Source organism: Xiphias gladius, chromosome 18 (assembly GCF_016859285.1).
Source record: "Xiphias gladius isolate SHS-SW01 ecotype Sanya breed wild chromosome 18, ASM1685928v1, whole genome shotgun sequence".
Classification (NCBI taxonomy): domain Eukaryota; kingdom Metazoa; phylum Chordata; class Actinopteri; order Istiophoriformes; family Xiphiidae; genus Xiphias; species Xiphias gladius.
The window spans coordinates 8,021,703-8,164,272 of record NC_053417.1 but is presented as its reverse complement, the minus strand read 5'-3'; the positions used below and the strand labels follow the sequence as shown (position 1 = coordinate 8,164,272).

The window sequence follows — 142,570 nt, the reverse complement described above, 5'->3', positions numbered from 1 at the left end:
TTAGATGCTACTGTACAAACAGGAGAAATATGCAAAACCAAAGACTACTACAGCCATCAAAAAGTTCTGTGTGGAACTCCTTCAAAAAAGAAAAAACATATATGAGGTGCAGCACAAACTCTGCATGGTAAAGCTAGCATATAAATCTACCACAACTATGCACAGAATTGTGAAAAGTGTTAATGGGTCTATCTCTCTCTCTCTGTGCGCAAGGGGCGGCGGGGGGGAGCAGGAATCTTTGAAGAATGGTCGAATAGTTCCCAGTGAATATCAAATTATTTTTGCTTGATATGCCTATCCCTGCTAGTTACTTCTCTACTCTTTGCTATTGTGCTTACAGCTGTTGACCAGGTCCTTTCAGTTATTCTTCTCTAATTAATCTTTGCATGCAGAGTAAAGCCATGATTAATCTGGCCAATATATACGATAATTTTCCTTCCCTACTTACCTGAGGGATACGCAGGTGCTAATAAAGAACACATAACTTGCTAGAATGATCTTGGGCCTAGTGAGTGAAATTGAAGCTGGCAACAGTCTTGGTATATTTGTCATTCTGGGAGCTGACACTGAACATGAACTTGTTCCCAACTCGTTTTGCATCACTATATCTTGTCACAATTGGTCCACCACTAGTTATTTTCAAAATATCTGGAAAATTCTCAGGTTAATCTGAAACGTGTGAATATGCAACTAATCATGTGACCTGTTAAGCAATTGCAATTATGTACTGGGGTGGTAAATCACTGTGTGAAAGTTCTGACCTAACCTGAGAGGTCTTAGACCAATGTGGCAGCTGAAACCCAAAGCAACTGTATTTTTGCCTGTGAAAACAGGGCAGTTTTGATTTTGAATGTAGTATACTGCCGGCATTACTGTGGATGCTACCCTGCTGTTGCACAAACCCCCGGACAAACAAGTACAACTTCAACACCAATGATTTGTATTACAGACCACTTGTGATCAGCCACATGTATGCACCTACTCATCCCATGTCAAGGTTGTAAGAAGCAAAGCACAAACAATAAATTCTTTCACCTTGACTCATTAACAGAGGGCACATTGGAGGAGGATTTAAGGGTTTTGGGAGGTGTTATTACGTATTACACTTAGTTTGCCAGTACACATGCTTGTTCAAATATCTTGCAAGTTTTGGTTTAGGTATGATTTCTCTCTCTAATATACCCCATTCAGAGAAATGGTCAAACACCCATATCTGAATGAGTAAATTCAAACCTCCTTCAAAACAGTACTGCTGACCAGGGTTTAAGAAAGGTGTGATTTAGATCATCTTTTGCTTTAATGAGATCCTCAACACAGGTCATCACTGCCATCTAGTAGCTAATTGGTTATAATGTGAGGTATGATGTTAACCGTCATTTCAGATATAACAAATGGGCATTCATTTAATGATATTGACGTTGGTCAACAGACTCCCCAAAGAGAGAGAAACAGAAAATGAGCACATATGGGCAAGTGAGGGAGAATGTATGTGCATAATATGGACAAGAGGACAGAAGTGAAACAGAAAATTAACATTTATATGGTAATTCTGTAAGTCTATGGAGCTACTCTACAGACTGGTGTCTTAGCCAGCACTAACAACCAACGATTAACCTGTGACAGCTGTCTCACATGAAGGGGTCCAGCATGAGTTGAATGCCCATTCTGTAGACCCACGTATTATGCATGTCTTCTGCATGAAGAGGTATTGTCTCCTCTCCTGACATGAAATCAAGCGCTTTCTGTTATGCTTTTTAATTGTAATCATCAGCAGTGCATTGGAAATATCAAACAATGTGTGATATGGATTAGATGTGTTCTAATTTCAACACTTTGGAATCATCACAAAACAAGATGTATGTGTTTTATACAAGGTAACGGTACCACACTAAACATTTATGTTCCTGAATCTATTTTGCTAAGCATGCTTTCCTGTTTGTCTATGATTTGTTTTTGTTTTTTTTTCTCCCCAAACTATCCCCAGGGTCAGCATTACAAAAGGAAGCTCTAACAAATGTTTTCACATTGTGTAGATTTGTGTGTAGTTTGACTGTAGGTGCTGTTATACATCCATAGTTTGTCAACACTGGCCAAACGGTCTTGGCCGCTGTTTTGAATAGTCAAAGTAAGTGGCACCAGGGCCGCTTAATGACCCACACACAAGCCTGTCACCACTCAGGCACTGTGTAACCCTGCCGAAAGCCCATCACAAACCCTAGCAATACTTTGCATGTGCATGTCAGGGTTTGCTCTGCTTTGAATAGGGACCGCCTCTCTGTCTATTTACATTTTAGCCCTTACATTTGACTGCCACATGGAAAATGTGACCAAACCTGAATCCCGAGATGATGGGGAAAGACTGCCAGTTTTAGTGAGATTTCTTCCTCTTTAAAGCAAAAAAGGCCATAGTCACTTGAGCAAAAGAGTGGGCTAGCTGTCATGTGACTCTTCACACACACTTATTCCTCTCTTGGAAGCTTGGAGAGAACGCATGGGGGGAGGGTATGATTATTAATGCAATCAAAGGAGTGTATTTTATGTTTTAAATAAGGTCATGCTTTTGGCTTTGGGCTAGCCTGACTTTCTTTCCTTTTTTTTTTTTTTTTTTTTCTTCTTTCCTTTTTTAATCTAACTCATTCTTTTCCCTGTATGAAAAGCGGGTTGTGCAGATGTCCAAAGCACAAAACATACCTTTGTTAATGTATGTGACGCTTTTGCCAGCCAACGCTACTGCTAGCCCGTCGAATCTGTTTGGTTTGAGCCTTGTGCTCAGAGTTGCTTTTTCTGTTTTTTACATGTTGTAATTGTCAGAGGCTTGTATTGCAGACCAGCTTATAGTGAATCATATTGTCAGATATTTGTTGTTTTCATTTAGCTAGTTTTATTTGCCTTTTTCTAGTTACTTGCTTTACAATAGTCAATGTCTGCTATCCCTACCAACAATGCACCCTGTCTAGTAAGAGCACTCCGCATCATGGAATGTTTTACTAATCAATCAATTAAACTCTCTAGGTCCCATTGATGTTATGTCCCCTATCATCGGACACTACAGCAGCAGGCAGCCACATTGAGAGAGCACACATATAGAATTTTGCCCACTTAAAGGGACAGTTCACTCAAATTCCACATCTAGTTTAATGTTTGTAGGTTGGCCTGAGCCTATTTCAAGTAATCTTGGAACAGCTAAAGTACATATAAAGTAGTTTATTTAGCAGTTATGATTTAACCTTCTAAAATTAGTTTTAAGAGTAAATAAACAAGAATAAGAATTAGTGCTGAAAAACCTGTCTCCATAGATGAAAAATGAATAACAAATTTAACAATAAATTAGTTAAGTACGGATATCTTGAGCTGATAAGCAGAATCGGAAATGAGCTGATCCAAGATTTTTCAGCATTATCTTTTTATAAAGGCCAAAAAAGGACTTCACAATAGTGGAATGTCTGTGGACACTCAATATTGTGAGCAATTGAACTTGTGTACAGCAGTAAGCAGCTTAAACAAGCAATGCGACAGGAGCGTAATTGAATTTAAAAAACAAAAAAAAAACAAAAAAAAAAAAACATGGTAAGTTTTCCTGTAAATAGAGGTTCGACACCTTAGTTTCAGGTCAGGTATTTAAAAACTGAAATAAACAGATGTGCATTAAAACATGCATGTTTGCATGGTATACAGTTAGGTCCATTAGTATTTGGACAATGACACAATTTTTTGTAATTTTGCCTCTACACTACTACAGTGGATTTGAAAAAAAGCCATTAGGAGGTGAATGAAGTGTAGACTTTCAGCTTTAATTCAAGGGGTTTGACAAAAATATCACATTAACTGATTAGGAATTACAGTCATTTTATACATAGCCCTTCATTTTCAGAGGCTCAAAAGTAATTGGACAAACCAACATAACTATAAATATCAGGATTATTTTTAATACCTGGATGAAAATCCTTTGCACTCAATGACTGCCTGAAGCATCTGGAACCCATGGACATCACCAAATGCTGAGTTTCTTCCCTTGAGATGCTTTGCCAGGCGTTTACTGCAGCCGCCTTCGGTAGCTGCTTATTTGTGTCATTCTGCCCTCAGTTTTGTCTGCAGGAAGTGAAAAACATGCTCAGTTGGGTTTAGGTCAGGAGACTGACTTGGGCATTGAAGAATATTCCATTTCTTTGCCTTGAGGAGCTCTTGTTTTGCTTTCGCAGTGTGTTTTGGGTCATTATCCATCTGTAGTGTGCGGCACCATCCTATTAGTTTTGCAGCGTTTGGCTGAATCTGAGCAGATAGTATAGCAGAATTCAGAATTCATCCCTTAACTTCTGTCACACTCACATCATCAATAAACACAAGAGACCCACTTCCATTGGCAGCCATACATGCCCATGCCATAACGCTGCCTCCACCATGTTTGACAGATGATATGGTATGCTTTGAATCATTAGCCGCTCCTTTCCTTTTCCATAATGTTCTCTTCTTATCATTCTGGTACAATTCTGGTATGATGGCGTCCTTCATTTGCATCAACACCTCTTTGGACTGCATATTGAGAGTTCCGATGAACATCTACCAAATGTATATTCTTAACTTGGAATCAACTCCAGACGTTTTATATGCTTAATTTCTCATGAAATAACGGAAGAACAGGCCGTACCTGGCCATGAAACTGATCAGCCTCTAAAAATGAGGGACTATGTATAAATTATAATTACTTAATGGTTAATGTGATATTTTGGTTGAACTCCTTGAATCAAAGCTGAATATGCTTTAGTCTGCACTTCAATCACGTCTTGATGGCTTTGTTTCAAATTCATTGTTGTGCTGTACAGAGGCAAAATTATGAAAATTGTCATTGTCCAAATACTTATGGACCTAACTGTACATACAGCAAAGCACATCTTTGCCACATTTTCTTATTAGAAAGAGATGAGTAAGGCAATAGGAAGTAAAAGGCAGTGCCACTATCAATTTAAAAAAATGGCTTTTAGCACCTCAGCCTTTTAGAAGCTATGTGTTACAGAAGCTAAGATCAGGCCTTGTACATTTTTGTAGAAGCTTTGACCAAAATTCTTTTGGGGGAAAAAATTGCGTGATAACTGTATATTTATGAAAAGCCAAATATAAAGGCTGTACAGGGTCACAGGGGCTGGAGCCTAACCCAGCTCACATGGGACACGAGGTAGAGTACGGACAAGAAAGGCTTTCATTCTGTCTCCTGGGTAACACCTGTATAGAGACGGGCAAGTTAGTCACCAATATGCCTAACGTTGAGACCATTAAAAATTATATTTGTACAATTATGTAAAGGCAAAATAAGAGGGTTTAAAATTTGTTAATTAGCATACCTTAAGTAACAGAAGCAGGGTAACTGCACATTGTGTCATTGATAGTATGCCGTTTTTCTTAAGCTTTTAGGTAGTGTGACTGTTGTCCAGGAAATGCAACGGTTTCACCATACACTTATTGCCCCTGGCTCCAAGTCCGCTGATGTGGAAAGGTTTGTGTGTCACGCATACAGCTCCAGTGTGTCCTGTAAATTGCTTCTTTTTTTTTTTTTTCTAAAACCAGCCCGTCACCCCTCCTGATCTATGAGCCCTTAATGGCCTTACATGATATCACATAAATTGAAAGCATATAAAGCAAATGTGTGTCAGGTATTTTGTTAATGCACGTGTCATTCTTCTGAGTACATGTCTGTCTGGTATGGACATTTCAGTGCCCAAATGTTGATTCGAAAAATAGCTGAGTAATGGAACCATCTTTCTGGTAGATTCCACTCAGTTTACACCAGAATGGAAGGTACCACAAAATTATTAAGAGAAAAGGTAAAGGTAGCCTATTCAAGTTAGAAAATTGCTGCACTGTACTGTTTCATTTTTCTGTGAGATGAATTGTGCACATAAAGTGAGCAGAACACCATGATCAGAACTGTGTCAGCTTATGCATAGTCATTTGTACCCCCAGGACTTTGCTCCACTTTCAGTGGAGCAAAATGGCTTATGGAGCCCAAGGCTGTTCATTTTCAGTTCAGCCATTCTTCTTGAGACCCATTAAGATTTGAAATCCACCTACTCCTCAGACATGGATTAAAAAATAATCCACAGTTTGTCAACCTTTGCTCACTGCCTACTGTATGTCAATAGGAGAAGTGGCACAGTGTTCATCACACAGTTGCCTGGGCAGCCACTGAGAAACATCTCAAAATGCCTTTTATAGTGACGTAGTTGTGCAGACATAAAGAACTACAACCATTCTCCTCTTTGCTAGAGGTAAACCAGAGCTCGATGGTTGTTCTCGGTGCAGCCATTTAAGTATTTCTGTCCCTTAACTATATTTTTTGAACTGCTTCTACTCATGTGTTTCAGAGAGGGGGGTTGTTTGTATTCAATCTCAAACATTCCACCATATTAGTGCTGTTACATACCCTTATGGCTTTGTGTGTTTGAGACTATTATAGTAAAACCTGACTGTCTGGATTGTTGGACAAAACAAAAAAGCAAAAACAATGATCACAGTTTTCTCTGTTTTCTGATGTTTTACTGACTAAATGATTAATATAGGAAATAATCTTATTAGTCAATAATGAAAACAATCGTTAGTTGCAGCCCTATACAGTTTACGCATAGATTAAGGTATTAATGTATGGCTAAATCATTAAAAGAATAGTTAAAATTGTTGGGCAGTAATTTTTTATTTTCTTTTTACAGTGTTCTTGTTTGTGTATGGCTACGGTCTTTCTAAACCAAATTGTCAAATGACCCTTAATTTCAATGTCCACAAGGCACTTTTAGATATACTTTAATTCCATCCTATATGATACATCTGAGCAATCAACTTTGATAAAATTGAATGAGGGAGTAAAATGTTTAACCGATAAGAATTGTGTACAACACTACACAAAATAGCACCCCAGTATAAAAAAAAAAAAAAGGAATTTTACTAAAGTTTTGCCCAACCAAGTAAACAGTGGCTGGGTCACTAGCTCTCCATGAACAGTGATACATTTGAGCAATTTAGCATATAAATAAAAAATTTATTTACAAACATTTTTATACTTGGCCAATTACATGGTCAAAAAGCGTATTCTTTTTGTATTGGTATTGAAACTGACATTTGGCAACATCAGCATAAAAACATTTCACAATACATTCTTTCATACTGATGCTAGCTAGACAGGGAGAGAAAGGATTCACCTCCTCTACAGTGCTGCGGTTGCTTTGTTTGTTAGGAAAACACAGCCATAGAGAGAAGGTGTACTGTATGTGTTGGAGAGAATGACAAAGTGAGAGAGATTGGACGGGGCTTTTAAGAAATGTCCAGGAGCCATCCCCTTCTGTCTTCTCTTACTGCATCATCAGCCCCCTTGTTCCTGCCTTCTTTGTGACCTGGTTGTGTTTCAGCTACATTTACCATGCATCACTTCCTAGCAGCACTTAGCCCCCCCTACCACCAACCAGACCACAAAAAGGGAAAAAAACCACTTGCACTTACAGTATCATTTTGTCCTATGTTTTGCACTTCTAAAAATGCCAAAATAAGATATCTTTAAATATGGATAATTAAAACTAACACAAAATAATATTTTAATCTAGAATGTTCTGACCATGTTTATTACCTCAGATTGCAGTCAGAGTCCTTTCACATTGAATAACTGCCTGTGCTAAATATAATCTGATTTAAAATTTACTTTTCTACAGCATCCACCTTAACAGGGCACATTTAGCTAAAGTAGGGCTAAGTTAAATTAGTAAAGCAAGGAGATGTTACATTAAGGTTTGTACATGATTCGGACATCATCTCTCCATCCCCTCTGCATGTTTTTTTTTTTTTTTAACCAAGAACCAAAATTTAGAGGAGTGGTCTACCTAGGAAAAGTGGAGAATGGAAAGGATATAATTAGGACAACACAATACATCAAAAATGCAGATTTGGATCAGGGCAACTTACTGTTGTAAACTACGAGCTGTTAAATTTGACTTTACTTTAACTGGTCATATTGTTGCCAATTTGGCAGTTAGAGCTATAGTCAGTGGTTAGACTGCAGGTTCTAAGGCACAAGAAGAGATCTGCCTAACTCAAAGTGAGAGAGTACAAGGGTGGGAGAATGCTTGTAAATATTGCAAAGAGTTTTCTTTCATTGGATAGATGGACAGAGAGAACAAGAAGAAATGAGGTGGCTTCTCTCCAGACAGAGTGCGTTTCTAAAAGCCATTCCAGATGCATCAAGATCTGTAAGTGCAGTCCCATTGCAGGCCAGGAATAGGGGTTTTACAGCCATCTGCCACATAACCATTCTGGCATTGACCCTAGGTGCAATGTGTGTGAACATTTAAATAGAAAATGACATTTGAAAACAACACATAAAACAGTTTCTCCCACACAGGTTTTCATGGTTTGTTAAAGTCAGAATTAGATCCAGTGACCTCATTACACCTTTGAGGTTTAATTAACATTTACTGAAGGTTTACTTGGAGTTGGCTCCAAACTAATGACACAGTGTCAAAGAAGTCGTTAGTGTGACTGCGTTTTGTTAAAACGGATGACCAAAAAGTCGAGTGTAAACGTTTCAAACAGCAGTTTGCATATCACAGCTCAACAACCACCAGGGCATACTATCTAAAAACGGTAGCCTAACTTGTTAGCGTTAGGATGCTCCTTCGACTTTTGTGTTAAACACTTGAGGCTTTGAGTGTATATTCCTCAATAGTTGTTGTGCTGGGATCACAAGTTGATATAGTTCAATTTTAGGAAATCCTATCAATATGCGCAGGTGCACACTGGTTGGCTCTGATTCTGTTATCATTTCAGTATAAAATATTTAGGTTAAAATTATTTAATGTGCTGCAACTACTAGCTTTTCATGTTTATTTATAATTCATTTAGGCTAATAGGGCTAGCAAGTAGAGTGCACTGTGGACGATTTAGTTAATCTAGAGATGACGTGCAGATTTTTTTTTCTCTTTTCCGTAACCACTTGTCTGGTTGAAGACTAGGTACGATGTCAGCCGACCAAGATTTTCTTTGGTTAACTTGGACCAAAGTGTGCCAAGAAACATTCCACAAACCATTACACCACCACCACCAGCCTGGACTGTTGACACAAGGCAGGTTGGGTCCATGGATTCATGGTGCTGACACCAAATTCTGACCCTACCATCTGCGTGCCTCAGCAGAATTCCAGATTCATCAGACCAGGCTGTGTTTTTCCAGTCTTCAACTGTCCAGTTTTGCTGAGCCTGTGCCTACTGCAGCGTCAGATATCTGTTCTTGCCTGAGGGGGTGGAGCCCAAAGTGGTCTTCAGCTGTGGTAGCCCATCCGCCTCAAGGTTCGACATGCTGTTCATTCTGAGATACTTTTCTGCTCACCACAGTTGTGAAGAGTTGTTATGTGAGTTACCGTAGCCTTTCTATCTGCTCCGAGCAGTCTGGCTATTCTCCTCTGACCTCTGACGTCGACAAGGCATTTCTTTCCAAAGAACTGACGCTCACTAGATATTTTTTTTTTTTTTTTTTTTTTTCTTTCACCCCAGACTGTTGGGCGTTAAAATCCCAGGAGATATGTTTCAGAAATACTCAAACCAGCCTGTCTGGCATCAACAATAATGCCAAGATCAGTGTCACTGAAATCACTGCTCTTATAAATATAAGGGTAATTGCGATTACTGTTGCTTACCTATTGGTTCCCCCCCTTTCCTCCAGTAATGTACTCCAAGTACCTCATTAGAGTCACTTGTATCATGGAATCCCCAGTATATTCAGCTTCTTGCACTCGGGTCAGTCTTGATTACTTGTTTACCATGTAATGTAAGTCAGACTGACCTAATTTTGTGTGAAGTGCCAGCTTTGTCTGTCTCTTCATTTTCTTATCCCTACATTTGTCTGGTAATATAAGCCTGCCTGTCAGGATGTCCTGTGTAACTTGTTACTGTTATTCAGCTGATTGCAAAGCCCGGTTTAAAGCCTGGATGGACACTGGCAAGTGCAGTGGTAGTAGCAGAAACCACAGAGCAAGTGTATTTGTAAAGTGTGTGCGCTGTCGCCACATCCGCTGAATGTTTTGACAAAGGGAAGAGAGAAAGACAAGCACAGCTAGGGAAACACCCTTAAAAAGGAAACGCCTGCTTAGAGAGGCAATGCGCCCGTATTAAGGTGGAGACAGCATGCTGACACAGATGATCAGTAGCCGAGACACTGCAACGGCCAGCTACATACGGACTTGCAACAAAGACCAGACCCATCCATATCCTGCTGTAAATCTCATACTGTATGTTTCCATGAAGAGGTAATCGGCCACAACCTAAATGGCATTCTGTAGCATTAGAATATAAAGTCCTAAAAAGAAGTGAGTTAGGGGAGATGGGATACAACCCTCATAAAGGCAAGGGGTGTGGCAGCTGGTATCCAAGCAGGACGGTGTTAATTACTAAGCTCACCATCTCTACCCCACCTTTTGAACACTAACTTGTGCTTAATACATGACTGTCTATGTCTCACAGCACATGAAACAATATTTCTCAAACTCCCAATGTACACTATGTCCCCTGTCCGTATTGTTTCTTTTTTATTAGTAGCGGTGTTCCAATCACCTTTTTTGTCTCTGACACTTCCAATAACATTTACATGCACCGTCAACCTACAAACAAAACTTAAGATATGCATCCTAAGAGACAATTTTTATGGCTCTGCTCGCATTACTAGTTGACGCACACTGTTGTCATTTCAAACTCCTTTTTATACTTTGTTTGTTCTATACTTTTGTTTTTTTTATTCTCTTGTTCTGAATAATGTTGGTTCCATTGTTTTAATGGAGTAGGATGCAGCATTTTCTTATGACCTGGTGTACTCAGAGGAAACAAATAAAAGACTGCAAATTATTCTAGGCTTGTATAGCCAGTACCAATCCATTAAAGATGCAGGCATTTTGAATGGATTAGTACTGGCTATATACAATCTTTTGCCAGCTATGATTTGCTGTTGGTTTCTATTCTGCTCTGTCAATTTGCTTTGGTATGTTATTTTTATTATGAAAGTTATTTCACAGGTGTGTACTGTTGGTAGATTTGCTCTTTCTTAGATTTGTCTATTTTCTTTAAGTGTTGGACGTGTGCTCCAATGATGTTACATTTGTCTCATAATAAAAATCAGACTATGAGTCCATTGAGGACCAATTTTGAACTTTGCAAACAGCATTAACAGAGAGAGAGATGCATTTTCAGATTTAGCCTGTTAATCTGGATATGTTCTATAAGGGAGATGGATGGCAGTCAGGACGAGTATTTTAGTATATTGGTTCAACAAAAGCTCTGAGTGTGAGACAAACCTAAAAAGTATAGGATGCCAACTTTGGGATGGAAAAAGAACAGTATGCTCCAAGGGGAAATTGCTAGTTATAATCCCATCACTGACAGTTGTGTTATCATTTGATTTTTGTTTGTTGGGCTTGTCAGTCACGTCACGTAGAGAATCATTAAAATGTTGCCACAGTAGTGGGACATTTGTTGTTTTGTGCCTTGTGCATACAGAATAAAAATTACAAGTAGTTAAAATGAAATGTGATGAAAATGTAATGACAACACAACCTCAGGGTTGGTCGAACCATTAGATTTTCAACAAAATGAACGTTAAATGTTTCACAAAGGCAGTAATTTATGGTAGGCGCCTTGTACTGGATCACATTATGTTGTGTACCCTTTCTGAATTGACCTCTTAATAATATGTACACTACTTCGTACTGTATATGCATAGTTGTACAGAATGTGTTTGACTGAAAACCAGATGAAAAAAGCTATATGACTTCACCCTGGGCCAAGAAACCCAGGGTGAAGTAACCAAAGGCCTCTTCTGCTCAGTGTTTAATGCTGGGAAGCTTACCGAGCCCTGCTCCCTTTCACCAAGGGGTTAATTAGCAGCTCCCCTCCCAATTGTCCTCTGCTTGTTCACTCTCATTAGTTTAATCTGGCTCTGTCCTCCAGCTTGCCTCTCTTGCCTCTATCCTCTTGTGCACCAGAACATCTCACTACCTACCCCACTCCTTATGTCATCAGGGTGGAGTCTCTCCTCTACCCCAAACATCTACTGCCAAACCCCACTAGACCATTCTGTGATTTATATCCCTCAACACCAGATGACCTACAGCTTTTGTTTAACCTTTATTTAATTTTGTTTTTCATGAAGCTATCCTCAAATCTTCAGCTATTTAAAAAAAAAAAAAAAAAAAAAACATCCAATGTTATTGTCTATCTTATCAGAGGGTCCCTTTTGATTATTAGTGCCCGTAAGGTAAACAGTGCAGTAACAGTTTTATTGTCCCTTTCCTTAACATTGCATGTCTGTGGTTTCAGAACTATGAAAGTTTTTTTTCAAAGCTAAAGACAATTTAAAAAAAAAAAAAAATCTTTTTGTACATTTCTAAATTGATATAAATTTAATACTAATTACTGTTTAAAGTTTTAAGTTTTAAAAAAAATCTTAAAATTTCCTTTCTGCCATCCAAAAATTCACTGTTATTATCAATCCTTTTTTTTTTTTTAATTAATTTTTGTCCACTTGCATTATTTTATCACGTGCCCTGCATAAGAAACCTACGCAGAAATGTTTTCTGATTTAAGATGCTAATCTAGCCCACTTATAGGTCTGTATGGTGTGAAAATGAATGGTGCATATATGATCATTGCCGTATGGGAAGGAGAAATACCAATGAAGTGGTTTGTGTGTGTGTGTGGAGTCGAATTACACTTCCTCTCTCCTTCTTGCTGTGTTGTGCTCTGAGATGTCGGAGCTGATAGGAGTGGCTGGAAAATGTGAAGTCTGCTTCCCTCCTCTTTCTCCTTCTCCTCCCCCACCACCTCTCTAAAAATAGCTGGCAGAAAGAGAAGGCAGTGAAGTCGAGGCTGTATCTGTTGGGCTGCCAGTGGTTTCAGCACTTCCACCATCAGCGCAAGGGAAAAATTCTTCTGAATCACACCTCTAATACTAATCACCAGTAAAGAGCACTGCCATATTTTGTTTTGTCTGTAGAAATTATTTAAAATTTCACCAATTTGAAATTGACCTGATCTGAGAATTGTTTTCATTTTAGAGGCCAGGTTATTTTTTGAGCACAGAGGCCAAATGAGTAAAGGACAAAGATTTGTAATTCATTCATACAAACAGCCAGAAACGGAGACAATTTTTGGAAAGTTTATTAGTGACCAAAAAGTGGAATGTTCCTGACAGGCCGCATCAATCACCTGACCTCAGTGCAAGTGAGCATGTGTTTCAACTGTTTAAGCCAAAGTGACGACACAAAGCTTTAAAACGAGAGAGAAGTGAAGATAGCTGCAGCAAAGGCATGGAAAGATGCCAAGCTTTTGCTCATGTAAATGGATTGTAGACTTCTTGCAGTTTTTGATCTTGCAGTATTTGCTTTGCAACCAAATATGACTCTATTTAACTTAATATATTAGATTCTGTTTTGTCCACTAAAATTGGGGGGCTGTTTTTAAAAGGACTCAATATGGATTTATAGACCCTTAAATTACAGCTGAAAGATAGCCTATTAACTATAAAGCCATTGTTTATACTTCTGACACGTGCTTGATTGCAGCACTTGCCAAACATGCCACTTGTTTAAATACTAACAGACTGCACTTTAAATTACTAAATTGGGTGGTTTTATTTACATTTAAACTAGGGGTCAGCCAGCCCTGGAAAACATTATGTTCGGAAAACTAGTAGTTCCTAATAGTATTTCTTAAAAACTGAACTGAAATTTAATATTTGATAAGATATTTAAATAAGTAGCTTCCCAAAGGTTTTTCCTCTAAGATGAATAAATCAAATAAAAATTTAGTAAAACCAGTAATCCCTCAGTACTTCCAGTTCAGCAGCACCAGGTTGTGCTGCAGGAAGCGCAGTTATTTTGCATGCTCTCTTGTGAGAAAGAGAGCATGCAATTTGTTTCACAAATTGCTGTGACTTTACTAAAAACACGCTGACTTGGTACGCGGGAGCGTAGTGACAAGATATTTTTTGGCTGCTGAAGCAAGTAACTCAAAGTGCACTTAATTCTGTCTCCACTGTTTCATTGCACCCTGATAACACACACATGTTTATGTAAAAGCCTGAAAGATAACAGATTTTTGGGGCCTTAAAGGCCGTAGGGTGTTGGAGAATAAAAAGAATTCCGATACCGATATAACTGCTGATATTCTGTATATGTGTGTGTGCGTGTGTGTGTGTGTGTGTGTGTGTGTATAACACTTTGTACATATATTAGTTATATTGAAAAGGGAAAATTATGGGGTTGTTGTTTTCTAACCTTCCAGAAATGTATTTAAAAAACTATCTAGCAATGTATCATGAAGACACAGCATGACTCAACACCTGTGTTTGCTCAGCCGTGATGCGTACTCTGGTACACGTGCTGCAGACAGTGCTGAGATTATTGTGAACAATTGAGTCGGAGCACGCTCTGTTGGACAAACTATATGACACCATTTCTAAACTAGAGACCATCTTGCGATAGGATCACACCATCTGCGATGCCCATGTTGACTTCCTGACCCATGAGTACTTAGTACTTATTACTACATTATTACTACTACTCAGGACCCACACCCATTTTTGAACTCAGCCTTCATTTTCATTCAAACTACACATCTGTAAAGTTCTGAGACTGTATCTTGCACAGATGTGATGCTATTGCTTTGACAAAATCTGTTAATACAGACAAGCATATAAACACCTGCCAGAGTACTCAAAACAGCCTATGTGGTAGTCTCCACTACAGTAGGTGTCTCCAGGACTCCGTTTTGCCATGATGACACACAAACTTAGGCTCACAAGGTGAAAAGAATACCATGTAATTACCCCTAGCATCTTTTTCTGCATTATGTTCTGTTTAAAGAAAAAATAAGTTTTATATTGGACAACATATATGCCAATACTGATATATCTGTGAAAGGCCAGTATCAACCAATAAAATCAGACGATCGATATATCGGTTGGGCTCTAGTTTATATAGCTTGTGAACTAGCTTGTTTACTTAGCAAATGGCAAAAAAAGGCAATGGAATTTTATTCATTTATTCATTCATCCATTATTACCCCTCATCAGCTATAACATGTAAAAACGTCAACTCATATGGGCAAGAAATCTGTTAACTACTAATTGTTACCATAGCCCAAACGCTACCTATCTCTATTTGCATTTGTATTTGTATTACCGGTCTGATAATTCTGCAGGCGGGACATTGAGCCAGACTACAAGCAGTAACTTTTCAGAGTCAAATGGCTGTATCAGAGCCAAAGCAGAACATTTTTAATTTGTTTATTTAATCTTCAATCAGATGAGACAAAATGACTTGTCCAATATGTGGACAAATAATGAATATTGGATTTGATTATTAGCCTGGCCGATAATCAACCAACCGCTAGTGTAAACATGTAGGCTATGTTTAATTAATGAAATTTAACAAAGCTCAGTAGCCATAATGGAATTGCTCACCTTGATCAATTCGTATCTTCCTTGCTCCTGTAAGAGTAAACCATTGACAAAACCTGTAAAAAAAATGTATTGAAATATTGATGCCTCAATCGCATGTATGTCTTTTTGTCATTTGTGCAGGAGCTATAGCTAAGTGGAGTTTATATCCAGCCTCCTTTATTATCCTGTAGTCCACTGGTATAGGTTATGTGATATAGCATTTATTAGTGAGTAATGACCTCCTGAACCAAGTACATTTATATGATCAGATATTCCCAGACAAACTGAAAAGGATTGCCTGACCACTTCATTAAACAAGCTAGTAGCCTGCAAAGGATATAATGGTTGTGTCCTCATGGTCATTTAAAGCCGGGACAACCAGTGCTTGCTTGCAGACAGAATGGATGCTGCTCACATGTTGTAGCAGCCACAAAGCTCGTGTGAGCAGTCAGCAACGTTTAGCACTATAGACTCCACCCCCATATTTCCTGAGCCGTGGTAAAGTTTTGGATAGGGAGCAAGTATGTTTTGGGAGCAGGATTACTGGCCCTTTGCATTCTTCCGTTACAGAAATGGGCTAACTTTTACAAAGAACACTTAACTACTGACAGAATGAGACAAAGTTTCTTAGGTATTCTACAAATATTCAACAGCAATGCCTGAATATCAAGTGCTATATCTGACAAAACTGCATGTTACTCACTGCCATGCTTCACCATCTCAAAATTGCATCCCACCATGCAATTTTGCCTTTCAGTGCCATTTTAATAAATAATTCAAATAAGGTAAAAACACATAATGAGAAAAATATATATACAGAAAATGAAAACAAACATAGATTGTATTGCAATGCTTCAGGGGAAAGGTTACTTTAGCTGCAAGGTCTGTAATAATTTTGGACATGAAAGAGAATTTTCAGCAGTAGAAGTGTTGTCGTTGAGTTATTCATAAAGTGCAGTGTTTGAATCACCCTAACCTAGACCATATCAGCCAGTGGAACGTATCCTTGGCCTAACACAACTTTTTCAAATGTTCACATTTTACAGTTCGGTATGTGTTTGGTAAAATCTGCTGATCTTTTTATAGCTCTCACTGTCCAATGTGGGGTTTCATTACCTGTTACACAGAGGGCTATTCCAGTGAAGACAAGAATTAGCCAGTGATATTACCATGAGATGTTTTTATCACAAAGATTAGGGGGTTAAGGCGCCTTGCGTAGATGCAGACCCATTTATCAGCACTGGCCAATCAGGCGACAGGTAGCATCGAAGATGTCAGGCGCTTGAAGGATAAGGTATTCATTCAGAAGGTCTTGACACTCCCCAGGACAAAGAACCTATATCGAAACCCAGGGAAACAGGGAGGTAAGGTTTGTTTGCAGTACAAATGGTACTGTAGTTAGCTTGTATTTGACAGATAGCAAGCAATCTTACTTAGTGTGTCCTGTTATGAAATTTACTTTTTAAAAAATAGTGAGGCTTATTGGTCCTTGGCAGGGTGAGGGGAGAGCATCAAAGGAAGACAGTTTTTCAATTTACTTCACGGCATGTGGTCACTGAAATTATAAATTATCATGGAGTTAACTGTTTCAATGGAAAGTTTTATCTGCTGACTTGCTGTGACTTATATGGACACTTAAAGCAGTATTGTACACCCTTCCATCTGTCTTTTGTCAGTGTCAAGGATGCCTACAAGCCTGTAAGCAAGACTTCATAACTGTTAGAATAGTATTTTTTTTTTTTCTTCTAGAAGAATTTGTCTTCTTTCTATGGAGAGTGAAAGTGTCAGGGCTAAGAGCGTCAACCAGAGGATTGGGGTCAGCGGGATAGCCACTGCTTTTAGGATCATCAGCAGGTTTTGTCTTAACCGGATTTGGCTGGAGGAGCTGAATCAACTGTGTCCCAGGATTACAGGGATGACATTGGAGGAGAGTTTAGAGTCCAGAGGCCAGAGCACTGACAGCTTCGGCAGACCATGCCCATCAACTGAGCTCTTTGAGGTTCCAGTAGTGCAACAAAACCCAAGCTAGTCTTTTGGTCTGCCTCTCTACTTTCTTGATATCTGGACTCTTAATCCTTAGTTTTGACAGTCAGTAGGTGGGTACGTTTTGGTCCCTATGGTCGAGTGTATTTTTTTTAAGCTTTAATTATTATTATTTATTTTTGTCTTGGCTGTGAGGGAATGGTTATCAGCTGCTTAGTGTGGCCCAATGTTTACCCAAGGATTCGCTGTGTTTTGGGAGAGAGAAGAAAGTCAACATCATCCTGAAAATTGTTATCTTAAGCCTAAAGTAGCTTGTAGTGCTTGTTGCTAGGTAACAGTTTCAAGCTGGCGAGGACAAGTCTTGAGCTGTCTAGAGAGTGTTGGGCTATTGTGATTCACTGCTACTTTGTCCGGGCCCTACATATTGGATTTAAGAAACTGATCTTTAGCTGCATTTTGTTGAGTTAACTATGTCCAAAGTCATTATGGAAGACAAAGCACATAATTTCTTTACACTTTGGCCAATATTTTACATGGTACTGTGGTGCAATATAATTCAGAGTAAAACGTCAACAGTATGACTTAGTTAATTTTACCTTTTGTCTATTACTACAAACATAAAATGAGCTATATTTGGAATAGGTATATATTAGGTATAGTATACTCTACATGGTATAGTATGTTGAGCCTTTCATTTCTTGTCTCCTCCAGATCAGCAAGAGTCTAGGCGGCGGAGCGAAGCACACCATTAGCAGAGGAAAATGAGTGAACTGGATCAGCTACGCCAGGAGGCTGAGCAGCTCAAGAACCAGATCAGAGTAAGTCCTTCACAGTCCTCAGGTCTGCCAGTTTTTTGTTGTATTTTTGTCCCATTAGTTTACAAACCAGATTAACATTTTATCAGTTAAGTTTTGTGCACCAGAGACTGATATTTCACGCTGGTGTTGATGAAAACAGACTTTTCACTGAGAAGCTTCCCATTCTGACAGTTGTCCTTTAATGTTGACATTATAAAGACATAGCACAAATGAAGTCATTTTGTTAGTTAGCCTGTTCGGTAAAAATAGTACTCAGATTTGTAATTCAAAACACAGGTCTGTCTTAGTTAAGTGTTCAGAGATCAAAAACCCTTAACAGGTTTTATATCCAGTGACATAATGTTAACAATCATATTCACCGAATACCTTGCCTACAATGCTGTAAATCAGCCACCAAAAACAGCCATGGGATTCCATTATGAGCCACTGTACTACATGTCACAGTTGACTGTTGCAGCATTAAGTTAAAGCCATCTGCTAAAGCCTGCATAGGGTTCCTATTAACATCATTATCGTGATATGGAACCAAGTGAGAATCCTCCTTAATTGTGAGGGTTATCCTTTGGGATGCAAAGTTTATATGCTGTAATTTTTCCACTTGTATTGCTCCATAATGACATAATGACATTTTTTTATTATTAAAATGGTTACTAACATTGCCACATTTATATATTTAAATATTTATTATTTAATTTTGACATAGCACTGTGATTTAATAGTGAAAGACTTAAAAAGTGTCACTGAGGTCAAACCTATAATGCTGTTATAATGTTACATTATAATGCAGACCCCAAAGGTGTTTGTGAAAGAGACGTGTTATACATGGAGCTAAGTACTTTTCAAAATTGATCACTAATATAATATGACTTTTATTGCCAGCACCGAAACTATACTAACAATTTGGTTTATTGTGTGGTCCTCAAAAAGTATTCAGGTTTGCCAGGATGTTTTTTTTAATTAATGTTAAACAAATTGTGAAGAGTTAGTGGTCTGAAACAGATTTGACTGGGTTGTTGTGTTTCAGGATGCCAGGAAAGCGTGTGCGGATGCTACCCTGTCTCAGGTAAGAAATATGTTAATACCCTGGTCCTAACTCACGATTGTTTATTATTTAACCATGATAAGATATATTATAAAATTAACTAAAATCAACTTCAGTGTTTGGCTGGGTAGTGTTAAACCCGCATTCTCTTCTTTTCTTTTCGTTTTTTTTCCATTTATTTTATTTTAATCTTTAAATCTTGAACAAGTACCACCTCACCAAGCTAAACTACTTGACGTTTGAGTGCAAACAGCGGAAGAGTTTATAGTGATCTCAAAGTGACTTTTTCTCTGATCTTAACCCTCTCTAGATCACAGCTAACATCGACCCTGTTGGCCGAATTCAGATGCGCACTAGACGGACACTGAGGGGGCATCTGGCTAAAATCTATGCCATGCACTGGGGCACTGACTCGAGGTAATCCCATTCCTCTCTATTCTGTCCATTAACTAAATATTTCATCCCATTACCCAGCCCCCTTGCCCTAAATGCAGGATATTGATATAAAACAGCGGTCGACTGTCTTTGTGCTAGTTACGTCTCCCGAGGGTCCTCGTCAAATCATGACCTTCTACAAGAGCTCACTCTTGCATCTGTCCAAATCAATCTGTCAGATTAAATATACTCAATGTTGTTACAATTCAACAGTACGATATTCGTGAACATGCACAATAGGTAATGCATTTTTTGTCAAAAGCACATTGGGCATTCATCAGTCACTCTATTTGAGTATGTCTACTGTGTTGTGTGTCTGTCTGCCGTGTTTGTGTGCATTGGGGGTGGGGTATGTGGGTAGGGAAAATACTCAAAATGGAGTCAGCCTTTTCAGAGCTGTGAGGATGATAGCCAAGGCAGATGAAGCAACACTCCTCACTTCGCATAAAGCCTTTTCCCCTAGAGTTGTACACGCCTCTCACCTCAGCAACCAACAACTAAATCACTGTGGTGCTGGTGTGCATCAGTCCGTAGAGAGGCCATTGCAAACTGCTATGTCACCTCATCATCCTCCCAGTCATTTACCTAAGAAAAAGTATACCTCTGTGTTTACCCACTATCAGCTCTTCCTATTTGTTTGTTTGTTTGTTTGTTTGATCTGTAAATGTTTCACTTCCCAGAGGAGTTGGGGTATTTATTAGACTACAGCCACCCAGAAAGAAGGTCACACAAAGATGTTTTGACCTATAGACTAGGCTAAGTCTGCTATTTTTTTTAGCCATGACGGAGACGCTACTTGGACTGGGGTGGGTTTCCAACAGTGTAAGAACCCCATCAGTTAGTTCGACTTCCCTTCAGTAGCCAATCATGTCGAATAAAATGTTCAGGGTGTAGTACTGTATGGACCCCACAACTACACCAATAAGTATTTTATAATACTGAAATACCTGTAAGACAAAAAGATTTGCAGTGGTTGTATGATAATTAAACTTAAAAAAAAATTAGTTGTCTAATTTATTTTTGGTAGCCCAACCTTACTTTTACAAGGTCATTATGTCTAATGAAAAAGGAAACAAACACTTTTAGTTTGGTTAGGCACCAACTATGGCAACCATATAGTACATTGTGACTGCTACTGTTAGTGTGACAGTCCCTCTCCAAACAACTTTAATATGAGCTCCCTACTAATATGTTACGAGACAAATTGTGTTCAGTGATTCCGTGCCCAACATTACTCAATAACTGTAGCCAAATCACTGTCCTAATCTGTCAAGGGAAGAGTTACTTTGTTCCTCTGTGGTTTTATGTCAGTGCATGTGAGAAGTCAGATATTTCACTCTCCACGAGCATTGTTTTCAGATAGAAAGTTTTTTACTAACACTTTGTACAGTAGTACTTTGTATAGCCACCAAAGGAAGGAGCTTGAATGTAGAACTAAGAGCTCCTGGCCCACATGAAAAGATTTCATCATAACCACAGTTGACCCAACAGTTGTTTGATTTTTGTTGTTGTTGTTGTTATGGCTCTACTCATATAAGACTGATCTTCTTACAGTTGCCTTAAGTTAATAGGGTCTAGAATTAAGATGATTTTTCAAATCAGTCTTGATTTGTTAAGAATTAAACATTCAGTCATTTCATATCAATATCATTTCATTTCAATTGTTGCAGAACATTTAATTTAACAGACAAAAAGTTAGCTTGTGATCAAACGTTTGCATCAGTGAAAAAAAATGTTATCGACCATTTATTATTATTAGGCCGTTAATTATTGTGACTCATGTAAACTTTGACTCATCATGCACTCCAGCCTCCAAAGTTGTACTCCAATACCTCATCACACAACGGTACACTTTGTTAATGAAGCCGCGGAAGTTGCATTTGGTTTACCATGGAAGCCATTTACAGTAGCTGAGGTTCACAACAAGAATGACAAATATTTGACATAATGGAAAGTGTGGCTATATCTTTTGTTCTCCTACTTTCTTTTGCTGCTGTTTCAGCTTAGCAAAACTACTGCCCAACACACACTCTGCTCCCTGCACTTGACTATGTCACTTGACAGTTACACATAGTTACTCAAACGGACCTGATAAATGAGCAACACAATTTCATTATAAATTCAAAATTGTGTTTTCGTTCAGTTTTAAAAATTATTAGGGAAAAATGGCAAAGAAGACCAATAAATGCAATGAGCATGGTTCGTTTTGTTCTTTCAAAAAACTGGGCGTCTGTTCCCAGTCCTCTTGATGAAGGGGCTCTAGTTTGTAACCACCTCAAAGCATTGCATCATCGTCCCCTAGCTGACATACACACGCTCGCTTGCGTTGCACCAGAAGTCTTAAATTGGAGTCTGATCTAAAGGTAGTCCATTCTGCTCCTTATGACATCATCCTAGGGTTTGATTATTTGAGTTTAATGTGTTCACTTTAAGGCTCTTCTAGACTAGAATTCCCAACACAAGCCATTCTGTCCCTCGCTTATTATCTGCTGGAGTGTGCACATGTGAGCGTGTTCCTGCCAGCCTGGTAGTTAAGATATGCATGGTCCCAGCAGGCCTTGGTGTGTTCACTCCTTTTTTTTTTTCTTCCTATGTGCATTGGGACTGTCACTGTGGTTACTTTTGTTGGATTCACCCAAATAGCACAGCCACAGAGATACCTCACAGCCCTCTCTAAAAGGCAAGAACAGGGTTTGCTGTCTGTGTGTTTGAGGCACATAAAATATTGAAAGTAAAAAAAATGGTCTTGAAAGTAATTTATACTGTATTAGAATTAAACAGAGCCTCAGCTCTCTACATCAGATGATTTTAGGATTAGCTCTGTTAGTTTTGTGTAATACTGTGATATTGATGCGCAGCAGCAGCTTTCAAATAATGCTGTGGCACATTTATCTTGTATACAAGTACTAGATTAAAAACTTTTAAATTCATTACCGAACATGATTTGACTTCGTATACTCCACACAACATATATAGACAGCAGATTGGATCATCTGACCTGGATCACTTATATATCTGTTGTCATATTCCCTCATAGAAAAATAAATTGCTCTTCTTGTTTTTCCCCATTACAATTACACATAATATCCATAATCAATAAAACAAAGTACATGGAGGAACTGCAAACCCCAAACAATATACAGTGCAGTCTTTAAGTGTTTGGACAGCGACACATTTTCTGTTGTGTTGACTCCGAACTCCAGCACATTGGGTTTAAAATGAAACAATAACTATGAGATTAAGGTGCTGACGTTGAGGGCAGGTTAACAATGCAAGAATTGTAGCTTTTTGTATACATACAGTTCCTACAGTGTACACCAGCTATGGATACAGGCCAATCACCTCCGCATTTCAATGTAATTTCCAATATTTCAATGCAGTCATATATTCAGATAAAGTTAATTAAAATATTCAAAAAGCAATTAGCCATTGTGATGGTCACAGATGACAGGAATTGAATACCAGTATATTACAGATGTATTCAGAAACATATCTATCACATAATTAGCTGATAATGCCACATGTTGTGTGTATTAAAGTACATCCAAAATGGCCATTAACCAGACACAACCTGCATGTCGCCATTCTTTCACTGTTTGTCTGCTGGTTCAAACTGACCTGAAGCCTTTCCTGAGGCTTGAAGGGACTGGTCGTTTTAAATTGTTCTATAGTTTGAGCTGTCTTATCTTTCTTTTCATCAGGCTTTTGGTCAGTGCCTCCCAGGATGGCAAACTCATTATTTGGGACAGCTACACCACAAACAAGGTAATAAAAAAAAAAAAAAAAAAAAAAAACACATCCCAATGACCTGAAACAATCTCAGTGGCCATGTAATTATTGTGCTTTCTTATACTTTTAGAAGTAAAAAGGTGCCTGCAGTTTGTTTAGCGTGTGTGCGTGTGTGCGTGTGTGCGTGTGCGTGTGTGTGTGTGTGTGTGTGTTTTCAAGCATATGCATTTTTAGTGTGTATTGAGTTCAGAATAGTATTGCAGGTGTTGTGCTCAGCTACTGAATGTGCAAGCATTCACATTACAAATAAGTCTCTGCTGTTTTGTTGTTTTTGTTCGTTCTTTTAGTTCTCTTTTTGTTGACTCAGTGAACAGTAATAATTCCAACGTATATTGCTGTGGCACATGAACAACAAAAAGCAAATGTTAGCATCAAAATAGAGTAAAATGAGAAATTATGGCATAATAAAATATTACAAAGGGAGTTCGCTCTAGAACCACCAGTGCAAATCAAAGATTCAAAGAACTGAAAATAGGAGGCTTGATTGATGCCAGAATAAAGGTAGTCTAAACATCAAAAGATGTGTATGGTTGACTTTCACCATGACTTGGTTTGGTGAATAGTTCTCAGGTGACCCATTGTCTTTACGTGTTCGTCAAGCTCAGAATTGACAATTACTCCCACGTTTCTGGCAGCTGGTTTCATTTAGATTGACAAAATGCTGAGTTCATTATAAAACAATTCACAACTGTTTGAGGGCACCAAGTAATGCTATTTATAGTGGGCACTGTGCCCTTGAAAGGTTAAGTTAATATTGCAGACAGACTTTGTCACATGCTCTCCCCTCTCTCTCCCATCTGTCACTGCATACTATCCAATATCAAATCTTCCTCCTCTCTTCCAGGTCCACGCCATCCCGCTGCGCTCCTCCTGGGTGATGACATGCGCTTATGCCCCTTCTGGGAACTACGTAGCGTGTGGTGGCCTGGACAACATCTGCTCCATCTACAACCTGAAGACCCGTGAGGGAAATGTGCGTGTCAGCCGTGAGCTGGCCGGGCACACAGGTAGGCGTGTACCCATTTACCCATCAGTCTGTCATTAGTTCATATATGTCCTGATGTCCTCAGTATCTAATATTAAGTGTTTCCCTCAGAAATTGTCTACAGTTCAAAAAGATTCTGTAGACTATAGGACAATAAAAGCGGTCTTTTGAACCCAGTTTCACATAGTTTCGTTTAATTAATGCCTCAGTGCTGACCCCTGTCCTTTATTTGTGTGAAAGACACTAAATTGACACACAACTTAGCTTCTTTAAAGTTGTGTCACTCTAGCACACAGGTGGTGTATAATGACACCAATCCATTTTGGCATCAAAAGGAATAATCTAATTTGAGTTGTGACTAACTGCAAAATGTCAGGTAACGTAGTCTGGTTTCGGGCATCACATACAAGAGAGGATGGCCCTCAGTCAGCAGCAACAAAAACACAGTCTTGGACCAATCCTCCATTCAGGAATAATGAATTGTCCAGATTGGTCACTCATAAGCATTCAACAGTCACTGCTGATATTTATTATTCATACTATGAAGAAATATTACATAGGACTTATGGCAAATTCTAAATGAAATTTTTGATCCAAAGAATTAATGTTAAAGGAGCACATTTCAAGTTTTTGTAATTGCTACATAGCCAGCGTAAGCATTAACGGCTCATTATTTACCAGTCTAGAAGAAACAGAGGTACGCCTTTAAATCTCCTCTACGATATACACACGCTTGATTGAATGAAAGTGAGAAGTAACTGGAAAATGTGAAACATCAGTTGACAACATTCAGCATGATCATGTTCACCCAGCCCATGTGCACTGCTTTATACAAAAGGATACCTAAAGGATGTACAAAATGACATGACAGAACACTCAAAATCTGCATTTTTAAAGGTATTTTGCGTTTCACACTTAAGTTTTTATTTATGTTTTCCTTTGGGAGGAGAAGATATCATACAAATCACATATTGAGAAAATGTAGCTTCTATCAGGTAGTAAGGATGGGACGTTTTACCTGGACTGATGAGAGCATTTTACATATATTTTCTTAAGTCCTCCTACAGATAGCAAGTCAAATGCAAGCCCTTCTTTTATTTTTTGATATACAGTATGTTCTTTTCTTTCTATTTGAATCCCATATACTTGTGTAACCTTAATTATTTTCACATCTAAAATATGCCAGTCACATGGTGTGTCTGTCTCTATAAAAACAGGAGATGGTCGAGCCATATCCCAGCTCAGACTAATGAAAGTGTTGAGCTCTTAGGCAAGGAGCATTCATCTGATCAGTGTCACATGATGCAGGAAGTGTGTCAGCATTTTAGTTCTAGTTCCCTCACTATAGGGAGGGGTACATACACTCTGCCAGCTAATAAAGGATGAACCATTGAAGCAAGTCATGACCCATTAGATGCCCTAAAGCTTTTCTCTGTTTCTGGTAGTGAGTTAGTCAATTCATCTCCCCCACATCCAGAAAAAAAAGTTGTCTGAGAGTGTGTGGTGATGATTTGGAATAAGAGTTCTTTCTCTTTGCAGACAGTAAGGAAATGAAGCCTGTAGTTCTTAATTAAATAGGAAAGACAGTTAATCATAAATGAGTTATTCAATCAGTGTGTTTGTTTACTGACAGGTTACCTGTCCTGCTGTCGCTTCCTGGATGACAACCAGATTGTTACCAGTTCTGGAGACACCACCTGGTGAGTTGTGATACTGCACCCAATGTAGTTTGATCCAACACCACCACAAACTTGGACCTCAAAAATTACTCTAATAGTTTTTCATGAAAATTTATTTGCAGGGTTGTCGTATATTATTTAGTCTGTCCCCTGTAACTTTTTATGGTTGTCAACAATATTTATGGAATCATAACTGAAATATCAGTTTCTCAGATTAAAAGATTTAAATTCCCAGCCAACACTGTCTACTAGGGAGTTACCTTTTAAATCCAAGTCAACATTTAACCCCAAATATTGGGTTTTCCTGGATTAGTTTGACTTCATACAGCCACCAGCATCACGTCATGGGTCAACCAGTTTCCTTCTTGAATTACTCTAGATGTTGTTTTGTACTGTATATTGCAGCTGTAATTTGATGTTGTTTGTTCTGCTTTCTTGCAGTGCTCTGTGGGACATTGAGACTGGTCAGCAGACAACTACATTTGCTGGTCACACCGGTGATGTCATGAGTCTCTCTCTGGCACCGGACACCAGGCTGTTTGTGTCTGGAGCCTGCGATGCCTCGGCCAAGCTCTGGGACATCAGAGAAGGAATGTGCCGACAGACCTTCACTGGCCACGAGTCAGACATCAACGCCATCTGCGTAAGACCCCACATGCACACGTGCTCTCTTACATGTTATATACGAATTGTTTCAAGGTGTCAAGTTTTCTAGACATTCAAAACGCAACCAAATCAAATCTGACAAAGCAGCTCTTAAGTCCTTAAGGGCTAGTCCATGTATTATCACAAGTTTTATAAGCAAATTGCAAATTTAGGTGCAGATTGTTCAGATCCGGTGATGGTGACCATTACAATGACAATGCATTTGAAAGGTTTGTCTTTCAAAGCTGTATTAATCGTGTTTCTTGCAGAGCTGAGTCCTTTCAATGCATTTTAATGGAACTATTATAACTTTCTGCTGCAAAATTAATACAAAGGAGTTCATAGTCTTGCGTACTAGATAATTGTTACTGAAATAGTAATCCATATAGTCATACATATACAAAGTCTCTAAAAAAAAAAAAAAAAAAAAGAAATTATTTGGTGCCACATATGTACACTTTCAAGTGACCAATAGCTCAGTAAAAGGCGTGACTACTTACTTTTACACTGTTTCTGGACAATGAAATTAATCACAATGACTAAATAAAGGCATATTTATAATTTCCTGCAATCATTCTAAAGGATAAAGGATGCATGTACAAAAGTATCAACACTGAGAAATCTCCCTTGACCTTTGTTGCAGTTCTTCCCCAATGGCAACGCCTTTGCCACGGGCTCAGACGACGCCACCTGTCGGCTGTTTGACCTGCGTGCTGATCAGGAGTTGATGGTTTACTCACATGACAACATCATTTGCGGTATCACCTCCGTGGCATTCTCCAAGAGTGGCCGCCTACTGCTGGCTGGCTATGACGATTTCAACTGCAACGTCTGGGACACTTTGAAGGCCGACCGTGCAGGTAAGACACCATACAGGGCAAAAGGAATATGCGGCCCTGACAGACTTCTCTATGCTAATACAGGGAACTAATGGCACAATAAACACATACTACATCAAAATATGTCTGATAGACACTGGACACGAGACATATTTTAGGTAAATTAGCAACGCCTCAAGCAAAAATTCACCCTGAAACACTGATCAAGTAAAAACCAACAACTGATCAAGTATTTTCCACTTCCAAGTTTTATAGGATAGTTGGCCACAAATGTCATGAAGTCAGTATTTTCCGGCCTGCTTCATTACAGTTGTGGCACTTTCAGCTCTCCAATTAACCAGCAGTAAACGTCAGGGTTCAGTGTCAGCTCGGTCAGAAATGTGCAGTAGAGGTGTAGGGAGAAACTGAGCATATCTGTCCCAGCCATTGTCCAGAACTTGATCAAGGTTTTAGTCGCTTTCCACCAGTCTCTTTTCTGTAAAGTTTAGCACTGCTCTGAGAAGATATATGCTTTACTGCAGGGCGAGGTAGATTTAAGAGCAAACAAATAAAATGTACAAATTAGTTGGCCTTGAGGCCCTTATGAATGTCATCAAAAGACCACGTCAGAATTATGGTGAGATTAATGCATCAACTTGGACAAGTTCTTGTGAGGGAACAAGCCTCAGTCACGTCAGAGGTGGACGACATGACATAACAATACCTCGATTTTAATTGTGGCAGTGATATATAAGAAAGATTAATATTTATTCACTGTAACAGATCGAAAATCAAAAGAACCATTTATCCTTTTGACTAAAGATATAGTACTTAAAGTAATACCATTTAGTCTGCTGTAATCGGTTACATTTTTGACTGATACAAGTGTAGGCAATATGAAAAAAATGAAAAATGGTTATGTGCTTTTTGTTTTTTTTGTTGAGGCAAGTCTTTTACTACTTTCCTGTTGTACAAAGGTATCAAACTGATATCTAAAGCTCCAGAGTGGAGATGTGGGATTCAGTTTATTGTGATAAGCCTAACTGCAATTGTAAAATGTGTTTGTATAAGTTAGTTTGTTGTAGTATGCACATCTTGTGTTCTACAGTGCCTTTCCCTGGACTTTATCATGGTGTGACCATAGAGTTTTGATTTTATATATCCGTGTTCAGACGGTTCAACAGTTGGTTATTGGGTATACTGTTACAAACTGCATTATGAAGGCAACTGAACTTTTCCAAACAAACCTGTGAAAAGTTATCCGAGTAGTACCAATCAGGCAACAGTAACAAGAAAATCATTCAAAGCACTGCTACATAATACAGCCGATCATCAGAGGTCTGTGGACACTCCGTGGCTTCGATGGGAGACACAGTCATACAACAACTATTGCCTGACTGCTTCACAAGTTGCAGCTTTATGCTTGTTTAAAAAACTCACATGACATGTGGACTAGCGTTTGCTTGAAGGCAACTCAAACACTCGGAAAGAAAGTGGAAGAAATTTATGATCAGACAAAAGTGGCTTTTTGGTCATCATACTGAGCACTGTATTTGGTGCAAATCAAACATCACGCATCAGTTGACGTGCACAATTCAAGCACCATGCTGTAGGGGTTCTTTTTTAGCACCAGGACCTGCGAGGCTTGTGAAAGTAGAGGGTAAAGTCCCCAGTCCAAACCAGGATATGTGGCAGGACTTGAAAATTCCTGTTTACTCACAGTCCCCGTAAAACCTGACAGAATTTAAGCAGTTTTGCAAAGAAGAATGGGAGTGAAAATTACCTGGCTGGATGATGCTAATCTGTCACAGACCTGTCCACATAGAGGCAAGTCATTTTTTTTTTGTTGATCAGTGTTTCCATATACTTTTTTATAGCCACTGTACATACCTTTTCTATTTAGAGGGTATATTGAGGAATAATAATTGGCCTTATCAGGATATCGGAGTAGGGTTGGAGGAATTTGTGGTTTTAGAGACTAAATTTAAGATGGTGACCTTCCTTTAAATCAGTCAAAAATGCAAGATTAACAATATTGTCATTTTGCCAATGTTGTATTGAAATTATATACACAGAGAGTGACTTCTTTACTGGTAGTTGGTGTTTTAGCAGTATTTTCATGTAGTAAACCTACTTGACAGTACAACAGACCTAGGGCTTCACATTGTGCCATGTACAACCCTACAAAAAACACTTGCATTTCCCTTTACTAAAGAGCAGCAGGTCTGACATTGTTGCTGTACCAGTGGGGTCTATATATAGTTCAATATACAGGTGATGGCTGTATCATTTTGTATATGTTTATTTGTATAACATTTTTGGTTGTATGTTAGTATTTGGTGAAGTAGTGCTTTGGAATCTTTCCCTGCAGACAGGATCATGCACACTAGACTAGATGAGGACTGCACTCTGCAGAAGTGACAAGCCTTCCTTTTTTTTCAAACAAACTATTGAGCAGGAAGCAATTTTTCTAGAGTCCTGTTTATACACTGGCAGTTAAATGTATGTATGAAGCAAAACATAAAATGATCCATTGTTTTGTTTTTTTTGTTTTGTTTTGTTTTTTGTTTTGTTTTTGCCAGAGTATAAAAAGTGTTAATATACCGTACATCTGGGAGAGCAGCAAACGTCACCTGCTCCAGCAGTGAGGAGCCCCTGTGGTGTCATAAATACTTTACAGCTATTGACTGCATAGTGGGATAGGGATCAGAAGAGGCCCACATCTGAGCAGGCTATTTCAAATACAATACACACACACACTTACTTATTTCATCCATCGGTTGGTGGAATATTGATTATTAGGATACTGGGTCAGTATTAGCCTTAAATAATTGTCTGAAAGCTAAGCCAGTGTAATTTGGAATCTGCGCAGCTCTGAGGTTTTAAACAACAACATCATGTCAGGCAAGCAGGTATTGGGACCCCAAATGCCCTGAAACCAGCCTCACCTCGCCTATTTTTCACCCTTTCCACATGTTTCACCTTTTTAGGAATCAGCTCAGGTTTCCACAGAAATGTCATTAATGTAGAAATTATGAACACACAGTTTGTCACGTACAGTGTTTGCTGATATCCAGTAATTCGGTATTCATAGCCAAGTATAGTCTAGAATATGATATCGACCAGACAGAGCAGGGTTGTTGCTATATCTCAGCCTCTGCTGTCTTTGTAGGTGTCCTGGCTGGTCATGATAACCGGGTGAGCTGCTTGGGTGTAACCGATGACGGCATGGCAGTGGCAACAGGGTCCTGGGACAGCTTCCTCAAGATCTGGAACTAGAGTCTGAAGGTAAATGAACCAAGGGGACGGTTTTCTGGTGAGCAACAATGGATGGTTGGCAGAAGCCGTTTTCTCATATGAACTCTGTACAAAGTCCGCAGAATCAGGTCCCGACATTGTCCAGAGTTGCCCTTTCACACATGCAGCACACAACCAGAGATTTCAGTTTCTGAATCTTGGCTCTCCAGTTAGACATTTTCATTGGCGTCTTCGTGTAAATGACGCTTCCTCGTCACCCTCAGATGTTTCTAATCTTCCAGTTTCGCACCAGTCACATAACAGAAACGTCATCAACTCGCCCACTCGCTCACTGTGAATTTTCCGGACAATGACCGGCTCTATTCACACATCAACTCAGTCGGACAATACACAGACCTTGTACTAGGGAGCTTGTGGGGTAAAGTCCATTTAATGCCGGTTCAACTGATTCGGACATTTCCATTCTCACAGACAGCTCCTCCGAGTAATGTCTAGATAAGTTCAGGGTTGCAGTGCATGTGTGAAAGCACTAATAGTGATGGTTTATTAACAGCATGGAGCCTCATCTAGAGTTTGTATTTACTGCCATCTGGGGGTTTGGAATGAAGGTGCAAAATATGAAACATGAAGTGAAACCAAACATCAAGCAAAACACATCTGCTAAATATAGTGAAATTATCTTACCTGAGTGGCCCTCTGTTAGATTTCATTGGATTTAAAGTGTTTTTCATCCAATAAGATGTCTTTTTTTTTTTTTTTCTTTATCATGGAGTAACATTTTCTTCCTGATCTTGTAGTAACTTGATATTGAGATTAGACTTGAAATTTCCCCTCTTAAACATGACTAAAATAAATATGTGAGCATTTTTTGTCTTTTGTCTTTTGTCTTTTTTTTTTTCAGATGGCATCCGGACTCCAAAGTTGAGTGGAAGACCATTCCAACATCACAATGTTCGATTTTATTGCATATCCAATCTTTTCAAAAACACCATGATACTGACTCCAAACACCCCAAAAAACTATCAAGGGCAAAAATTCTCTCTCTCTTCTTCTCATTTAAAAGAGCACAATTGTCTGTCACTCATTCAGCTACAAAAAAAGAAAAAAAAAAGCTTGAGGAATTTAGTGGTTTCTAAATGGAATGGAGGGAAAAATCGTGCATTCCTCCCATGACCATGGTTTGGTATTGTAGTAAGTGAAAATACAAACACCCCACCACCGCTGCCGCCGCCACCAAGCAAACATGTCCTGCGTCCTCATTATACACAGGTCTGAGTGAAGGTTATTACATGACAGTGATCTAACTCTTAATAGCTTTTTGGCCATGTTTATTTTTGTTTCTTTGTTGTTTTCATTATTATTTTTTGGTTAAAGAGAAGTAGATCGGTGAACTGTCAGTTAATGTTTAAAATGAGGATCAAAGCTTTGTTTTATTTCCTAGTCTTTACACATTTTAGAGAATGTTTTATGTTGAAAACTAAAAGAACCTCCAGATCATGTCATTTTTGTCCAGCTTTATCCCACTGGAGAACAAAGCGAGAGAATTGAGCTTCAACAGGGAGTCCTCAAGCCACTTCTGGCCCTTCTGTATATTTAGTCCCATGATACTTTTTCTGTTTCTTTTTTTCCAGTGTAGTCCACAAATCTTTGTTTGCACAAAAATTAAACTTTGCATATATAGAATAATGTCTAAAGAAAAAAAAGTTAACTAACCAAGCACATGCTGTTTATGATAATGAATGCTCGTTTTTAAAACGAAAAACAACAAAAAAAAACAAACCATTTTAACCATTCTTACACCTTTTTGTCTGGCGACAGTGTAGAATAATTAAATGAAGATTAACCCATCGGATCATAATCCACCCTGCCCCCCTTTTTTTTATCCTTATTTTTTTCTTTATTTCTTTCTTCTGTTTTTTTTCTCCTTCAGTTGAGTTTTGTTTTCCCTGGTTTCTGTTGCCCGTGGTTGGGACCGGTGATGTGATTTGGTCGGGTAGGGAGTACCTCCACTTTAGCCCGGTTGCAATCCGGAAGTTTCTCTTTTAACAGAGGTGCCCATTCCGTGCTTGGAAATGCAGTTACTACTCTGTGAATGACATGTTGTATAAATCAATGTTTGAAAATAATGATATTGAAACTTTTTAAGTTAAAAACAAAAAAAAAAGATTTTGGTTGTCTGCCATGGGTGGGTTATCTCTTAGAATCGCATGCTGTAGAATTGCTTAAAAAGGTGCATATGGAATTAAGTCCTTTGATGTTTTTCTTTAAGAAAATAACCTGTTGAATATATCAATACAATGGTATTTATATTTTTCTTTTTTTTTCTTTTTTTTCTTTTTTTTTCTTTTTTTTTTCTTTTTGTTTTTGGCTACTCTGTGCATACATGATTTAACTAAAATGTCAAAGCTATGCACTTGAGAAGCAAACCCTGCTACATAAACGGTTACCTGGTCCATACTTGGGAGGGATTCCACAAATTAAGAAGTAACGTAAATGTTTAAATTGTACACACATGCATACGTACATTCATTCACCTAAACATACACAATCTCAAATGGAACAAATAAATTTTCATTCCTACTGTAGCAAACAAAAATTCCACTTACGAGAAAAACATTTTATAACAGGTTTTTTTCTGTCCTTTAATAAAAAATGAAAAAAAAATCTTGCAGCATCTGAATGGCAGAATTTTCTGTTGTTCCCTTCTCCTTGTAAACAGAGACGCTCTTTCTTTAGCAGTAGTGACATTTTTTCCATTCTGTTTTTTCTCTGCGACATTCTGTACAAAAAATGTGCTGTAATTGTGCGTTAGGCCTGGAGTTGGCAAAAAATAAAATGAAATAAAAAATATTAAAAATTAATTAAATTCCCTTTCCTTTTCTCTCTTTCTCCATCAAATAACTGTAGAGCTCTGCACCCCCACTGTTCCCTTTTCACCTTTTGTATTTAATTTTAAAGTCAGTCAGTGTACAACCGAAAGCTGGATGCAAGATAGAAACTATATTAAAATGTACTGTTATTTAAGATGTAATAAAAAGCAGTTTGAGATGACCTACTGTGTTGAGTGTGTTTCACTTAGAGCGGCTCCCACTGAAGCTAGAATGTTGCAGACTGTTTGGTTTCCTTGTAATTATGTTCAAGTCAAATAAACAACTTTCTTATCCACTGTTATATCAGCCTGGCTCCTCTGTACAGTCATTTACACATAGTTCACTTTTCTCTTTGGCCGAAGGTAGCCATGCAGAACATGTCTATCACTATTTAAACTGAGTGTAAAGGGACAGTGTGTAGTCCTTTTTGTGCGTGTAGGTATTGTGACGATTGAAACTGCAACTGCATAATATCACTGTTGTGCACACAATATGTCAGGCTTTGCTATGTGGAGATGACGCTTTTATTCTAGCAGTAATACTGCATGTTAAATGATTACATCAAAAACTAATTTATTTCTCATATAGAACCTAATCATATAGCACAGTATTTAGGAGCCTACATTAGAGTTTGAGGGAAACAATTGTACTGTATATAGAAATGAAATGAAATGCAATCAATGAATTCGGTTCTGCACAACTTCAGTCTAACCGTGACAGGCCCATATGTCAATGACAATGTGCTCAAAAAAAATGAATGTGCTCAAAATTATAATTACACAACATGTCGATTTGAAACACAAGGTTAAATACTGATCTGACAGATTTTATTTACCTTGTCCTGCTGCAGTTTACTGTGCATGTCGGTGACACACAATGAACGCCAACTGGTTTGTATTAATAATAATTCACATAAGGTCTTAAATGCACTAATCTGTAAATTTACAGAGTTCTACTCCAGAGTTTTGACTCATGAATACATGTAATTAGCAAAATGCACAGCAATGAATGGATAGATTTGAATTACAGCAGATTAGAGCCAGACCGTGCTACTGTCACACTCTAGTTCACAGGCTGGGCAGTAACTTTTGAACTAAATTTGGGAGACATCAACCCAAAGCAGGCCCTGCAGAGCAGTCAGACCACATTCAGTCAAGTTGCATCACTGTCCAGACCTATGGGCCAGACAAACTGGAAAATGTTCAAATTGCCGCAGCATGTAGAATTTTCTTTTTTAAAATGGCACGTAAAAATATACGGTAGGGGCTCAAATTTCATTCCTAAATTTTGAAATATAAATAAACAATTGAGCAGTGTGTTGGCATATAAATAAATGAAGAGGGGGGAAAAAGTTACATTCATTACATATTATGTAATTATACAAATTATTGTTATTATGGTACTAATTACAGCACCTCTATATCATATTATTATTATTATAGTCAACAATTACGTATTATAAAAATAAAAATAAATGGTGCACAAGTGGATTTAGTTGTAAATCAGCACAAAGTTTATTACACAGCCTATTACTATGGGGGGTCAACATGAGGACTGTAAACCCATTAATATAGCTGATAATCAATTAAATCATACAACAGCTGTACATTTATGAATTTGATTTAATTAAAATGCTTGTTCACAACGTACACCTGTAAAATGTCATTTCTTTATTATAATGTGATTAATCAGTTGTTTATCCCTCTAATCTAATCCCAAATTTATCTTACACTTGTCTTCTAAGTTTTATTCATTCGGTTTTGTTTTCCAGCTTTATTCAACTTGATTCAACAAAAGATGTATGTCAGGTGCAAATAAGTACGCAACACAATACAGGAGAGCTGGTAATAACAAAAAACAGACATCAGAAAAGAGCCATTAATTTGACCTCAGGGGGTCTCATCAAATATGTTTCTGTAACACTCTGTAAGACCCTGTTGCTTTTTTTATTGTTTGTAATAGCAAGAGCGTTCAGCACTGAGTTCAATTTAATCAAAAAATAGAGGGAAAGAGGGTTGTGAACCTAAAAATTTCTGTTTTATGAATTTATTCCAAATTAAATAAAATTTAAAAAAACATAGCTTACAGATCTGTTACTTACATTGTCACTGTAACAAATTATATATTTTACACTGAAAGAATAAATGGATCGATGTTTCATCAGCATGACCACGAAAAGAATAAAAGTTATCATTGTAAAAAAATTTTGAAATGAACTTCTTTGACTTTGTTAAGATCACAAAATTGATCAAGTGGAGGCCATGTTTTTTTTTAAAATCATTATTTCTTCCAAATGTGAGTTCCAGTAAAGTTGTCCTCTGTCCTTATTTGTTTTGGTCAGTTTGGTCAAGTCGTCCAACATGACGTCGACGAGCAGAGAGTCTGTGATTGGTCGGTCAGTGTCAGGAAGTGATGAGCTGACTGTTGACAGTTCTCTTGCAAAGTAAGATGGAACACCGTAACGTTAGTATCTAATGAACTGATGGAGTGGCACTGAGGCTACGGCAGCGTGCTGCGCTCCAGATTCGTCTCTTCCCCTCTAACGTTGTGGGTAACAGGCAGTGTTGGAAGTAGATGATATTAACGTTTTGTGCTGAACATGACTAACTGCTAGCTTAGCTTGCTAACTAGCTTAACGGTATTAGTTAGCTTACTGTGGATATTCTACCATCTGGATCCGGCGCCATTCATCCGCTCAACAGCCGCCTGTCGGTGTTTTTGAGAAATTTCTATTTGTCCAAAGCTACCTAGCTTAAGGCTGCTAGCCTCGCTTAGTCGTAACATGATTATTAAACCATATAGCTAGGTTATAGCTAGATATTTATCCAGCTCGTTTGCCTACGGTAACCTCACATGATGGAACTCGTGAAAACCATAACATTGACAGTAATGTTCTGACATTAAAAAAAAAACACTCAGCTATTTTGCTGCTTTACACTTCAGCATAACTTCATTGTTTCAGAATTTTCGGCATTACTTCATTTCATAATGATTCAGTACACACTTGTTGAATTGTTTCAACTGCACGTCATTGTATTTCTGCAATTTGGCAAAGGCATTAAACGGTTGTTAAAATTTGAAAATTTGCGTAAACTTGCGGCAAGGTGGGTCTTATACGTGCCGAATAATAGACTGACTCTAATCTATTAATGTGTACTATATGTGAAGTTATGTTCTGTTAGGTATTTGCGTTTTTATAAAGCATCAACTAAATTGACATTTTTTTCAATGGAGTGTGGAACAGCTTTTTCTCCTTGCAGATGAGTTTGGATCAGGGCTGTCTTTTTGTGTAACTAAAGTAACTAATAACCGGAAGCCTGCTCATATTTAACTCGAGCTTCATGAGTGATTGATGTGCCCTATCCGTTCACTAGCAGCCTGGCTTTCTGAGATGGATGGTGGAGAGGAGGTGCGTGTGGAAGCTGCCCCATACTGCTGCTCCACCTGTGATGGTGGGGAGGTTGCCGGCCGCAGCCTGGCTAGACCCAACAGGAAGACCCGCAGCCTGAGCACTTCCTCAGCCGGCAGCTCCTCTGAGTACAGGTAGGTGTGGAAGAGGGGCCTGCCTATGGTGACAAACCTGTTACTATGTTTGGAGTTAAAGGTCAGAAAGAATAGCATAACTAGATAACTACATGTTATTACTTCCATCCTGTTCTACACCATGCTTTAAACCAAAACAGTATAAATGGGAATTTCTATTGATGATTAGGGTCTCTATGGTAGATTTGGAATCAGCCTTTAGTCAAAACCTTATTGATATTTACTTATTGGACTTGGGACCCTTGTGTGAAAAAGTCTTAAAGCAAACATGTCTGGATTTGCATTTCAGCATTATTGTTTAGGATCCAGTCCAGTTTGTCATGTCAGTTTCACATAATGTGTTGCCTGGACTCTTAAAGATAGCACCATTTGTTGAACTGTTGAAGCTGAAAGAACAATTCTAGGTGTACCTGGTGCTGATGGATAAAGATTTGAATTTAACAGGCCGCAGTTCCACAGCACAATAAACTGACTGAGTTACTGCTGTGCGGTTTTTAAGAACAGCTGCCGTTGCTCTAGGTTGCTTGAGAAATGCTGGGAAACAGCCTTGTGACATGATCTGTGTTGCGCCACTTAAGGCATTCGTGAAATGTGCATTTGCGTGCAATCCCCCAACACCCCCACCCCCACCCCCACCCACCCCCCCAGCGATCACAGAAATGACTTCAAGGAAACAGAACCTTTGAGGCCTGAAATGTTTGTTCAGTATGGGTGTTGCAAGGGCTTTGTTTGTAAGTTTTAGCAACTGTGATAAAGTTTCTTACAAGAAGAAGTGAAAAGACCGGAGCCTATCTTAATTTCCCTATAGCACCAATCTGGACTGTCCCATTATTGATAAGGAAATGAGGAAATAAACAAACACTAAGAAGTTACACTTAAACACACACCCACAAATACGGTTTTATGGAGTTTTTCCTCATTTCTTGGACAATCTACACATTTAAATATGAGTGGTTAAATGCATTTCTTCATCGTCTTTCATGTGCTGCAGTGTCAGAGTTTCCCACTTTATACCTCTTGTCTTGTTTTGTTTCTTTGCTGAGTTGGTGAATGTGTCAGTCTTAAAGCTGCATTCAAAAAACATTGTCCAGTAGAGTGCAAAACTAGCTGACAGACATTCAGCACGGACATGTCTTGTGTTATAATGAAAGTTTTAGCAAACAGTCGCCTACAGTCATTATCAACCGATTGGATTTGTTTTCTGGCCTCCTGACTTATACCAAAATAATGAGCTGAAAAAAAGCTGAAAAACGAGGTAGAAGTGGTGATGTTTTCCCGTTGATTTGTCACTATGAACAACACCTGTCACATTACACACATTCATTCCGCTCAGTGTTAATATAAAAATATTCATTAATGCAGATTTAAGGACCGGTAAACAGCAGATGGTGAATGCGCAGAATCCAACATCTAAGAGGATTTGTTGGCCAAGTGATGTGACGCAGCATGAAAGCTTCTGTGGTCGGATCTGATATGTTCGTGTTGATGGTTATTAAAACTGTTGGGGTTTATTTCATTATTTACTGATACAGTGTTCATACTGCAGGTAGGATAGGTGGAAGTGTTTGTTTTTCAAATGTTTTACAATGCATTATTACCATTTGCCAACAATTGTGAAATACAGTAAAGTACACTATATGGTGCCAGACCTGTCGGTCAAAATGAAAGATCACAGAGGGATTGCACGATTAGTTAAGTTTTAATGTTCTGTAATACATGAGATTGATTAGTGGTTTTTCAGAACTGCGTGATCACAAAAATCTCCCACAGTGTATGATTTCATCTGATATCAGCTGATAATTTTTTAAATTGTGGAAATGCCTAGTCTCAGGCTCTGATTCTAAATGTCTTAATCACTGCTTCATCACTTCTCTTTTCTCTTAAAAACAACAAAATGAAAATGAAATTCATTTGGTCAGAAACTTTACATAATGATTCATTTAGTAATATACGAATGTAGGACAACCGTTCTTGAGCTCAGTTTAGCGTCTGAAATAACATGAAACTCACTTCTTCTTCTTCTTTTTTAACTTTTTGAAAATAGCTTGCACACTAGAGCCATAACATTTTTCTCTAACATATTGTAGATTTCTTCATTTGCATACTTGTGCAGTAGCTTCTGTAATTGACACCTGAACGTTTGTCTTTTCTTTCTTTCTTTTAGGAGGACTCAGTCACTTCATGGACCAAGCCCTGTAACCACATTTGGGCCAAAGGCGTGCATGCTCCAAAATCCACACGCAGTAATGTAAGTTGGACAAAGTCAATGGTTTCAACATCATACGTATGTATGTACCTTTTTTTTTTTTTTTTTTTTTTTTTTTAAAGTCATGGCTCAATATATAAATTTCTATAGTAGTGAGAGTTAAGCCTGTGCAGCACCAAAGCCTTTTGCTGCTGCTTTTAGATGTGTTGGTCTTTAGTTAAAGCTTCAATACCAGGTCTTTAATGTCTGAAGACACAGGGCACATACTGGATCTGCGCATTTGTAGGCTCAATTTTGGCCTTCTGAAATCAGATCTCATCATAAATTACTGCTTCACATGTTGTTGCATGGGCTTAGTTGTAACACTGCTATTACTATTTTGATACATCTTGTTAAAATGACAAAGCATTTTACCTAAAACAAAAAAAAGGCAAGGCCAGTACAGCTGACTGCCAACAAACCATCTTTTCACAAAGCTTTCATGAGAAGCTTCCTCCCTATTGAAAGTCAAAGAAATGTAGTGAAGTAGTTCAACATTTTTGTGTGTATCTAAGGGATACTACCTTACAAGCTTCATGTTGGTTGGTTCTTAGTCCCCGCATCATCTATAACGATCATGGAACATACAAACTTGGAGGGTCTTATCTGCTTATACCATGGCCACTTGCCGACAAAACGTCATATGTAATAAAACTATAAATATCAGTCGTTAATTTCCACATGTAACTAATTTTGATCTTGCTTTCCTGTTTTAAAAATCATAAAATATCGTTCCTCAGCCTCTGAATTCCTGTTGTGATTAGGCATTTCTAGGCAACATCTAGATAAATAGGAAGGCGTTCACAAGGCTCGGCCAGGAGTTTTATAATCCTGACAAGTTTGACAAGTCTCTCTCTCTCTCATATGCAGGCTGCCCCCCCCCCCGGCTCACAGACTTGCTGTCTCTCTCTCACTCCCTCACTCTTATCTGTGACTTTGACGCATCTCTTTATTTTCTGTGCTGTTTTGGTCGTATTTTGACCAATTGTTGTTGGTGGTAACACAAATAACCCTAGCTTTAAGCCCAGTCTTCCATTTAAATCTCCTAATATCCTGTTAAGTTTAGTACCGGCGCGTTACTTTAGAACTGCAAACACACACCTACGACATAGGTGTCAGGTTAAACTGTCCGCTTACGCAAAATTAAGTTAATCCAAACCTTTCAACCAATTAGAATCCAGAATTTTCAGTGGCCACGGTACAAAAACAAGTATCAAACATAGTGGCAGCTGTGATAGAACACCTTGTGCTAACTACCTGTGAAACCTCAGACACCAGCTAACCATATTGGCCAAATATTATTATTTTATATAACAATATAATATGTTGTTATTAAATATATATCTTTTAATCAGGCAGCTATCTTAAATATACAGGTCATGAAAATATGAAGAAATACACATTACAACCTTTTTCTTGCTTTAGGCTACACAAATATTAACTTATTCTTCTTGTACACACAAACCTTACTGCTGAGCATGGGGCAGAATGACATCACATCTAACTTGTTCTGATGAGAGTAAGTTAAACCCATCCTCCCCTCGAGACCAAGGATGTGATTTATGGCTGCACTAACATAGCATATAGTCATTGTTGTATTATCATAGATGTAGCATCAAACATTTGGCATCACATCACTGCATCTGCTGTAATAATTTTTTTTTTTTTTTTAATTTCAACAGCATGTCTGTGCACAAACATTGGATTTAATGCAGTGCTTAATGAAATAATGACTGTGAGGCTAGGAGTGCAGCAAGGCAATCATCTTAAACATTGAGACAAGGCAACCCTGGAATTTATGAGGGTGGTGTTCTTGACTGGTCAAGTCACCTGACTTCAGTCGAAATGAGCAGTCAGCAGTTTGACTTGCTGAAAACAGGACTGAAATCTGTAGAAATGTATATTGAGCACTTTCTTTGTAGCAACTGAAATGTGTCTCCTGCACTGGGTATCAAAGAGTGTGAGGTACTCAAAGTTGGCATTAAATGCCCGGTCAGATTCATAATCTCGTTTTTTCTCTCTTTTAATCATATGTTAACTGATGACTATTTTATTCAAGTTCATGTATGGCAGCTTTTGGTTGGACCTCATTTAACATGTTGCCTTCTTATGTTTAATGAAAAAAGGATTTTCTAGAAAAATATGTTCATGTGTTCATTCAAGTATCGTATTGGCACCAGTACTGAAATTTTCCAAAAGATACCCAGACCTAGAAACACGCAAGAGGTGAAGGTTTATGTTAACTTGTCCATTTATTTATTTGTCACCTAAAATTTGGCAACTATGTATAAAAAGGCCTGCACTACTGTTCATCTGATGTCTATGTAAGGACCCTCAAATTAAAGCTGAAAGTTGGCATGTTTAACCCCATAGTCATTGTTCAGTTCAAATCCTGTGTGCTGGAGTACAGAGCCAAACGAGAAAAATGTGTCCCTGTCATATTACTTAGCTTTGTGACTGCTCTGTGTTATTGGGTAGAGAAAAAATCCCGCCTACGTGACTCGTTTGCTAAGTTTAGTCTTTTGCTCTCTGGTGCTTTCCTGAGTGTGCTCTGTCTCTGAACCTCCACAAGCATGATATATTTTTAATATTGTAGCTAGTTAATTAATAAACCACCATACACAATAGACTCAGCTACAGTCCGAAACGACCGTGCATTCATTTTAATACCACCTTTTTCGTGATTTCGACACAATTGTGCATGAATGTTAGATTAACGTGAAGTTGCATAGACACTGTGGACAAAATAATATGAGCTAACAATTGTTGTCATTATCGATTGATTTGACGATTGATTTTTCAACAAATTGTTCGGTGTATAAATGTCAAAAATATTTTTAAAATACCCCTTACTACAATTTCTGAAAGCCATTTTGATGCCATCAAATTGCTAGTATTATTTGACCCACAGTCCAAAACCCAAAGATATTTAAGTGTTAATGTTCATTCTTGACCTTGGAAATAGTAGTCTGACAACGTAATCTTAACTCAAGGTCCATTTACTAGATTTTTCCAGAACTCCATCCTTCAATCAAGACTGAGATGATATTTAAAACGTCACATGAGACAAGTGTGTTGAGCGTTTTTGCTTGAAAAAGGGAATTTTAAGTAACTGATTAAAAGATTGACTTATGGTTTCAGATATAATGTAAAGTAATCCAGTACAAAAGCCCTGCAATATACACTACCTTGATAAATCTCTGTTTTTGTTGAGGCTGTGAAAGAGAGGTGTAGGTTTTTTTGATACATTTGTAGCCTGTAGATACCGTGCCATGCACTTAGCAATCTAGTTTCAATATATAATGCAATCCAACATGGGCCTGACGATACTAGAGAATGTTATCAGCACCATCCAGGCAGACTATCAACAGAGGCTGACCACTTCATAAAGGCACACGGGTATTTAAGTGTCGCAGAGCTGTTGCACTGGATCGTTTCATAGATGAGAGGAATTCATGTTACTGTATTGTGTCCATGTGCTGAAGTTGTTGCATAGATCTACATAATGAATCAGTAAGAATGTTTTCCCGTCCAAGCCTTGTCACTGGCCTTTTGACTCCCAGAGTCGCATAAGTGGCTCCCAGCACTGTTTGTTTTTAGGCGGCAGTAATTGAAGGATTAGTTTCCTCAAAGCTGCTAGGCAGGTTAAAAGTAGCAAAACTAGTCTATCTTTATTCCAAAATAAAGGTTAGGCTGTAGCACTTTCAGGACAAGCTAGCTCCACAGAGAAAATTACTGTGCAGATATATACTGACGTTGCTCGATTGCAGGCAATAGGCATTGTGCATTAGTGCATGAAGCAATAAAATAGGTGATATGGCACCAAATATCAATGTAAAGTAGTTGCTGTTTCGATCTTCCAGACTGGAAACTGAAACTGGACATTCATGGCCGTTCATTTTCTTCTCTAAGTGTGTGGTTTTCTGATACTGCTCAGAGTAGATTTTTTTGTTTTTGTTTTTTGTTTTATTTTATTGCTTTGTATTTGTTGTTTGACTACAGAGAGAATGCCCGCCCATCGAATTGGCCACCAACACCCTAAACACACCCTGAAACACAGCACAACAATTAGCCACGGAGTCACTTTAGATGCAGCCATGTTAGTACACTACCCCACATTTACTCTTTTTAAAATTTGGTCTTTTTCGTAAACAAACATTCTGCCAACTGTTGTCAAGTATATTTGTTATAAAATGATTCCAAGTCGAGCCTTACAACTTACTCAAGATGTTCTGTCTATTCAATCAATTTCTTACTTACATATCTAGGAACCTGTGCATTTGTTAGTAAAACAACTTAAATATCACAATTTTACCTTGTGAAGAAAATTTTTGCCATGGTTTCCGCATTCATGCACATGTTGAATTATCCCCCATGATTCCCCCCCAATCGAAAGCATATGTACATGTTGTCGTTAACAGTCTGTTAACAGTCTGAAGTAGCATAAGAGTAGCTACTGAACAGTGCAGCCTTCCTGTTTAAATAATCACTGTCATGGCAGTGGAAGAGTAAAAACCAAGTCACAGACTGACAGTCAGTGAAAGTGATGCATGTAATGTTTCAGTGTTTGCTGAACCAGCAGCTATTCATCAAGGTGCTAAATCTTCCATTTCAGGCTTTTCCTACACTGTCATGTAAGAATATCACTAGGATACCAGAGAGCAATTTTTCTAGAAGAGATCTGAAATGTGAACTGTGTATGTGAAAGTCGTTGTAAGCTCTATATTCCTTTTATACCGAGGATTACCTTATGCAGCTACTATCTGTCCTTAGTTCTCTAGATAAAGATGAATACCATCAATAAATAAGCAAGCTTGTTCTCAGAAATGTTTGATAAATTCACATAAACAGAACTGGTTATGTGTAATGGGACATTAGGAAGCTCAAATACATTGTGTTGTATTCCCACCATACATAATTACATCATTTACCCACATAGCTGTGTTGATATATTTCACCCTGCACTTCCCCTTCCTGAAGGTCACCAGACCATATATTTCTTATTTTGTCCTAAAATAACATGAAGGACGGGCCACTTTTGTAGCTTGACATAAAAATACAGTCAGTCAGTTTTTTCATTTATAAAAGGTGGACTCTGACATTATTATGTAACTTGAAAATACCGAAATTATAATGGCCCCAAAGAAAGAATAACTGTGGAACAATGCTGAGCTATGATACCTGTCATTACAATGGATATACTAGTTTTAGTAACAGCCATGTTACTGTTGTGTCTCAGTGAATCACACCTGTCCAACAAGGAAAGCCCTTCCCTGAAGTGGGTCGGTTCAGCTCAGCAGAGTGGGCGGGGTCTGAGATGAAGTTAAGATGCATGAGAGCTTTAATTCAGCGGCAGAATACACCAGGAAGGTTTAGTGTTAAGTCCTCACTGGAACAAATATAGCCACAGTGAATCCAGCTTGGAGGGGTTGGTAGCTGATACCGGAGCCTGACCACAGTGCATGGAGAGTCTCTCGGCCTCACTTAGCCTCTCAGACAGCCGGTGGCTGACTCACAGCTTCACCGCAAGAACTGAACAGACTCCTCGTTGCTGCAGCTGCTCTACAATGTGTAGCATTCGAGGAAGCTGTTAAAGGCAGAATGAGTTGTTTTGTCAGAACGGGCCACCTGGACAGAGCCCCGTTCTCCGGCTGAGTCAACCTGAAGCAGCGTCCTTGTTACATGTGTACACTCATGAAGTTCAGCCAGTGCGAACTGCAGGAAACACCTGGGAACCACGATGAGAACAAAGTGTGGAAATGGTGAGAGAAGTGTCTAACATCTTCCCTGTCTCTTTCTCAACAGAGAGAACGTGTTTGATTGGTGAAATATTAATTGGCACCAGCAGAAAGTGCATGAATTACTGCCAACCAGATGTTCAGAGGGCTTGACTGCAGTGAGCTAATAGTAATATTAACTGAAGTCACGTCAGAGCTATGCTTCAAAAGTTTGGACAAACTTGAGAATTATGTTTTCCTTTTTTGGGTTGTTTTTTTTAAAGAAATGAGAAGACGGTTAACAAAAATGTCTATTTGTCCTGAGTTTGCAGGGTTGGAGTGAGGTGGATTTTTATATATATTATAGATCACGGTCTGGTTTGTACCATATCAAGTGGTAGATGTAACACTTCAGACAGAAGACAGTGTTTGCTTGTTATCACATTCTGGCTGTTGCAACAGCGTGGCCCTGTGATTTGGACAGGGCGGGGGTTTTGAATGAAAACGGAAGGTCAGGGTGTGGATGCTTTGAGGTGGTCAAAGGAGAAAATGTTCCCTTATAGATCACAGCTCGTTGCTGTTTCAAATGCTAATGAAGTTTTGCTTTGTGTCCTGTATCTGTGTTTGAAACCTGGTCTTGCACAGTTTCAGTTTTCTATTTGTAGAGGTCAATGTTTGAGTCATTCAGGTTCACTTAACTTAGGAAATGTTTTACTATTGGTACTAGGCGTTACTGTCCAACTGTGGTTCTTTGTAAATAAGTTGAGGGGGGCACAGGGATGGACACAATAACCTCTAGTTATTGTAGTAACTAGAGGTTATTGTGTCTGGTAATTACTGCTAATAATGGTGTTTTTTTGTTTGATTGTATGATATTGTTTGCAGGTTTTATACTTTCTGAGTGAACAAAAAACAGGAACAGGATATGTTATAATGATTTTGCTTTCTTATGTTATTTGTTTGCTGGGACTAAAGAGTTTTGCATGTGTCTGTGAGGTGGTTATTTGAATCACTGGTCACAAACTATGTTCAGAGTCTTGTGTCATTATGTTGCAGGTCCTATCAGAAGAAGTGAAAGAGTGGAAATTTTTTCTGTTGCTGCAACTTCCAAGTATTCACAATGACTTTCACTTTGTTGTTTTTGATTGAGAGTTTATCTGATAATTTTATATTTATCTTGGTCTACCAACAGTATTAGATTGATTGCCACACGTGCGGCCGGTGTCTACACACTCCTGCACTCTGTCACGGCGAGAGGATATGTCAGAGCGCACAAAAAATGACTTGGTAATCGTCTTATGGTGTAGGACGTGAATGCACATTGATTCTCTCGGGAGGCCTGCATGACCAGAGGGAACAAATTCGGAGTGGAGGACAACAAATAAAAGTTCTTTCATGCTAGCAAGTCCCTTGAGATTCAGGTTATCAAGATTTATTCAGACAGCAGAACAATATGTTAGGTACAAGATGGAGCTTGTTGAGCTTTTGCAGTGTTTTGTGTAACACATATAGCTTCAAAAGACTTAAACTTCACATGACAACTGGATATATTGAATATAATCCCCCTACTTTCCAACACTGTGGGCTTGAGCTGTTCACACAACTTAAGGGACAGGTTGAACTATTCACTAATGTTTTCTGATATAATGAAATTGAGTCAAATTATTTGTTCCCTTGTGCAGATGGAAATTAGGAATCATCTGCTCATTCTCACATTTAGTCTCAGTGACCTCCACTGGTTGATACAGCTGCTTTTAACTAGGCTTGAAACTGCCATTCTCCACATGTGATTGCCGTAAATGTCATATTGTGACACTGATGACGCTAATTCACAAGCTATTTAAAGCAGAGAAAATGGCCTTGAGGTGCAGTATAGAGAGTGTGTGGGTATGCGTGTGGGTAGAAAATAAACCCTTGTAGAAGAGGCGGAATCTGTCGGTTGTACAATCAGTAACTTCCTAACACAATGGGTATGACAGGGCTGTAACTAACTCAAGTCATTAGACAAATCCTAGATTTGGACCCCTTGGCAATTTCCAGTTTCAACTTTTGCCCATTTTCCATATGATTTGGATTGGTTTCAGCCTGTGGGGAGTTCAGATTTTCATGCCTTCTGTTAGTGTAGTGATACTGTGTTTTTACTCTGAGATCCTCACAACTCGTGGCTCCTCACTTGCCATCCCAGAATGCATGTTGACTTAAAGCGCTTACTTTTGGACAGCTCTTTGCTCTCTTTTTTTTCTCTTAAAACACAATTCTCACGTTTTTATCTTGCCTTTTCACAGATGCTCCTTTTTTTATTCAACATTTTCCATTGTGCCAAGAATATCCCAGTCTCTGTCAGGGGTTGAGTTAAGGTGAAGGCCCTGCTAGACTTTAAGCCGATGTCTCTAATTGGATGGGTACTAAGCAGTCCTGGTTACGATAATCAATGCAATGCTTAAGTTAGTTAACAGTTCTTACATCAGCTAAGATCTGAGGCTCAATGCTCAGGTCCTAGCTTTTGTAAGATCTTATTGTGATTTGGATGGGTTTTTTTCCCCTGGGGAATCCTTGACAAAGGACTGTTGAGTCTGTTTTGCCCTCCTGAAGTGAAGGCTTTGTTTTGGTGTTCAGGCACATTCAGGACCCCGCCAGCCAGAGACTGACGTGGAACAAGCCACCAAAAAGTGTCCTTGTCATCAAGAAGATCCGAGATGCCAGTCTGCTTCAGCCTTTCAAAGAGCTCTGCATATTTCTCACCGAGGTATGACCACGTACTGACAGCACTCAGTGTTAACCACAGACTGCCATTGGGTAGCCTTGCACAATAAACATAAGTGGCAGTGTTTGAGGGTGGGAAGCTGGTGAGAGATCAAGCTAATGAACCTTATGTAGTAATCATGCCAGACTTTCTGTTTTCAAATGATCAAATCTCCTGAACATCCTGAAAACAATACTGAAACAATATTTTCTTTTTCTTTTCCCATTCATGCTACCAAGACTTTACCTTGGATGCCAGTATCAGGCCACTCTTTGGCTACTATTATATGTAAATATTCTGTCACCTACCCAGTGTTAACTATGAAAATAATGGGTTGAGGAGATTAGGCCAAGTGAGCATTTTATTTCATGGCATCGATATAGTCTGTTTAGATATTGATTTTTTTTTTTTTTCTTTCTTTCTTTCTTTTTTTTTTTTTCTTTTTTTTTGTGGAAAAAATATTGCTGTAGTGGCTATTGCTATACTTGTGTCCTTTTGTGTTGTCTTAGGTGAAACACATGATTGTTTACGTGGAAAAAAAGGTTCTGGAAGATCCAGCCATTTCAGGAGATGAAAATTTTGGGGCCATTACCAAGAAATTCTGCACTTTCAGAGAAGGTATGGAAACAAGGCACTCATCTTTGTTGTGATTAATGGCACTTTATATGAAAAAATAATTTGTCGTTTTATCGAAGATACTTAAATGGTTCATTGTCTTGATGTATTTTAGATCTTGATGACATCTCAAATTGTGTGGACTTCATCATCTGTCTTGGTGGAGATGGAACTTTGCTGTATGCATCTTCACTCTTCCAGGTATTCAGTGGCCGTCACTTCAAACACAACCTCTGTGGGTTTGTGCATTTCCTGGCATGGCATAACAGTCCTCTCCTTCCCTTGTTTATTTGTAGGAGAGCGTTCCACCAGTTATGGCCTTCCACCTGGGCTCCCTGGGCTTCCTCACACCTTTCAAGTTTGACACTTATCGGTCTCAGGTCACCCAAATCATTGAAGGTACTGAATGTTCTCTAACCTGTCTGTCAGCCTCGGTCTTTCTACAGCATAAACAATCCTTCTCTGTTTTCAAAGCGTATGTTGTGCTCCAGTTTTCATTTACAAAAGAAACTTCATATATTTGCATGCTTATTATTTATAGGTAATGCTGCCATCGTCCTGCGAAGTCGCTTGAAAGTCTGGGTGCGTAAAGAGATCTGGGAGAAGAAGGCCAGAATGGACGAAAAGGGTATTATCCTGAGCAATGGGGACATCGAAAGCAGCTGCAAAGCCATGCAGTATCAGGTAGTACCTTCAACCAGTACTTTGATATCTCTTGATCATGAGAAAAACATTTGAGCATTTGCCAACATTAATTTTCACACTCTCCTTGCATATATATATTTAAGGACTTTTGATGTCTCTTTGTTTGACACTGAATATGAAAGATTGTTCTCTTCACCCTGGGAGGTGATTGGCTCTGGTTCTCCCAAGACTTAAGCACGAACTTTGTGAATTGATTGGAGGTAGCTAACAGCCAGGGTAAAAAGTCATTAACAACAACAGTAAAAAATATAAATACACGAGTAATTGCTATGACTACTATGACAGAGAGAAAACAGGGGCCTCTGACCTTTAGGCGGTCAGAGTCTACTCTGTAAATATGTGAACACCAAAACATCTCACTCAGGTGATGTCATTGTAATGACTCAGCTGCCTTCACCCTGTTGCCTGTGGGCTTTGGGCCTGTTGTTCAAGACCCACATGAGCCAACAATGTCATCAGGTTCTGGCTGCAGGTAAACACAAATCTTCAAGATAGAAGGGGCAACAGATGTTTCAGCCATGTTTTCACTTGTGGCCGAGTGTGACCTGAAGCAGCTTTTTAGGCTTTTGGTCTGCTTTTTCTCCCCACGTATGTGTATAATTACAGGACTGTGTATTGGGCTGTGAGCTCTGTCAAAATGCACGTCCACATGAGTAATGTGGCTCAATCGCCGCAGTGTAGACACTGACTGCGGATGGTGTCAGTGACATCATTAGGTTATGGCAGACCTGATTCTGCTAAAGTTAAAGTGTGAATGTATATTCCCTCTGTGCGTTTCAGGTACTGAACGAGGTGGTGGTGGACAGAGGACCCTCCTCCTATCTCTCCAATGTCGACCTCTTCCTGGATGGACATCTCATTACCACAGTGCAGGGAGACGGTGAGTGGGCAGATAATCTGGCGTTCTGTTTGGTGGTCTGGGAAAAAATGTAAATACTTAGACGTGCTGTACCACTACTTTTTAACAAGTCCAGAGTCAGAGAGTGCACACATGACACATGAATCAGATCAGTGTTGTATGCTATTAAGCATGCACTTTAGCTTCCAGGAGTGAGTGGTATTTAGTATGAAGTCTGTCTGACAGCCCCATATATGTGGATGGGGCAAAGTTTTGCGTCTGGCTGGCCTTCAACTCCCAGCAAGCAGTATGCTTTGTACAGAAGTTTCTAGACATCAGTGTTGTGTTAGAGAGGGCATTCATTAAATAGACAGTGTGTGTCCAAAAGAATTCTAGTTGGATATTTCAGCAAAAATATTTAAAGAACATAAAAGATTCTCATGTATAAAAATAGTCATTAGTAGTCAAACCTTTGAATGTTTGTCAGACTTAAATATGCTGTTATGTTAGTTGTATGTATCTTGACAATATGTCTATTGACCTACTTGCAAGTAAACTTTATACACATATTATTAACTGGCCCTGCACACCCTGTCACCATAGTCCAGGTTCTAATAAAAATGATAAAGGCTTAAGATCCTCGTCAGGGAATTAATGTTTAACAAAACAACGTGTAATCCACCAGCAACAATAATGCCTGATCTGTTTTCTTAAAATGTGATGTGGTACTATAATTCAAGTCCTTTAGGAGTATTGTTACAGAAAAATAAAAAACTGTGCATCCTTTAAACTCAGTCATACACTGCAGAGTGGTGACTTTTTTGCCAATTAATGCTCAAACACTTAGCCCATTAATTGCAACAATAAAAGTTCACTTCATATTATATATTCAGTTAATTGTTTAGCCATTCATCAAGCCAAAGGCAGAACATGTTCTGGTTCCAGCTTCTCCACTGTGAAGATTTGCTGCCTTTCTCAGCTTCATGTTATTGTAATGTAATATCTTTTGTTCTGTGGGTCAGACTAAACAAGCAGTTTGAAGATGTCACCCTGGGCTCTGGACTTGAAATGAGCACCGTTCACTTTCTCAGACATTCAATAGACTAAACAATGAATCTGTCACTCAAAAAGAAAAAAATCAACAGATTAATCGATAATGAAAACAATTTGTAGTTGCAGCCCTAGTCTGAATACTCCTCCTATTTTTCTGAAGCCACCTCAGGTTGTTAATGTGAGGATAAAATACGGGGCCAACACGTTTTTTTTTTTTTTTTTTAATCTGTGACCTTTTAATGCATTCTTTATGCCGCAGTTAAGTCTTTAAACAAGTTGACATTTGTGAAAAATGACTTACAATAACCCCCTTTTTAATGGCTTTAGCAGAGAGGAGATGTTTGCTGTCACGTCCTGGAGCGAACGTGACGTGGATGTGACATCGTGCCTTAATACCGGTTGTGCTTGTGTCTCTGTGGGTCCTCAGGAGTGATAGTGTCCACACCTACAGGAAGCACAGCGTACGCTGTGGCAGCAGGAGCTTCCATGATCCATCCCAATGTCCCAGCCATCATGATCACCCCCATTTGCCCACACTCGCTCTCCTTCAGACCCATTGTGGTGCCTGCCGGGGTGGAGCTCAAGGTATTGACACCCACTGTTTGAGTCTGTAAGCAAAGTGGCTTGGTTTGCACTGACATCAGAAGTCGGGGCATTGGGCATCTTCTTCCTTAACAATCCATTTTTCACACGCAAGTGGTACAACTTCACTTATCTGGCACTGATAGTTACATTTTGATGAAATCCTACACATGGGTGTTAACTATTTCATCTAACTGTATTTTGAGTTTCTGTGGTGTGATTTAAGAATGAGTAAATGGCATTTGAATTTAGCGGTGGGGGCATAAAACCCGTTTTCCCCTACCTGTGCAAACAAACCTGCGTTTCTGCTGTTTTTTAGATAATGCTGTCATGTGACGCCAGAAACACAGCCTGGGTGTCATTTGACGGAAGAAAGAGACAAGAGATCTGCCACGGAGACAGGTTAGTAGACATGTCATCACACCTCGGCCACGCAAACACCGAACGAAAGAGACAATAACGTTGAAGCAGAGTAAATAAAGCGAAAGACAGCCCACACATTTAGTGATGGATGATAAGTTTAACTCCCTGTGCAGCTGCCTCAACACTTGCAGGCTTTGTTGCGTAACCTTATCAACCTGCTTAACGGGCTCGAGGCCATCATTGTCCCTTGTACCAGATCCTGCTTCTTCCTTTATGTAACTCATCTAAAGATAATCACCTTCCTGGTTCTTGAAATGAGCTAGTGTTAGTGAAGCATTTTTCAATAAATACCCAGTCTTGCTTCAGAAGGAAGTTGTGTCACTGCATCTGATGTTGACACCTTTGTTCCTATGACTGCATATACCTGCACTTTTCTTTCCTCGTTGGGCTGAGAGCCCAACACGTAACCGTCTCAGACTTTTATTTTCTCTTTTGCATCCCTTTTCCAGTATTACCATCACCACTTCCTGCTTCCCTGTTCCCTCCATCTGTTTCCGGGACCCAGTCAACGATTGGTTCGAGAGCCTCGCCCAGTGTTTACACTGGAACGTGAGGAAGAAGCAGAACTACCTCAGCTCAGAAGACGAGGAGTTCTGAGGCCGATTCCACGATCCTCAAGGTTTTCTCCGAGGTCTCCACGACTCCCGCGTCTTGGTTTTAGCTTGACCGTGCTCCGTGCTGTTTTCTCTTGTATGGATAGAAGGTCTCACTAGGCTCAATTCAAAAAAAAAAAAAAAAAGTCTGCCATAACAATGCTGCCCTTCGCATGTATTAAAATGATTTCACACAATACTGTTTTAAATTAACATGTGTTGGGCCAAACCACACTTTTTTGTGGTCCTCCGTGCTGTAGTTTGGCAGAATAAATGTGTGAGAAAAAGAGGAAAACTATTCAACCCCAAAGTCTTCAATTAAATTACATTTAATTTAATAAATAAGCTATTTTAAAATAAATAATCATATGAATAAATTAAGTAAATATAAATAACTGAAGTAATTTAAGAAATTACTGAAACTCAAATTATTATTTGATTATTAATGTTCTTACAGCATTCTTGTTTTTATAGTAACATTTTCATTTATTTCATTTTTACTTAAGTATGTAAACTTTTACAAATGCCAGTTACCTTGGCAGTGTTTCGTCAGAGAAAGACACATAACTCTGTGTGATGAGTGAAAGAGAGTCTTATCTATCTACTATAGCTTTTGGTTCTTTTAGTAAACAGGAGCTAGTTAGCTAGCTGTTGGCTACTAACAGTTGTTGGGTCTGCTCAGAGGCATTTGATTGGCTGAAGCTCCAACTCAACTGTCTTGAAAGGTGACATTTTGAAATAGGCGTGATTAAGAAAAATGCAAAAAAAGAAAAAGGGCACTTTGAAATCTGTATATATATATATATATATATATATATATATATATATATATATATATATATGTATATAAATATATATTATATATGTGTATATATATATATGTATATAAATATATATTATATATGTGTATATATGTATATGTATATAAATATATATTATATATGTGTATATATATATATATATATATACTGAAGCAAAAATGAAATGAAAAAACATTTTCTTAAAAAAATGTTTTAATAGTTTACTAAATTATTTGACAATTTATTGAACACTTTGGGGCTTCATAGTAAACAAATCTGAACATTGAAACTAATAACGCTCGCTCATGCTGCTCGGAGAACCGAGATTATACAAGTAACTACCTACCTAACTCTGAATGTTAGAAATGTGCAGCGTTAATGAGGAGCCTGTAAAATTCCCCAAAATACCACGTTCTAATGTGTAAGCACGTTAAAATGGTGGATTTTTGAATGGAGTTTAGCCTGACTGTTGGTCCAAGATTGTCTCAGTGTTTTCTGTCTGTAAGCTGTGAAAACTGGCCTTTCGTCCAATGCAGTTTGTCAAAATGCAGGTTGTAGACAAAGTTGTTTGACTAGTAATCAAAAGTAAATGCAAGGCTTGGGGTGATCTTGGACTAAAACGGTGGACGGCAGTTGTTGCCGTACTCTCAACGGGTGTCATCAAATCTGTTCTAGCACTTTTTAATCTTTGACAGAGGACTTGGACACATCTACTACTTTATACAGCAAAAGCAAGTTCTCTTAGTAGAGGTGAAGGCCACCTAAGCACTTTTATGGAAAGTTCTTTTTAAAAAAATGTGTGAAAACTTTACTGAATTCTGTCAGATCAGGAAGAACTGATGCATTGCCATCGCCGAATGACAAATGTTGTTTTACGCAACTTTTAGGTGCATCCTGACAAGAGATTTACAGAACATCTACTTGGCAATAGTGACCCGACTGTACAGACTGTGCCTTAAACACTGGTTATCATTAATGTATAGAAATGTTATTTTTCAAGGTTTACATCACGGTAATTTTTTTTAACCACACACTTGCTCGGATTTGGGGTTTGTGCATTTCCACTTTAATTACGTTGACCGTTGTCTGTGCTGTCTGCAGCATATTGACACTCGATCGACTGATTGAATTATGTAGTCTGCTCCGTAGATTGTCTGTTTTGCAGCAATGTAGCGAAAGCATTGGATGACATGTGAAGTGATTTTCATTCCAGGCAAGGAGACAACAGTTCAGATGTCTTTAAAATGTCCTTTAAGCCATAGCTGAACTCTGTGTAGTTTTTATAGACCCATGTCTGCAGGCTGTGGGTGATTTCACGGTCTGTGTGGATGCGGACGGATTGAATCATTACTAATTAACTATAGATTTCTTGCATCCTTTCTTATCAGTTTGCTAGGAGTCTGCCACTGCGCAGCCTTTTGCTGAATATTTTGAGGTGGCCTACCTTACATATCTGTTCAGACATAATGTATTGATGTGAATATATATATATATATATATATATATATATATATATATATATACAGTACATTGTGAATTGGCTCAAGCAAAATGTGTCGAGAGTGAAAAGATGAACAGTGGTGTAAGCCTGTGGTAACTCTCAAGAGGACCAACCAAGCTCTGAAAGGCAATCATTCCTTTAACTGAGTATGTATATACATGTGATGTTTGAAGATGTTTTTTGTAACGTTTATATGTTTATTAACCAGTTTACAATGTATCATTGCTGAAAATAAATCTATTTGGTAATTTTTTACATTAATAAACTCTTCAGCTGTTAATTCTTTTTGTTGATGGAGAAAAAAGTTTTACCGGTTATGATTCTCTAACTCAATTTTTCAATAGTTTGTAATTGGTCAGAAGTACTTCTAGTACAGTGGCAGTACCATCTAGTATTCAGACATTCAAGTAAAGCCAAAGCTGCTCAAAGAGTCCAGTTTTTAAGATGAAGCTCTTTAGTCCATGTGACAAAACGGATACTGCCAACTGTTAGTTTGTTCCAAATGTTGGTCTGAACTGTTTGTTTAGTCCCAGTAAACCCCAGTTCTACAAAAAGCCCAGGCTCCGGCTTTCCTTTTCTACGGAGCACTCTCGACTCTTCTCTAGAAGCGCTGCTCACTTTTGTAACCCTGAGAGCCTCTGACTCTGACTTTTGTATCGGTAAGTTTGTAGATGTTTCTCTTATGAATTCTGCTACTTTAATAAACAGAGAGAAAGTTTAACCAGGAAGTGTGTATGCGCCTGTTTGATATATGTGCTTCACACCTGAAACCAGTCCGTGGGTTCATGTTTGCTCTAAATTAGAAGAAAAGCGGTGGATGTCATTCAGTTTGTTAGCACTATCCACGAGAAGAAGAAAGAAAAAGTCAATTTAAAAGAAAAAGGAAGTTGCCTGGATGCTACTTGCGAAGCATGTCATATTAATGATGTTACATCCAAATAACTTCCTTTTCACTCTTTTTGGGCAACAAATCACAACAGCAGTCTCATTTTGATATTTTATTAAGAACTTTGAATGAAAAAAATCACTTGAGTGAGTGCAGTAATGTGCAGCAGAAAGTTTAGTTTAAAAAAAATCTATCAATAAAAATATTTCAGTGTTGCCCAAAGAAGTAGCCTAGATAGTGCAGATCACAAGATTTAAGTTAGACAATTACAATTTAAAAAAGCAAACTAAAGTCTGTCAACTTTAAATACAGTTTAAAGAAATGAAACAAAAGGCCTATTAACATAACTCATTTTTAAATTGAGGATGAAGGCCACTTAATAAAACATGGGTCTACACATAGAGAACAATTAAAAACCATTATGAATCCAAGCTACAAAGGTGCTTCATGTAATTTCATACAAAAAGTATTTAGTGTAGTCTTACAGTTGATTTGTGGTGCTTTACATCCTGTAGACACAAAAAGGCACACTGAAAAAAAGAAATACCAGCTAAATTAAATTAAATCTATACAGTAGACAGCACATTAGGCTAAAAAGAAGAGTTTAAAAAGATCTCGGCTGACTGGTCATTTTGGTGGAATTAATGGTAAATAAAAGCTCCACAGAGTTAAACTTTTTTAAAGTTGGGCCCTCAGCATGCAGCTGTGTCCTTGGTCCACGACCACTGGGTGTTGTATCACTTGCTGGATGCAAACACTGCAAAAAAGAAAAGAAAAGAAAAAGTACCATTAACATCAACATTTTGGTATTTTGCGGTTTTCTAGCCAACATAAGCCCGCTCAAGGTCAGCACAGGCAGGAGAGCTCGGATTTCTCAGAATAAGGGACGTGACGGGGACGACATAAGAGGGAAGTCGTTCAGGACATTTTCAAGTGTGTCATGCTGATCAGTTAGTATTTGTTGTGTCTTCCACTCAGAGTAACTTTTTGAAGGACTGAAACCGAGAAAAGAAAAGTGGTGATGTGAGCCAGTATACTCACTTCTCTCCCTCAGGCCTTGGCCAAAACTGTGCACCAGTCTGATGAGGCCCCAGAATAAAACCACTTTAATCACCAGTGAAATCAAGGCTCCAGTGACAGCAGCTGCCTCCAGGGTGTACGTGCTGTCCTGAAACCATTTCACTCCCACCTATAATTAAAGAAAGCCATCATTTTCCTGCAGGAATCCAATTCCCAATGTACAACTCATCAAAATTTGTGCACAAAAGATGTGCATGAAATGTCATGCACATATTACAGAGTCCAACACTTCAATGGCTTGTGCTTTAGCCAAGTGGGTCTGTGTTTTAAGCAGTACGTCCTACACCTCTTGCTGCTCCTGTAGTGAGCAGCAGTATTTTACAATGGTGGGGAAGTAACGATGTATTTTTACTCAAGTAATGAACAACTTTGAGGTACTTGCACCTTACTTGAGTATTTCTATTACCTGTTTCTTTATACCTCTACTCTATTACACTTCAGAGGAAAATAATATTCCTATTTTTTTCATTTTTTAGTCACTAATTACTTTGATGATTACACTTAGTTGATAAGATTTCTTTGATTTTTACTAAACGGAAAGATTTTGGAAAGATTTGTCAACTGTCTTTGCAGGACTTACACGAAGATGGATAACACTCTACACTACACGTGGTTAGCTCAGCACAAAGACTGGAAACAGGAGGAAACACTCAGCCCGGCTCTGCCCAAAGGAAAGAAAATCAGCCTACAGCCAGGTCTGAAAAAAAAAAAAAAGCTGGTGGCATTTCATATTTTTTTATTGTCCAAAAAAATCCCATGAAAAACCAACTATGAACTGATCTTACTAACAAGTCTTGTTTGTGCATTCAAAGCCTGATGCATCTCATTCCTCTGCACCATTGAGCTCTTCTTCTTGTCCGAAAACCATTCAAAACACATCAGTGAGCCACACAGCCGCACTGGCTGACGTGTTCCGTCATCTGCACGAGCATGGACGCTGTAGTTTATTTTGCCTCAATCCAACGTACACCCTCCTGCTACTGTAAATATGCACTAATCATCAAATTAGTGTATAAATGTCAAATTGGCTCCTGTCTGAGTAAGGTTTTCTAAAAACATCAAAAAGCCCAGGTACTTTAGGAAATTACAGAGGTTTTGTTTTTGTTTTTTGATTGGAAGCTGTACAGCTGTGAGCTGATTTACAAGATTCTTGCCTTCAGTAGGAATAAATCGAGTTGCCTGCGTTTTGGGGGAAGCCTTTAGAAATGTAGTCGTACGTGAAGCAACATGAAGCCAGTCCACTTCACAAAGCACACTCCCCCAGACGGATTCAAAGAGAAATGAAATTCTTGGAATCATTTAGGGAAAACTCATTTTCAGCTCACCGTATACATCAGATAAACAAAGAAGGCTACTTGAGGAAGGTTCTGCACCATGAAGACCCAAACCAAGACCTTGGCTTCCTTTAAAACCTGAAAGACAACAAAAGGTCACAACCGCTTATTGCTTTCGAACTTAGCAATTGTGCTCTCGGCAGTTTAGAAGGCATCCTACATAATATTTGTGTCATTAGTTGGTTTATTCTCGGATGATGGATGAAGAGCACTCACTGCTACAGCGCCTACAGCGGCAGTCAGGCAGGCCCAGACTACTCCGACACCCAGGATGATGCTGTTGCGAGCGGACATGGCCGAGTCCGACGTCGTGATCAGGATACACAGACACAACTGAAACACACCAGCAACGCGTCAGTAACGAAGCCAGTCGGCAGTTCTCTAAAAGAGAGGTTTCTTTCCACGTCTTCTAAAAATCTCGCAGCAAGGCCTTTTCTGCACAGGAGAAAAGGCGCCGCAGACGAGGCACAGAGACCAGTTCCTCCATCAGCACTCCTATCAGCATCGATAGACCTGAGAGGAATGCAACCAGGACAAGTGCTGTGCTCTCAATGTGGGACATCGGACTCCACCAGAGAGACTCCAGACCTGTTCTCTGGAGGCTGGTTTAAGTCTTTCCAGGACAAATGGGAAATCTCTGCCTGGGGCTGGATGAGGGAGAACCAGCTCAAGTAAAACAATTTTTTTTTACAAAAGTCATTTTAGGTTAATTTTCAGGCCGGACAATCCAACCTCAGGCCCACGAATAAAACAATGCACCATGCTGCTATGAGCATTTAGTCACAAACATTTCATTTACTGCAACAAAGTCCAATTTTACGTCTTAGAGAAATTGTCGGAACTAGTGGTGACAAGCACCTTTTGAGTGTAAAAAAACTCCACTTGTTACCAGACAAAACCAAACGAAATCATTACTGGCCTCTGCAGTGACGAGGACGTTGCATTTTTGGCAAGGAGGAATGCAAATGTAACCTGAGCCTGTAGGTCAAAGGTCACCATGGAGAAACAGAGGTTGAGCAGGAAGTACTGCTCCTGGAGGCTCTCCAAGGCTCCGCCCACACGGAACGCCATCATGTTGGGCCTCTGGATGAGCAGCGAGGTGCAGAAAACGTGCACCACACCCAGACACATGACGCACACAAAACGAACCTGCAACACAAACAGACCACAGCTGCCAACTCACTGTTGTTTATATATATATATCAGAATAATGAATCATTAATGAAGTGTATCTATATATAGACATATATCTATATTTAGACATTTATCTATATATAGATATATATATGTGTTGTAGAGCTTCAAATGTGATATGTGTCCGATTTAAAAGTATCTTTCAGAAGAAGCAAATTTAAAGAGTTAAGAATTTTGAACTAATTTGAATTTTAGGAATCTGTCTCTAATGATTGAATTTTAGAGTTTTAGATTTATATTTTCTCTCCATATGTTCTCACTTTCACATTTTATCTCTTAGATTCTTAATTGTTGTGTAAATCCATAAATCTGTCAAAGAAATAAGAAACTAGGTCATGGAAACGTCTTTAAAGAGGATCTTAGTGTCAGCCCTTCCCAAGCTGTATTTGCAGGTGTTTTTCTTTGAAATTACAATGACATAAATCCTCATTCATTATAAACAATTTGGATGAAGGAGCCCCCACAGACAACTCATCATGCAGCGCGCTCTCTCAGAGCCTCCAGTGAAGGGCAACCTACCAGCAGCTCCTGCTTGCCCTTTGACCCCAGCACGGAGAAGTTGACCACTGATCGAATCATGACCACCAACACGCTGAGCACAAACACCACCAGCTCCTGTCTGTTCTCCTGCAGCACGCCACGGCTGATGTAGTAGATGCAGAACACTGCAGGAGAGGGAACACACACACACACACAGTTTTTTTTGGGTTTGTTTACTCATCTTGTCCTCTCCGTCATCTCTGTATGTCTGAACGTAAAACCCTTATAATGCTGCGTTCCTTCATATTTTCTACTGAGTATGGTCCTGATACTGCGTCAGCTGCATTTGCTCCATTTGCTGTTTTTTCTTCTGCTGCATCTGTAGGCCAGCTAACAACTTCTCCTACTACTGACTAACGTCGAGAGGATCTTCTATGCTCTACGAACCATTTAGTGCATAGACGGTGAATAACAACGTTAAATTAATGCACATTACGAGTTAAGAGAGCCCAAAGTTTTATCTGAAAGTTTCTTAACTTAGTCTGTTCTGCAGCAAAGCTTTAAAATAATTCATTAACCAGGACGGTTTTGAGTCTTAAGTCTGATTAATCCTATTCTGGATGTTCAGTATCACTGACCTGTAACTTGCTGGCATTTCGGAACCCAGTCCGGTTCGTGGCCCTCTGGACGCTGCCACATTTACCAGCATGAGGAAATAGCGCCTGTTCACCTTAGTCTAGCTCTCTTTGGGTCGCCTGGCTTCACGGAGCCTAACTGGTGATCCTGGATAACCAGTATCATGACGCTGGTGATCGCCTGGCTCTGTTAAGACGGGGTTTTCCATTCAAGCTGTGGGCATGTTCACTTTTAAGAGGGGGAGCTTTTGATTACAAGCAACCAAGAGTGGAGGACTTTGAAATGCTGATACTGTGCCTGCCAGGGATTTGGGTTATTGCTCTTCATTACCTGTAACGTTATTATAAACTCCGTACTCTAGCAGGTTGGCCCTGAGGCCTTTACCACATGATGCCAGAAAACCTGAGTTAAACCCAGAATGCACTTTGGGATACTTGTGCACATGTGTATATCCATCCAATCCTCTGCTGCCGTCAGGCTGAGGTCACAGAGGATGACATTTCCAGTCTGACTACAGCCCTCGATCTGTCCTACTCAGAAATAAACTGTATGTCTGACGTCTACTACGGGTACAGAACTAACTCTTATAAGGAAATGAACAAATTACGTAACCAACTAACATTTCAGAAACACTGGGAGAAAACATTTTGCACCGAAACAAGCTGTCGATTTTTGGGTTAATCGATCGACAGAAAATGTCTGTAAATTTTGATAATCGATTAATTAGTATTATAGGGATAGATATGGAAAATAAGTGTTAGTTGCAGCTCTACTTTAATTATTATAGCGGTGGCTGTTGTATAGGTTTAAGGGTTGAATGCTGGAAATGCGTCATTAAGAAAAGAAAAACACTAGAAAGAAAAAAAAAAAAAAAGATCAATCCTGAAACTTTCGGAAAAGATGAGTCTTCAGCAGACGGTTATTTTGTGATTGCAGAAAATGAGCCAGTACAGACATCAGGGGGAAATGAATCACCAGTAACACCCATGGGACCATTTCAACAGATCACACACAGATTGGCAGGGTTAAGCCACTGCATTCGTTTCCTCCACAGCTTTCATCACATGATTGCACCAGGAAACTTTTGGCCATTTTTGTGGTCGGCGTGGTGTGAAGTCAACTTCCCGAAGACACTGACAGTAAGTGGCTCTCTTGGCACTGACGGGAGCCATGGCAGTACTCACGGATTCCCACCACCTGGATGAGAGATACAGTGAAGTTGTCCTCATCAGACGCGTCTTTCTCCATGCGCTGCTTGTAGATGCTGGTCAGGGTGAGGCCGAGCAGCGCCAGCAGAGACGCTAGGGTGAAGCAGAAATAGAGCTTCAGCAGACATGACAGCTCCGACCAGGGCTTTATCTGCAAGAGGGCGGAGATGGAGAGGACAATGAATGTGAAACACCCTGTGAAAAAACAGTGTCTGCAACTCTAAGTAAATGAAAGACCTATTTCAGAACTGGAAAGTGTGAGCCTCAGGGAATGGAATTTCTGGGACTCTCTTTCTTCACAACTTTTTTTTAAACTGATTTTTTTTTTTTATGAAGTTTGAAATTCATTTAATGATCATTTAGATTATATTTGTAGAATCCCTGTTTTTTTTTTTCTATATCCACAGAATTTGTTTCAGTTTTCCTTTGTTTCATTACACTGAGCGAATAAAACTGAACTTGAACTTGAGCTACTCGTGTTTTAGCTTGGTTTCTCCAGTCTCACTGAGGCACCATGATACTGGGATGAAGGGTGGAGCCTCTCACCGGTCCGCATGGTGTTGGGATCAGTTCCTGGTGTCTCGGCCTCAGGTTTGGAGACAGAAGCTCGGGGCTCTCCGGTGGTTGGTTGCCCAACAAAGGACTGCGGTGGGAAAAATAAAATCAATTACACAGAGGTGGAGTTTCTTTAACGGAATGCATGTGGAACTGAGAGATACAGTGGTTCAATATATTCACTTTGGCCAATAAAGTATCTTCTGTAGCCTTGATATACAGATATGAAAAGAAGATTGGACCAAACTACATTCAGAAAATGGGTAATTTATGTTGCTTTGGAAGTCAGCAAGCATAAGTACCTTGAGTAGTAACTTTTTATTAATTTATTTTTTTTAAATGTATTTGCCAAGGACAAAGCCAATTGAACAACACAGAAACAGTAAATGAGGCAGGGATGTTAAAAGACAAGCTCAGGTGTTACTAATAACATCAACGGTGGTTCTGTTCTGCTCACGTGTCCCAGAGTGAGAGTGGTCATTCGATTTTTATTATTTACACCTGGGCTTTTCCTACTGTGACAGGTCAAAATGTGAAGAAAGAGGGGGAGGACGAATAAATAATTAATGATCATGTACTTTTGAAACACTATGAATACAATGAACTTTATAATAAAGTAAGTAAACCATCAAGTCTTTACTCATTGAAGTCAGTAAAAAACAGAGATAGTCGCTTAAAAAACCAACACCACACGCAACACATCAATACATGGTCTGTCTGTCTGTACAAGAAGGATGTCAGGCGCAGTTTAAACAGTCCACACTCATAATTCAAGCTGTTGTCTATGGGAGGGGCCAGCTGAGCCCGGGGGGCCTCAACGTCAAAGAAAGACTTGCTCGGGAGAACACTGAACCTGATCCTACTGTGAAACCACAACAGTGTGGGTGTGGATCTACAATTGCTTTTAAATTAGAGTCAGCTTTGTTTAGGCAAGTAAATAATAAATACCGACAGACCCACCCACAAAAATCAGTTTTAAATAAGACAAATACAGTGCACAGCACAATAAAATGCACATATAACAGTATTTATAGAGCCTTTTTTAAGGACTAAATTCAACATAACTAATTCACTAAGAAGCTCTTTGATAATACCCCTGAGCTTTTTGGTTGGCTCACATTAATGGTTTTTTTTTTTTGGATCAATACTGACTTCTGATTAAAATGGTCAAATATGTAATTCAAACATTAAATAAAAGTTAAACTAAATAAAACGTGCAGACCAATAACGAATGGCTACGTAAATCAAACGATCCACACACACATGATCAGAACACACAGAATGGAAAAAGGGGCTGGCGGCTGAAAGTGAAGATTACAAAAAACTTAAATGTTAACGCCCTGCCCTGTTACTTGTATCATGAGAACTTAACATGGGGGGACAACATTTTGAGTAACTGTGTGGCATGTGCAAAGGTTTGAGCACCGTTCTTCTTGAAGACGCTCAGAACTTCTTTAAGCCATTAGGCCCTAATGGACTGTCTGGGACCTGTAAGCCAGGTCAGGAAGTGTCGGTGATCAATCCTGACTCTTCAAACCTCGTGGTTTGGGCTCCTCCAAGCAACCGGCTCAGGATCTGAAAATGAAACTAACTCAAGCTTCACTACGAAGCAGCCCCCCCCCCCCCCCCTGCTTTAAGGCTATGAAAAGACTTCCTCTGTCTGGCATGTCATAAAGAAAAGGCAGTTTAGGGGAACTGTGGAAGTCAGCCCACAGATCTGGAAGACCAAGAGAGGCCTCTGATAAAAGTGCACCTCTGCTGGGCAGAAGCGAAGCCCCCGTATGACTGCGGAGGAGCTGCACGAAGCACTGGCGAAGTAGGATGTACACACTGGTACACCACACGGTGTGTGGGTGGATGTCTGTGCCTTCACAGACAAGTGCAAATTTTCTCCAAGGAGCATGATAATGTACAGCAACAAAGCAGCTCAGTCGGATGGGAAACACTGGGGGGCTAATCTCAAACCCTGGACTGAGCAAATGAGGGACCCTGAAGACACTGAGGACACGCCGGCGGGGACACCCCGGGGTGTGAGGGGAACGGCTGCATGAATGCTAAGCGTGTCTCGGTCACGGATGTTTTGTCGGTGCTTTTCATCCGTGTCGCCATGTCTCCATTTACGGGACCGTTCAACCAATCCGTACACATTTCCGTGCGAGTTCCGACAGCCCGTGTCAGGTGTAGTCCTCCACAGCCAGCCTGGGTCAATACAGTCTGTCCACCGTGTATGAAACCCTTCTGACGGTTCACATCTCGTCCAAATAACCTGTTGTTTGATGTATTACTGGACGTGACGACTGCACGTCGATAAGCAGAGTAGCGGATTCCTGAGCAGAGACTGGTCTCACGACGCGAACGACTTAATACCGTAAAATAAAATAAAATAAAATTAAATTAAAAAAAAAAACCCAAACAAACCGCACAGCTCGTTATCAATACGTCTTCAAATCAAGCTGCTGACCTTATCTCGTCCATTTCCTTGTGGACAAGCCTGTGGGAGCCGGCGCTTACATTCCTGCGACCTCCTGCTGTCTGACTCTGCCCAGCTCCAGCTGACAAAACTTCACTTTCACATTTGACAACATCAACAGGAACAGAGGCTGGGCTGAGCTGCTGCTGCTGCTGCTGCTGCTGCTATTTCTTCTTCTTCTTCTGCTTCTTCTTCTTCTTCTTCTTCTTCTTCTTCTTCTTCTGCTGCTGCTGCTCGCACTCGGCCCATCTCGTTTTACTTTGGCTGTTCGAAAGCGCTGCTGCCCCCTGCCGGAGGACCGGAGAGGTCTTTGAATGAGTTAAGCGACTCGGGATAATCGTCGCTTAAGTGTTGTTTAAATTCTTTATAACCGTGGAAGGGTTATGAGACGGTGGGCGCCGGGGCTCAGACAGGTCAAAGCCCCCCCCCCCCGCCTGTCCTATATAGCACCCCCGACTAAAAGTATGCGTCCCTTGATGGTCGTTTTTAGGCTCTGTGGTCGTTTGATGTCTCTAGATGTCTGCGGCTTTCAAAACGGAAACATTAGCAGTCGCTTCCTACAGAGGATCTGGACCGGGGTCCCCCGAACACTTGGGCCCCTTGCCTGTGCCTAGTAGGCCGGTTAAGTAATCCAGCCATGCTCTTGGTGGAATGTAACCTAGTACATTTACTCAAGTACTGCTCTTAGGTACAAATTTGAGGTACTTGAGCTTTACTAGTATTTATTTATTTTATTTTTTTACCCCTGTGCCATTTTATACTTCTATTCCACATTTCACAGGGAAATTATTTGACAGTTTCCGGTACTTTACACGTTAAGGTTTTTGCTTACAGACATACAAAATCCTTATAAAATATGCCTTTTTATAAATTAAGCGACCCAACAGTGTATAGGACAAGAAGAGTTTAACTGATTGGTTGACTGACATAAAACTTATTGGTAACTATTTAAGTAATCCTTCATGTAAAATGCCAAAAAATTCATGGTTCCAGCTTCTCAAATGTGGGGATTTGCTGTGTTTCCTATGACCTAATTTATTTTATTTTGAATGAGTGAGGATTGGATGAAGCAAGCTTTGTCGAGATACCAAATGAACTTTTACAAACTAAATTGATCGATTCGAGAACATAATCAGCAGATGAAAACATATTGATAGATAGCTGCAGTCCTGTACACTCTAAAACATCGGGCAAGAATTTAGAGGAATCAACTAATCCTCTCCTTAAAGTTAACAAAAATATATAATTTTTTATTCATTTCAAGTTAATTCAACTTGATTTCTAGCTTTTATTTTAAGACCTTTTCCGAAATTATAAAACAGGAGTGAAGACTTCAGTATTTTTTCTTGAAATGATGAGTGGAACGAATGTGCTACTGAGTTTACTCAACTCATCAGCATCAGATTTTGAAGTGTGTTTTGTGGTTAAGAAAATACTCGTGATGGAAACCTGGTGCGTGACTTTAATACATGTTAAATTATGTTCATTCCCATAATGATGCAATGCAAACCACAATGAAGGCTCTGTGTCAGATTCCCTCCCTAGACTCATATTCTATTAATTCTACAAAGTCACTTGGAGCCGCCTTCGCTGATAAGATAAAAATGAGATCTACCTCAACCAACCACAGCAGTAAAATGTAGCTCACACATCAATGCATGAGTAATAATAATACGCTAATGATGTGATATATAAAAGTATATCAGTCAGAGCCATTTTCTGCATTAAGCACTCTTACTTTTGATACTTTAAGCACATTTTCCTGATTTTATTGACACACTTTTAAGTAAGGAAGTCATTTTGAATGCAGGACATCTACTTTTAATAGAGATTTTGACAGGATGGTACTGGATATAAGTATTTCTCCCTCAACTGTAATGATAATATTGGTTTTGCATGTTTGTGGACCCAAATCACTCACTCCTTAGCATACTCCTGTTCAGTTTGACTGTTTTATTTTGAAAGTTGTCACCAAAAGTGTGGGTGTCTAGATAAATGTATTTAGAATAATGGGTGTGTGTTGCCCTCCAGTGGCCAGAGTGAGGAACTGCTTTCAATGGGCAGGTAGACTGGGACTAACGTGAACAGTTCCTGCGTTCAAGTCATAATAATCACTTGGCTATCGAACAATACCATTCAATTAATTCCGATATCCCTGCAAATAAATGGCCCGCTATCACCGTGAATGTTGTCTCTGTTTTGATTGCGCTATTTGAAAGTTTTCGTCAAAAGTGTTGGTATTTCATTATTTCTGAAAAATATTGTTTCAAATTAATGAATACCATTAATCATCTCACAACCCTGACATTTATCTGGTGTCCCTTTATAGGGACACGATTCCTAGGTACTAAACTATTTAACTGTATGTAAATTGATTCAAACTAGCTCCGCCTCGGCCAACAACAACAACTCCACAAAAACAACAACAGCGACGACGACGACGACGACGACGAAAGATAATTGCATCATGTGCATTGATGAACCAGTATTGGCGATTTTAAATGGGCCACGGTCCCGCAATAAAACCCTGTGAGTGATACTGCGGTTGACTCGATGAGAGCGGAGTTGAGTTTTGACTGACGCGTTTAGACTCACTGCCCTCTCCTGGTCACCGTCGGGAACTACAACAGATTTAATAGCGGGCCCCTCCACATAACAAGACCGTCCTTTTATTCTTGATGATATACGTTTTTACTCGTGAGATTCATTTTCAAATCGGATCGCAATGTGCCCCCCCCCCCCATTTACCACAGAGAGGCTACACTCTGAACAGAGAGCTTAGATGAAGACCTTGAAGGCATCATTTTTAGCATCATCTATTTTGTCTCGTGGCAGCCGCATCAAGTTCAGATGAGTTTCGCCAGAAACACAGTGATTCTATCTTAAAAAATAAAAGCTTTTTTTTTTACATTTTTTTTCCCAGTAAATTCAGGCGAAAGGTATTTATTTAGAACTAAGCTTTTCTCAAATTGAAAAACTAAAATCTGAAAATCTTAGCTGTAATGGAAGATCATTACAATAACATAAACGTGGACTCATCGGCCATGGTTTTAGTATTGGCATTAATTCGCGAACAGAGGTTTAAATTTGAAGGTTTTTACTCGTATTCTGGGGTTGTTTCGCCTTAGCTTGACACTGGGCAGTCATTGTTAGCAGCCACGTCTCGGGGTCAGGTGCACAGATATGGGTAACCCAGATAGATAGGTGAACGTGGGCGTGCAGTGAGAACAGGCTCAGATAACGCCGGCGGGCTACAGCGGACAGCACTGCAGGCTTGTTAGCTCCCGTTCCTTTGCATCTGGTCTTCCTACAAACAAAGCGAGGGTTAGCTAGCGTCGGTGTGCAACTTCCTCCCCATAACCCACTCGCCGCTGTCTCGTCGACCAGCTGGGTGGATTTTTTTCAGTCCAAGCTGAAGCATCCAGGTTCCGAGAGAGAGGTAAGAGCCGGTTACATTTTGACTTTGCTTTTAACTCTGACACCTTGGGTTGTTGCCAGAGGAGGCTAGCCGCACCGAACTTGAAATCTTGCCCGTCCGCTTGAAGGTAACGTTACTTCGTTTGCATTAAAAACAAACCTAAGGGGCTTTCAACAACAACAACAACAAAAACCAAAGAAAAACAACGGGAACCTCTCTTGAATACACCAGTTAGCACAGATTTCTGTAAACGTTCGTTGAGGTTCTCGGTAGGTGCTGTTTACCTTTTTTTTTATCCTCGGTCTTCTCTTAGCAACACACACACACGGTTTAGGGGCTTCGACGACTGCTCTCGTTCATATGAGGAGCCCTGCTATGTTTCAGATGTGAAGTGGTGTTCAAAACGAGGTGTTTGCAGCATCGCGGCAGTGTCCGATAAGTATGTATTAAATGCTGTACGTTACAAACTCGAAACTAGCGGTTTAAGTACAGGGAATAGAATACGAAGTGGTATGGATAGATTGACAATATGCGTTATGCGATTGTGATTGTATGTGAAACATCAGAGCAGCATGAGAAAAAACACACACCATATTTACAGAACTGCAACGAGTAGACGGGAAGTTACCAACTGCTTTGCAAAGAGCATGATTTTCATCCTTCTGTTTTTCTCTCACCTGTCAGAAAATGATATCTGTTCTTTCCAGCTGCTGCGGAGGAGAACCGGTCCTAAAAGCATTCCCAGCAGCCACTGCGCCACCGAGGGGACTGCTCCGTTGCTGGACCCATCAGAAGATGGACTAAGCCTTTAAAAAACTTCGCCAGCGCCTCACCTCTCCTCGTATCACCCACCTGTTGGGCCCCCGGAGGGGCCCCTCGGGCAGCAAGCGGGATGCCCAGCAGCAGGCAGACTGCCAGGCACCCGGTGTGGCGCTTCCTGTCGCCGTTCGGCACCCGACAGGAACGAGTGGTGCTGGCCCGAAGCGAGAGCTTGCCAGGGGAGCAGGTGCTGAAGATCACGGTCACCGAGACCACGGTGATCGAGGCGGAGTCCGGGGTGTGGAACTGGCGCTCCCTGACCTACCTGGGCCTCTGGTACTTCTTCAGTTTCTGCACCCTGTTCCTCAACAAGTACATCCTGTCACTGCTGGAGGGGGAGCCCAGCATGCTGGGTAAGGAGACATTATATACACTTCTGCTACTACTGATATTAATGTTAACTACTAAAATATACTGTACACTATATTAATTATCCTGATTGATAATCAGGATATAAACTTGTTAAACTTCTGTCTTCACTGCTATAGCCGTGAAAAATCATGGCAGAGGTAACTATTAGGCGACAGCTGCAGCGGGAGGAGCCCAAGTTGTTTGTTTGGCGTGCATGCTGCAGGGGTGTGTCGCAGCAGCTCCAATTTGTTGTCTTTCATATGCTCCCCAGGTGCTGTTCAGATGCTCTCCACCACAGTCATTGGCTGCCTAAAGATGTTTGTCCCCTGTTGCCTGTACCAGCACAAGTCCAGAACCGAGTACCCCCCCAACTTCATAATGATCATGCTATTTGTCGGACTCATGAGGTGGGTTCCCTCTGTCTCCAGACTGCACGATTGCTTACTAATAATTATGTTTAAATACATGTTTCTTTATATATGCATGTCTAAATAACTACTATGGGTTTTACTAGTGTTTTTTTTTTTTATTTTATTTTTTTACCCAAATCAGCAAATCACCAGTTGCAAACTTAATAGTGGATTTTACAAAAAACAACATTTATAAAAGTCCAGTATTGGCACCATCTCTCTCAGGTTCACCACAGTTGTTCTGGGCTTGGTGAGCCTGAAGAATGTGGCCGTGTCGTTTGCAGAGACAGTGAAGAGCTCCGCGCCAATCTTCACTGTCATCATGTCCAGGCTGATCCTCGGGGAGTACACGGGTAGGCACTGATGACAGTTCCTCTGATGTACGTCTGTATGAGGGGCCTGCGTGTAAGATGTCAGGACACCAGAGCTTTAGCGAACGCTGAACTGTCTTTCATTTCCGATGAAAAGTCAAATGCATTGCTGGTTTTTGTCTTTTCACAGAGCTCGTTGACAGTAAGAAAAATATAAAATAATAACACCAGCCCTGTCCGTAAATGTAAATGTGATATTTTCTTGTTACTCAAACGGCATGTAGTTGGCCAGGACAGACTGAAAGCATTGTTAGTCGACACTTACGTTCTGCTCTACTTCTGCAAAAATGAATCATTGTGATGAGATAAAAAAGTTGAAGTGTATCTCACAAAGCAAATTTACTTTGTTAGCGTGACCAAGGAAAACTTGGTTGGATGGTTTTTTTTATTTCAAATCATGTGCTAAATCTGAGGGCTCCTACTTCACAACACCTCCTTCAGTGGATTAAATTCTTTGCTTGTATATGCATGAAATACAGTTATATAACTATTGCATCCAGAGGTAAATAAAGGCATGGGTTATTTGATAAGTGTAGTGACTAAATTTATGGCGTGTGCTGTTTGTTTTCCAATCTGCAGGGCTGTGGGTGAACCTGTCCCTGTTCCCTGTCATGGCCGGCCTGGCCCTCTGCACAGCCACAGAGATCAGCTTCAACATGCTCGGCTTCTCCGCCGCGCTCTCCACCAACATCATGGACTGGTACTGCAGCACTCGACACAGCCATTCCACAGCAGTGCGATTCTTTATTTAACCCTTTATCTCTGATCTCAGTTTGCAGAACGTATTCTCCAAAAAACTGCTAAGTGGAGACACATACAAGTTCAGGTAAAAGACTCTGATACTTTCTACTTATAACTGTAAAATTGCACATTTCTATGCACTGAAAACTCAATAATTATCTAATGGACTTATTTCAGCCCTCCAGAGCTGCAGTTCTATACCAGTGCAGCAGCAGTCATCATGCTTATACCTGCCTGGGTGTTCCTCTTGGTAGGTCAACACATAATTATTGCTACAATTATTGTCGTATTAAATTGTTGTTAAGGCCAGGCCAGTGTGATTACAGTGTATATACCATACCTAAAGGGTGTAGTCAATTGTGGGATTAAGTTTCTTGAATAGAAAAGGCAGTAGCAACACATTTGTTGATAGTTTATTAATTGAAAATACAGACTGTGACAGGACTGACAGTAAATGTTGATGCGCCAGTTGTAATGTTGGCGGTTGTTGCGCTCCGTGTCCATGTTTTCAGGACATTCCAGTTATTGGGAAGAGCGGCCGGAGCTTCATCTTCAGTCAAGACATTATCCTGTTGCTGCTTTTCGACGGCGGCCTGTTCCATCTGCAGAGTGTCACCGCCTATGCTCTCATGGGACGGATCTCCCCAGTTACCTTCAGGTAGGAGGCCGGAAGAGAACATGGGGTAACGGGCTAATCTATGTAACAGGGGTCCTAATCTGTACTGAACTTTATGACTAAATGTTAGCCAGTCTAGATACCTCTATTACCACTCCTTACTTTTGTCCCTTATAACGGCTGCAGGACTTAGTTTTCTGATGAAGCCGATGTTGAAGATAATTATACACACTGCTGGCCACTTTATTAGGTACACCTTCCTTATGCTCAGTATGATCCCTTTTATTTCCAGTACAGCAGAGTTCTTGGTGAGGTTTATACACATGCTGGAAATGGTCCATGCTTATTAGATAACACCCTCAGTTTCACTTTATCTTAAAGGAGAACTGCCCTGATTTACCACATCCAAGTCTGTTTACAGTTCTTAGGGTGTATATGTGTATAAAGCCTTTTGTGGCCCCCGTGAGAGCTGCGTGAAGTCTGCAGTTGATGAAAAAAATCTGGGGTTTGGAGTTAGACATCAGTAGCCCACTTCTCAAATCTGCTTATGCTGCTAACTAGCATAACACCCCTAAATCTCCGACCAAACTGTCTGGTCAAGTTGCATTGGGGGTAATGTAGGCATCGATTTTGATCCTTTATTTAAGAAAACTGTCCCACGTGAGTATCAAGATATCATGATATTGGGGAAAATCACTGTCACCACCATAAAATGTTGAATACATTATGACTTGACACGCTGACCTGCTGAAAAAGCAGAGCCTGTGCCCATGAAAGGATGCACCTGGTCAACCAGAATGCTTTTGTATTTTGTGGAATTTAAATGATGCGCCATCATTATACCACTACTATGGATCTGTACTGTTGATGCAAAAAATTCTGACCATGTCATCAGCATGCTGCAGCAGAAATTAAAATTCGTCAGGCCATCCTCCTCTTTTAGTTGACAGGAGTGGTAACTCACATTTCACGCTCTTCTGCACACTACTGTGGTACTGTGCTTGAACCTGTCTGTCCTCTTTGCACTGAACTCTCGATTTCTGACAAGCCATATTTTCCAAAATTGTACATTTTTATCTCCACGCTCTCTGTGAACTCCTGACACTTGAGTATAAAAAAAAAAAAAAAAAGTCCCAATAAAACAGCTGTTACTGAAATGCTGGAACCACCACATCTAGCTCATTCTAATGCAGAAGATTTCAAACTGTGGAGCGCCTCCCCAGAGGGGTGCTGGAGAGTTGAAAGGCAGTGCGAAGCGACAGAGGGGAGGCGTGGAATCATAACTCAGTCAACACACAGAGCTGATACACATATTTTTACATTAAATGCAATTCACACTTCCCAGGGATATCATTATCCCCGATGCCCAGGGGGAATAAATGTCATAAATCTGCTCGGAAACCACAGAAAAAAGATGCTCTTTATAACCCCAGACCTTGTCTGAGAAACATGGCTTTTTTAAGTTTTCTTCAGTATCAAACCAATCCCATGATAGATATCTGTACCTCCATAGGTACTTTGCAAACAGGAGCTGCTAATAGCAAATTCAGCAAACTTCATTGGTGCCGGTTTTAGTGACAAAATTCATGAATATTAACTTTTTTTAATGTTGCACTATCAATATCTTGAAGACGTTACTAAGTCTCGGAACGTCTCAGATGAGGGGTGTTAGAGGGGGTGTAGCTGTTGGGCCCACAGGGTCAGACTTTGAAAGCCCCTTTTCTAATGCATGGTCAAACAGATACAAAAAACTCTTGACTCTGGCTGCTTTCTTTAAATATTGAGTTGCAGCCACACAATTGGCTGTCTGGAGGAGCTGGGAAACATATAAAACCACATAATGTGACTATTGAGTGTATGTTTGCTGATTGACTTCAGAAGGACCCATAATGTGGACCTTATTGCAGTTAGATGAAGCAGTTTAAAATGGGAGTGAGCTAAGCATCAGAACCATGTTTCTCATAATGTTAATGATGAAACTCAAGCCCAGAACTGGATGAGCGTGACGTTAACGCCGACAGTAACAACCGTCATCTCTTCCTCAGTGTCGCCAGTACTGTCAAGCACGCCCTGTCAGTGTGGCTGAGCATCATCGTGTTCAGTAACCAGATCACCATCCTCAGCGCCACTGGCACTGTCCTTGTGTTTGTCGGGGTCTTCTTTTACAACAAGGCCAGGCAGATCCAGAGGGAAACCTTACAGGCCATGGCTGCTGAGCAGAACCACAAACCACTACTGCAGGACCAGGACTTCCAAGCTGCTCAGTCTCACTGAGGACTCAGCACTTAAGACTAAGATGCTGCTTGAAATGAAATCAAGGTGTTAAAATCCTGTTTGCTTACCTGTGGCTCTCCAAACAGCATGACAGGATTTTTCTATGTTCTCCACCATGTACACATGACAGTGCATATTTTTTTCAGGTGCCATTCAGTGTCACTGTCGTGTCTTTGAGCTTAAAGCAAACGCTGGTGACCGGCTCAGTAAGGTCGCCAAAGTTGGTCTGTTTGACAAAGCTTTCACTAGTCCTGTGGAACAGTATATACAGTATTTCTTTGTCCCTATCCTGACGACCTTACTTACACTTTAATCATCCTTGATCCTTTGCTTTGTCTAATATTGGTCAGTAAAAGGGGAAGCTCAGGGTGTCCTTCAGCGTTTTGAAGGAAGTGACTTCTGTAAGCTTTTTGTCTTACCTTTGCATTCCAGAGCGTGCTGGTTTCTCTCTCCTTTGTGGTACAGCAGCTGCTGAATGTATGCTATTGTGAATATCTGTGGAGCATTGAAGCTGTAAGATATTCATTCCTGATAGTGTAACCTACACTGTTTCATACAATGTAAAATTTCTCGATTGCATCTGAATACAAGATGTGAATATAGGGCACAAGTGCCTGAGATGTGAGGCTGTTGGGAGGCTCGTCCGGCCAAAGCGTAGACTGACCGTCTGACACATTTGTAAACAATGTGTGAAACATTTGGAAGCCACATACTGCATTCTAGGAATGCTCATCGTCTCTCATTACCTGTTGTGGGTGTATTTAGGGATTAATGTACTTGCATTTTCTTTTTGTTATTCTTTGTAAACTGACTCACCCCCGGTGCATGCTGGGATAGCAGTCCTGGCGACCATGATCAGGAAAAGGGGCATGGAGAATGAATGGATGGCCAAGGTGCTGTTTATCACACATTCAGGATGTTAAAGAGAAAAGGTTTATTACAAGTTTCGGTTTTGATTTTGTAGCTCAGATCGATTATGTCGGACAGCCAGATGATGTTTCAAACAAACCCCAAGTCAGTAAAATAAGAAGGTGAACGGTAAAATTCCCATACAAACTGTCCGTATTATCATCCATCAGTGTTTACAAGAAACTTCCTGGTTCAACTTTTGTTTGAATTTGCGTCTTGTGCCAAGAGGGATTACTGACATTAAAAATGTTTTACCTCCAAATAAAGTCGTAGATTATGTTTGTTTTAATAGTCGCCTGATTTATTGGACGGCCCGTTGGATGTATTTTAGCAATGTCACTGTGTTCTAAGATCTCAGGTGACTGCTGTGTTGTTATAAGCAACTATAAAACCTAAATTCTAATAAAACCAGTTTTCTTTTAAACAAAAAAACTTTAGGACACATGCTTTAAAACAGGTTCAAACCTCTGTCATTTATACTAGTAGGTTTTAATGTAAAACCTGTCTCTATGGGCTATCTTGTAGCCTCTTTAAAACAACACAACAAACATCAGCTGTTCATGAATAAGTTCAGGATAAGAGCTGCATCACAAAATGAAAATTCCCATTCAGTAAGTGTTGCCAGTGCTTCCCTATCTGTCCTCACGAGTCTCATTTCAGCTTCTGTGGTGTAAGTGAAGCTTCTCCCAGAGATGTCTCTTCCATATAAACAAATTAGTGCCACTATTACACCTTTCCAAAAATAGCTGCACGGTGCCAATAATGTAATAATAACAGTACATGCAGTATGAATCTTATTATGAGCATACTGCTTGTAGTCTCCTACTCTGCTCGTGTGTGTCCAGGCTTCTCTCCCAATTTTGCTGACGGTTACTGACATAACACAGTCCATTGGGTGTCTGATAGGACATATCTGTATTAATCATTGTCTGATAGCTATTTTTTTTTTTTTTTCAAAAGCATTTTAGTATTCATTTGTTTGCTTTAATTTTTTGTGCCTCACCGGAGGTTTTTTTTTTTTTTTTTGGTTTTGTTTTTTTTGTTTTCTTGTCGGCCTTGAAAATTCTTTTTAATTTAAATACTAAACATGTTCATTCTACATGCCTATTTCCTGCTATTGTCTGATCATTTGTTTTTTCTGTAAACCACTTATGAAAACCAGGGTTGGGCTATGATTTCATGTTGATACCATACAAATATACTGTATCTTTTTACTTATCTTCCATATTAAGTCTTTGAAGTGCTGCCTCAAGAGGCAAGGTCAATCCTGCAGAGTTTTCCTGTGTAACTATCATTAAAGGTTCACAAGTGGAAATTGTTGAGGTAGGACGGAGCAGTTGTGAACTGTATGTTGGGGAACGTGCAAATCCGAGATGTAAAAATATTCAGTGATGTAACTCCTTAGTGAGGATGAGAACGTGTTTGGTGGACACTGTGCAGAAAATAAAAGTATTTTCTCTTGAGCACCTTGTGTATTTTGAGTGGTCAGCCAGTATTGACAGTGATTTCATGTTGCATTACTGATTTATCCTGTTTATAACCAGTTTTCGGGAAATATCCTGCTTATCCTGTTATATATTCCATTTATCTTCCATTTGCAAATGTAAACACATTTTTGTTGGGCTTGAAGGTTCTTTCTTGATATTGGAAATGATTGAAAATTCTTAAACCTCTAATACCTGATTTTTTTTTTTTTTTTCTGGCCTCTTAGGGCAGCGCAATAAGCTGTAAAAACAACACTGACATATCACCTAAAGTTAATATGGTGAATGTTAGAAAACACGCATCAGCATTAGCATTCATTTGGCGTCATGTTTCCGGCCGCCTGGCAACTGTAAGGCCAATATTCACCTTCCTCCCTGCTCGGTCTTTGGTCACCAATAACTTTGAGGAAATATCTTCAGCTACTAATTGCTCCCCTATGTTCATTAGTTAATTATTAACTGTCTGCTTTTTGCTGCCGACAAATAGTGTTCACTGGGTTTATCTGGAAACAATGCTGATGAGAGCAGGGCGAGTGAATCCAAAGAGTAAAGTTGAAAGGAGGTAAAAAGCTCCGGAGAGCTGAAAGGAGCTGCAGATAATTTTGTGTCAGTCCTTTGATTCATTGTTAATGTAAAAATATCAATTATAGCAGCTTTAACTCAAGGTCCCTGTACTAGATTTTCAGCCAATTTTCCTCCACTCCTGACGGCCCTCATTAGCAGGTTTGCGCATTTGTCAGTTTTATTCTTTCAAATCTCAACTATTTTAACTCTATCCACCAACTGAAATGTTTGGGTTTTTTTACTGTACAATATTTACTGTATATGTGGCCTGTGGGGCCTAAAATGGTTGGACCATTCACCAGTAATGAAATCAGCGACATTCTTTGTATTTATTTATTAGGAAATCATTTAGTGTTTGTGTCCAGTTGATATGAATAAAATGCTTTGAAATAAAAAATATACCTATAGTGAATTCAGGTTTCTGACACTAGCCAAATGAAAGTTGACCTACCTACCCTACGTAGACTTTAAAAAGGTCACAAAACAGTATTTCAATACTCAACTAAGTTTTAGACACTTTTTTTTTTTTTAAGATATCAGCTGAAACAGTCCAGGTAACCCTGAAAATATCCGACCTACAGTCATGTGGTGTGTATTAAATTCTCCACAATGCGGGAAGATCCTTTGATTTGCAAGGCAAAATCTGTATCCATTCACTGTCAGGACTGAGGTCATCTTGTTGGTGGACAGAAAATCTCCATCAGACTCTCGTAGCTGAGGAAGGTGACGGCGTTGACGGGGAAGGCCCTCATGCTGTTCAGTAGGAGGCCTTTGAAAAACACCCTAAATCCCTCCTCTCTCACGCTCACTGTCATGCAGTTGAGGACCCCACTGTACTCCCGCCCGCCGGCTCCTGACATCTGGAGCCGGGCTTTCACCACGTCCATAGGTGTGGCAAAGGCCCAGGTCACCACACCCGCCACGCCACCTGCCATCAATATTGCAAGCGTACCTGAAAAGAAAAGATTAACAATTAATGTAAATATTTGAAGTCGTGCGTACTGAAAGATAACAGTAGACTAAATGAACCCTGGACATTTGGAAGTGCCACTGAAAATCAAACTTTATTTTGGAGAACAGTTTTAAAAAAAAAGCTCCATCCATCGAAAGCTGAACTCACCAATGTTGCATATTTTGCTTTTTAAAAATATCTAGTATCCTTAATATGGAAGCCCATTTCTGCCAGGAAAAGACATGATAGGAATGAAAAAAAAAGCTCATGGTAAATCAAAACTATAAGACACTAATTCACATTTTGACACATTACATTTGAACTTATTATAAAAAAAATTTGACTGAGTAAAATATTTACGTTTAAGTTTGACTTATAATTTTTTGCATATCTCCCAATTTTGATTAACAGTATTTGGGTTTTTTTTGGGTTTTTTTTCATTTCTAACTTTTTATTTTTTCCTGACAGACATGAGCTTCCATACCTCACACACCAGCCTGGTTGCATATTCTCTGAGGGTTGGTACCGTTGCACTTTGGTAGAGTCGTGCTCTCTGTTACTGACCCGGCTGTTTGCCGCTCTCTGTCAGAGCCTTTCGAGTGACCTCATAAGGCAAAAAGTAGAGTCCATAGCAGGGTACATCCCTCAGGGCGAGGGCCAGCCCTCCTCTGAACAGACCCCTGGGTCCCTCCTCCTTCAGGATGACAGCAACACAGTGAATGGGTCCACGGTATCGGTCAGCAGTTGTTTGACCCTGAAGACGCACCTTCACCAGGTCAATGGGTGCACAAACAAACACCTTAAAGCAGATCACATTAAAAGGGTCAGTCCACCCAAATTGTGCTTAACTGTTTTAAGCAATGAGGATTTAGTTTTAATTTTAGTCAGTATTTCTGAAAGATTTATGACCCCAAGTATCAGTTTAAAGGATAAGGCTGTTGACCAACAATGAACTGAGTGTTGTCTCTGTATCCAAAGCCTGATATAACTCTTTTCTCATTTCATAGATTTCCACTCTTTTACCTGCTCTCTGCAGGTACAGTATTTCTGCCTCCAGAGCTTTATAGTCTGGACTTGTAATTACAAACTACGTACTGCCCCATGATCCTGCTCAACACCCACTGCTACAATTATTATTATTCCTATGATGATGATGATTATGATTATTAGTGGTAGTAGTGCAGTTCCTGTACAAAACGTGTTTGTTATCTCATTAATAGTTCAATAATTTATTCAATCATCTAATCATCTAATTTCCACATCACTGTTTTATGGTATTATTAATAATGATTAATAATAATAATAATGATGATAATAGACCCTATTTGTCAGATACCTGATCATAAAATACTGGACAATAAATTCAAAAGGATTGGTGTCACACATACACTCACTTATCAGTTTATTAATTACACCCAGATCAAACTAATGCTGTATAATAAAGACCTGCATAAAGACCTGCTACATTTGTGATTTGTTTTTAAAGATGTACATTTTCCTTTAAATACTTGTGTTTTTGATGACAGCAGAACTTGCTATGCAGTGCTGCTGCAGGTACAATTGAACCATACATGCTCTCTTTAGATGCCACATCACTCAACTTCATCAGTTTTCATTATCTAGAAATAAGACTGGGCAGCTTGGCTGGTGAAACAGATTGAACACACAGATTAATCCAAACATGAAGCGTTTGTCAACTGGAATAAATAAAAGTATATCAATCTCTATCAACACATAGGTACTGCAGTTGACAGAAGCTATAGGATACATTGGTTGATATTGTTAGCAAGTGTCCCAGCAGAATTTATGATCCCTGTATCCTCTGATGGCTGAGGCTGCTGTTTGTTGGTAAATGGTGTATCTCTCCTTGCAATCTGTAGCTCATTTCACCTTTTCCGTGTTATCTCAGCAAATGTCACACCAACACCTTGTTTCATGGCAACAGTATTTTCATCCTCTGTAAATAAATGGTATTTCTTGGTAATGAACCTCTTGGAAGCCTCCTGGTGGTCAGATAAAATAATGCGAATATTGACTCTTATGGTATTCATGCTTCTATTGTGATTAATCCTAATGACCCTTCCATCTATTTTCACACTTAGTCAAGGGGCAATTTTAAACTGACACTTCTGTCAATGACAAGGAATGTTCACAACTATTGAAAGAATCCTATTGTGGCCACGTACCTGTACTTGGGCATGAGAATCAGGTTAAATTCCCACTTGGACCTAATTACTATCAACCTTTACATGGTTGTTTGCTACACCTTTCATTTTCACAAACCTTTGGCCTCCCCTCTGGTGCGTGGCTTCAGACAAACTTCAGACTATTAACCCCGTTCTGACCTAGACTTTTGTTTTGTGGGTTGTAGTGAACACTGCAACCTCCATGGTCCAGTAGCACTTCACACTTTAAATCTCAATTTCCTGCAACGTCTGCCCTATAGCAGGTGGGGAACACGTGTGCTACATGAAAGTATTCATAATTTGCCATTTCCTCTCTGAAAGGAGAATTTTCACACCCTGAGAAGGGTCAGTTTCATAGCACTTGTGGTCCTGTGGAGCCCTACAGTCATCATACCAGTAATATCTGCAGCTGTGGTCCTGCAAGGTGCTTCGGATGAAACCAGCCAGGGAACATCAGGCGTTCTTACCTGCACCAGACCTGAGAAGCAGCCAGCAGCGAAGACCTGTGCAGAAGATGCCGGTTTGCCTTGACTGCGGTCACTGCGCTGAGATTGAGTGAGGTAATCTAAGGCATTACTGTAAGAGCCAAAGACAGCAGAGTTGGCGATGCCAGTGGTCAGCACGGGAAATGCCATGCCCTTAAAAAATCCATGGAGCTGATATAATAAAAGCATTAAAAAAAAACAAGTAAGTGTGCATCAATACTTTCTGTCACATGCAGGTTGTGGCTATTTGCTATATGCAGTGATATCTGGTGAAACAGTTTAAGAGAATGTGACATCTACCCCTTCATGAGAGTATGTCTTCGCCACACAGTGAAGTATCCCTTTATACATAGAGTTGGCCTGCAAGCGCACCTGAAAATGAAACATGAGGTGTCAGAAAACGCAGATTTTATGCATTTAGTCATGTTTATGCCTTTCAGTGTGTCCGTCAACCTTCACTGTGTCTAATGGATGTCCAACTGCCAGTCCCACTGCACCTACAATCAAATAACCAACAAAGATATGATATTTCTCCACATGTACACAACTAATATACCACTATACCACAAATACATCTGTATATAATCTTTTTTTTTTTTTTTTTTTTTTTTTTACCTGAAATGCTCCCAGCTATGAATTCCAAAAAAGGCATGACTGGGACAATTTCACAACCTGCAAAGAAGACCAATGTGTTTGAACTTGTCATAAAGATAACCGCTCTACCGCTGCTATAACTGACTATGGTCTCACAGCCAAGGATAGTTAATGTATGACTACTGATACATATAAAGACGATATAGGTAGGTTACCTATAGGTTAGATATGTTTACATCAAATTTAGGTCCAAGGTGAAATCAGTTATAACCGTGTTTTACTCATAAAAAAGTAAAACACGAAGGTACAAGGATCTTGTGCAGAGGATTTAACATATGACTAGTGATTTTTTTTTTTTTTTGGAGCTTTTTCCACAACTCTTCCCTCGACTTTTCCTCCGGTTGGCTTTAGCCTGTCCAATACTAGCTTAGAAACATATTTCGCGAGTAGAGACACTTACACTATTACACTATGTTATCATGCGGTATGTTAATAGCATTATATCATGCAAAAAAAAGGTTTGTTGTCTTGGACCAGCTGGCTTACCTTTCGTAAAAGTCACCTCATCGTTAGAACATCCTCGGAGCGACCCTGCTCATCCTAAGCCGTATCGCCCTTTCACTACGGCAACATCAGTGGTCATTTAAATGGCAACGTTTCCGGTTTGAATGGCTGTCTTTTCTAAATAAAAGCCAAGACATGTTCGTGTAAGTCATTGACGCTGCCAACTAAAAGACAATTTAGTGGGCCAGATATTAACACACAACAATTTAGCAGTAGATCCAAAATAAAGCATTATAAAAAGGTTACTATGTATGTATCCCTGGAATTCAAAGCAGGTGGAATATTGAAACTTCCTTTAAGCCTAAAAGGCATCTCATCAGACACAACAGATTTAAAGGGGCCTTGGAAAGATGGTTTCTCAGTCATTTAAACCCTGATTTATATGATGAAGTAAACTCTGAATATGTAGTCCATTCGACTTTGCCACTGGAAGTAGTTTGTAATTGTTGGAATGTATGCTGTCTGTTATACGTGGAGGACCGCAATGGAAAGAAACTTTTAGGCTTTTTTGTGTTTTAATCCGATGATTGTAACTACTTTTAACTGTATGTCTAAACTGTATGTCACGTAAATCTAAATAATCAAATCGATTAATTTGTTCATTCATAAATTATAGAGGGAAAATCTGAATTTAAGTGAGGCTATTGTTGATATGCCCTGTAGACATTGGATTTGAAATGAAACTACTGACTATGAGTGTTAACTCTCATTTGTAGGTTTTTATATCCACATCAGATTAACAGTGATGGTATCCCTTTTCATATACAGTCTTCCAAACTTTAAGGGAGAAGAAAGTATATAGTATACAAGTTAACACAAACTTAAAATCTTCATAATTAATGCATGGCGTTTCCAGTCAATGCATATACATAGGCTATATTTTCCCTGTGTAATATTCAGTGATTTCTGGACCCAACTACAGACACAAACCCCGGCAGGCTGGATGAGTGAAGTGACTCTTTAATGAGTGAAAAAATACTTAGTCACTCAGGTGAAGAAGATGGCAGACAGGAACCCAGGAATATGGGTGGCAGGAAAACTGAGGAGCTAAGGCAGGAACAAGACAGATAATCCACAGAGGAAACAGGAGAGATCGAACACAGACGAACTGACAAAACATAAAGGGAGCACAGATTCTTAAATACACTAGTGAAGGGGAAGACGATAGGACACAGGTGAAACTAATTAGGATGGGGCACGCAATCACAAAAGGTGGGGGGAAAAACGCATAAAGACAAGATGTTAAACAACTAAACACACAACAAGTAAGGGATTACAAAATAAAGCAGGATGCACAGAGTCCAGGCAAAGAGTCAGTAAGAGGGGCAGACCACTACACCCTGGTGATGCACAACTAGAAACGCACCATCTTTATGTTGCTTGTTTCGGGGAACTTTTTGTCTCTGATCTGGTCCTCTGCAGGTCTCAGTGAGACTGGGGTCAGGTGACTGACTTGGTCAGTCAAGAAGATTCTAATATTTGGCCTTGAAAACTCCTCAGTTACCTTTTCTGTTAAATTTAGGATCATTGTCCTGCTAGATTGTACTAAAATTGGGGTAGTGTAAAAAATGGACTACAATTCCTACATTGTTCACTCAGTAACCTCACTGTTTCATTTCAAATTCGGTGTGCTCGAGTGGAGCCATAACAATAGAAAACTTTGTACCTGTCCGAATGTTTATGGATTTGTCTGTCATTTAGGGTACTGGGCACCAATTATGATTTAAGTGGAGGAAATAATACATTCAATAATACTATCAACATTTAACTCTCATATCAAAAACAAAAAAAGGAAGCAATGAACAACAAGACATGAAAAGCATTTCATTGTTCCCAGAGAGTTTGTGGCTTTGGACAGACATGGTTTTGGTCTTGCATATAAAATAGGATAAACCAGAGTGAAATGGTTAGTTGCATTGCATAAAGAAACAAATTGAATATTCTATTCTAACTCAAATAAGGTAAGATAAAATATAATAAAGTACAGTTAGTGTTGATATACAGAAGAAAAGAAAAGAAAAACATCTGGCTGTGTGGGTCGTACTCTCTACCAAAGATATTGAAAAATGTACCAACATGCAGTCCAACACAGCCTTTCCTGTGTTATTCTGTAATAATCATTCAACAATAACTGGTTTAGTTTCACTAGCATTCACTTTCAGCAAGGATGAACAGATAACTGTGACATCGAAGAAATTAGCAGAAACTGGTTATATTTGCCATGAAATCCACATCACATGAAATTCCATGAAGCCAACTGGCTAACACTGGCAGTTATACAGACATGTTTTTTTTAAGCTTTATTTAACTACTTTTTTTTTTTAAACAAGTAATTGATTTCATAGTATCTTATAGAATTAGTATCTAGTTCTTTACAACTCACAGGGAAAGAAGTCAAAACTGTAAAACAGCTTTTTTCCAAAACGTAACATTTTTATCATCATCTACAGAATCACATAATGTTGACGTCATCACTAGTGGACGGCAAACAGATTGTAAACAACGAGTGACGTCTATGTGATGCGAGACGAAGCTTGGTCTAGCTAAGCTAACAGGGGAGTTTGCCGCGTTCCGGGTCGTGAACTATGTTACATCTTCAGTTCATTATAAAACCTGACTCTGCATTTGTTTTTAATGATGTCTTTGTAAAAACTGAAACTGCACTTCTCCTTTCCTTTGGTTTGACATCGTCAAGCCAGGCAGCGACTAATGAACAAATATCGAACAACTAAGATCAGCCTTGAAAAAAAATAAATAAAGATTGACTGATTGCTACTTTGCCGGCCGTAGCCAGCTGGAAAATTAGCTATTTGCCTCTATTGACAGTTTCTGTTGAAGAAAATATGACAACTCTAACAAGACAAGACCTTAATTTCGGACAAGGTAAGGCAAAGCAAACTAGCATTAGATGGTCAAGCATTATTCCTCTAGCTGTGACCGCCCCTGATTTGTAAAACGGATGCCCCGACAAAATCTTGCTAATATATTTGGCAATTAAATTTGACATTGCCTATTAGTAAATAACCCATGTACATAGAAATGATTCAATACATTTACTGAATCACAGACATATGCTGGTCACTTCGGCTTAGCGTAATGCAAATCAGCGGTGTATTTCTATAAAATCTCCCTTACTAGCTTTCGCCCCGTGTTGCTTGTCATTATATGTGAACTAATAAGGAATCCCTAAATTAACGGGTATTTGCATGGAGTTTGTTGTGACTTTTTTCTCAAAACAAGCGCAGAAGGAATGCATGAAATATCATATTTCCCAATGGATTCGTCCGTTTTCAGTGGTTGCCGACATCCTGTGTGAGTTCCTGGAGGTCGCTATTCATCTCATCCTGTATGTCCGTGAAGTTTATCCCTCTGGAATATTTCAGAAGAGAAAGAAATACAGTGTACCTGTGCAGGTACACATGAATATATGTGTAATTATTATATGCTCACAGTCTGTAATAAGTCACACCTGTTTACATCAGTAATACTGGTCCTCTGACTTTGGTGTGTTTACCACTAGATGTCATGTCACCCGGAGCTGAATCAGTATATCCAGGATACACTACACTGTGTAAAGCCACTCATTGAGAAGGTAAGACATGACCTGGGGCTGGGAGGTTAATATTTGGAAACATGTATCACCTCTGCTGAAGTCTTCCATTTCCCTCCCAGAATGATGCAGAGAAGGTTGTGGTGGTCATCATGGACAAAGAGCATCATCCAGTAGAGAGATTTGTGTTTGAGATTTCCCAACCGCCACTGCTGTCCATCAGGTTTTCCCCCTTATTTAATTTTTATTTTAATGAATGAACATAAACATATTATATATCCTTCACGTACTGCTGCAAAATGAACACGCTTGTTTTGTGATCTGTTGTCAGCGTGAACCAACTGTGGTTTTGTCTTTACAGCTCTGACACATTACTTTCACATGTGGAGCAACTGCTGAGGGCCTTCATCCTGAAGATCAGCGTGTGTGATGCTGTTTTAAGTAATAACCCACCAGGTAACATCATGGATGGTTACTTTAGACGTACACTACAAACACAATAACAAACCCATAACATCATTTTATACTCCTAAATATTTAAAAAAGGATTTGGTCTAATTCCTGACGTTTTATATTTAGCTGGTTAATGTTGGATATGACTCTTGAAACTCTGATACAGTTGCATCTTTAACGCTGATATATATATATATATAACATTAATGATGGCTTGCTTCCAGCAGCTAATTCAATGCAGTGCAGCACTCAGTACTGTTATTAGTTACACTAGTGTTTGACAGAGCCCATCTAACTTGTTATATCTCCTCGTTCATGAATATGCAAATGCTCATTATGAAGAGTAATCTTAGTCTTAATTGGTCCTCATGTGCAATTAGTAGGAATTCAAACATTAACATAATAGATCACCTCTCACACAATGAACAAGGTACTTTTTTACAAGTTACTAAGCCCACCAGCCTGCGTAGTACCCCAGCAACCCCTGTCAATCAAATGCTTTAGGTTGCGGATGGTTGTGATAAGGGTAAGGGCTGTGGTTGGAATTAATGCCTGCCGATCCTGGCAAAGGAGGCAGGATCGGGGTGTTACCTGAGTGGAAGGGTGCGCCTGTGAGGTGTAGTTCAGGGTATAACATTCTCCTGGTCCTATACATGTCTCAACAGGCTTACTGAAATTTCAATCGAGTACTATGAACAAGCATACAAGGAACTAAAGGAAGTAAATTACTTTAAGCTATTTGAGCTTAAAGTCGAGGGACTAGAGAATTAGAGGAGAATTAAGCTTGTAATGGCAGTGACTGTTGTTAAGGAGATTAGATGACATGTAAATGATATTCAGGAGGGAGTAGATACAAATCATAGACCTTTTCGTGTGACTTGATGTATTTTGTCACAGGGTGTTCATTTACAGTACTTGTACATACAAGAGATGCTGCCACACGCAACATGGAGAAGGTTCAAGTCATCAAGGTGAGGTTTTTACAACACTGCAACCCTTCAGATTAAAACATGATGCACTAACACAGCAGCATGTTTATTTCTCGGCCGCATTGTAATCAATTCTAATTATATGTAAACATAATAATTACATGCCTATGGCGTGTCACATTTGTGCATTTCCCTCCCCAGGATTTTCCATGGATAGTTGCTGATGAGCAAGAAGTCCACATGCAGGAGCCAAGACTCATCCCACTGAAGACCATGACATCTGACATAGTAAAAGTGAGCAGAAACATCCTACTCGTTGCTCAGTTCATCGGTCCAAAGACAAAAACACAGACAACAAAATTAAGTGGAGTTTTAATTCCGTTGCTGAGATCAACACTTTGAAATACAGGATGTCGACTGATTCTGTGATTATGTTTTGTTCAGTTGTTATTAATATCACATTCGAATTCCCCCACTCTTACTGATATTTGGTTGTTCTTTTTTCTCTGACAGATGCAGCTCTATGTGGAAGAGAGAGCCCAGAAAACATAGGTCCTCACGCTGCAGAAATGAGGGATATTGCTGCACGAGCCAGTCTGTGATAACACTGAGTCATGAGCAAAGTATATTGTAGCCTATCAGAGCCACAACTGTCCGAAAGAAAGATGAGCGTTAATTAAGAGTGAGATGTTCCTTATGGAATGTGTTAGTGAGGTGCCTACATAATGCAACAGTTTGGGTTTGACTCTTACATTTGGCTGACATTTGATGTCTGCCTGTGATTTAAGCACATCCCACACACATGTCTGTGAATATGGTTCCATTCTTGTTGTCATAGTAGTCTTGCCACGTCCACAGGGAGGTCACAGGCTAAGTCATCTCGTTATTTTGGTTTCCTCACCGACTACATTGTCCCGCTGTGCCATAACAGGGTGGTGCATGGTGACCTCCACTGGCATCAGGAATGCTGTGTCAAAGCGGCATCGAGGAAGTTTTGCTGGGGTACTTTTGGAATAAAAGGATCCACTGGTTTACATATGTTTTCACATGTACAATTGCAACCATTGGTAATGTTCCCTTCCACTGTTATGTGAAAAATGCTAAGTTGTGATTTACATATAATTTAATTTTCACTGCCGATAGCATTGTGAATTAATACGTAAAAGTTACTAAATTGTAATTTAAGCACCAGCGCTAGAAATCACTGTCTTAGTATGTAGAAAGATCTTAGTAGAATGACCCTTGGTAGTTAGCTTAATTTCGTTCATCAAGATGTTACATTAATAATATAAAAGTCTCTGCAATTCTAAATAACTGCACTGGGATAAAGGATCAGCCATTAAACTACTCTAAAATCATCAGACAACATCAAACCGCCTTACAGTGGCTGTATTATGTCATCATTAACCCGTACAGGTGTCTCTCGTAATTTCTATAACAGTTATTATAGGCAATAATTTTTGTTGCTGCAGTTGCAAATGGTGGACAGGACTCGGACCCAAAGGGGGACTCTCAAGCGGGTGAGGTAAAGCTGAAGCCGAGCTGTTTAGAACTAGACAGAAAGCAGTATTAGTGTCAAATCAGGCTCAGAGCTTTCCCCAGTCAACCAGTGTAGTTTTGATGTTGGAAGACTGGCCCAGTGACGGCTGTCTTCAGGTAACTAGCAGAGCTCCGCCCTCTCAGAGATAACTGTCACCTAATTTCTGGATTTGCAGCTCAACAGATTCATCTTTTGTACGCAGTCTGTTACAGTGTGACTGAGGTTTTTTTAATGGCATAATTTCCACGATCAATAAAACAGATATTAGTTAAAAGCTGATAGATATTCGTGGTCCAGTTGGTAGGATTTAGGATTGGATTGTTGAGAAGACCAGTTTAGCTTTGCTGCGATAAAGCTGTTTCTTGTTCTAACACGAGGGCAGTATACGGTGCGTATGTCAGACCACAGCTGATGTTTTTAAGTCAGTTTGGAATGAACGTGACACATAGTTTGCATGATGAGATATCATAAGGCATCAAAAGCTTACTAAGTGCATGTTGTTTTCATCTGTGTGTGATAAGGTGGAATATGTAGAAACATTTGAAGTTCAAAACCTAATTACCCAATGTACAACGTGGTTCTTTGTCTTCTCAGGTAAAATATAATGAGTTCTCTCACAGATCAAGTCACTGCTCAGGGTTGTATTGGAGTGTGTGTCTAGGGACGTCTTGTAGAAACATGCAATGTAAAAGAAAGTTGATGGTCAAATCGGTCCATATGCATCTCTTTGCCAGACAGAAGATATACATACAACAAACTGTTGATGCTACAGTTAAACCCGCTGTAGTAAACATTAAATCGACTAAATTATACATTAATTTCCAAGTTGGTACAAAATCAGCCACCTCTGCACATGTCCTGATCGGGTCAAAATATCTAGTGGGTTTATCTAGAACAAGACAAACTAGGACTGCTGCAGTCCACATAAACATCACTAACAGTGAATCTAGAGGCATCTCTAACAAAGTGGAACACACTTCTGCTGTGTCAGTACATGGGAATGAGCCAACCTTACCAAAAGGATATAACACCCAGGTACCAGTTTGTAGAAAATGCAGTCTTTCATCTTTTGGTTTCACAATGAGGGAAATGAAAGTCTAATAAATATAATGAAATTCGTGTTGGGGCAAGAAACAAAGCAGCCCTCCAGGATTCAGAAACTCACACGAGATTGATTAAGAGGACTTTCAGTGCTCCGTGATCTGCACAACCGGGCCTTCCAAAAAGACAAAAGAAGAGTGACAGCAGTGATCCTAAAACCAATGACGGTTACAGGAAGATGCCAGTCAGGGTTCAACATGACGCATGTTGCTACAATGCAAAGCAAAAATCAGATGAGAAGCTCAAGACCTACAGAGAAGCAATTTTCGTGTATCAAAATTATGACACAAGATTTGTGAACGAAACAAAATTCCATCATTGATGTTTTACTTGAAGTATCTATATCAGTATTGAAGTTGTGTAATTTCTTATCAAAATAAATGAACAGTCACTGCTTAAAATTTTCGGTGAAGTTTTATTAGTGTTGAAACCGTCTCAATACTATTCATAAACATATGTCAAATTATGTAAATCGTAAAACACAATGCACAAACAAATGCAGAGTGCTTTGTATCCCTGCCTCTCATTTACAATTCGTATATCATCGAAATGGTCACTGATGTCCTTCATTAATGGCCCGCTCACTGTGTTTTCTTCCATAACGTGTAAACATATTATCTATGTGTAGTCAACCAGCAATTCCCTTTTCACATCAGCAACTGTACTTGCAGTTTTCTGCGTCACAGTTTTTCATAGCGTTTGCTCAGTTTGTCAATGGTAAAGAGATGGTTTCGCCTATGTTCTTGCAGAGGTGCAACCTGAATGGGGCTGCAACGAATCCCTGGTATAAAAGAAGCAGATGGTTATATTTAGGGCATTAACATGTTTAGCCCTAAAGCTAGGGCATGTGTTTTAATTTGTTGGTTTGGTAGTACTGTCCATCCATTCTCCTCACCAGTATGCCACGTTTTCTCTTTCATACAGATTTTCATCTCATCTTCTCCCTTCTACTCACTCAAGAAAAACGTCCATTTGTTATCTTCCGCTTCACTGCCAAGATCTTTTACTCTTATTACTTTAACCTAGTCCTTGTGCTAATGTGCCTCATGAATTGTATGTGTTGATATTGTGTATTGGTTTGTTTGGGTATTTTGAGCGCGTAATAACTTCTTGGAGGTAAATATGCGGGCAGTTTCTGCACTTAGCAATACTTCTCTATTACTGCTGCTAAGTCTTGAGTACTTTGCCATGGTTGGGCATAGAATCAGAAATTTGACATTTTATACCTCAATTTTGCCTTTAATGCCTTTGATTTTAGACTTTGTGTGATAAAACCAATACACACCTCTCTTTGCTGTCCTCATTCTTTATCTCCCAAGGTCTTGTGTTGGTGTACAGAGTAAGTGCCAACAAACCTGGAAGAGCATTCCAGGTTTGTTAGAATGCGATATGTAGACAAATCCAGTCCCTTTTCCCTTTACAAACATTGTTTTTGACCACCTCCAGTTATGAACAGTTATGATCTCATTCAAATCAGTCAACCAATATGTTTCCCAAGCTATCAAGCTGTCATGTTTGCTATTTCATCACAAAGATGAAGTTATTTGTTAAAATGTACATTTAATGGACAACCATTAGTCAATGTGAATGTCCCTAACATTTTCTTGACTTGATGAAAATGTTCAAAATCTCACACTCAGTTGTCATTTTTCAATCACACTGTATATCCCTTTAAAAGACATGCCTTTTTAGTACCCAGACTTACAGTATGCTTGACACTTGACACTTCTGATCCATAAAAGACAGCACAGTGCTTTTATTCTGCTGCTGCTAACAGTGATACCATGAACACTGATGAATCTTACCCCACTCTACTTAGAGCACACTGCACAAGATAGACTCAAAATGGAAATATTCCTTAATTTACTCAGATCATGCTATTACATGTGGAAGCAATCAAAAGGGTACAAAAAAAATCTACAATGAAAGGCTACACTGCTAGTTTTGATGGTTTGGTGCAGGCACAAAGCGTGTAAGTATGTAAGAGATGAAAGATAAAGTGTAATCTAATTCTTTGCATGAACTGAATGTTTCTATTAATCTGTGTGCTTCTTAGTGCAAAATTGAACCTCTGCAATATTGACATTTTATTTCCCTAATTTATTTTTTTGCTTTTACCATTTCACATTTGGCTAGCTCTATTTTAATTTTCAATAGATGTGGGTTTGCTGTTTTATATTGATAACTGAACACGGAGCGATAACATAGTGGACATGCTCAATCTTTTGTTTTTTTTTAGTTTTCTAATAAGGGCTTTATCGACAAAACAATACTAGTGAGTATTGTTTCTCTCTTGAAGACCACACAACCTTATCATATAAAATACAATGATGTGTGCCATAATCATCACCAGCAATAAATCTCAAGGCAGAGTGACAGACAGAGTCCAGAGGTTTAAGAGTAGAAGAAGATGCGTGTGTATAATTCAAATCATCATAGTCCAAAGTTGACATGCAAACTGCCCCTACAACTCTTTTCATACAGAATGTGGGAAAAATCATTTTGTTTCTGCAGAAATAGCCAACTTTTTGCCTGAGTTTGCTCTCAAGATTATCTATATGAAATTTGACAGTGAGTTTTTCCTCAATCCAGATGGCATGATATTTATATTCTGTGACTCTCGAAATCATAAGTCCATTTGATGTAGAAATATTAAGGTCATCATAGTCTATACCTCTGGCTCTGGAAAATAGCATGAACTTTGTTGTCCCAACATTCAGTACAAGTCTTAGATCTTTAAGAGCACTTTAAAGAATGTTAAAGGAATGCTGTAAGTCCTCAACTGCTAGATATACAGAGTCAGTGACACACTGTGTCATCCGCGTACAGATGGGCTTGATGGTTTGTCAAAAACGAAACAATATTGTTGATATATAAAAATTGTGAAAAGAACATGGACCTAAAATTGAACCTTGCGGAACATCTTTTATTACTGATAAACAGTGTTGCGCAAATTACTGAAAATTGGTAATTAGTTGCAGTCACTAGTTACTTCTTTGAAAAGTAATTGAGTTACTTTTCCAATTACTGAGACCTCCGTTGCTGGGCGTATTCTGTATCCTCCTCTGGCTGCGGGAACTGGAATGCCACCACGGACAACGAGCCCTCTCTTCTTTGAACCGGCTCCATCGCCTCAGGAGTGATTGAGCCAACAATATTTATATTGTTGGAAAATATTGCACCCAAGTAAAAACAGCAGAGCTGTTCTCTTTTATATTTTTCTAATTTGGGATGTGTATGTGCTTGGGACACGTAACATGTTGAACAGTGATGATTAATTGCAGTGGAAAAGGATTGCTCTGCTAATGAGGGTATGAATTTGGAGTGCACTGGAACCTTGCATTTACTTGTGCTGTATTATACAAATGTAGCTTGATACAACATGAGATTCACCTTATAGAGCTCACTGCCAAAGGCACACTGTATATCACACCCAGGTAAGAGCACAGAGTGTAGGCGAAAATTATTGCCACATACATCTATAAAAGTAAGAATGATATGTTCACAATTGCCTGGCAAAAGAAAAGAAAAACAATCACTGACATGTCAGATTAATAAAAAAAGGTTTTTTTGCCCAAACTATCATTTTGTAGGACAACAGCAGCCATAACCTATTAGACTCAAGTCAGTTGAAAATATAGACAACACATTGCACTGAACGCACACTGTCTTTCATGTAAATTGGGAATGACTGGAGTTCTTCAAAACACATCCTGATGCAGCCTTGCTAGAGATTTAAACTGTCAATGTCCAAGATTTTCATTTAAACAAATGTCCGCTAAGTCACTATCTATTGCCGATTGAGTATTAAGGCTCTAACACTGCCATGTTTAGGGGTTCAATTTACAGAGTAGTCCATCGGGTAAAGCAAGGCATTAATGTTGCTGCTTCATGCAATCATCCCGTTTTAACCCGCCCATAGTATAAATGTATTTGTGCTGCAAGACAGGCAATCTGTATTAGAAAAATGCGCCATAGAAAGTGAAGTCTGTTTCGAAGCAGGAACTCCTGTAAATTTATATAAGAAAATGGATGTATTGAACGATGTTACAGTGTAACAGTATTCAGTGGTGGAAACAACCTCATCTACAGCAGTAAACTCAACAGGTTATGCCCTATGTGTTATTATAATCTGACAGTAATGCAGCTGGTTCCCCAAGCGGCAACTGCCATCTGATAAGCGGCCTTGTGACTGGATGCATATCTGGCCTCTATATTTCTGGAGGGGGGGGCACACGGCTAATGACTTAATGAAATTACATGAATGTTGTGATGAAGTCATGAGGTTATTTAGCACAGTCGATGAACAAATGATGATATATGAGTTGTCAATCAGAGGCACAGATACAGATACAAATCACTCTGCATTTATTTGTGCATTGTGTTTTACAGTTACATAACTTGACGTGTTTTGTCTAAAAATGATTCAAATCTTAATTTATCCATAATGTCCAAGTGCTTTTCTTTCCTGGCTGGACTCCACCATCAGCACCTGTGGACGTAGTATCCTGTCGCGTATCCTATGATGTAGATGGACACCAGTGCAGCCAGAGCTCCTGCTGTCTTCACTATTATTCCAGTTTTGCCAATACAGAATCTGTTGTAGAGCCTGTGAATGGAGGAAGAGGGGAGGCAGTCATGTCTAACAGCATTGATTTGAATTGTATTTTTTGCTGAATCGGACATTTTTTTAAAGGATGGAAAAGCTCCTGTAACAACCACAACCATGCGCTGAATGAACTCTATTGTAAAAATTACATGCATCCAGTTATTTCTTATTAGTGTATTTTAAAAATGGATGCAGCTGGGGGATCTGGAACACATCCTAACTGCTGAGGGATAAATTTACATCAATGCCATTCAATCAGAGGTAGAGGGCGGTGATGAAACCATATGTAATTTTTAATGAAATGCCCAATATCAAACCTATACAACACATACACCACTGTATGGTGTATTATCAGTGTAATATATACACAGATATCTTCCAACACCTCTGTAGCTTTGTTCTTGAATAGCATCAGAACATTCTCAGTAATTTGAAAACTGAATATTCAGTCTTTGGATCTTTATGTCAGGTGCCACTTTGTTTCACCTCATCGTAGTAGACTGTGACGCCTCTACGTTCATGTTGATGTTGTCCTCGTTCCAGCGATTAAACTGCACACTGCCGGTACCGCTGGGTTCCATGTGAGAAGTCCTTCCTCTCCTCAGACGTTTATCTGCTGCCTGGAATCACAGTTCACTCACCGCTTCACTGCTCCGCCTAGACACATAAACTCTGACTCAGTGTTGATGAGGAGTTGTTCATGTGCATCAAAATGTCCACAACTCTTTTGTCGACAAAAGTCAACAAAATGTAGAGTTGTTTTTTAATCATTATGTATAGTAAAGACAAGATTCAAAGTTGCAGTTTGACCTAATAAACTGCTTAAAATGCATATAATTGCGCTTTAATCCGGGTGAGATTGTTTTTTACACGACATTTAAAATTTTGATGCAGATGAATCATGTCAATCAAGGATTTACAATATGTTGTTTAATTGGACCACATGACTAAAATAATTAGATTTAAAAGGCAGTGATTTGATGATTGTCACTCAGCAGAATTCCATTCATATCCCCACATTCAAAGAAGCTTAATTTGTACTCACCTGAGTCTGCAGCAGTCAACAACCTGCCCATAAAGCTCTGGGTTCCAGCACTTTTAAAGTCTCAACTGAGACTGAGAGAGCCATTCCTCCTTGTGTGAGACATTCATGTGCCATAGTTCATGTGTTTACTGAGGTCAACCTGTCATCAATTCATTGGTTGTAATCCTACTGTTGTCTTTCACCTCCTTAAATGACTCCTTCTCAGTGATAAAGGGCAACTCAAACTGGGAGTACGGCAGTTAAGTCTCCGGTTTCATCACCTCCTGTGCAGATAGTGGACTGCAAAGCAGAAATGCTGAGTGTTGTAGATTTCACGGTACGCCCTCCCCTGCATTCAAAAAGTAATTTGCTCAAATATAGTATCACTTTGTCATTTCAGAGATTTTTCTGTGTCTGTACTGAAGAAGATAAACATGTTGCTGCTCTGTCTCTGCTGGAGTAACAGTGCCGTCCTGTGTTTTTTCCTGTTTAATTTTATTACTGTAAATATACTAATGTATCATGAGTGGTAGACACACTGATCTTAATATGTCACCTGTAGGACCTTTTAAGCAGGGATATGGATTCCTTGTGATGTCTGCATGTGAAGACAGATGTTTGGCACACTTTACCTGTGGAATTAACATGAATTCAGATTAAAGTGAGATCACTGTCACCTGATCTTAACAGTCCAAAGAAAACATACTACCTGTTTCACCAATATTAAGGGGGGGGGGTTAAATCTGACTCCAGGGTTTTATGTCCATCTGCCCTCATCTGTTGCTTTTCCTGAGGTTTGTCCTCATTTTTCCTGTCATGATTTGTTTGTGTGTGTGTGTGTGTGTGTGTGTGTGTGTGTATGTGTATGTGTGTGTAAACTACGTAAGAATATAAGATTTTGTATGTTGTTCAAAACCCCTCTGAGATTTCAGGCTATATAACTAAACTTGACTTTAAAATATTATAAGTATGATTTTTCAAAAAGATATTTGAGATGAGGACGTCCTTGTCAGAACAATTTTTATATTATGTTTTGGACAACTAGACAGCACAACTAATGCCTGTCATCACTTTAGAGTGTAAAGGTTTTCCCTTGGTGCAATAACCTTCATTATCTTGTTATGACGCAGGCTGCTTAGGGCCTCTGCTCCACCGTCGCTCAGATGACCTTTGGTACAGGACACAGAGCAGGCTTCTGGATGAGCTACGATCTACGCTGAGGCAACAGAAATAAACAGAAGAGCTGAGCTAATACTCCACATTATTTTAACCCGATCTGGAAATAACCACAAAATATGGTTCCTGAGTGTGCGCTTGCTTAAGTTAGATTTAAATCCATGCCTCTTAAATTCCTTTTTCTTCTTTTAAGTCGAAGTTAATACGATGTTATCATTTATCACGTCACTTCTTCCGACTTCCTACTTCCTACCGGGATGGTTGACTCTAGATACAAATCCACTGGATAGTTTACTTCAAGGTGAGCACCGCGTCCATTCAGTGTCTCGGCTGTCAGAATTGCTACAGGCTGTTTTTAAACTGCATAGGTGGCTGGAGTGTGTTATGGTAATGCAAAATCAGTGTTATGTGACCCGCAGGACTGATAGGTGCATGTGGGATCTCTGTGCTATGCTCCTTGTTGAGAGTGCACTTATTTTTAGAGGAAGAGAGGTGAGGAAATTGCATTTTAATAGACCTTTACATGAAGAAGAATTTGGTGTTAAATTGTATAATCTGACCGGTTTGCAAGATTTCAAATTTTCACCATTCTTATCTAAATATTCCCATTTCAGTGCTGATTCCAACTGTTTACATTTTCCTTTCATTTCTCACTTGTCTTTTCCCCCACAACCTACAGCTGGAGTGATAAAAATGATAAAGACACATCAAGCCAGAGGGGACCCAGTTATCAAAGGAGAGCTAAAACTGGACTTACTGGGGTGCTCCAGTTTTTCCTTGTGACTGGGATTCTGGCTGTAGTGGGCTCCCGTGTGGCATCCCTGGTGGTACTAGAATTTTGTCTTCGGGCTGTGTCTGGATGGGTTACAGCTGGACCCGTAAGAAACTAATTATGTGATAAAAATATGCCGGATACTCAACTGTAGTACTTGATTCACTCGTTGCATCTACTGTTCAATTTCGCTGAGTTAATTTCTGGATTTTATGTCATGATGAGTCGCCACGCCTGTTATAACAAACAGGCCATCACCTGTTTTGATTCATCCATCAGTTCGGTTCATATGCTGCTTTATTCCCCCAGGACTCCAGGAAATTTCTACAGCAGCTGTTAGTTCAAAGCCAGTTCTCTCTGGGCTGTGCCCTAAGCTGCAGTCTGCACTTTATCCACGAGGGGGCGGCCCAGCGCTGGCTATGCCTGCTCCTGGCAGCAGCACTCAGCTGGTTCATGGCTAGGCAGGCCACACGCCTGCTGCACCATGTCATGGCTCTGTATAAACTCCACAGCTCACAGCGCTACTGCGGCATTTGCATCAGCCTCCTCACGTCAGGCCGATGCCTGCTGCCCATGCTGTGCAGGACTATGATCATTACCTTCTCTGTGGCTGTGTTGGCCGCCGTATCAATCATTAATCAACACTTCCTCTCTGCAACGGAGGCCCTCAGGTTTTGGACACCACTGACTATCTGTTACACACTGTTGGTGGTGTACATGCAGGGTGAGAAACATGGAAAAATATTATGGCGCAATGCTCATCAGACACTGATAAATCTGGGAAGGATGTTCAATAATGTCTAAGCCTTTAACAGTGTGATCGTATGGACCCATTTCAAAAATTCATTGATAAATTATTCAGTCATATCAGTTCGTTGCATCCCTCTGGTCTTGTCTGATCATTGACACATCTGTCACTAATTCAAGCGTCCTGAAGTTTTAACTACTGTACAAACCTGTCCCACATTTTCACCAAATATTTCCCTCCAATGCTGTATTTTGGTCCTGCAGAGGAGCAGCACCGTCTGCCCGGCAGCCAGGCTGTCCTGAACACAGTGGTGGTGCGTCTCGGAGGTTTGATGGTCCTGATGCTGACTGTTGGACGCTGGGCCGACGTGCTCCACATCCTAATGTGTTTCCTGGGTGAGGCCAGCTGTCTAATCCCCACTAAGGATCTGCTGGATGCAGCATCCTCACAGGTCAGTAAGTCTCCCTGGAAGACTCACACAGGGCCAAAAACACTTTCTGTCCACCGAGATTCAAAAACTGGGGCAGAATATCAATGCGTTCATTAGACTGGGTCCCAGGATGAGACTGAACTTCTCAAACTTGTATCCCAGGTGGAGGTTTAAGACCCCCCAAGACAGATTCAGGTCACTGTATTCCCCGATTCAGAATACTGAGCCTACTTTTCCTCTCACTGAGCTAGCCTGATTAAATTGTTGAGACTTTCAAGTAAAGGGCATGCAGCTTATGCAGCACAAATAAAAACGTTGCATTTTATGGATTTGTGTTGGCTTTAAAAAGTAAATGGAATCTATTCCGTAAATAAAAAGGTAGATAAAATGGATTTTAGTCACATTAACCTTAAAGACCCGATGCAATAATACATAAAAATGAAGGTAAATTAAAACCCCAGATTAAAGTTCAATATAATGTTGTTGATATTAATGTCATGTTTTTTGTTAATATTAATGATTATGATAATACCATACCAGGATAAGTGCCAGTAGATATCTTGAATATCTGTGGCATATGCTCTTGCTGCAGCCACAGTAGCTCGGTTATACGCTCTGTTATCATCTTATGTCATGCATGTCTTCTGTCATGTTTGTTGTGTGCACATAGGATGAAGAGGATTATACAGACTACGCAAAAAGAGACTGTCGCAGACCACCAGCAAGACAGAAGGAGCATCAGAGATAGCAACTCAGTGATTTCAAAATCTAGTGGCACTTCTTTTTAAATGGGGTTGTTTAGTGTAAGTCCTATTAGGGCAACACCAACAATTAATGTTTTTGTACTTTGAATGTAATAACTTTTTCAATAAAAAAAAAAAAATCCAAGCAGTATTTTATGACTAACGTGATTTGAAAACTCAAGTCTTGTGAAAAATTGTTTCCAGCTCTTCAACCACAATTTGATATTGGATAAAGATGAACCAGTACCGTAACACGTTATTCCATTTATTTGCAGAGAAAGGTCATCAACAGCCATTGCCTATGTGGAATAGTAATAGGACCCTCGGCATACTCTGCCCCATATAACATTATTCTAGAGCACTTGGGGTTCATCATTATACTCGATTTCTAACTCCGAATCATGAATATTTGTTCTTGACTGTTATTTTCTTATAAATCCCATTTTCTCTCTGATTGTCAGTCCACTAACTCGGGCGACAGACTTTCAGTTCTGGACGTTATTCTAGGAGTCTGTGCGAGGTAACGCTGTTCTCCTGGAGAGCTTTTGGCCAGCTACTCCTGGGAAGATTCACTGTTCCAAATTTTCTCTGTGGGGCCCAAGAGCTCAAAAGTTTTATAAGCCTTCCCATGGCCAACTGACAGGTGAAGGTAAAAATAAGTGAGCTTTATCCTGCTATTGCTATCATCAAGCCAAGCTGCATCCAATGAGCTGATTCTGTTTATCCCACTAACTGGTGTGCTTTAAGGAGGGGAGGAAAAAAAACCTCACAGCTAAAGAATGCACTTTATTTCCTTTTATTTTCAACAATGGAAGACACATTTTCTACCTTCAAAAAAAAACATGAACCTACAAATGTATTCAATAAAAATAACGGTAAAACCATGAAGTTATGCGTTACATTAAGTATTTTTTTTTTTTTATAAAATTGAAAGGCGATGTGACCGGACTGTCACACACAGCTCGCATCGAGGTTTTGCCGTTTTAGTAAATCCGTACTCGCTATTATAGCAAATAGATGCATTGAACGCAGAAAACAGAACACGTTGGACACCTTTGGCAACACGGACCCAGCTCGCAATTTTCACCGTTTAAGCAGTAACCGACATGGCTACAAAGGTTCATTAACAGCTTACGCAGTGGGAAAGCTTATTCATTTTTATTATATTCGGTTAGCTAACGTATGAGTCTGTAGACATCATTCCGTTTTTCTCGTCTCTCCGGAGATTGTCTGCTCGTTGAAAAGGCAAAATGGCTGACGACAACGCTAGGGCTTTTAAAGTCACACAAAATGGCGTTAGACAAAGAAAAGGCTAGGTTACTTGGTTTTACTCTGACCTTTGCTCCGTCGAACAAAGACCATTTTAAGAAAGTCAACAACCCGCATCAATGGACACTGTGTACTGACACCAAATTCGCTTTATAACGCCCGAGAGGCTTTTAAGAGATGTTACTGTTTTACCACCTTTACATGCGAGTCTTTGCTGTATTATCTCAACGTTAGTCTGACTTCTTGTTACAATCTAGAGCTTCTCTGACACCCAACTCAAATTAAATCCACATATTGACGCCGGTATTATGCCCATTAGATGTGTCTTTATTAGGAGCTGAGGACTAATAGAAACATATTCCATGAGAGGGTTTTTGTGATAACAGTCCCGTCATTCCGTGACCAAAAAAAAAAAAACAGAAAAAAGGCTTGTGAAATTACAGTGGGCACATTGGCCTGGCGGTCCAGTTTCCGAGATAATCCAGGTCTGGAAATCACTGAAGAGGAAATTTAGTTTTGGTGTCTAGTCGATCCACCAAAATACGAAATTGTACTCCCAATGGTTTATTAGATTTTTGATTGAATAAAATTCCACATCAGGACGAATTCAGTAGACACAAGGAGGACGTTCTCCATGAGCACCCGAATATGGCGAAAATGCCCATTGAAATGGCTGAGCACTTGTTGTCACCACCTCTGGAGATTTCCAGACTTTTCTGTTCTCATCTGATAGGCACGCTGGACGCATGCGCACAGCGGTTTTTGCGTGTCCCCCTTACCGCATTTTAACGCAGGCGCACTTGTGCATTTAATATGCATGCTTAATATAGTAACAAAAGCAGAATAATGCTGTAGTGTAGTAACAGAGGTTTGCTAAACTAAAAACTTTAATTCAGCGATCGTTTTCTATAGGCTGAACGTTACATTCAGCTCCAGCATGGGTATGGACAAAATGTACTGAGGAGTAAAGTAACTAAAACTCAGTTCATCCACGTTTTTAGGGGCCCCCTGATTAGGCCAACATAGTTTAGGTAATTTACTAATAAAGCAAGTATCATTAAAATGTTACTAAATGGGACAGTGTTTCAAGGAAAACACATAAAACGTGCAGGTTTTATTTACCCCTCCTCAGTGCTTATCACCACTGGTCTCTTGGACCTTTGGACATGAGCCCAATTGTCTCATGTTACTTATTAGCTTAAAACAGAGCTCAAACCAGGTCATAGTTCTTGACTTAATGGCCTCCATGCCATTTTGTCTCCCACTAGTAGTTGTAAAAGTAAATTAGTCAAATCTTTAGTTGCCCTGACAGGCTGACTGTATGACAAGCAAAAGGCAGATGACAGGTTAATACAAAGGGTGTAGTGCAATCAGACACATTATAATTATATATATATATATATATATATATATATATATATATATAATACCATTATGATAAAGTAAAGAGTTCATGAATAACTTTTGGTTTCTCATATCTGTTGCATTGCTCTTCTGCTCAGTCCTGTTTTTTTTTTGCAACAAGTAAATCCCACAGCTGCTTCTTACTTTTCGAGAATATTCTTTTAAACTACATCTCTGACACTTTAGTTTTAGTTGCCCTAACGGAAGGTAGGCCCTACTTCTTATTTTCCCTCATGGATGGATCAGCTTTGGTGATATATAAGTTACAAATTATATGATTTTCTCAAATTCCCCAAAACTATGCCTAATATTTTGGGCTTGTGAGCTGAGTCTTTCAGTTTACAGGCTACGGTAATTGGTCTACTATTATACAGTTAGGTGACAAACTAAAGCATAAGGCAGCCTAACGTGTTTCTGTAAAGGCTTCAGTAGATCCCATATAGTGATTTTCCAAGTCTCTGATCTCTACTGGAGGGTTGAACAACATTCCTCCAAAAGATATTCCCTCATGCACTGTTTTGATGATGATGGTGGAGAGCGCTGTCTAACTCCAGAATATCGCAAAGGTGTTCAGATGGGTTGAGATCTGATGACTGTTAGGGCCAGAGCATATGGTTAAAAAAGCACAAGGATAACAAAAAAATTAGAAAGAGTCTAGACTGTGATCTAATCTGTTATTAGGATTTAAGGAATTGCTAAACTACTCTATTCATTTCAGAGAGCTAATCTGTTGAAAATTATTGAGTGTGATATTTAATGGAGTCTATACAGATTTTAACTTTTTAAATACAGCATATTGCTGTATTGAAGCTCATCACAGACACAAATGTTCTAATCATTAACATTCAGAGTCGCCTACAACAGGCCCTTAGTTTCCTGTTTCCTGGAGGCTTAAGTTTCCGCCTTATATGTCAAAGTCTTCAACACAACATTTTTTAGACTTTTAAATGGAGTGAAGCTCAACTCACCAAACTAGTTATTCTGTTCAGGTTCACAGGAGGCCATCTCAGCACACACTAATCCAATCCCAGTTACACCCTGTAATTATTAGTATTTAGCCAGTGATCAATGATTGATACACCTCAACGAACTATTAGCCAAGAGGGAGCAAGCTTGAATGTTCCCCTGCTACATTTTTTCAATGTGGATATATGGTTCACTTGATCATCTTGGAGTGATTTTTTTTCTTTTTCTTTTTTTGCATTGATAAAAATAAAATGCAGCCCATAATAAAGAAATATAAAAAATATCAAAGAAATATCAAAACTTGGGATAATTTGGTTTAACTATATGCAAAGCGCCCCATCTTGCCATATCCAGCGAGCACTGAAGGGATCCTCCTGTGAGTCAAAGCTTCTCAGATGTCAAAGCACCAACACTCAATCAGGGGTTTTCTCACGCATGCGCAGGCGCGGACGACTATCTCATCGGGGAGAAAAAAAGAAGTTCACACACAAAGCCACGCCTGCGCTGTGTGCCTCTCATTACAAGCGAAGTTGCTGCATCTTTTTAGGAAGCTACATGCTTTCTTTCGACATCCAAAGGTCGCATGGTGTCAGGGACGCGCCTAGTCACGGGAACAGTCCGGAGCGCGTTCATGAGGTGCAAGATCGCGCTTTAACAGTGAAGAGTATCAAACAGCGTGCGGGGATCCAACCTAATGGTTTACAGTGGGTCACAACGACCAGTCAATGATTTGCGCCGAGTGTTTTTTTTTTCTCTGGTCCGGCGTTTATTTTGCAACCCTTTTCTATTTTGCACGGGAAGAAACTGACATAGCAAACTCATCTGTATGATCGGGGAGCAGGAGCACACAGTATGGTCCGGGAAACCAGACATTTATGGGTGGGAAATTTACCCGAAAATGTACGAGAAGAGAAAATCATTGAGCACTTCAAGCGGTGAGTAGAAACACCAATGAGCGACGCGTGTGTGTGTGTCTGTGTATGCGTGTGAACGACGTGTGTGTGTGTGTGTGTGTGTGTGTGTGTGTTTTGTAATGTAACGACGAGTGCACGGCCAGCATCTCTCTCTGTGTTGTGTCACATTTTAGTGAAGTCGGGATGAAGCAGGAGGTTCCCGTGTAGCAAAGTCCCATTTGGCAACTGTGCTGTCAGTCCTCCATAAGCAACAACACTGTGCTGCATTTGAGCTGAGATTAAAAAAAAAAAAAAGAGCCAACGGCCAGCACGCTTCAGCCACCCAGCAAGCGCACTTACGGTTTTGGTTTTGCCATTTCTCCGCGTTCACCAACTTGTAGGCTAGGTGATAACTTTACCTGTCCTTTCATGCCGTGTGGCTGTACATGCCCACCAGGTAGCCATTTGACTATTAGCGAGCCTGCCTCTTCCACCCGGTGAGCGTAAAGGAAACACTTTTCTTTTTTTTTTTTTTTTTTTTTTTACAGCTAGCAGCACACAGTCAGTGTAAACAAACTTCAGCCTACCTGGCGAGCCGCTAGCACCGTGCAAGCGGCGCATTTAGCGGCATGCGTCTTTGGCAGACAGTGTGAAGTCTGTCGCCGTGTCTCCCTGGTTCCTGAGCAAATCGGGGACCCGGTGCTTCACTTGACTCTCCGCGAGTTTGTCAGGTTCACTGCTTCCGACCAGACGTGTGCTCAGAGTAACCCGCGGTTCATTTAGCACGCCGTGTACCTATCTATCAAAGTGCGCCGTGGCTGTCGCAACGGTCGGATTATTTTCTTAATCTAACACAAGCCAGCGAAAACCTCAAAGGTGACGCGACAGCACGCCGCCGTCCACGCTGCAACATTGTTGCAAGCCGTCTGTGATTGAACCGGGTGCCGTGTGTGTGTGTGTGTGTGTGTGTGTGTGTGTGTGTGTGTGTGTGTTTTGTAATGTAACGACGAGTGCACGGCCAGCATCTCTCTCTGTGTTGTGTCACATTTTAGTGAAGTCGGGATGAAGCAGGAGGTTCCCGTGTAGCAAAGTCCCATTTGGCAACTGTGCTGTCAGTCCTCCATAAGCAACAACACTGTGCTGCATTTGAGCTGAGATTAAAAAAAAAAAGAGCCAACGGCCAGCACGCTTCAGCCACCCAGCAAGCGCACTTACGGTTTTGGTTTTGCCATTTCTCCGCGTTCACCAACTTGTAGGCTAGGTGATAACTTTACCTGTCCTTTCATGCCGTGTGGCTGTACATGCCCACCAGGTAGCCATTTGACTATTAGCGAGCCTGCCTCTTCCACCCGGTGAGCGTAAAGGAAACACTTCTTTTTCTTTTTTTTTTTTTTTTTTACAGCTAGCAGCACACAGTCAGTGTAAACAAACTTCAGCCTACCTGGCGAGCCGCTAGCACCGTGCAAGCGGCGCATTTAACGGCATGCGTCTTTGGCAGACAGTGTGAAGTCTGTCGCCGTGTCTCCCTGGTTCCTGAGCAAATCGGGGACCCGGTGCTTCACTTGACTCTCCGCGAGTTTGTCAGGTTCACTGCTTCCGACCAGACGTGTGCTCAGTGTAACCCGCGGTTCGTTTAGCACGCCGTGTACCTATCTATCAAAGTGCGCCGTGGCTGTCGCAACGGTCGGATTATTTTCTTAATCTAACACAAGCCAGCGAAAACCTCAAAGGTGACGCGACAGCACGCCGCCGTCCACGCTGCAACATTGTTGCAAGCCGTCTGTGATTGAACCGGGTGCCGTGTGTGTGTGTGTGTGTGTGTGTGTGTGTGTGTGTGTGTTAACTGATATTCAACATTGTAACGCTGTAGTAGACTACTGGTGTTTACTTTGTGCGCGTATGAACACAAAAATGGTTCTTTGCCACACTATAACCTCGCTGCTTCCTCCAGCTGCTGACTTGCACAGCCTGATCTGATTTAAGGGAAATCAGACAACATATCGATATTTTAATTATGATAATCTAATTGAGCTCCATTTGTGTGGGTTTTTTTTTTTTTTTTTTAATCTTTTCCTTTTGGGCTACTGGGGCAGACCAGACACATTCCCCATTTATGGGCTTTTAGCTCTTTGTTGTCTTCCTTAGACGGAGAAGAAACGTTAATATGGATTTTCGTGTGGCTATCGGGATCGTCTGCGCGCTCTCGCCCCTCTCTTCCCGGCTGTCAAGGAAATAGCAGCCCGTCTCCCCGTCCAAATGTGCCGGAGACCAGACTGCTGAAAAACATTATAGTCTACATACATGAGCAACGTTGCCCTTTTTTCTTATCTTTTTGCTTTCTTTTCTTTCTTTCTTTCTTTTTTTTTTTTTTTACTGTGTAGGCGTCGCCATATCGGAAGAAGGCAGCTAAATTGCCAACCAAAATCATACGTGTCTGATTAACAAAACTGTAACCGAAAAGGCGCATTTGTCCCCAAGCATACCCCCAGCATACAACAGTGTACAACAGTGTAAATATATATAAATTGATGATAAGTATTTGGTGCTTTGCACTGTCTTCGTCTTAATATTTACGGCAGACGGATGCGGTGGCTAAACATACAATATATGGTTCGTGTCTGATTCACGCAGCCTTGCAGAAGGCACAATAATGGGCTACCTATAAGCCGTTTTTATTTATATTAGCCTGGGCTAAGATGTGCGTAACGTTATCTTTGGGGGATGGTGACTGACAGCGTGTTATTGCCGTAGCAGAGGGGAAACGGTGGCCAGTGCCTTCTTGGCATGCCGTCTCCGCTCCAGTGTTAACCCAGAGGTAGTCGGAGCATGCAGGTGCATGACAGCCCAATGTGTGATAGAAGTCACTGAAGATGGGGGACGGCAGAATGAGTAAGCAGTGTGAACAGCTTTTCTAAAATGGCGTCGGAGGCTGTTCAATGTTGGGAACTGGCATGCCAATAAATTTATGGGCACCCTACTGTCTCTGTCAGACAGCGAAAATACACTCCCGAAAGATTCTCGGGGGGAGATACTCGGCGCATAAAGATGATAGCAGGCTTTGTAATCCTAGGACGGATTTGTTAATTTTGTGAAATAGGCTTCTCATCTGTCAATTCAACCATCACTCAGCGAGATATTTTGTCTTTTACGGGCTTATTAAGGAAACAAGGGAATGCTTGCCCTCACATAAATCTATTAAAAACTTCGTTGTATCTTGATCAGTTATATCTCAAGTTGGGGGGGGTGTATTGATGTCATATTTGTAAAATTGCACCAAATGTGCTCTTCCTATTGTGAAACAGAAGGAGCCATATAGACATGCATTATGCATTTTTTTTTTATACCCACTTACCGCAAAACCAGGAAACATGACCTCTTTGTAAATGCTGCCCAAACCTCATGTGTGTGCTTTCCATGAGCTAAAAGCTTATGAAAGCACCCTCCTCCCACAAAACATGCTAATACTGGAAAATGTATGCATTTATTAACTTGCAGTGTGCCAAGGTTTCAAGTCCAGTTGCTGGGTTACTGTTGCCTTGTAAGAAAGAACCACAGAGCAGAAAATAGGAGTAGCAAAGCCACCTTACCTCCCACCCCTCCTCAGACACACACACACACACACACACAAATTGACATAACTGGATTCAGCACTATATACTCTGAAAAGGTGTCATAATTTGGAAGGTGCATGATTTTTAACCAAAAATTCCAACTGAACACCCTGTTTTAGAATTAATTATCACAGACGCAATTGATAACCTGGTGATAACTTTGTTTTTCATTTGCTCCCTTTTAGATATGGACGTGTGGAGAGTGTCAAGGTCCTGCCCAAGCGTGGTTCCGAAGGTGGAGTCGCAGCCTTTGTGGATTTTGTGGACATTAAAAGTGCTCAGAAGGCTCATAATGCTATCAACAAGATGGGGGACAGAGACCTGCGCACTGATTACAATGAACCAGGCACAATTCCTAGTGCTGCGAGGGGGCTGGACGATAGTCTGTCCTTAGGCTCTCGTGGCCGGGATGTATCAGGGTTCACAAGGGCGGCAGGGGGGACCGTGTATGGGCCCCCCACGTCGCTTCACAGCAGAGATGGACGCTATGAACGCAGACTAGACGGGTAAGTGGACAAAGTTTCTCTGAAGGCAGGGGGAACCGTGGTTTCTGGTAAACACCTTACCTCCAAGCATCTTTCCACCATCTATTCATTTACTTGTTCGGGGGTTTAACGGGAGAAAACGAGTTCATGCTCAAGAATTAAATCTTATAGGGATCCCTTCTAAAGTCCTCAGAGCAAGGCCAGCACTCCTGGATTCATACTTACAGGTAGACACCGAAATATTCCTTGAATGAGAGCATTTTTGTACACGTGTATCTGTTACTTAAATCAGTAGTCAATACTTTAAATGGCTGTTGGGGATTATCTTTGTGAGTTTAAACATCTCTGTGAGGTGGATATATCATTTGCGGAAAACACGGGGCAAAGATTGGATATCGTAAAATTTCCCAGGATTATTGGTGATTGCTGGAGAGAGAGAGAGAGAGAGAGAGAGAGAGAGAGAGAGAGAGTGGTCCAACGGCCCTCCCTGGGATTCCCCTAATCTGGAGTTACATGCCCTGCTCGATGGATTATTGTCACCATTTTTTTTTTTCTCATATAACAAAACAACCAAGAGCACACAGTATATGTATAAGACACCATTGTTTGGATTAGTCTAATTTGGTTTTCAGTTATGGTGAACACCTCACCGAGGTGTTCACTGCACTCGTGGGCTGGAGTCACATGGATAACCTACACAGGATATTTATTCCCCACTGTTGGATTAACACTGGCTAGACACCTAAAGGATATGCTATCATGCTAAAGGTATGGGTGCTTTTTTTTGTTTTTGTTTTTGTTTTTGTTTTTGTTTTTTTTGTTTTGTATTTTATTTGGGATTATGTCTGAGATCAGGGCATTTCAATTTGAGTGCTGGGAGACCTCTGCTGGTGATCCAACTCAGTAGAGACCACAAAAATAAGTGAGCAAATGACTTTTTTTCCCTTTCTTATTTTTTGGGAGATTATGTTTACTTTTCACAAACTTAAACTCGCATATTTGCTGAGGACCAAGATGGACTATGCTTGGATCATACAGTTCAAAGACGAATGCTGGAAATTGTGACTGGAAAGTTGTGCCATCCCTATTGTTGGAGATAACCTCCTCTCATGTCTGTGGATTACCTCTTTCCTGAATGCGGAACTATAACTAAACCTTGGATACAATCACATACAGAATCAGAACTAAATTGCACCAATGAACTTAATTTCTCATTGACTCAGCCCAGGTTTGGACTGCATGCAGGCTCCCCTACTTGTAAAGGAGATCAAGGATTGACAACAGACATGAGCATCCATGAGCTTCAAAGCTGAATGTTCTCCACTCTGGGAATGAATATGTTTCTAACTTGAATAAAAATCTGGATTACCACTAAGAGACATCTTCTTTATTTCAAATCTTTCATGACCATTTTTCTGTGCCTCTACCAAAGGAATTTGACTACTTTACTGCTGTGCACGGTGTGACGAAACTGGAATGTGCAGGACTTAACAAATGAAGATGCAAGACTTAATTTTTACATCACTTCCTTCATTGCTGCTTGGGAATCAATAGTGCAGTACCTACTGAAGACGGACTCCTGGATATCATGTATTTATTTCACCGGAGTCAAGTGCAACACAGAATTTTTTTCCCCCATGTATTTGGATGGATATATGGACTCAAGTAGACATTTTCCAGCATACAAAATGTCCTGACCTGGATCCGTACAAGACAAGTTTGTTTTCATCATTTTAATTAAAAGGGACACTCCAGCTCATCTATGCACACAAGGTCCCCTGCCCTGAAGATAAGGATTACGTTTTCTAATGTGAACAATTTTGCTTCAGTTTTTTCCCCTCCACTCAACATTTTTGCCCATTTTTTTCTGCTCATAAAGTTCTATCTCCCTAGATTTTATTTGGAATTATAGGTCAAGTTACCACTCTCTCAAAAGGTTGGTATGTCCTGCCCTGTGTATTTTAGCTGTCTTCTCTAACCCCCTAGTTTGAACCCCTGTCTCTCTCCATTTTCCCACTAACCAAAGTAGCTGGTACATAACTATTATTACTTCCTGTGTGTCTAAATGCAGAAATCTTTACCTTACCTTGCTTTCCTTTCTCTTCCTCTCACCTGAATCTACCTTCAGCTCCTATCCCCTGTTCTCCTTATGATGAATAGATCCATATTGCAATTGTTGATGAGTGATCAAAGTAAAAAATGTCCATTTTAATATACAACAGTGTCATAATATTACACAAGGATTTGGCTAACAAATATAAAGATTCAAAAGATTCAAACATTATTCACATACTCATATTTGCAATACATGCAGTGAAAGGCGGGGGCAGCATACTCTAGAGGACGTGCTAAAAGACAAATTTTCAATGATAAAAATTTAGAATAAGAGTAAAAAAAAAAGGATTACATAGAAATATAAAGGATACAATTTCATAGATAAAAAATAAAAATTAATTAATGCAGTGTTTATTTTACCCTACATCTTTTAAAAACAAATGAGACGACAGAACGAAATTAATAATTAATGATCTAAGTCTTATAAAGCAAAAATGAAAAACATCAGGATTTCATGCTTTTCTTTTTTATATGATTTTAGATTAAATATGGTTTGGACTGTTGGTCAGACAAAAGGCTCCTAGCAAAAAACAGTGAGGAAAAAACATTTTCTCAACTAAATTATTGATTGATTAATTAAAAAAGAAAATCTGCATATTCATCAATAATGAAAATAATCATTAGTTCTCGCCCTGGTATCTTTCGTTCCAGCCTTGCAGTTGCTCTTTTAAAATTTCCGCAGCTTTCTTTAGTTATACGAGGATAATAGAGCATAAATACTTTAAAACCTATCACAGGGTGCAGACTCAAAACCTGATTCTCAGACATGAGCTGTGAGAGAAATTGTGAGAGAAATATAACACATTTGAATATTATTTTTGTAGCATTTCGCTCTTTCTAGAGAGTTGACCACAGTAAGTGGCAGCAAGTATGTATATAGAGAGATGCATAGCATCCATCCAAGGTTCCTGACTGGATTCACACACAGGAAGACACAGCTCCTTTTAGAGTTGGTCAATAAAATGATAATTACCGTGAGATGGTAGAAATCTTTCAGGTGTCAGAGATTTCAGATTGTATTAGACTATTGCAGGCAATGTTGCGAATCAATGAGCAAGACTGATTCTTTGCGATTACTAGATTAAACAAAAAAAGACATTTCACATTGTATTTTTTTCTATTGAATTTCCAGAAGAATCTCTATATCACAGTCTATTTCAATCATATGATGTAAATTTCATGCAATGTGATAGATTTTATTCATATTGCCCAATCCGAGCTCCATGATTTGTGCTTTAGCCCACAAGGACAACAAGATGCTCCACAGATGCACAGTTAAACTGTTAGTTTGCATGACAGAAGGCTATTTAACAATAAAGTGCAACAATATGACACTTTTTTAAATTTTGAGTTAAATCGAAACACATGTATTGCTCCCACATGAATGAGCCTCAACATGAGATGCCTTTTTGAACATGGTGCTGGAATGATCCTTATAGTCATGCTGTTCACGTAATCCCAAAACAGTTGATGTGTTTAGCATGCACCAGAGCAGGCTAATAATCAAAACACTGATGGAAATTCTGCCAAAAAAGGTCTAACTGAATTATTTTTAAGCTCCATGAATAATGTAGAAGCTGTTTTGTGTAAAGTGAAATTGAAGGCTATCTATTGAGCAGTGAGCCTGCGCCACCAAATTAGCATTTTCGAGAGCATCTAGGGGTCAAGGTAATCCATCAATTTCACAGCAGACATCGTTATGCCATAGATGTTATTCATGAATCCTGCACACAGATGATTAAATCAAATAAGCTAAAACAGAATTTGCCCCTGACCTGCTGTACTTTATGTATCGTGCAGTGAAATACAGACATAGTGCCAGCCTCCAAAAATCATTTATCTTAACATCCATTAGAGTATGTGCATCCCCATGAAGTCTTTTGTTCTTGCAAAAGAATTTGGTGTAAAGACATTATGAAATATTTCAATTTATTACCTAAAATAATGTTAGTGCCTGTAGATTACACATTATTTATGTCAAATCTCTCACACTGATGAATATTTCCATTTTGGCCACATCAAAGTTTCTATATAGCTTAGTATCAAATAATTGTACAGTGACTAATCCTACAAACTCTTAAATCCAGTCAGTAATTGTTATTTGGTGTAGACATAAAATTCTGCTTGTTTGAAAAAATAAATAAATAAAAGTACATGTCCTTGCATGGGTTAAAATTATATTTCTTATTTGGGACGAGGCTAAAGGGTCTATTATTTGGTACAGAGGCTTAAACTTGGGGATGAGCGGAGTCCATTAAAGTCCTGTCAAGATTGGCAGTAAAATGTGAGTGTGAATATACATAAAATGGTTTTTCTGTCAGGTGTTAAGGTCAGGCCAGGCATTTCGTTAAAACTCGTCCTATGGGTCATTTACCTTATCACCTTTCAGGACATCACACGGCATCAGTGATGCAAAGGAAGAGGCTTGTGTCATATATTTTCAGAGAAATGGCAGCAGCCCTCTGTCAGCACCTGGTGTAACCCATGTTGGTTCCTAAAGTTCAGACCGAAATGCAGGCAGTTCATTTCTGTAACAGTTTTGACTTTGGAAATTCACATATTTGGGTCTTCAGATGTTCTCTTTGAATCACCCCAAGACCAGATTTAGCAAATGCACGGAAAAACATTGAAGTATTTGCAGCAGTGGTTTTTGTGTGAGGAGCAGTTTCCCCATCAACCTGTTGACAAATTCGTACACCAAAACAAAAAATAGGGAATTTCTAGGGGGAAACACCACATTACGCATCTTTCAAACTTGTAAAGCACAAGAGAGTTGAAAAATCATAAAAAATAAAATCATTACAAAAGAGAGTCTTTAAAAATTTGCAATGTGTTGCTGAAGGATCTAATCGCAAACATATGCTTGAGATTCAAAACAAAACACATTGTGCCCCGATTTGCACTACTATTAAGAAAATGCTAACCAAAAGCTGCTGCCAACTTCTCTTTCATGAGATAAACTGTTTCAGAAGTTTCTCCTTGTTGCAAATGTCTTTGATTTGTACTACAGATCTTTGTTGATGTAGACAGTTTAACAGAATGAAAGCCAGCAAGCAAGCAGAATTCAGATCGACACATTTTCACACAGATGTAGTCAAACATCTCTGATGGTCTAAATCAATATAAGAACAAAAGATTTGGATGCCTTTATTAATTATCAGCAAGTAAAACTTGTTGGGAATCAATTGGGATTATTTCTTTTTTTTTCATACTTGATATGATTACTTTCAACCTGAAAGGTGACAGAGCATATCATTTTGTTGAAACTTACATTACAGTTTGGACATTTGGTTTTCTTTCTTTAAGAAGTCCCTTAAGCCATTCTTGTCTTAATTGGATAGTAGACAGTGAACATTTGCAGAAACCATTTGAGGGTGGGAGAAGGAGGTAATGAGGACCTGAAAAGATTCCAGTACCATGAACATTGGACCTTTTGTCCCTGCCCAGATGTGTGACAGTTAGATGACATGAGCATTAGAACACTAGTCCAACAAGACACCATGCACATCGGTTGGTTTTCTCAACCATGTAACATCTTTTCTGGTTAGATTTCCATCTAGCAAGATTTGATTTCCATGATTATATAGGCCTGTTCATATTGCAAACTTATTCTATGCATTCTCAGTTACAAGTCACATAGTAAAAGCTTGATTTCTGTAATAAAGTATCTTTTTTTTTTTTTATAGGATCTGCAGTAACTCTTTCAAATTGTTTATGTATATCTACACTCAGTAAGACGCATTCTTGCACTGGACAGCCCCCAACTGAAACCTGACCAACATCCAAAATATAGCACATATATACCAGCATAAATACATACACAGTTTATATAGTATACAATTACAATATAATTATAATTTACATAATTATATGTATATAGCGTCAAATGTATTACAGTGCCACACAGGTATAATGATATGGTGTGCTTTTTGTACTAAATTATTCAAAATAAAGTTTTTACAATTTTGACAGCTGAGGTTTGTTTTCCATTAAAATCCAGCACTGTCTTGAATTTTTCCATCCTCTTGTTTGAACTGGACAAAGAATTCAACTCAGTTTCTTATATTAATTACCAGTATACTCAGGATTTGTAATATTATGTTATATTAAAACATATTCTGCCCTGAGTTGGAACATCAGGGCTAATTTACTGATTAAAATTTGATCTGAATTCAAACAGTGGTAATAACTGTCCTCTCCCGCTCAATACGGGGAGTTTGGTAATGTGACTGCTGTAATGACACAGCAGTCATGTGACCAAATAAAATTCCGATTGCTTTATTCAGACAGACGGTGCAAAGGTCTGAACAGAATATCCTTATTTGCAACGTTTCTTATGTGCATCTTCATAGAAGATGCTTTGAAGAGCTTTTTTTTTTTTTCAGAAGAACAAGTGGTGTCAAATTGTGTAACATCATAAACAAAAAGCTTGTCATAAGTCACCTCCCAAAACCCTCAACAAAGCCTGTCAGATGAATGATAAAACGCCTCAAAATGAGGCTTTTGTTAAAGTTGCCAGATGTTACAAGACCAAAAAGACTTGACAGTCTATAAAGTCATAAACTCACATTTAATTCCCTTTTATTATAAGTATTCTTTGTGCAAGTCAGTTATATCTTGCAATTAAAGTTTGAAATAAACTGCAGATTTTTATTACACACTGAATGCACACCTTTTGTTAAAAATGTCTTCTCACTGATTTATGTTGATTTGTATCTTAAATAAAGTATGTTGCATTTTACAATAGGATATACCAGTCAAGTATTTCTGTGATGCTTGGACTGGGAAACTGTTGAATGAAAACACATCTACATTCAAAGAAAATACGTTTTCTTTGAGGTGTTGATATAAGTTTAAGGCTTATTTCAATACCTCAAAGTTATCTTTAAAAATAATTTTGTTTTATCATATTTACACAGCATTCGAAAGTACACACGTCCAGTTTTGTATTTGTTCGTACAGAGTCACAGACATACACACTAATGAAAAAAGGAAGAATAAAATTCAAAATAAAAACCACCCACCATCCCAGCACCCAGATGGTCCACCTTTTACAAGATGAGTTACTGTTTCGCAGCATGACTGGTATATATAGCTGGTATACATACATAGGTAAACGTATTCAGCATCTTAAAGATTCCAAATACGTGACGGCAATATGGAAGTACAGTTGGATACAAAGTGATGGGAAAGTGCATTCCTAATCAATGGGAGCTGCAGATACGCAAAAATATGAGAGGGTAGGTTGCCATGTAATGTGAAATTTCTTAGTAGACCCTCTAAGAAAGAATTTTATTTTTATTTATTTATTTTTTTTTTTTTAATTAAAGGATTGAACATCTCAAAATTTATAGAAATGCATGAAAGACGGTTACCTAACAGCAATTTGGCTGTCAAAATAAGTGGTTGGAATGGTGGCTGATACATTTAATCTCCAAGCCATAAACAGTTAGGCTAAGAAAACATTCAAGGCCAAACAGTCAATCATTTAAATCCCTTTGTAGTTCAGTTTGTAGGCTGGTAAATAATTCTCTTTTTAGATGCTTAAAAACTACTCATCTCAAAAAACTTTAGTGCCCCATCTTCCCATGTGTCTAATAAGGCAACCATCAGAGACACTGGATAATGTATGTTTTTCTGCTGTCTTATGCTACTAGTTTTATTAAACATCTTAAATGTAAATGTAATGTGCCTTGTTCTCTCTTCCTGTTTCTTAGGACTGCTGAAAGTCGGGAGCGGGCATATGATCACAGTGCCTATGGACATCACGAGCGTCCTGGTAGCAGTTTCGACCGCCAGCGGCATTATGAAACAGACTATTATCGTGATGCAAGAGAGAGGACTCTAAGCACAGCAGGGAGTGGGTCTGGTACCTCCAGTGGAAGCGGTACAACAGTTTCGTCAGGAACCGGTGGAACTATAGTTAGCGCTGTTGCTGGCAACACGGGAGCAAGTGGATCAGCAGGCGCCACGACAGGAGGAAGTGGAGGATCTACAACCAGCGGGGTTGGCTTCTACCGATCCCACAGCAGGAGCCCTTGTCGCTTTGAGACACAGGAGCCACGCTATGAGTCTCGTACCAGGGAACCCTTTACTTTGGCCAGTGTAGTTCACAGGGACCTTTACCGGGAGGACAGGGGTCGGCGTGGAGAGCGGTTGTACCGCCATAGTCGTAGCCGGTCTCCACACTCAACGCATTCGCGAAATCCCTCTCCTCAGAGACTGGCGAGTCAGGCTACCCGTCCTCCACGCTCCCACAGTGGGTCAGGCTCTCGCAGCCGCTCCTCCAGTTCAGACTCAGTCAGCAGTACCAGCAGTAGTACGAGTGGCAGGTGAGTGAAGCTAATCTTTCTGTCAAGAATTCAACCCTTGTGCATGGCTATTGTTTAAGTTTTGTGCATCCCAGTCTTGAAAAAGAGCTGGACAGAGTAATTTTTTTAAAGAAATAAATCTGAACACTGCTGCTTCAAATGACCGTAAAATGTATTTTAAAAAATAAACGGTACATTTTTAAGTTCATTGGATCAATTCGGAAGATTAATAATGCCTTCTGTCTGTCAATTTCTGCTGCTTACCTGAGTCCATGTCACAGTGGTAGCAGGATAATTTTAATTATCTCAGAAATTATTTTTCTCAGATTTGCCAAAAATGTGTCCACGTGGACGACTCAAAATTTTGCAAATTAGGCATACTATGTAGAAAATGTCATTGGTATAGGTTTTGTACAGCTCAGCAAAACCTGCAATGGAATAACTCAAAGAACATCTAAGTGTGGCTGAATTAAATATTTTGGCTTTTCTAAAATGTGGACCTGTGGAGCCAAATCCACTTTTATATAAGGGAAAATGACTTGAGTTTTCGCAAAATTTTCCTGTTGTAATCTGTGTATGAGACTGTCTTTTTTAAACTTAATGCAATTACCCCCGAGTATATTTACAGCTATACTGGCGCTGTTGAATTCTGCAGCTTTACACCAGTTTTGCCAACAAGCTAAGACTTGGGTCTGCATTAAATTTCTGTCAATGTTTAGCGGGGATTCCCATAAACAGCGCTTTGTTGCACAACATTCCTGTATGCAGAAGCTGTGGTTTATGACAACCGTTTAAAGATAGCCCAACCCCTAACACTGGGTTTTTATGTCTGTTTATTCAGCAGATGCTGTATGATTTCTTTATTCAAGGACGATTAATGGAATTGACTTTTAATACTTGTAGCGATTTTAAAGCAAAACAGATTTATTCATTAACGCTGTAACTGCTGCAATGACAGGCTTTCTTTTTCTTTTTTCAACATTTGAACATACCTCCATGCTCCACCCTGCAGATGACACAAATTGCATGCAAGTATCTGCATATTTGTATATGTATGTCTTTTTTTTTACCCCCATAACTTTTGCGAATTTAAAGCAATCCATATATGGGCAAGCTCGTCACCTTAAAGGATGACATCATTTACAAGTAGGGCTTTGCTCAACCAAAGAAAATCTGGTTTGACTGATATCGTACCTACTCTTCAACCAATCGATTGGCTGCGTGGGGAAAAAAATCTGTACATTATCTAGATTTACTAAATTGTCCACAGGGCACTCTACCTAATAGCTTTATTAGCCCAAATGAATAATAAATAAACATGAAAAGCCAGCAGTTGCAGCATAACATATTGAAATATGCCAATTCTGATATAATTATCAAGGTCTCAAGCGTTGAACAACAAAGTGTACAGCGAATCTTAACTTTGACATATTAGCCTATTGTTTTTAGACGATATGCCATGTTGGTCACTGAGCTGTGATATGCAAACTGTTGTTTGCAAAGTTTACATTCGACTTTTTGGTCATCCTTTTTAACCAAATGCAGCCACACGGACGACTTAGTTAGTTTGGATGTAAACGTTCAGTAAACGTTAAAGAAATTACACCTAGCAGTCTCCATTAGGTTGGGCGAGTTCAGACAGTCTGTTTGAACTCACCCAATTCCAATTCCAATTTCCTGTCGCTGTAAATTCTGGATTAATCCTGGAATGCAATTGATGTAGCACTTTTCTCATTATGAAAGTAGCAACGGTGATTGGCCAACCACTGAAAGTTGGTCAGATGAGAGCATATCGACCAACCAATCGTCCAGTTGACTGGGAGACTACAGTCCTACTTACAAGGTCCATTATATTGGTTTTCAGAAGCTCTGTTGAGGTTGAGTAGTTGATTGCTGATAGGAACTAAAGCCTGGAAAATGATCTTTGTGGCATGTTACTGCTGTAATGAAACACTTTTGGTGTTTATAAAGATTTGATCTGAATTGATTTATTACCGTTTTTACTTACGATTAATTTAAGGTCCATTTTACTTCTTGCAAAAATTAAAACTCATTCTTCAGTACACCTTCCTTACTTAACCAAATTTTTTCGACTATATGGTCTCACCAGGGTGTAGTATGAGGTTGTTCATGTTTTCCTTACATACAATCCATTGATCAGTCATGTGACATATAGATCACCATAGATACTAAGTTTACAAAACATTACCAACATCTTTTTAAATACCTTGCACAAAATAAACCACTTTGTTTATTGTCCAAGAAATGTCATCAGAGTTAGTATTTTCTTTTTTAAGTTTAGAAATACATTTAAAGGGTTTTAGGAGTAAATTGAAACACACTCAGTTATAGGTACGTAGCTAGTAAGGTCTCACACACAATCACAACCCTAACCTTTGGTAGAATCACTTGCCTACAACAGCCATAACTAGTACCATACTGCTTTCCTGACATGCTGTGAGTGTTTTTTTTAATCCTGGTGTTACTACCAAATGTCCATCAACAGGCTGTCAGTTTTTTTTATTTTATGCCAGTCTATCTGGTCTCAGCTCTGTTTTAAATTTGACATGCCAATTTAGCTGTTTTTGTGCACCCCTGAGAGTTGCTACATTTGTTGTAATGATGTTTGTGTTGAAGTTCTTTTAAATGTATTTCTTTTTATTAGTTGATATGGGTTGTTGTTGAGTAGTGATTTTACAATCAATGCATAAATAGCAAAAGGTTAGAATAATCAAATGCACATGAGGTCTGCAATTTTAAAAACATAACCGTTTCTGTCTATGGGATTTGCTCCACTGCATAAATTCACCTCACATCTGTGCAGTTGTTTATTTTTTGTTTAACTTCCTCACCTTTGGACAGAGTCCACAGCTCTGTTAGACATGTAGCGACACATGTGGCTTGACAAGGTAGTGCTATGGGGGAATTTCAGGAGACGGCTGGTATATTTTTCTCACTGCCTACCTCTCTATATGGGTATGTCTCCCCCCCTCCGTGAGATCCAGTTGGAACTGGAAATTTCTGGCCAGTGCTGGCTGCCTGCCCACTCCCACAGACCAGGCTCCTGTCAGCAGCACTTCCGGGAGTGTCTGAGCACAGGAGGAGAAAGTGAGAAGGAAACAAACAGCAGAGGGCCTAGAAAGCTGAGACAGGCATGGGAATGGTTTGAGAAAAAAGATGCACGAGGCAGCCATGAATTTTACACTGACAAATCCTTATTTTTATACGATGGTCAGATGCACTATATAAATTGGGGAGGAGATAGGGGGTGTTTTAGGGGCTCCATGTCATCTGAAAGATATTGCAGTTTTTTAACAGTAGAAACACAGTAGCAGTGCATTGCATGAGCTTTTATTCAAATGCAGCACTATATATATTAAATCTAAAATGTGTACATAATATAGCCTGTTCAGTACAATAAGTAAACTAATCCTCTTTTGTTTTCCTCTAGTTTGGCCTGAAAAACCACACATTTTATCAGCTTTTTTGAGTCTGTGTTTACAAAACTATTGGCACATATTATCCAATCTATGAGTAATTTCTCAGAGGCAGAATATCTAGCACTTACACTGTAACACTGCAAAATACCAAGCTCATTTAAATTTGTTTTCTGTAAACTTATTATATCACATCCATTGATTATCTTACTGATATAAAAAAATATATATTAATTAAATGGGTAGGCAAAGGAAACAACCAGTTACAGTAACACAAATAAACAACCTCTTTATCCATAAGTTACTTAGATGATGCAAGCCTCAGTTTTTTCTCTAAGTATGTGTTCCTCTTTTGCCACAGTGATTCTAGCAGTAGTTCAAGTGATGACTCTCCAGCACGTTCAGTGCAGTCTGCTGCTGTTCCTGCGCCCTCAGCACTTCCTTTATCCTCCCTTGACAAGGATGAACCACGTAAAAGCTTTGGCATCAAGGTCCAAAATCTTCCTGTGCGCTCTACAGGTTAGTTATAAGATGCTCCTGTGGTATGCAAGCACAAAGCCTTTTTGTTTTGCAAAAATAGTGGTGCATTGTATTTCTATATATCCCTCATATATTGGTGCATTTTATAAAAAATCGTCACCAATGGTTATTTTTTAGTAACGTTACTTTTTTCAGTACTCATACTTGATAACACATTTGATGTATTTACTACAGATACAAGCCTGAAGGATGGTTTGTTCCATGAATTTAAGAAACATGGAAAGGTCACATCTGTACAAATCCACGGAGCTTCAGAGGAACGCTACGGGCTTGTATTTTTCCGCCAGCAAGAGGACCAAGAGAAAGCACTTGGCGCGTCGAAGGGGAAGCTTTTTTTTGGCATGCAAATTGACGTCACAGCCTGGAATGGCCCTGGTAAGTTCTAATCTTAAACTGTAGTGCAGCAAAAAACATGAGGGTTACAATGAGAAGGTTACATACAGTGAGAACCTATTTTTCAGAGACAGAAAGTGAGAACGAGTTTCGGCCCTTGGATGAGAGGATAGACGAGTTTCATCCAAAAGCCACACGGACATTATTCATTGGAAACCTGGAGAAGACCACCACTTACCATGACCTGCTTAACATCTTTCAACGCTTTGGAGAAATAGTGGTAGGTTAATGTTGTGAAGTGGTTAAGGCTGTATGCAATGGTTACCATGCTGTGAAGTTTGAGATTACCATCCTTACTGGCAACATATTTCCGTTTTCATTATCTCCAAAGGATATTGACATTAAGAAGGTGAATGGAGCCCCACAGTATGCCTTTCTACAATACTGCGACATTGCCAGTGTCTGCAAGGCCATAAAGAAGATGGATGGCGAGTACCTTGGTAACAACAGACTAAAGGTGAGAATATTCATGTTATTTTATTTTTAATCTTGTCTTTACACTACTACCTGATCTTGTCTTTCACTACCATACTGAGTATTATTTATGAGCACAATTTGTATGAACTATTGAATTCTTTAAGTTGTTTGATGTTAGATAAAATAATTGCAGTTTGACATTTTATCCTTCCTTATTCAGCTGGGCTTTGGAAAGAGTATGCCTACGACGTGTGTTTGGTTGGATGGATTAGCGTCGAATACAACTGAGCAGTTTCTTACTCGTCATTTCTGCCGTTATGGACATGTTGTCAAGGTAAGTCTGTTCACCCCCCTTCCTTCCCCATAGTTGCCCATTGTTTACTTTCTGGCTCCTTGTGATTCTGTTTTCCTCTGTCTTCTGCAGGTTGTATTTGACAGAATGAAAGGAATGGCCCTTATCCTGTATAACAACATTGAATATGCACAAGCCGCTGTCAAGGACACAAAGGGGTGGAAGATAGGGGGCAGTAAAATCAAGGCAAGTGACACATAACTTCTGAAATTCTGCTCTGTAATATTATGTGTTCTCAATGCCTGACAGGCTGTAAAAAGTGCAACTTAACATTCTTTTTTGTTTTTAAGGTGGACTTTGCCAATCAGGAAAGTCAGATGGCTTTCTATCGTTCAATGCAGGCATCTGGCCAGGATATTCGAGACTTTTATGACATTCTCTCTGAAAGAAGGTTTGTGTAAATTGCTTAAGGAATAATAATAATAATAATTTTACCTCAGTCATGCCTTACTTTAAAACTAAAAGTGATTGGTTCCAAAGTAGGATGAAATGATAGCTTGCTCTTTTTTGTTTATTTCTTGGCAGGGATGATCGACGAACTCAATATGAATTTCAAGCAGAAAGACAATACTATGAAAACGTACGAACACCAGGAACATATACTGAAGACCCACGTCGTAAATACCCTGCTAGAAGTCGGGAGTTCTACACTGAATGGGACCCATATCAGGGAGATTACTATGATCCACAGTACTTTGAAGACCCCCGGGAGTATCGGGAATACAGGGCTGACCCTTATGAGCAGGACATTCGCAAATACAGCTATTTGCAACGGGAACGTGAAAGAGAGAGGGAGCGCTTTGAAACAGATCGTGGACGTGATCATGGGAGGAGGACCATTGAGCGTAGCCAGAGCCCTTCTCACATTGCCACTCGTCGCCCTGCTAGCCCCACTGCATCTCCTTCACTCTCTGAGAGGATACCAAGTGATTCAGACCGCCGTATTTGTTGTCGATCTTCTGACAGAAGTGGTAGCTGCAGTTCAATCTCACCACCCAGATTTGAAAAACTTGAAAAAGCACGCTCTGAAAGGTATAAAACTGACAAACTTGAGAAGGATCGTCTTTTTGAAGTTGAAAGAGGGAGTTTGGTTGAAAAAGAGAAGCGGGCAGGATGTAAGGATCGAGGGGACAAGGACAAAAGTGAGAAACAGAGGCTTAAGAAGCTCAAAGTAGCATCACCGATTATCCACGCATGTGAGACGGAACCTGAACTTGAAAGAGATGTTAGTCCTGAGTCTGTCCTTAGAAGTAAAAACAGTAAAATTCCAAAGGAAAGCTCAAGCAAAGGAAGACTAGACCTTCTGCCTTGTGTTGTGCAGTTGACACGTGTCAAAGAAAAAGAAGGAAAATTGATTGGCCATGCTGTCCAAGAAAAACAGATACAGAGGGGTGGGAGTGACAGTCCTAGATTGGCATCACCTTCAACTGATCGGAGGAGTCCTCCATTCCGTTCAGAACCATCGAAAGGTGACATCTCTAAGCATGGAAAGGGGCCCAGAGACAAAAATATGCACAGTTTAGTGGAGGTTATTGACAAGGATGCTAAACTCAAATCCAAAAAACATGGAAAATCGGAAATGGGATTTGATAGTGGTATTTCTGTGGATATTGACCGTTTAGCTGCAAGGAAAAGGCGCTTTGAAGACTCTGGGAAAACTGATCGACAAAAGAGAACTAGTGAGGAGGACCTTTGCAGACCTGGACTCCATAAATTATGGAACAGTGCTAAGGAGACAGATTTGGATAAGAACCTTTTGATAAAAGGGATGCATAAAAAGGAGCACCACAAGGATAAATGTGTCCGTATGGTCTCAGTTAGCAGTCCTAAAGATGGACAAGACTGTGAAGGCAACTCTGTAGGCCTTTCTTTGGAGCGGCAGTCACGGCTAGGGGAGCTGCCTGAGGATTCTACAGATCAATTAGATTCTGCCTACCTTAAAATGGATTTAGAGGGCTCAAAAAGTGAAAACAGCTCAAGTCTCACAAAGATGTCAGATGATGGCAGTCCAGATTTGGATGAATTAAAAGAACAACAGAAACAGGTTTTTTCTGAAAATGAACAAGGGAGAGGGAAGTGCAGAGACTTAGATGACGGAGATGAACACTTCATGCACATTGATCAGACTAATGTTAGCACAAAACAAATTGAACAGAGTCGATGGCTTCGACCCAAGCTTGGTGATCCTGATAAGTTAGTAAAGTTTGAAAACCCAACAAGTAATGAGACTCGTGACTTTGAAAAGGAATATGTCACGCAGGATGTTGGAAAACCAATTCAGGATATGGCCAATGATGACTTCTCTTCCTGTAAACGAAGGAAAGTGGATAATTTTGATTTTGAAATAGTCACTGCAAAAAGTGAGCGCAATTTTGCAAGTTCACAAAAGTTGAATGAGGTCATTTATCAAAGTATGACATCCTCAATAGGGACTGGTCACTTTTCTGCAAACGAGGAAGATGAAACTGCCCCAATTTCTGTGTCAGTTATTAACAAAGAAAGAAAATCCTCTCCAACAACAGATGATAAATTTTCACACACAGAGTCAATAAAAAACAGTTTAGGTTTGACAGCCAGACATTTTCAGTCTTCTGACACTGAGCCACCAAAACTAAAGACAACCTTGCTTGGATGTGACGAGGAGTTAATGCAACATTGGGAAAGAAGGATCAAATCTGATTCACTTAGAATGGAAATGACTTTCCCAAGTGATACTGCAAAACGTGAAAGTATCCACAAACACCTAGGCCAGGATTTAGAACCTGGTGAGGTTCAGTCTGATTCAGATGATGATATAGAAAACAAACACATCTCTCCCAAGTCTAATAGTTCCTTGTCTTATATCCTCAGGGAACGAGACGAAAGGATGACAGACCTGAAACTATCAGGCTCTTTGGAAAAGAATAAGTTTTATTCATTTGCATTAGACAAAACTATAACTCCTGATACAAAAGCACTCCTTGAAAGAGCCAAGACGCTGTATTCCTCCAGGGAAGATAATTGGTCCTTTCTTCCCTCTCGCTTTCCGACCTCCCATAGCTGTTCGGATAAGGACAAGGTAGAGCTAGCACCTCGACCTATTCCTTCTTGGTATATGAAAAAGAAGAAGATTCGTACTGACTCTGAGGAAAAGCTGCATGATAAAAAGGAGGAGCTTAAGCCACAGGATCAAGAGCGTCAGGAACTGTTTGCCTCTCGCTTCCTGCACAGCTCAATCTTTGAACAGGATTCCCGGCGTTTGCAGCATCTTGAACGTAAAGACCAAGATTTAGAAACTGGAATTGGTAGGCCTTTTGGTAAGCCTGGTGCTACTGAGTCACCGCCTGAATCTGGGGGAGGTGACATCCCACAAGAACCCATAGTGCTTTTCCATAGTCGGTTTTTGGAGTTTCAGCAACAAAAGGACAAAGACCACCCCCCACCTGATACTGAGAGTGATTATATAGTGGCAGAGATTAAAAGAGAAGAAGTGCAGAATTGTGACAATGTACTGTCTGATAAGGAATCTGAGCCAGTACTAAAGGTTGATGACAAATCAGCCAGCCCACCATTAACCTTGTCTGTTTCACCGTCTGTTGTTTCCCCTAAAGAAATATCATCAGAAAAGAAAGATGTTCTAATTCCATCCTCAGATCAACCTGTGTCAGTTGTCAACGAAGAAGAAGTGGAGCCACTTCTTGAGGTGTCTCCACCTCATTCTCTTCCTATGGAAGACTTCAAATCAGTTGCTCCTAAGCTAACCATAACCCCTCCACCTACCCTTTCAGAACCAGAAAAAGAAATGGAAACAAAAGTAGAGCTAAATGAACTCAAAGTGAAAATTGGAGATAGTTTGGCAGTGGAACATAATCCTCTTGTGGAAGATAAGCCTCCCACGCCTGGTGGTTCCATAAGTGAGTTTGAAAGAGAGACTGCAGAATTTGCTTACTCTGACTATCCAAAGATTGAAGAAAAATCTGAAATTGAAACGGAACCTAAAATAGAAAATCAGGAAACAAAACACTTTGAGGAATTGCAGAAGATTGAGACAGATAGTGAGGCATGTATGCCAGAACTAGAGGCTGAAATAAAACCATTACCAAACCGCAGACAGCCCAAGAGTAAAAGGGCAAAACAACTATCAGTATTGCGTACCTCACAGCCTTCCCAAAATGTTGCCACTGAGAAACCTGCAACACGAAAGAGTGAGCGGATTGACAGAGAGAAACTCAAAAGGGCCTCATCTCCTCGGGCAGAAGCACCAAAAACATCATTTGAGTCTAAAACCACATCCAAGTCACCAATTCATGCCTCAGATTCTGAACAAAACCTTGAGTCGAGTTTGATCCACGGGAGGACACGTCGTAGGAATGTAAGGTCAGTCTACGCCACGCTACACGAAGATGATCAAGCTGGCAAAGAAGTAGTTGAGTCATCAAGATCCATGCGCAAACGTGTTGCTGATAAAGAACAACTACAGCAGGATGTTCAAATTCCATCTACTAATACTAGGCGAGGACGTCCACCTAAAAGAGGCATCAAACGGGGTGAGGATCCATCGCCAGTAAAAGGGGATCAGCAGAAAATGATGGAAGATGACACAGAAGTTAAAGAGACTTCAAGTACTATAGAGGTTGTGAAAGCCTCTGAGGGATGGCGTTCACCCCGCACCCAGAAAGTGCAACAAACACACCAAACTTCATCAGCTCCAGTTAACAAGAAAGGCAATAGAATAGATAAACAGTCTGGCAGCACTACTGTGCTAGCTGAACAAGCTGATCTGGCAGGTCATGATGAGTCAGAGCATAAGCCTCAAGCTGATTCAGACCTCTTTATGAAGTCACCAGAAAGAACTGAAAATGCAAGCCCACCAGTGCAGAGAAAGGAAAAAGATTTAAAAGATTCTGGTGGAAAGAAATCTGATAGTGAAAACATAGACACCAGCTCTGCTGAGAGAAGACAGTCTGAAAAAAGTGCTAAAATGAAAACACAAAGGTTGAAAAGAAATACCAAGCATGTCACTGAGGATAAATCACACAGCTTAAAAAATCTTGAGATTCGTGTAAGCGTTGATGACGTAAAAAGTTTACTTCGTTCAGAAGATGATGAGCCTGAGTCATTTGAAGCTCCTGCTATCACAAAAACCAAGACGGTAGTACAAGAGAATGAGGAAACAAAGGTGATAAGCTTCCCAAAGGAATCAAAAGAGCTTGTCTTACAGGAAAAGGAAGAAACTCTATCAGAACCTGAACTTCCTGCTGATCCAGCTGCTGCTCTCTTAGCTAGGCAGATGGAACTGGAACAGGCAGTTGAAAATATTGCCAAACTCACAGTTGAACAACCTCCTCGGCCATATAAGGAACCACCTTCAGGGCAACCTACCATATTGCCTCCTGTCATAGTGGAGCCAGAAGGTGAGGTTGAGGAGGAGAAGCGAGCTAATCCTGCAAGTGAAACTGAACTTGCAGCGGCTATTGATTCCATTACATCTGAAGAAGCATGTGCAGATACAGATGGGTTCACCGCTCCTCCTACTTACACTGCTCTTATTCCTACCCCTGAATCTTTGATATCTCCCTCCTCCAATGAGATTATGGAACCTGAAACACACATGGTGATAAACAATATTCTTGCAGCAGACTCAGATGATGGTCCTCTAACACACAGTCCAAAGGGGCCAATGACAGAGGCTAAGGCAGCTGAAGATCCACCTCTACTTGAAACACCCAAGAAAACAGGCAAAGTTAGAGCAAAGACCCCAAAGAAGTCAAGAAGTCGTAAAGGTGCAGCTAACAAGAAAGGGGATATTGCTGAAGAGGTTTCACAACCAGAGCCCTGTTCAGTCAAGTTACCTGAGTCAATCCCAGAAGACCCAGAAACCATTAATTCAAAAGGAGTTACTGTTACAGCAGGGGCAACTGCAGCCGCCTCTGTGGTCACTGCTGTTGCAACCTGTAGGCGTGACGTTACAAGTGCTATAACTGTAGACACGCCCAAAGAGGCAGAACAACCTGAGGTTGAACAGCCTGTACCCAAAGAATCTGCCTTCCATTCAGGCACAAGCAACATCTCCAGTTGTAAAAAGCATCCCCAAGCAGCAGAGCTATCTACGCCCACTCTTGCCCCTGCTCCTGCTCGCCCACAGGCTGTATCCAAGTTCAGTGTACCTCTGCTGCGGCCAGCCAAAATGCCACTTTCTCCTGACTGGCCTCAGAGATCTGAAGAAAGTAGAATCTATGTTGCGCCTTCATGTCACGTCACAGTGGTAACACCGTCTGTACCAGCATCAGCTGCACTTGTAACCCCTTCAACAAATCCCCCAATGCCCCCTGACACCAAGGCTTCAGATATTGACCCTAGTTCTAGTACCTTAAGAAAAATTCTAATGGAACCCAAATATGTATCTGCATCAAACAGCAATTCAATGCCTACCACTATGGTGACATCTGTACTGTCAGATCCTTCACGGATTTCAGAGAATGAAAATCGCTCTGATACAGTTGGTTCAAGACAGTTACATCCCGAAGAGAGACCATCCTTCCCCATCCAATCCATACACCACAAACCGTCTCCACTGACAGAGTCCCAGCAGAACTGTGGAGAGAAGACCCAGCATACAGTTATTTCTCCTGCTACCTCAGTAATAAGTCGAATACCAATGCCTTATGATACAGAGGAAACTCCAAGAATTTCCCTAAGCAACAGAAGCATTGGCTTATCTATTCCCAAGCAAAAATTTAGATTAAACTCCAATGAGAATAATCGCTACCATGGCATGGATATAGTAGAAGATGGGACTAGAGGGCGTTCGGTTGTTGAGACCACTCCCTACAGTACAGGCTCCAGTCCAGGCTTAAGGGTCAATACATCTGAGGGTGTTGTTGTTCTGAGTTATTCGGGTCAGAAAACTGAAGGGCCTCACAGGATGAGAGCCAAAATTAGTCAAATCCCTCAAGCCAGTGCTGGTGATATAGAGTTTCAGCAATCTGTGTCCAAATCTCAGATAAAGCAAGAGCCACTCATCACATCATCCCACTCGCCTATCCCAAAAGTAGCCCCAACTCCTACAGCTTATGGGCACACAGGAGTCCTATTGACCAGCCAGTCCTATAATTCTCAACCTGTCATTTCCAGTACCAAGCAGGAGAGTCTTGGGTGTGACAAATCTGAAGCTCCATATCACACCTCATCCCAGGGGGGTGTGGTAAAGATGTTCCAACAGCCAGTTAGTTCTCCTCAAGTCTTGATGTACAACCAAGCTGTGATACAGCAGCAGCATGGCAAGAGAGGACTTGGGACAGAACCTCTATCAAAAAAGATGGACATTGGCAAAGCTGTTCAGCAGTCTAACCTCAGCCCAGTCATGAGTCCACACCACCCATCGCTATCTGGAACCCGCATGAGCCCCAGCCCTGGCATCCCAACTGATCGGTCAGCTCTACACCTCAAGCAAGAACCCCAGTCTCCAAGAACAGCTGTTCACTCGCCATCACCCTTTGTCAAAGCATGTCCTCCAAGTGTTTCTCCTATTGGAGCTTCTGTCGTTCTGGGTCATGGCATGCCAACAATGTCTACATATCATTCTAGTATGCATCACCCGCACTCAGAGCAGTCCTCCGTTATAATTCAACCTCACAGTGTCACCCAGTCAATGACTCATGAAGCCAGGATGAACACCCCACCAATGTCTGGGATAAACTATGGAAGGCGAGGTGACTCCCTGTCTTCTCCCCACCCAGGGCCTCCGCAGCGCTCAAACACGCCGCAGCCTAATGTCATTCGAGATATGGTACTGCAGTCTCATTCAAGTCCCAAGGGGTCAGTATCAGGTGGTGGCGGCAGCAGTGTAACTGAAGAAGACCCAAGACACTTCAACCAAGCCCTTAGTAGACCATCAGTGCCCCAGCTCCAGTCAGATGTAATGATGATTCACAGTGATCACAGAGGGCTCCACCCAAGCATACGCATGGACCAGTACAGAGACATTCACCAGCGCATCCTCATGCACCAGCAACTGGGAGAGCAGGCCTCGGTAGAAGCAAGACAGTCACGCACCTCAGAGACTGGAACGACATCTTCAAGCAACGTCTCTGGGCCGTCAAAGAGTCCTATTGTTGGGAAGGCCATCGAACTTTCCGCAAAAGAATCTCTCAAACCACTAGAAGGAAAGCTGATACATCCATCCTCCAACGAAAGTAGAATCCGAGGAGTCCATGCATCTAGTCCTGTCATGGTGTCCTCTCACCCTCATGGGGTTCAGCTGATGCATCCAGGAGGTGCAGGCTCCTTTCCAGTATATCGGGACATGAGGGGGTTCCCATCTCAGTTTCCTGGACATCCTTCATCGGGACACAGCCTGGCTAACCAAGGCATTACATCTTCACAGGTCATTAAATATACTTTTATTATCAGTGTTTTTGTGCAAATATTTCAGCGTTTTTCTTATTTAGCATGTATAATTACATTTTCAAGTTATAGATCATACTCATTTACATATGACATATGCATGGCTCTATTAATTTCGTATTTATTTTTTTAATCAGGTCCCTCCAGAGCCTGATCTAGGTCACAGGGGTAAAATGTCTCAGTCACATGGGGGAGGAAGTGATTCCAATCCTGAGACTTCCCATCTTCGCCATGCTGGCTCTACTGACCCCTCGCACATTTCCCGAATACCAGGGGACACTGTCTCACCCTCATACCAGTCTCCCATGACGTCTCCCATGAGTCTTACTCACAAGCCAGATCTATCTCTACAGAAAGGCCCTCCAGCCTTCCTGCCAACACCTCCGCCAGCAGTACCCCCATCAAGTTCACTGCAGCCACGGCCTGATGCTAAGATGGAACATTCAGGACACCGTTCCATTGACATGGTGCAGCTTTTGACGGTAGGAAGGCAAACGGACCAGCAGTGTCATCATACATGATATACATTTTCAAGACAATACCAAACAGAAAAATAAGTTTCTGTTTTCTTTGTACAGAAATATCCTATTGTATGGCAAGGCCTGTTGGCACTGAAGAACGACCAGGCTGCTGTCCAGTTGCACTTTGTTTCTGGCAACACCATTCTGGCCCAGCGCTCTCTGCCACCCCCAGAGGGAGGTCCTCTTCTCCGTATTGTCCAGAGAATGAGGCTTGAGGCTTCCCAGTTGGACAGTGTGGCACGCAGAATGACTGTAAGTATTTTGGTTTTTATTACATTTGAGCAGCAGGTTCTAAAATTTACCATAAAATATTTGATGAGACTAAATACTAAATACAATATGTAGAATTTATCTTTGTTCTAAGGGCGTGTTTTATGTTTACATTTATGATAAAGACTGATCATTCATGGCAGGTGGAGAATGACTACTGTTTACTACTGGCTCTACCCTGTGGTCGGGATCAGGAAGATGTCCTTGGTCAAACACAAGCCTTGAAAAGTGGCTTCATCACCTACCTGCAAGCTAAACAGGCAGCTGGAATCATCAATGTGCCCAACCCTGGATCTAATCAGGTCTGTGGTCATTTAAACTTTTTCTGTTCTACTTTTCTTTTTTAGTTTTACCTGTATTTCATAATCAAATTCTGTATCATGGTGAAGTTTTTCCCCCTCTCATCATATTATTTTCATCTTTGGATTCGCAGCCAGCTTATGTGGTGCAGATTTTCCCGCCGTGTGAGTTCTCGGAGAGCCACCTTTCACGCCTGGCACCAGACCTTCTCAACAGCATCTCCAGCATTTCCCCTCACCTCATGATTGTCATTGCCTCTGTTTAATTACCTCCATTTTTTTTTTTCCTGAACAAAGCCAACACCAGCCCTTTTGGACTTGTCCAGTTTTGTAAACTGGAATTGCCTCATATTTTTATGAGTTTAACTTTTTTAACAATCTAATTTAGCATGCACTCACCTTTTCTTCTTCACTTCACCTTAAGTCCTTAAGTCACCCAATGACATTGAATTTCAAAAACTATACCTTTATGGAGAGGATATGAAGGGTCACACTTGGATTTTTGATGATCATTTCTGATTCCTCATTTCATTTTTGCCATTTTTGGAGGTGTTGTGCATAGCCTTTTCTAATTCATAGCATTCATAAAGCTATGGATTGAGACCTTCCTATGGGATATTTTTTACCTTCATAAAAGTGATTGTGTTTTGTTTTTTTTGTTTGTTTTTTTTTTTTTTTAAGAAAAATGATGTGAGAAGTCATTGCACTATGTTAAGGAAAAAATTGTGAACTCTGTACAGATTTGAGTATAACATGAAATGTCAAAAAATTACTCTCGCAATCAGCCATGCTTGCGCAAGATAAAAGAAAAATCATTGCCTGGAAAATGATCGAGACTCGTTTCAGCCTGATCAGTCATACTGCTTTTGCTCCTTCACCATCAGCCAACTTCTACTTCATTTCCAGACTCAACTCTCCATCCCGAAGTGTTCCCTACCCCAGGAACTCATAAGGGGACGTTTAGAGTTGTACAGTTTACACTCAATGCCTCAACAGGGGACTATATAATAAAATATTTAATTTGTTTATTTTTGTTTGCATCCTCATTAAGCCTAAGGGTATTGTGGACAATTGTGAAACTGTAAATATTATAAATATTTAAAGACTGAAGCAATGTGGAGAGACCAAGTGAATTATTTTAGAAGATCATCAAATGTTTTCCTCCTTTCTTTAGTTTTTCTTTCTTTCTTTCTGTCTTTCTTTGGGAAAAGGCATGAAGGGGAATGGTGGGAAGGATCTGTACAGGATCCAGGAGTGATATTAAAAAAAAAAATAACATTTTTTAAAATTGATTCTGTGCCAAAACATCTTTTGCAAACGCTCAACACACACAATGTATCTAAAACTAAATTTGATCAGAACCTATTTTCATATGTGACTTTGTATTTTGCCACTCAGAGGGCAGACTTGAATCTTTTTTTTTTTTTTTTTTTTTTTTTAAATTTAATTTTATTATATATATATTTTTTTTTTGGTAATGTTCATCAAACCAACGCTGTTATTACAGTGCTTTTACATTTTTGGAATTGTATCCTCATTTTGAAGGAACTGTTGTATTGTATTGTAGGGGTTTTTTCAGTTTGTATTCCCATTTTACTTCTATGTGATGTGGTCCTCTACTGCCTCCTGCTGTCTGGAAATCATTCTCTGCATCCTGCATCCTGAGGTCATTTAAGTCATGACTTCATGACAGCTTTGTTATAGCATGCTTTATTTTCAAATATTAAGGGGTAAAGTAAAATCATAAAGGCAAAGAATGTGACTTGAATTTGACATCATGCCGCTAATGGATGTGTCTTTCATCTGTCTCCATCCCTTCCCTTAACTGTCTCCTTGAGCCAAGCTGTAAATACTAATGTCCTTAATCTGTGCTCTTGTGTATTTTCCCCCTTTATAATTGTCTTTCTTCAGGGTCCTTATTTTTGTTTTGTGCAACAAAACAAAGCAGTCTGAAAGAGACAGGAGATGAGGTGTGTGAAACCGATGCTGAAAGTAAAACCATGCTTGTCAGTTTTGTGGTGTAAATATTTCTATGACTGCAAGCTGAATACTCTCATGGTTATGTTGAAGGCACTTATAATTTTTGATAAACAAATGAGAAGAAAATACAAAAAACAAACTTAAAAGGGTGATTAATATGAAAACTGTCTTTTGATCAATCTTCATTTTGAGTGTATTTTGCTGTTCCTCCATGAGGACATTTTAAACTGTAAAATAAATTGTTGTTTAACTTACTTCTGAAGATCATTAAATGGTCAGTCACTCTGGTTTTGTGTTTTGTTTTTTTTTTGTTTTTAGTATCTGAAGTTATGTTCATGCAGACTGAAGAAAGATTTGTCTAGAATCTTGAATGTGGGTTCTGTTCTGAAAACTTCAGGTTTCGAGGCTCTGCAATGTGTTGCAACACTTTCTGAGAGTTGCAACAGTTTGAATAGTGAAAATACTTCACCTGACGTGTATACTGTTGCTCATTGCAGTCAGTGCTGCAGTCCGTTCTGCAGTCAGAAGATGTCAGTATCTGACTAAACTACATGGCCGTGACACGGTTTTTTGCAGAGTGAAACAGTCTACTAGAGATGTCAACTGTATTTTCCAAACAACATGAAAATGGTTTGTTCTATGAAATGCTGGCCCTGACTTTGTCTTGCTATGACTTTTTTATTGCCTGGAGCAAAGTTAGTATCTTTCCTACATTTTTTAATTTGAATGTGTCAAAGGAAAATGCACCCGAGGTAGTAGACAGTCTGTACTTAGACCTTAAAAATACCTCTAAGCAACTGAGAACTTTTCTATTGTTTTTGTTTGGAACCGTCAAAACCTGGGTTTAATTCTGGTCTGCCACAGAGGGAGTAGTGGAGGATCTTGTACTGCATGTCTCAACATGTCTGTCGTGGTCAGGAAAGATTCGACGCATAGGCCTGCTAACTATATCTGTACCCTAATGCATATTGAGGATGCAAAATCAGGTCATCCCCCTCCTCTTATATTAATCTTATTGTTGATTATAAATGATGAAAACTTACATCTATAAGTGTTACACTACATATAAGCATAACAGGTGTGCACATTCAGGGTTATCTAGCCACACACTCATTGTGTCAGATGTTGTCAAATGACAAAACATGAATGCCTGTGACCGAAAACTATTTTTGTTACTCAGTTTTTAGAGCAGTATTGAAATGGCTATGGCATAAGAGAAATGAGCAGCATGGCTGTCAAAGCTGCAGTTATACAGTTATATACTCATCCCCCGTGGCAAACAGCTCAATGGTTTCGGGAATTTTAAGACTGCGGCTTGGACATTAGGGTTTCCGGCTGCACCCGTCAAATTCAAGAGTAGATTCCCCAGAGGGAAGCCTATGGGAGTTTAGTGACAACTGGAATTGTTTGGGAACGTTTGGTAGTCAGGGCTGCACCATCTTTCTTTATTTTTGGTACTACTCCTTCGAGTGCACTTAATTACAATCAAATACAGACGGCCTGTGAAGAGAACAACTTACTATAGGACTTTGAGTTTATAGTAAATGTCTTAGCCATGAAGTCATGATGTTGTTTATGTAACGAAGCAACTGCCTGTAATGCATTATGGACGGTTATTTTTCATCATTATCCCACAAGTCTGGTGCAGTAGGTCAAGTCTTCCCATAAAAATAAGGATGACACTAAGGAACACCAGCTGCAGCAGCATAAGCTTGTGATTGAGCACCCAAAGGAGAGTAAAGAGGGTCACACCCGTGGTTTACTTTTTCTCTCTCCTGTCATTATGCCTACAGTAGAAAGAAAGCAGTCTGACCATGCAGAAGAAGTTAGGCATGAATGATTTATAGTGCCCTGACAGGACAAGACTGTTGAAGGAATGTTAATTGACCCACTTTCCGCAGTGTGGGAAGAAGCCGATCGGATTGATCAAGGTACTTCCCTGTCACGTTGTTCCATTGCTCTTCTCTGGATCACAGTTCTCCCAAGATTACAGGCTCTGCCTTTGAGCGATGAAGCCAAGTGGAGAAGGAGTCGTGTGCCCTCGTCCTTAAAGTAGACCTCATTCATATTTCTGAGATTTTCTCTTCTTAAATTCCTGCCACAAGATGACATGTTGAAGGCCCTGTTTTAGCTAGAAAATGAAAAGAATGTTGAAAATTCCGAGGTTGCTTTTCAGATGCTGATAAGTGCATGTTTTGTTATTTGTGTCCCTTTGGAATTGAGCTCCCTACATTCATGCTTGTTTTCAGACAATTTGTCCATACATGAGAGAAAAGAATAAACCAACCAAAAGGGAAGCTTTAGTGAAAATAAATTACTTAATTTTATTACTGTGCTGCAGATTTTTAAAGTGTTTGAATGTACTTGTTTTACCCTGTGCTCAACTCATCGGCAGCAGCAAGGATCCAACTGGTGGCCTCAACCACCAATTACTGTTGAGAGAAGTACAAATGAGCAAAATGATCAGTTGTTACTTTGATGCTCAATGAACTTAGATAAGAGCTCTGGAAAAATCCATTTTAACCAGTGCACACACATGCAGGCTTTTGTTTAGGGCTTTTAATCCTTATACCTTTCAACCCGTCAATCAGGAAATTTATAGAAAGAGCTTTTGAGACTAAAACAAAGGTGGCTCCACAGTGAACTTCCACTCAACAGATGGTTGTCAGACTGCTTCTCTTGCCAGAAACCTATGAGGGCCTCAACCTTTATAACTAGAGGCTGCAGTACTATCACCTTTTAAAAAGGTGAAGTCTTGAGGTGCATCAGCAGCTTCTTTTGTGTTGAGTAGTGAGTCTGAAGCTTGATTTGCGGTCGTAGCCAAAGGCTTCAAATAATTTGGCTTGCCGCTCCCTACAGCTGCGTGGGAAAGCTTTGATACAGCAGTGTTGTGATATGTTCCAAGTCACTTTTGTATTTGTGTGGACTCTTTTGTGGGCAACGGCTCCCTCATGTGATGCTCGGTTTGGGGCTGTTAATTGCAGTCGTTAGCTGCTGGGAATGTAAACCAGGCTTTGGTGAATTTGAGTGTTTTCTATGTTTTTCTTGTTGTTTCAAATGAAACAAAAAATCTGTCCAAAATTCATTTCCTTTCATTTTCATCTTACATAAAACCTCAAAGCAGACGTTGTCAGCTCATTCCTTACAATAATAAAGCAATGAATAGATATCAGTACCATTTTTTACGTGGCCTAATTTGTAGTATGACTGATGAGAAAATACATAGATCCAGATATTTGAAATACTTGTATAAAAAAATTCAGCATTCTGAATAAGCGATGTTTAATTTTCTTCTCACTGACAAATTGTGAAACCAACAGTAACAAAAAGTTGGCACCATTGTTAAAAGTGTTACTCGAAAAATATCTGCTTGTCCAAAATTTTGTGTTTTTGGTCCAGAAGTCCAGAGAGTTTTTTTTAAGTGAGTACATGATTCCAGTTTATCAGAAAACTACTTGTAGTATATGCAAGTTACATGGTTCATCTCTGACTTTTGGTTTTAGAGGCTTATCTTTCTGTTTAACCCTTGAGAAAACCCAAAACCCTTCAACATAAGATTTCTGAATAAAATCTGTGAAGATAAATGTAGAGTGGTGGCATTCTTATTCTTTTTATTTAAAAGTGAAGAAAGACGTATGTACGTATATTTTGTATGAATGTTTCTTTCCTATACTTTATGATTTCACATGAATGTTACCGATTTCATTCTGACATCAGTGTATGTTCTTTTAGACTGATGTAAGGTAATAATACTGCTTACTTTACCACTTATACTTTATTTGATAGTATTACTACTTTATCTATTTTGTTTTCTATAGACCACCCTGACACCATATTTTTCTCTGCATCTGCTGTCCAACAGGTTAGCAAAATATTTCTTTATCTGTCTTTCTGGAAGAAATAAAAAGTGCTCATGGGCTTTACTACCTATATTCTACCTTAAATGAGTATCGACTATAACGCTTGCTACAAGGACATGAACCCTTTGTGGTTACAGCAATTGTAAACAACAATTAATTCGTCAGCTTCAGTAAAACTAAAGCTCCCATGACATTTTTCAAGCGCATTGTACATATGGTAACTGTTTCCGTCATGTTCATGATATTGGTTCACACACTCGAAAGTCATCTTTAAGGATTTTTAGCTGTAATCTGAGCTGTCTGTACATGTTTTCACTGTTGGGCCCTCTACAGCTTGCCACTGAACTAACCTCAGTGTGCTAAACTGATGGCATTTAACCCACAACCATCAATCGCTTGTGGGAGACGGTTTTCGTTTTTTGTGTTTGTCATTTCTGCTAAAGAGAAATATTATATGTACAATTATATTACATAATTTTATGTTATGTTTTCATTTTACTTTTATCTAAGGGAGACTAATGTAGTAAACCATATGACAAACTGTTGAGCAACATTACAGTATGTTCGGGCTGGATTTTTTTTGTAATTTGTGTTGTTGTGTTAAAGTGGCAATCTTTCTGTTATGTCACTATCTATCGCTGAATGAGGTAACACAATGGGGATTGAGCCTAGGACCCACTGATGAAGGTTTTGCAATATTTATATATTTGCAGGATTACGAACTGGGTGTCTGTGGCGGCATTCCCGGAAAAACTACTGTAATAAGTTAGTGCTAATGCAAACTGAATATTTCCTACTGCTGCAGTTTCACATTAAAAGCATTTAAGTGGCAAAACAAGAGTTGACTTTTATTATGAAGTTTACAAAACAAGACATCAGTCATTTTTTGCAATTTTGGACAGTGGATCAGTTTAAAATATAGCAAGGATTAAAGAAACAAGAGGGAGCAGCTACAGTGAGCTGATAGATGAAGATGCCTGTAGTTTAAACTGCACTTGCTATTACCACCAGTAACTACAGGTGTAATCAAATCAACCAGTACTGAAATCCTCCAGATTGCCACTTTAATGTGACGCGTTGATGTGATTTTGAGTTTTCTGAAAGAAAACTTGGAAATTGTGGTCTCACTTCATCTCTCGCCCCGGTTAACATAAATATTTCATGAAGAAACACATTGTAATGTTTGCTCTATATTGGACGAGGATACCCACAGACCAAACTCCTCAAATGCCCTCTTCCTAAAGACGGCACCGGTGAGATGTTGTGTCCACTGGCCTCATAAGTCCCAAAGACAGAACAGGCACTAATGTGGGAACAGGGAACATCGTGTAGCATTTCCTCACACAAAGCAGACACGGCTGATTTCCATGTTAGCCCGATAAGGCACTGTAATACAGAGTATGGTATTTGTTTAATATGCTATATGCTAATGTTACTGTTTGCTGATGGTAAAATAACTGATCTGGGGAATGTGTGGGAGATAAACATTGCCTGGAGCCTGAGGATAAATGCTTTAATATGAAAGATTAAAGCATTTAATGTGACCACAAGATGTAGAGAAAGCATGGAATGAGTTTGATAAGATTTTCTTTTAGTGTTTTAGTATGCTTTACAACCAGGAAGAGCAAGAGGCAAAGGTTAAACAAACAGGCTCTATCAAGTAATTTAGAAAACATTTGCAAGGCGTTTTTTTTTCTCTCTCTCTGCCAAGTTTCCATTGAATTATGAATTCTTAAACTCTCCCCAGTGCACTTTAACTTTCAATCCATCTTGTAACCCTGTAAATAAGTTGTCATGCAAACAATATGACCCATGGCTGATTTATAATACCTGTCCATGTAAAGTGAGAATGCTTCTCCAGGCTGAATGTGAAAGGTCAGCATCAGACAAACACCACTGAATGAAATGCAATGATGTGATCGCTCCACTTTACAATGGACAGCCGTCAGAAATAGATCAAGTGACTGATGGGGTCACACAACACATAGGTGTGGACAGGCAGCAATTACAGTTATATGGCCTCACCCTGGTGACTCAAGCCTCATGAGCACAACACTTTCGTCTGACATAATGGCTTGGTGCCCTTGTTGCAATCGGATACCTGCCTCATTTAATTTCATAAAACCTCTCTATTGCTGTTGGAAAAAACTAGAACAATATGTAAATGGGACTTAAAACAATATTTCAAATCTGTTTTACATTTTGTTTGGGTAAATAAGACCCCAAAAAAAGAAGCATGAGAATAAAACAGTCAAGTACACATGTACAGTAGGCAGGAACATGTTAATGCTGCATTTAAAAAAGCACTAGTTAAATATAGTGCTATGGTCCGTATATTACAGTGTGTGTGTCTTGTTCCATTCCTTCCTTCCCGGAGCGGCAGGGTTTGGGTCGTGAGCTGGCTCCTGGGAGATGTGAAGTTGATTTGCGGTTCTTTCACTTTTCAGGGAAAATAAAAGACAGGCTTGTATGTTGTTGTCCCCACCCCACCACCCACCAATCACCCCACCCCCCCATCTATTCTGGGCTTAACCACTCCCCGCCTCCAGAACCCAATCTGTCAGCCAGTGTGAATAAGTGTGAGAGACTCGAGTGCTCGTGTGGCAGAACTGAATTCAGGTCCCCTGAGGTGGATGCAGGTTTGAAAACCTGCCTGACTCATTCTGAAAAAGTTTTCCAGCGGTGGGGTGGGGAGGTACAAAGACCTATTATGCTAGTCAGGATGTGTTGATTGTTCAGCGTGCCCGAGCACACTTGCAGGGGAAATTATGGGGTTGGAATTTTTTGATATTGGAAAAACGTGGAGTTGAATTAAGAATGGGAAAAAAACACAAAGGAAGCCGTTTAACGAGGACAGTCAGGACTCCTCAACAGCGCTCTTTTCTAGGGTGTGTGTTTTTGCCCTTGTTTGACAGCTAATTCTTCTCTCTCTGCAATGCTGGTTTCTGAATCTCCTCTGCTAAGCATCCAGGGCACTAACAAGCTATAAGCTGTTTACAAGAACATCACTGCTGCCCTCAAACCTCAACCATGTTATGATTTATGGAAAACTGTGGTCCCACCAGAGATTTAGGCAATTACCAAAGTCTAGTTTCACACAGATTTATGTCTTGGTGAGATACTCTGGGGCCTTTTAAGTTGTGCAAACTGGAACATTGCACCTCTGACAATAGTAATATTTGGACATCTTGCAATCTTAGAGGGTGTTGGTTAAAGTTAAACTAGTTAAACTATTCTTTCTCATATTGAGTTTATTTTTCTCTTATGAAGATGCTTTTCAAATTCTACCTTCCTTTCTACTTCACTCCGCATTTTTCAGACAAATCAGTGCTCCTGTGGTTTTAAGTAACCAGGTAGAAAAAGGGCCGTGCAAAGTTAGATTTTCTATGTGAACAAAGAAACATTCAAGCGTGCATTGATTTTAAAAAGCAGACCATTTGTCAGATGCTAGGAATATTGACGGTCATGAAAGCTGGCACCAGGATGTAACTTGTTTCAAAGGGTAGAGCGTCAAAACTTTATGATGTATTATACAAAAGAAACCAAAGGGACAAGAGAGGTTAAAGATCTCATTTCTAATATGTGCATATAGCTCTCTCTGGATGGAGGAGAACTGATCATTCTTGACACCAGAATTACATCTGGGCCATTCAAGCGGCCACCACCATGGCCAAAAGCTGAAGGCAGTGCAGTACCACTAATGGTTAGCAGATGCTGGCTCTAAAACCTTTCTTACTGTTGATACCTATTTTAAATTTCAAAGTTTCATTGAAGTAATATAATGTAAGTAATCGTTTTTATTGACTCATGCCTCACTCGTGAGCTGTCATGGTTGCTGCTGCCTTAACACGCTTCAGCTCAGACGACTTGTGCAATACAAAATAGTTGAAAAAAACATGTTACATGTTTTTCTGTTATTTGAGTGAACTCATCCTTATAAAATGTCCCTTGAGAAATCTATGGGCAATTGTGGAAGAAGGACTCATATCTTTTACTTTGGTAAATTATTATTATTGAATTATCAAAACAGTTGCTGATTAATTTCTGTCAATCAACCAATTGTTGCTGCTCAAGAATATATATCAAGTTATTGGATATATAAAGTACAACTACCTCAAACTTGATGCTACATACATGTTTCTAGCCACACTAGAAATGTGGCTCTAGTCCACCACTGTGCTCCTGAAATACAGTATCTCAACATATATTGGATGGATTGCCATGAAATTTGCTACAGACATTCAGATTGCCACAGATCCCAATGATTCTGGTGATCCCGACTTTTCCTCCAACGCGATTAACAGGTCAAAGTTTGCGTTTATCCAGTAAAATTGGCACAAAATTTTGTACAGGCCTCTAGTGTGTTTGTAGATTCCTGTTCTACAGTATATGGGGCAAATATTGAGACTCAACAGCCTGTTTACATGCACTCAAGAAACCAGGTTACAGAGAGAAATCAAGTTGCAGGTAATCGGAAACGTCTCTCAACTCTGTTATGGGTCCACTTTGTGATTCGGGCTGGTAAGAAAACATTTGGTGAGACTGGACAGCTCCGCTTGTGTGGGCTCGAGATACAGAGAACAAAAATATGCACCTCAAAAATTCACCATCATTATAAAGCTTATTTTCGCTCTTATTCCCGTCTCACGCCCACGTGCTGGCAGGCAGACCTCATCAGCCCCACAGGTGCAGAGAAGGACTTGCTGTGGTATTTGGTGTTTGTTGAAAGAGATCAACAAGCAAGAACAGGCTCCCAGCGAAGCAGTCCTGACAGACAGACACTGAAATGAACCACCATTCCACAAACAGCTGTCATGCACATCGCCCTGCCGAACCACCTCCACCACAATCACCAGCACCAGCAGCTCCCTCAGCGCTCATGTCCTTTGACTCTCTTATATGGCAAAGAAGCAAGCAGGTATATAAATGCACCCACATGTACTGTATGTGCACGCACACACACACATGCAAGCACACACACACACACACACACACACACACCCTGCATTCCCACACTTGAATATATGGATGCAACAGCTGTGGGGAGGCTGTCTAAACACTGCAATGCAACAGCCTCCTCTGACAGCACAACAAGTGAAAGTGAATGTGTGTGTGTTTATAGTAATTTGCCATCTGGAAGGTCCTTTTAGGTGTGTTTATGGTGGCAAAAGGCTAAATGACTCTGGAAGTTTTATACCTTTTTGGCAAAGACAGCAGTTGCATGGCACCACCTGAGTTCCTCTGTAAACAAGGAAGTAGAGCGATACCATCTCTTATGCTGGCATTTTAGATCTGCCCACACGCAGACATGCCTCGCCTTGCAATATCACCTGATCTGCAACTGCAAATGTTTTCTCTGGTTTCCTTTCGGACAATTTTGTCATTCTCATCGACACACCTAGGTGTGGTGTATTAGTATTATTTTATATTATTACTTCCAAATATTTTGTCCTGCTATTCTTCAGTTTCATACTGTTTATCATGACAGAAACAAAATGGGAAAAAGCAACACAGGTATTTAGTGTTATCCGCAGGAATTTTGTGCTTGCGAAGTGGAAACCGAAACAGCACTTACACAATCGGACAAGAGATCTTTTCACTGGAACCAAGCATACTATTACAAACACTTCCACAATTACTACTGTACTACTGCTACTGCTATTTCTACAACTCTACAACTGCTGCTGTGCTGCCACTATTACCTATGTGAAGTCTGATCAGAGCTGTATAATGATCAGTTCAGGTCTAGGGCTTCCCAGAGACAGTCACTGTAAACCTGAGCAATTCTCCACTGAATATGTCATCTAGCAAATTTATTTATGCCAATCATCAGAGGTGTAGTAGTACTTCAAGCCTTTAGAAGTATTTACTTTGAAGGTAGCAATGCCACCTCCACCCCCAGGCTGAGGTATATATGTTTGATTTTTCTTCTGTCACGCTACACCCCACCTCTCCATGTCCCTGTCACTCACTATTACTTTTGTTTTAATTGGCATCCTATAATTTTTTGTATAGTGCCCTTTGGTAATTTGACTGTATTTATCTGTTGTAGCAGGAACATTTGAACAGCATTTAGACAGCCTCTTCAGCACGAACAAAATAAAGTTCAAATGCAGTTTTCAACCGACAGCTTGTAAAAAAGTGGGACGGTCATGAGTGACAATGACAAGCATAGTTATCTTGATGAGTGTTGTGCATTTATCAACCCTGGCATTGTTATACTGTATATTATTTCACTAGCATAATGTCACATGGTGCTGACAAGCTTGG

At 39.8% G+C, this 142,570-nt stretch overlaps 8 protein-coding genes and 1 long non-coding RNA gene across 18 annotated transcripts in view; 6 read left to right on the top strand and 3 right to left on the bottom strand.

The window, feature by feature from the left end:
* The window catches only part of LOC120803680 (guanine nucleotide-binding protein G(I)/G(S)/G(T) subunit beta-1), a 41,239-nt gene extending 7,280 nt beyond the window's left edge, over window positions 1-33,959 (top strand). Inside the window, exons 2-11 of the mRNA XM_040152411.1 lie at window positions 18,151-18,257; window positions 19,282-19,320; window positions 19,610-19,716; window positions 23,436-23,499; window positions 24,368-24,530; window positions 26,142-26,208; window positions 26,629-26,830; window positions 27,476-27,692; window positions 30,823-30,938; window positions 31,810-33,959. Of these exons, the coding sequence (XP_040008345.1) occupies window positions 18,201-18,257; window positions 19,282-19,320; window positions 19,610-19,716; window positions 23,436-23,499; window positions 24,368-24,530; window positions 26,142-26,208; window positions 26,629-26,830; window positions 27,476-27,692; window positions 30,823-30,929 (1,023 nt within the window). The 5' untranslated portion in view covers window positions 18,151-18,200 and the 3' untranslated portion in view covers window positions 30,930-30,938; window positions 31,810-33,959. The remainder of the gene's footprint in view (window positions 1-18,150; window positions 18,258-19,281; window positions 19,321-19,609; window positions 19,717-23,435; window positions 23,500-24,367; window positions 24,531-26,141; window positions 26,209-26,628; window positions 26,831-27,475; window positions 27,693-30,822; window positions 30,939-31,809) is intronic.
* Window positions 33,960-36,189: 2,230 nt separating this feature from the next.
* On the top strand, window positions 36,190-53,621 carry nadka (NAD kinase a). Of its 4 annotated transcripts, none has more exons than XM_040153779.1 (12): window positions 36,190-36,221; window positions 37,153-37,321; window positions 39,486-39,569; window positions 47,900-48,029; window positions 48,536-48,644; window positions 48,757-48,842; window positions 48,938-49,040; window positions 49,183-49,325; window positions 50,127-50,226; window positions 51,665-51,822; window positions 52,139-52,221; window positions 52,692-53,621. In XM_040153779.1, exons 2-12 carry the CDS (start codon window positions 37,170-37,172, stop codon window positions 52,837-52,839), a joined length of 1,296 nt encoding a protein of 431 aa, XP_040009713.1. In that variant the 5' UTR covers window positions 36,190-36,221; window positions 37,153-37,169; the 3' UTR covers window positions 52,840-53,621. The 4 variants fall into 4 exon arrangements, with proteins under 4 accessions (XP_040009713.1, XP_040009712.1, XP_040009711.1 ...); XM_040153778.1 differs by having other exon boundaries at window positions 36,206-36,325; window positions 37,156-37,321; XM_040153777.1 differs by having other exon boundaries at window positions 36,206-36,325.
* A 2,498-nt stretch (window positions 53,622-56,119) lies between these two features.
* On the bottom strand, window positions 56,120-65,136 carry LOC120804364. Its single transcript, XM_040153793.1, has 9 exons — window positions 64,971-65,136; window positions 62,501-62,597; window positions 61,931-62,105; window positions 60,150-60,295; window positions 59,409-59,585; window positions 58,653-58,769; window positions 58,428-58,514; window positions 57,064-57,211; window positions 56,120-56,779 (listed from the first exon to the last, which is right to left on the bottom strand). The coding sequence occupies exons 1-9, from the start codon at window positions 64,982-64,984 to the stop codon at window positions 56,760-56,762; spliced, it is 981 nt and encodes a 326-aa protein (XP_040009727.1). The 5' UTR covers window positions 64,985-65,136; the 3' UTR covers window positions 56,120-56,759.
* Window positions 65,137-68,129: 2,993 nt separating this feature from the next.
* LOC120804527 (solute carrier family 35 member E2A-like) lies at window positions 68,130-75,880 on the top strand. 4 transcript variants are annotated; one of them, XM_040154025.1, is made up of 9 exons: window positions 68,130-68,418; window positions 69,105-69,569; window positions 69,839-69,974; window positions 70,203-70,330; window positions 70,928-71,048; window positions 71,121-71,174; window positions 71,267-71,339; window positions 71,602-71,747; window positions 73,751-75,880. In XM_040154025.1, the coding sequence occupies exons 2-9, from the start codon at window positions 69,290-69,292 to the stop codon at window positions 73,977-73,979; spliced, it is 1,167 nt and encodes a 388-aa protein (XP_040009959.1). In that variant the 5' UTR covers window positions 68,130-68,418; window positions 69,105-69,289; the 3' UTR covers window positions 73,980-75,880. The 4 variants fall into 4 exon arrangements, with proteins under 4 accessions (XP_040009959.1, XP_040009960.1, XP_040009962.1 ...); XM_040154026.1 differs by having other exon boundaries at window positions 69,082-69,569; XM_040154028.1 differs by lacking the exon at window positions 68,130-68,418 and adding an exon at window positions 68,473-68,524.
* Window positions 75,881-77,253: 1,373 nt separating this feature from the next.
* On the bottom strand, window positions 77,254-82,853 carry LOC120804362 (solute carrier family 25 member 45). Of its 3 annotated transcripts, none has more exons than XM_040153790.1 (8): window positions 82,648-82,853; window positions 81,700-81,834; window positions 81,175-81,231; window positions 81,013-81,056; window positions 80,860-80,931; window positions 80,542-80,730; window positions 78,453-78,687; window positions 77,254-77,888 (listed from the first exon to the last, which is right to left on the bottom strand). In XM_040153790.1, exons 3-8 carry the CDS (start codon window positions 81,209-81,211, stop codon window positions 77,608-77,610), a joined length of 858 nt encoding a protein of 285 aa, XP_040009724.1. In that variant the 5' UTR covers window positions 81,212-81,231; window positions 81,700-81,834; window positions 82,648-82,853; the 3' UTR covers window positions 77,254-77,607. The 3 variants fall into 3 exon arrangements, with proteins under 3 accessions (XP_040009724.1, XP_040009725.1, XP_040009723.1); XM_040153791.1 differs by having other exon boundaries at window positions 82,705-82,853; XM_040153789.1 differs by having other exon boundaries at window positions 82,697-82,852.
* Window positions 82,854-84,223: 1,370 nt separating this feature from the next.
* On the top strand, window positions 84,224-88,822 carry mad2l2 (mitotic arrest deficient 2 like 2). Its single transcript, XM_040153783.1, has 8 exons — window positions 84,224-84,600; window positions 85,012-85,130; window positions 85,238-85,309; window positions 85,390-85,490; window positions 85,629-85,723; window positions 86,618-86,691; window positions 86,851-86,943; window positions 87,163-88,822. Exons 1-8 carry the CDS (start codon window positions 84,561-84,563, stop codon window positions 87,199-87,201), a joined length of 633 nt encoding a protein of 210 aa, XP_040009717.1. The 5' UTR covers window positions 84,224-84,560; the 3' UTR covers window positions 87,202-88,822.
* Window positions 88,823-94,949: 6,127 nt separating this feature from the next.
* On the bottom strand, window positions 94,950-102,603 carry LOC120803533. Its single transcript, XR_005709349.1, has 3 exons — window positions 102,434-102,603; window positions 95,480-95,555; window positions 94,950-95,272 (listed from the first exon to the last, which is right to left on the bottom strand). It is a non-coding gene; the product is annotated as an uncharacterized LOC120803533 (long non-coding RNA).
* On the top strand, window positions 96,096-98,923 carry tmem82 (transmembrane protein 82). The gene is made up of 6 exons (XM_040152052.1): window positions 96,096-96,400; window positions 96,519-96,591; window positions 96,779-96,977; window positions 97,181-97,595; window positions 97,883-98,070; window positions 98,720-98,923. Exons 1-6 carry the CDS (start codon window positions 96,307-96,309, stop codon window positions 98,795-98,797), a joined length of 1,047 nt encoding a protein of 348 aa, XP_040007986.1. The 5' UTR covers window positions 96,096-96,306; the 3' UTR covers window positions 98,798-98,923.
* A 369-nt stretch (window positions 102,604-102,972) lies between the features above and the next one.
* On the top strand, window positions 102,973-131,857 carry spen (spen family transcriptional repressor). Of its 2 annotated transcripts, none has more exons than XM_040152051.1 (15): window positions 102,973-103,366; window positions 107,121-107,441; window positions 115,253-115,867; window positions 119,645-119,802; window positions 119,998-120,198; window positions 120,285-120,436; window positions 120,548-120,673; window positions 120,854-120,967; window positions 121,058-121,171; window positions 121,276-121,376; window positions 121,511-129,350; window positions 129,508-129,852; window positions 129,949-130,143; window positions 130,305-130,463; window positions 130,595-131,857. In XM_040152051.1, exons 1-15 carry the CDS (start codon window positions 103,284-103,286, stop codon window positions 130,724-130,726), a joined length of 10,656 nt encoding a protein of 3,551 aa, XP_040007985.1. In that variant the 5' UTR covers window positions 102,973-103,283; the 3' UTR covers window positions 130,727-131,857. The 2 variants fall into 2 exon arrangements, with proteins under 2 accessions (XP_040007985.1, XP_040007984.1); XM_040152050.1 differs by having other exon boundaries at window positions 130,287-130,463.
* The last annotated feature ends 10,713 nt before the right edge of the window (window positions 131,858-142,570 follow it).

What these genes read in the sequence shown, in the direction of transcription:
- mad2l2 (XM_040153783.1), top strand. Translation starts at nt 84,561, where the DNA reads ATGACAACTCTAACAAGACAAGACCTTAATTTCGGACAAG. An exon ending in AATACAGTGTACCTGTGCAG is followed by an intron (nt 85,131 to 85,237) that starts GTACACATGAAT and finishes GTTTACCACTAG; the next exon opens with ATGTCATGTCACCCGGAGCT. An exon ending in TGACATCTGACATAGTAAAA is followed by an intron (nt 86,944 to 87,162) that starts GTGAGCAGAAAC and finishes TTTCTCTGACAG; the next exon opens with ATGCAGCTCTATGTGGAAGA.
- tmem82 (XM_040152052.1), top strand. Translation starts at nt 96,307, where the DNA reads ATGTTATCATTTATCACGTCACTTCTTCCGACTTCCTACTTCCTACCG. An exon ending in TTATTTTTAGAGGAAGAGAG is followed by an intron (nt 96,592 to 96,778) that starts GTGAGGAAATTG and finishes CACAACCTACAG; the next exon opens with CTGGAGTGATAAAAATGATA. An exon ending in GTTGGTGGTGTACATGCAGG is followed by an intron (nt 97,596 to 97,882) that starts GTGAGAAACATG and finishes TTGGTCCTGCAG; the next exon opens with AGGAGCAGCACCGTCTGCCC.
- spen (XM_040152050.1), top strand. Translation starts at nt 103,284, where the DNA reads ATGGTCCGGGAAACCAGACATTTATGGGTGGGAAATTTACCCGAAAAT. An exon ending in AGCAGTAGTACGAGTGGCAG is followed by an intron (nt 115,868 to 119,644) that starts GTGAGTGAAGCT and finishes CTTTTGCCACAG; the next exon opens with TGATTCTAGCAGTAGTTCAA. An exon ending in ACATGGTGCAGCTTTTGACG is followed by an intron (nt 129,853 to 129,948) that starts GTAGGAAGGCAA and finishes TTCTTTGTACAG; the next exon opens with AAATATCCTATTGTATGGCA.
- nadka (XM_040153779.1), top strand. Translation starts at nt 37,170, where the DNA reads ATGGATGGTGGAGAGGAGGTGCGTGTGGAAGCTGCCCCATACTGCTGC. An exon ending in ATTCTGCACTTTCAGAGAAG is followed by an intron (nt 48,645 to 48,756) that starts GTATGGAAACAA and finishes GATGTATTTTAG; the next exon opens with ATCTTGATGACATCTCAAAT. An exon ending in GAGATCTGCCACGGAGACAG is followed by an intron (nt 52,222 to 52,691) that starts GTTAGTAGACAT and finishes TCCCTTTTCCAG; the next exon opens with TATTACCATCACCACTTCCT.
- LOC120804364 (XM_040153793.1), bottom strand. An exon ending in TCCCAACACCATGCGGACCG is followed by an intron (nt 62,106 to 62,500) that starts GTGAGAGGCTCC and finishes GCCCTCTTGCAG; the next exon opens with ATAAAGCCCTGGTCGGAGCT. An exon ending in CATCCAGGTGGTGGGAATCC is followed by an intron (nt 60,296 to 61,930) that starts GTGAGTACTGCC and finishes CCTCTCCTGCAG; the next exon opens with TGTTCTGCATCTACTACATC.
- LOC120804527 (XM_040154025.1), top strand. Translation starts at nt 69,290, where the DNA reads ATGCCCAGCAGCAGGCAGACTGCCAGGCACCCGGTGTGGCGCTTCCTG. An exon ending in GGGGGAGCCCAGCATGCTGG is followed by an intron (nt 69,570 to 69,838) that starts GTAAGGAGACAT and finishes TATGCTCCCCAG; the next exon opens with GTGCTGTTCAGATGCTCTCC. An exon ending in ATCTCCCCAGTTACCTTCAG is followed by an intron (nt 71,748 to 73,750) that starts GTAGGAGGCCGG and finishes TCTCTTCCTCAG; the next exon opens with TGTCGCCAGTACTGTCAAGC.
- LOC120804362 (XM_040153790.1), bottom strand. Translation starts at nt 81,211, where the DNA reads ATGCCTTTTTTGGAATTCATAGCTGGGAGCATTTCAG. An exon ending in CATAGCTGGGAGCATTTCAG is followed by an intron (nt 81,057 to 81,174) that starts GTAAAAAAAAAA and finishes ATTTGATTGTAG; the next exon opens with GTGCAGTGGGACTGGCAGTT. An exon ending in ATCCATTAGACACAGTGAAG is followed by an intron (nt 80,932 to 81,012) that starts GTTGACGGACAC and finishes TTTCATTTTCAG; the next exon opens with GTGCGCTTGCAGGCCAACTC.